A 121,896-nucleotide genomic window follows, 5' to 3' on the forward strand; every position below is an offset into this window, starting at 1 on the left:
AAACAAATGTCAAAAATCAAAATCTCGGGTACTTATTCAAAAGGACGTATGTGATTTTGTAAACAAAGATTCAAACGTCGATTCGTCCAATCTGATGTTACTCCCTTGTAAACCCACACCAACAACAGGTAGCCGAAGGCTTCCCCTACCTGTCTATGGTGATGGTTTGCGTGGGATCAGATTGGACAAATCTACGTTTAAATCTTTGTTCACAAAACTACATACGTCCTTTTGAATCAGTACCCGATAAATGTAATCAGCAAGTTGTAAAAATGTATTATGAAACATCTTCAATGATCAAATTGCTGTATGTTTTGCAAAAACATTTCCCTAGCTTTCCTTAAACATAACTTGTTATGTATATCATTTTCCCGACCTTTACTGCCGTGAATCGCATATTTGTCCCATATGAATAGGAAACCCAGCAAAGATGGGACAGATATGCGATTTATTCAACATTATTATTCGATCTTCGTTAATAATGATGTTTTCTGTGTTACTTGGGCTAGTTCATATCAGTGTGAAGTATCAATAGCAGAATGGAGTATTTTTGAGTTATTTTCTCCTGCTCGGGTTATAATCCCAAGAATACTATTGAAAACAAATAATTAGAAATGGATACGTCGACATTAAATTGTTCGGAACGGAATCTACACGTCTTGGTGGCAGGATAGTGATTTATCAGAGAGACTTTCATTGAGAGGCTAACTCCTATTTAGACAATAGCCAACTCCGTAGTCCACGAATGGCCCGCAAACCGTATTACCCACCTTATTGATCCAACTTGCTCGATAGCGCATTGTCTTTTTGTGCCCGTTCAAACGTTATCGAGAACGACTATTTAATAGACGTCTTGGATAGAACATTGGTTATGGGGGTTGGTCTTGGTGGGCTTATGACGAATATCCATGTTTTATATATTTTTTAAATTAATATGAGCTATTATTCACGCAAGGGGAAGGGGTATTCAAAACTTATCAACACCGTGGTTTATAGACAGCCACTAACTACGATTAGAAACATTGTCAAGCTGCTACAGGACAATATGAAAATTATATTTAATAGAAGAAATTCAGTGCAGTTCAAGGTCTATCAGTTTGTCCATCTCAGATATTATTTCATGATATTTTGCAATCGCGAGCTCTAGCCGATTTACGCTAGTCCCCGAAAGATAATTAACGTGTCGATCTCAATCAGTGGCAAACGGACAACTCAATTGAAATTTATTATTTCTATTCAAAGCGTTTTTGTCCAGCAGATAGGATTTCATTTGTCTAATGCGTAACACATTGATAACAATATGTAAAATCACGCTTCCTAAATATACATATATATACGTAGGTAAATATAAATAATTTGTTCATATCAGTTTTGATGCTGGCTCATACAATCGCGAAACGGTTCAGTTTTTGTTTGACCATCTGATATCAAGCACCATCGCTTAACTTAACTTGAGCGGTGGCGAACTGGCGTTTGAAGGTTGAGCTCGCCTTGATAAAGATTTAAAATAAACTTGCGAACTCGCGACAACTAACAGCAATGTCTATCGAGACGAAAAGTTTAATTCCGGAATACCTCAATGAGGATCTCATCAAGGATACACTCATCAACGAATTCAAAAACGACCAAATCTCGGTGGAAGAGTTTGCTATCGCACCGGCTACGTCGCCAGGAGATAACTATATGAGTGATGTGTTTCGCATTCAGGTTAAGTTTCGGTACTAATAATTGCTCGATCGCGGTCGATAATGCACTTGATGCACGCTCAAGGTGATTTTGATTGATTGCAGGCTATCACCAGAGGAGCAGAATATTGAACAAATTTCTTTGGTGGTCAAGTGTCTTCCTCATAGCGGTAGCCGGGGTCCGGTGATTGAAGAAATGAATGCTTTCCACAAGGAAGCGCAGATGTTCCTAAAGGTGGTACCCGAGCTGTCGAAAATTGCAGGAGATGAGTTTTTTGCCGCAAAGTAAGTGTTACAGGATTGCGGAATTTTTCTATGGTCTAATCGTCGATCAAATATTTGGTTAAACATCTGTACAGATAACACGGATAGCACCGAATTAACAACGAACTTTCAATTGTTGCTAAGCTTCCCGACGCTCATATGATTTCATATCAAAGCAAAGTATGATGCGTTGTGATTGTGTGACTCAATATTCACGGAATATTTGAAGAATTTACCATGCAACATAGATCTGGTCCTTTGTCAAGGAGCCTTTAACGGCTGATAACATCCTTTGAATTCATATACTACGGGCAACAGAAAACAGAAAATTATCAAAAATATTTTTTTGTAGGCGGAATTTAAAATATTTATTTATTAACTCAGACTAAGGCCGAAGTGACCTTTGCAGTACATAAAAGTCGTCTCCATTCATCTTGCCTTCTTGTGCCCGTCGGATCGTTGTCGAGAACCATCGATCTATCTAGCTCGCTGTGCACCTCGCCTTCTTGTTTCCGTCGGCTAGTTGTCGAGAACCATTTTCATCGAATTACTGTCCGACATTCTGGCTTCGTACCCGGCTCACCGTAGTCTTCCGATTGTAGTGGTGTGAACGATTGATGGTTCTCTGACTACGCGCCCGACCCATCGAAATCTTCCGATTTTCGCGGTGTGTTGCAACTCGTGGTTAATTTGCTTCCTCCATGTACCATCTTCCATCTTTTTATCTATTATCAGACTAAGGCCGGAGTGGCCTGTGCAGTGCATAAAAGTCTTCTCCATTCAGCATTCAGGTCCATGGCTGCAAGTCGCCAACCACGCAGTCTGCAGAGGGTCCGCAAATCATCCACCTAATCGATCTATCTAGCTCGCTGTGCACCTCGCCTTCTTGTTTCCGTCGGCTAGTTGTCGAGAACCATTTTCATCGAATTACTGTCCGACACTCTGGCTTCGTACCCGGCTCACCGTAGTCTTCCGATTTTAGTGGTGTGAACGATTGATGGTTCTCCCAATAGCTGATGCAACTCGTGGTTCATTCGCCTCCTCCACGTACCGTTTGCCATCTGCACCCCACCATAGATGGTACGCAGCACTTTCCTTTCGAAAACTCTCAGTGCACGTTGATCCTCCATGAGGATCGTCCAGGTCTCGTGACCGTAGACCGTACTACCGGTCTAATAAGCGTTTTGTAGATAGTCAGTTTGGTACGGCGGCGAACTTTATTCGATCGGAGCGTTTGGCGGAGTCCAAAGTACGTACGATTTCCTGTCATGATGCGTTTCCGAATTTCTTTGCTGGTATCGTTATCGGCGGTCACCAGTGAGCCCAAGTACACGAATTCTTCAACCACCTCGATTTCGTCACCGCCAATACAAACTCGTGGTGGGTGGCTTGCATTGACCTCTCTTGAGCCTCTTCCTATCATGTGCTTCGTCTTCGATGTGTTGATGACAGACTTTTCAGTCTGATGTAGGCTTCCTCCACCCTCTCAATGTCGTCGGCGGAACCAAATAACTGGACGGAATTTGTGAAAAACGTACCACTCGTGTCAATTTATGCCCTTCGTATTACTCCCTCCAAAGCGATGTTGAATAGCAGACACAAAATATCATCACCATGCCATAACCCTCTGCGCGTTTCGAAGGGACTCGAGAATGCCCCTGAAACTCGAACTACGCACATCACCCGATCCATCATCGCCTTAATCAACCTTATCAGTTTATCCGGACATCTGTTTCGTGCATTACCCAGTGCGGCGCTCTTATCAGTGCCTCACCACCGGGAGCGGGCCATTTGGCATAAAGTCATTTGGCATAACGCCATTTGGCATAAGGTAATTTGGCATAAAGGCCATTTGGCATAACGGTCATTTGGCATAACGGACATTTGGCATAATTGTGACCAGCATCAAAAGTGAGGGTCTTTTGGCATAACAGACATTTGGCATAATTTTTCTTTGCGTTCGCTAAATGGTAAATAAGTGGTGCGGGAAACACCCAGAATAGTGAATACACCCGTCGATAACAATATCAAAAAGACATTATCCTCTCGTGGGAAGAATGCTTTTGCAATGCAATGCTAAAGTAGGCGCATGCCCAGATTAGAGCAATGGTGGATGTAATCCCTTTTTAAAAGTAGGCGTGTGACCCGATAATGGCAATGGAGGATATGATACCTTCTTTAAAAGTAGGCGCTTTCCCGGATTATCACAATGGTGGATGTGATTTCTTCTTTAAAGGAAGGCGTTTGTCCGGATTGAGGCAATGACGGATCCCAAGTAACCAAAAGTTCCTTTAAGAGTAGGTTTTGCGCTTAATCAGCTTCACTGAGCTGCTTAAGCGAAAAACGTACTCTAAAAAGAACTTTAGGTTACTTGGGATGTGATCCCTTCTTTAAAAGTAGGCGCACTCCCGGATTAAGGCCATGGTGGATGCGATCACTTTCTTAAAAGTAGACGCTTGCATGGATTATTGCAATGGAGGATGTGATCCCTTCTTTAAAAGTAGGCGCTTTCCCGGATTATCACAATGGTGGATGTGATTTCTTCTTTAAAAGAAGGCGCTTGCCCGGATTGAGGCAATGGTGGATGTGATACCTTCTTTAAAAATAGGCACTTGCACGGATTATGACAATGGAGGATTTGATTCGTACTTTAAAAGTAGGTGCTTGCCTGGATTGAAGCAATGGTGGATGTAATCCCTTTTTTAAAAGTAGGTGTGTGGCCCGAATTGTGGCAAAGTGATCCCTTCTTTAAAAGTAGGCCTTGCCCGGACTATGGCAATGGTGAATGTGACACCTTCTTTATAAGAAGGCGCTCCGAGTAGCACAATTCAGATTGATTTGGTTGCAGTAACTCATATGTGACTTGATTGGTTCAAGTAACTCGTCTACGACAAGTGTATTGCTTGAGTTTTTAAAGTTATGCGCTTGCCCGGATTAAGGCAATGGTGGATTTGATCCGGCCTTAAGGCGCATGCCCGGATTGAAGCAATGGTTGATGTAATCCCTACTTTAAAAGTAGGAATAAGTCAATGTTGGATATGATCCCTCCCTCGGAAGTAATTCTGCCGTTTTGTTATTTCGTTCTTCCGGAAAATGTCTACCATCAGTCTAAATTTATCAGAAAACAGCCTTGAACTACTTTATCTACGTTAAACAAAACATGAAATGTCCCTTTCGCTTTCACAGTTTGAAATTATGCCAAATGTCCGTTATGCCAAATGACCCACTCTTTTCTTGCAGTTCAAAATTATGCCAAATGTCCGTTATGCCAAATGACCATTATGCCAAATGGCCTTTATGCCAAATGACCTTATGCCAAATGGCGTTATGCCAAATGACTTTATGCCAAATGACCCAGACCCCTCACCACCGTGTTTAAACAGCTCTCCTGGTAGTTGGTCAACTCCAGGGGCTTTGTTGTTTTTCAGCCGGCCGATCTCCTCCTGGATTCCCTGGAGAAACGGAGCCGAAAGTCGTATGTCCTGTGCGCGTTCTCCTAGATTCATTACCATACCGCCACCGTTGTCTGCCACATCGCCATTCAGGTGCTCTTCGTAATGCTTCGCCACCTTTGGATCACATCACGCTCGTTTGTACGAAGGTTCCCGTTTATGTCCTTACACATATCGGGCTGTTTTTTTTTTAATCTTTATTAACGTGATTTTTTATTATTTGTATAAGTTCATCACTGGAGGTATATTGGGCTGTGGCACGTGGCCCTTACGTGATCGGCTTAACTTCTCATTGAACTTTCGTGTGTTATTAGCGCGGTACAGTTGCTCCGTCTCTTCACGGTCTCGATCTTCCTGCTGGCGCTTTTTCCTCTGAAATTTTTTTTGTCTGTTCCGCGCCCGTTTGTATCGTGCCTCGTTCGCCCTCGTGCGGTGTTGCAGCAATCTCGCCCATGCTGCATTTTCTCCTCAACTAATTGATCACATTCACCAGTCGTTTCTCTGATCCGGGGCCACCGTGCCTAGTGCAGCGGTTGCGGTGCTTCCAATGGCGGATCAAATATCTCTCCAGCTATCTTCAAGAGACGCTGCGCCTAGCTGCTCTTCCGTTGGGAGTGCCACTTCCAGCTGCTGTGCGCAGTCTTGGGCTAGTCTACCGTCTTGTAGCCGCCCAATGTTTAGCCACGGCGGATGACTCCGACGCGTGTTGTACACCGTCGAGAGTTTTGAGCGCAGACATACTGCAACGAGGTAGTGGTCGGATTCAATATTCGCACTGCGGTAAGTGCGTACGTTCGTGATGTCGAAGAAGAATTTACCGTCGATTAGAACGTGGTCGATTTGGTTTTCCGTTACTTGATTAGGTTATTTCCATGTGGCCTTGTGGATATTCTTGCGGGGGAAGAAAGTGCTTCGGACTACCATTCCGCGGGAGGCTGCAAAGTTTATGCATCGTTGGCCGGTGTCGTTCGATACGGTATGCAGACTATCCGGTCCGATGACCGGTCTATACATTTCCTCCCTTCCAACCTGAGCGTTCATGTCACCGATGAAGACTTTGACGTCCCGCAGTGGGCATCCATCGTATTTCTGCTCCAGCTGTGCATAGAACGCTTCTTTCTCGTAGTCGGGTCTCTCTTCGTGTGGGCAGTGCACGTTGATGATGCTATAGTTGAAGAAACGGCCTATTATCTTCAGCTTGCACATCATTCCGTTGATTGGTTGCCACTCGATCACGCGTTGACGCATCTTGCCCAAAACTATGAAGCCGATTCCCAGCTCGTTGGTGGTGCCACAGCTTCGGTAGAAGGTAGCCGGTCGATGCCCGCTTTTCCACACTTTCTATCCTGTTCAACAGATTTCCTGCAGCGCTACGACGTCGATGTTGCGGGTATGTAATTCATCGTAGATTAACCTGTCGCAACCTGCGAAGCCTAGCGACTTGCAGTTCCATGTTCCAAGCCTCCAATCGTGATCCTTTATTCTTCGCCTTGGTCGTTGCCGATTGTATCGAGTCGTATTATCTTCTATGTCGTTCGTAATGATTGTTTTCAAATGCGGCTTATTGGGTCTGCGCAAACCTCCTGTCCCGTCGGAGGACCGTCGTGACAGGGCTGTTAAGCGTCCCACCTAACACCAGGACTTGGGCTTGTGCGCTTTGAGGGGCACACGGTCGCTTTGGCGGAGCCTACTTGCAGATACATGCAGCTTTTTATAAAAGTTTAACAGAGCCCATTGTCAAACCCTACCACATCCTAGGCAGGCACCAAAACTCGCAGATGGCCTGGAGAGGGATCGTCAAGCCCTTGGACATAGTCTCTGCTGCCGTCTTCCATCTGCATTCAGCCATAGAAAGTATGCAACACTTTCCTCTCTAAAACTCCGAGTGCGCGTTGGTCCTCCACGAGCATTGTCCAACTCTCGTGCCTGTAGAGTGCCCGGTCTAATGAGTGTTTTGTAGATAGTCAGTTTGGTACGGTGGCAAACTATCATTTCGCAGGAGGTTGAAAAGTGTATGCATCGTTGACCGTTGTCATTCGATACGGTATGCAGTCTATCCGGTCCGATTACTGGTCTTTACGATTCTATAACATTCCCCAGAAAACCATACCCCAGAAAACCATTCCCCAGAAAACCGTTCCCCAGAAAACCGTTCCCCAGAAAACCACTTCCCAGAATGTACCATTCCCCAGAAAACCATTTCCCAGAATGGACCATATCCCAGAATTGTTTTCATACCTTTAAAAAGATTCCTGTAATGAAGAAAAAGATTTTGGCAACTAAAAAACTGGAATAAAATGAACGGCTCGGAAAAAAAACTACAAAGGAGTACAGTTCAATCTGATAAAATAGATTATGTTATACAAAGAGATTCCATTAGTCTTCAAACGACTCTACGATACTACCCATAATTCCATTACCCATAATGCCATTACCCCGAAGGCCACTACCCCGAACGCCACAACCCCGAATGAGTCACTACCCCGAATGCCATTACCCTCAATGGGACACTACCCCGAATGAGCCAGTACCCCGAATTAGTCATTATTTCAAGTTTATACTTCATTTCAATGAAAAAAATGTTACTCAACAAAAGTTTATTCATATTTCATATGAATGAACAATAATTGGAATTGAAATTGTTTCAATGCAGTATGGAACTAAGTATTCTTACTCCGTGAGATCCCGTTCCACTTCGTATGGCACTCTTCAAGATTCCTGAATGGCAGGGGGAGATTATGCAGCACGTTTTCATGCACAATACAGAGAGTTGAAGGCAATTGTGGTCCACGTCAGCATGGCTACTAGGGCAACAAGGTAGAAGTTGTTCCTTGGTCGCTGTAATAAAAGCAAAGGATTCTGGATGAAGCGTGGTCTAAATCTCAAAATCGACGAGGGGGTGAATGGGTGAGTAAGAGTAAGTGAGTGATTAAGTGAGTGAGTAAGAGTGAGTGATCGAGTAAGAGTTAGTGAGCGAGCGAGTAAGAGTGAGTAAGTAAGAGTGAGCGAGAAAGAGAGAGCGAATGATTGAGAGTAAATGAGTGAGTAAAAGTGGATTAGTGAGTAAGAGTAGTTAAGTAAGTAATAGTAGGTGAATGAATAAGAGTTGGTGAATGAGTAATAATTAGTGAGACAGAGGAAGTGAGTGAGTAAGGGGGTTTATGTATGAGAGTGAGAGAAAGGGAGATCTTGTTTGTCTTCAGGAAGTTGCGTTAACTTAAAGAAGACATCATCTCGTTTCGCCTTCTATCGATCAGACGTTACTTTAAAAAAGACAGTATTTCCTCTGTGTGCCTTATCGAGGTTTAAGCACGTTCATTAAAAGGAGGTTTTATCTTCTCTGTCTGTCTTATACCAGGCAAAACCGTCCATTAAAAGAAGGCATCATCTCCTATGTCTAACTTATACCGTGCAAACGCGTTCATTCAAACAAAGCATAATTTCCTCTGTGTGCCTTATATCGGACAAACACGTCCATTTGAAGAAGGCATCATCTCCTCTGTCCGCCTTATACCGGGCAAACGCGTCCATTTAAAGAAGCCATCCTCTCCTCTGTCTGTCTTATACCGGGCAAACCCGTCCATTTAAAGAAGGCATCATCTCCTCTGTCTGCCTTATACCGGGCAAACCCGTCCATTTGAAGAAGGCATCATCTCCTCTGTCTGCCTTATACCGAGCAAACGCGTCCATCTAAAGAAGGCATCCTCTCCTCTGTCTGTCTCATACCAGGCAAACCCGTCCATTTAAAGAAGGCATCATCTCCTCTGTCTGCCTTATACCGGGCGAACACGTCCATTTGAAGAAGGCATCCTCTCCTTTGTCTGTCTTAAACCGGGCAAACGCGTCCATTTAAAGAAGGCATCATCTCCTCTGTCTGCCTTATACCGGGCAAACGCGTCCATTTAAAGAAGGCATCATCTCCTCTGTCTGCCTTATACCGGGCAAACTCGTTCATTCAAACAAGGCATCATCTCCTCTGTTTACCTTATACCGGGAAAACGCGTTCTGTTGGAAAAAAGGATCTCTTACTCCATTTCGTAGAATAGTACTTTTCCAGGCCATAATGACATGAATGACAATTAAAGCTAATTAGAAGAAAAATCAAAACTGTTGGTTAAACTGGTTGGTTAAAAACTGTTGCGATTCATCGATATACGTTGGTGTTAAACATAATAATAGAATACTATAGATTCTAAATGTTTTCGGGGTAATTGCCTTTCGGGGTAATGGATTTCGGGATAGTGTCCCATTCGGGGTGATGGCTTTCGGGGTACTGTCCCATTCGGGGTAGTGACCTTCGGGGTAATGGCATTCGGGCTACTGGCATTCGGGGTAGTGGGGTGGAGCCCTTCAAACTTAAACTAATGAATATTAGCATATGGTCCATGATTCGCCGTGCGGCGCAGCTTAGTCTTGCTGGTATGACATGACCGCTGGAAGGCTCTGCCACATCGAATTTTGAAATACTGCTTCTGATCCTGCTTATACAATGGAGCTTAGTTGACCTAAAAATGCTATGACAGTTTTCGAAACATTTTCACGCTTAAAATGTTCGACCGTGTACTTTTCTCATGGTCTTGGTTCACTTGATAAAGCACAATGCGCGCCGCAATACTTCCTGTTTCGACGGCATGTTTTAAGGATTCATTCACATAAAGTAATATTTCGGTGAAAGCATTTTTATTGTAATAGAAAAGTATTGAAGTCATTCCAATGTTTTAGTTGCCACCCGTTATAAGCCTAAGGGGCAAGCCAGAGTAAACGCGACGTGCGATGCGACGCGACGCGACAGTGCAATTTGACAGCCTGTTGATAATGATTGTTATTCTTTTACGTGAGTCGCGTCGCGTCGCATCGCTCGTCGCGTTTACTCTGGCAGGCACCTAAATCAGTCATTGAAAAAAATGACCTTATTAAATTCAAATGTGTGCTTTTCTAGAAGCGTTCAATTATGATTCACCTTATTTCCGGATAATACTTCTAATAAACGGGCATTCCTATGTACATGGGACAGTTATGCGTGTAACGGCAGTATTTGTATTTTTTTTTTGAATTTGTTCAATGAAACTGTAGATTTTTATAAGTGCGGGTAAATTCATATTCCAAAAGAAGGCATCATCCACTTGTTTGATTTACTCTGTGCAAACGCGTGATTTGAAAAAAGGGGTGTTTCAAGCAAATGTGTGAGTCTAAAAAATGTATCACTCATTTGCCTTTTTCCGAGCAAATGCGCATTTTAAAAGAAGGAATCATTCGTTAACCTTATTTCGGGAAAATTCGTGCCTTTCAAGAAGGAATTATTCACTCATTTTTATATTCTTGTTCCTTATTATGGACAAACGCGTGTGAAGCACAAACATATTAAAGACGTTTTAAAAGAAGGAATCATTGACTTAATTGCCTTATTCCAGGCAAATGCGTGGGTTCCTATTTGATTCCTCAATCAAGGCATGCTTCAAAATAAGAAGAATTTTTTTTCTGTTTTGGGGTCAGAATAGACGTGACCATATGCTAAGCTAAGCCAGAATAGACGTGACTATGCTATGCGACGTGACGCGACAGTGCAGTTTGACAGTTCATTGATAATAATTGTTATTCCTTTGCGTGAGTCGCGTCGCGTCGCATCGCACATCGCGGTTAGGGTGTGGCCAGATAGACGCGAAATGCAATGCGAAGCGAAGCGTCCATGCGATTTGACAGTTCCTTATTATTGATTGTTATTCCTTTGCGTGCAATTTTAATTCGCGCGACGTCGCGTAGGCGCGTCTACTCTGGCAGGAACCTTACTTTGGCGTGCACCTTATGGTCATTATACCAAAAGGCACATTGTATTTGAAACTATAGTTTCTAAAAATTACCTCAATGGCCTTTGCACATCCAACTCATCAACACAAATGATTTTAATTATGGTGACTTATTATGAAATCATGTTTATCTATATATTATGTTTTCTGGGGAACGGTACATTCTGGGGAATGGTTTTCTGGGGAACGGTACATTCTGGGGATTGATTTTCTGGGGAATGGTACATTCTGGCGATTGGTTTTCTGGGGAATGGTACATTCTGGGAAATGGAATTCTGGGGTATGGTTTTCTGGGGAACGGTTTTCTGGGGAATAGTATAGAACCGTCTTTACATTTCCTCCTTTCCGGGCCGATTTGTAACATTTCAACTTCTGATTCAACCTGATTTACCATTGGAATCTGCTACTCTATGTGATTATGTTATACTCTCCACCAACTAATTTTTGTACCACTTTTACTCCATTTCAGATGTTTTAGCGCAACGGAGGCTCCCAATCGTTTGTTTATATTTCATGATCTCAAATCTTTGGGCTATACCATGGCTAATCGACAAGCTGGCCTTGACTTCGATCATTGTGCGGCTATAATGAGAAAAATAGGCAAATTCCACGCTGCATCGATGGCTTTTTGTCCAGAAAACTTGGATCTGATGGAAAAATACTACAACTTTAGCATGTTCAACCCCGATGTCGAGGTTAAATCCGAATGTATTAATATAATTTTTGAACAAGGACTCGGTACATTAATTTCCATGATAGAAGAAAACTGGGACAACGTTAATCCTTGTATAGTGGAAAAGTTGAAAAAACTTCGTCCTGTTTATGTTGAAAAGCTAGAAGCTTGCCTTACCCAAAAGTTTGAAGATGGCTTCAAAGTTTTGAATCACGGGGATCTTTGGTGTAATAATATGATGTTCAAATATGACACAAAGTCCGGGAAGTTAGAGGACGTTGTCTTCATGGACTACCAAATAAGCTTTTATTCGAGTCCAGGCATTGATATCAATTATGCCCTGTCCAACTGTCCCAATTTAGAAACTCGTGCCCGCTTGGGTGACCTACTTGAAATTTATCACCAATCACTAAGTGGAACACTTAAATCAATCAACCATCCGTGGATTCCAACCATGGCCGACGTTCAACACGAAATACGTCGCATGGAATTTTTTGCCTTAGTATCGGTTGTGTCTATTTTACCAATTACCATGATGGAAAAAACAGATGCTCTGGAGGTGAACTTCGAGAACATGGCTGATCCAGAACAAGCGGAGCTGGCAAGGAAGATACAATACAGCGGAAAACAATATCAGGCGATCGTGAAGCCAATGCTGGAAAAATTCAACGAAAAGCATTTATTGGATGTGTAATTTTTGATGATGATATATTTGTCTTCGTATATGTCTGTATTAATAAAACCGGTTTTATTACAAATTCATTTAGTGTAATTACATAATGTGTTTGTTCTAAAGGTCACATATAAAACTGAGATAAGCGCAGCCGAGATCCCTACACAACTGTGAGAAGAAATTATGAGCCCACATCGTAAAGTAAATTATATTGTAGCTCCATGGATTACTCAGGCAAATGATCATATTTGGTACTTTAAACAAAAAAAAATATTATCATGTTATCTTTGTTTATTTTATGTTTACACATCAGGTCATAAATATACCTCTAAAAATAAACATATTGTATAAGTTATAGGCTCTGATAAAACTGTGATTAAGTAAGTTATCCGTAGTCTTTAATTAACCGTCGTGGATGGTTTCATAGCCATAAACACGTGTGGCGTAATGGACGTTGGACGTTACGGATAATTCTGCCTTCTTTATGTCATGGGCTATTCTTTGGAGCATTTTATGCCTAATGACCTTATGCCTAACGTACTTATGCCTAATCACAGAGAACAGATGATCATCATTATAAGTTGTGACAGCCGTTTTTTCGTTACCTGAGGTTTCTCTTGGAAGTCTACAGACATCGAAAGATAGATTTGAAATATTCTGGGTCAAACTGCCCTTGAGCATAAGATATACAGCCACGACAGTAGCTTATTTCGGCACTCAAAGCTCAGAACTGACTGAATGTGTTTTTACCTTCCGTTCCTGAGACTTTGAGTTGCGGAAAAGTTTCTAGACATCAAATATTCTGAGCCCAATGACAGCTTGAATGATAATATCCCAAAACAGACTTCTGATGAAACATGACACTTGACACTCCTCCTTAGTGTGGATGCATCACAACACGCTTTGCTCCTTTCAACACCGAGCCCTCTAGTCCTGAGCACCTCTTAGCAAAACAATCCCTGGTCAAAATCGTTGCCTGTACAAATGGCCTCCATCCGATATTTTCACAGCAATCTCTGCTAACCAGCTCCTGATTGTTTGATCCGAAACTACTCCTGGACTCCTGTAGACCAACCAGCAATCTATCGAACGATCCAAAAACCCGATGAATTCCGTCTGGCTCTACCTAGGACTTACGTGGCCAATCCATGATCATAATACGCCACGCTACTGCGGTTGATACATGATCTAACTGCCCTAGTAGCACAGTTTAGATTCATTTGGTTACAGCAACTCCTATGTGACTGGATTTGGTCGCATATGAGTCACAGTGACTGATATGTGACAAGTGTGCTACTCGGGTGCGATAACGTCGACGGCCAATCCATCCTCATAAATATGTAGATCCGGAACCGTTCCTGGGCCCATAACATGTTGGAGAGAAACAAAAGGACATCAAACAACTGAGTTTCCTCTCACTCCACGATAGGCTACTGTCTGATAACTTTTCCAGCAGTTGCAGCTCTCTTTATTCAAACACCAAGTATATACAATCATCAATAACAATAAAGAGCAACTACAACTAATCGGTGTCTACTTCCTGCCCATCTACATTGCGGTGTTCCACTATATCTGGGATTAGCCATCGTCGTAGTTTAGTGAGATTGAGTTTGTATCTCGGGCAGTCTGCGTTGGTGGCGTAGAAGAGTACGTAACCAGTTCAAGCACCGGGCTGACTGCTTAGTCCGTATATACTTCTGCATAGCTGGTAAACAAGCTCATCCTGGCCTTGAGCAGCGCAAACCGGTGGCTACCGCAGCAGCCTTCTTACCAGCCAATAATGTCAAGAATGTTCGTAGCGTCACGTATTAGCTGCAAACAGCTCGTCGACAATTGTTACATTGCAGCGCACGATTACGTTGGCTTTGTTTCGCTTGAGTTTAAATACCCATCGGCTACCAACTAACTTCTTGCCTTTGGGAAGCGACACTAGCTCCCAGGTACCATTCTTCATAAGAGAAGCCATATCACTATCCATTACGGCCGTCCAAACAATCAAACAAAAACATTTCAGTTTCTACAGACTCCCACAGACTTCTGCTGTTATTTATCCTGACAGGAATCATTCTCCAGTTTCATGACCTTATTGTCTCTGCTCACGGTGACCTTATTGATCCGGATGTCGACAAAGTGATACCCCTTCTGCACTTCGGAATATCCAATAAAGTAAAATTTACAAGCCTTCACGTTAAATTTTCCACGTTCGACAGCTGGAACGTATACGTAAGCATAGCATCCATAAACACGAAGCTATCCCAGCTGTGCATGTCTCCAGCGCCGTTTTCGTACAAAGTAGAATCCACCGAACAAGAGCCTTTTTGCAGGAACGCTACTGCCATCAACGCTTCTCTGCAGTAGCGCTTGGGAAAGTCGGCATCCCAAAGGATGGTCCTCGCTACTTCATGGAGTGACCTGTTCTACCTCTCCGCATCCTCGTTATATTGCTGGGTGTACGCGGAAGAGTATTGAGCCTTAATCACCTTCTTTGAGGAGAGAATATATAGTTGTTCCAGGTTGCGGTATTCCTCGCCACCGTCAGGTCAAGTGATCTTCGGTCTGCGGCTGAACAAATTTAGGATAAAGCGAGCATATTCTTTAATCTTAGCTGGAGCTTCCGACTTTATCGTTATGATGCTATCGCCCAGCTTTGTTGTCTTCCTTGGTCTACAGAGGTCTGTATGGATCAAATCTAACGCCTATTTTGAATTCCGTTCTGCAACCTTCGGCGTTGGGTTCCGAGCTATAGTATGCCTTCGATACACGGCTCGCAGGTAAATCGAATACTGATCTCTTTGTTTTCGCCGAGTTCCGTTGAAAATGTCTCATTGATTATAACGTAATATGACGACTGGCACAACCGTTGACAAACCATAGTCCTGTGTACTGAGCAACTTGAAGTTGTTGTAATATCAAATAGCGTGGAACACCTCGTTGTCGACGAAAGATGAGTAGGAAGCAGGCGACGGTTAGTTCTTACTCCGCCGCACATCACAAAAGGTGTCTACTCTACAATACGAGCCCATAGCGCGACCTAGCCAATTTTCAATAGACAATAATGGGACAGGATTCCCCATCGAATTCAACTTACTGCGAGCAAATTAGTTAAGGATAAGTGCCAACAAATGAGTTACACTTTTTTACGCGATTTTTCTGTTTTGGCCATGACTTCGAATCCCAAAGTCCGATCCGGACAATTTTTAATAGGAAACAATGGGACATAAATCCCCGCCGAATGCGACATGTTGTGAGTAAATCGCTTTAAGACAAGTACCCAAAAAATGAGTGAGAAAACAATGGGACAGGATTCCGCGTCGTATGTACCTTGTTGCGAGAAAATCAGTTAAGGATAACTGCCCATGATCGCATATTTGTAACACCGGCATTTTTGTTTTTTTTTTTTTTTTTTTTTAACTAATTTTATTTGCTAATTATCTAATACATGCATTCATCTCTTAGACTAGGTGTTCCGTGTTTTCTTAACACTATCATCCTTATTTGCTATGTCATATTTTTAGTTATTATTAATACATTTCAATTGCCTCTGGCAGTTAGAATTTTTCCTCTGGTTGAATTAAACCATGTAGGAATTACAATGTTTTCTACTTAAACTAAACTTAACCTAATTTATACTAAGGGTACAAGGAGCTAATCGTTGTAATAGAAGATTGCAACGATTTTTGTCTAAAATTGGAAATTATTTTGTTGGACATTTGTTGCAATGTCTCAATATTAGAAATTCTATGAAGTTCATTGGTACTATACCACGGAGGCAACTTCAGAATCATTTTCAGAATTTTATTTTGAATCCTCTGAAGTGCCTTCTTTCTGGTATTGCAGCAACTAGTCCATATTGGCACAGCATACAACATGGCAGGTCTAAAAATTTGTTTGTAAATCAAAAGTTTGTTCTTAAGACAAAGTTTTGATTTTCTGTTTATAAGTGGATATAGGCACTTAATATATTTGTTACATTTGGCTTGAAGGCCTTCAATGTGATTTTTAAAAGTTAATTTTGATCTAGCAGAAGTCCTAAATATTTAGCTTCGCTAGACCAATTAATTGGAACCCCATTCATAGTGACAATATGTCTGCTAGAAGGTTTCAAATAAGAAGCTCTCGGCTTATGTGGGAAAATTATAAGCTGAGTTTTGGAAGCATTCGGGGAAATTTTCCATTTTGCAAGTAAGCGGAGAAAATATCCAAACTTTTTGCAATCTACTACAAATGACACGAAGGCTACGCCCTTTGGCTGAGAGACCTGTGTCATCTGCGAACAAAGATTTTTGACACCCTGGTGGTAAATCAGGTAAGTCAGAAGTAAAATGTTATACAAAATGGACCCCAGTATGCTGCCTTGGAGAACACCAGCTCTTACAGGTAATCTATCAGATTTAGAATTCTGATAGTTTACCTGCAGTGAGCGATCTGATAAATAATTTTGGATCAGTTTAATAATGTACAGAGGAAAATTAAAATTCATCAATTTTACAATCAAACCTTCATGCCAGACACTGTCAAATGCTTTCTCTATATCAAGAAGAGCAACTCCAGTCGAATATCCTTCAGATTTGTTGAGCCGAATTAAATTCGTAACTCTTAATAACTGATGGGTGGTTGAATGCCCATGGCGAAAACCAAATTGCTCATCAGCAAAAATAGAATTGTCATTAATATGAACCATCATTCTATTTAGAATAATCTTTTCAAACAGTTTGCTTATTGAAGAAAGCAAACTGATTGGGCGATAACTAGAAGCCTCAGCTGGATTTTGTCCGGCTTCAAAATAGGAACAACTTTGGCGTTTTTCCATTTATCTGGGAAGTATGCCAATTGAAAACATTTGTTAAATAAATTAACCAAAAAGGATAAAGAGCTCTCAGGAAGTTTTTTGATAAGTATGTAGAAAATACCATCATCACCCGGGGCTTTCATATTTTTAAATTTTCTAGTAATAGATCTCACTTCATCCAAATTAGTTCCCAACGAAGGGTCAAAAACATTATCTTGATCGAGAATGTCTTCGAAGCTTCGTATAACCTGATCCTCAATTGGACTAGTGAGACCTAGACTAAAATTATGGGCACTCTCGAACTGCTGAGCAAGTTTTTGAGCCTTTTCGCCATTTGTTAATAAAATTTTATTTCCCTCTTTAAGCGCTGGAATTGGCTTTTGAGGTTTTTTAAGAATTTTCGTTAATTTCCAAAAGGGTTTCGAACTGGGATCCAACTTCGAGACATTATTCTCAAAGTTGGTATTTCTCAGAATAGCGAAACGTTTTTTAATTTCATTTTGCAAATCTCGCCAAATAACTTTCAACGCAGGATCGCGAGTTCTTTGGTATTGCCTTCGCCTCACATTTTTAAGACGGATCAGTAGCTGAAGATCGTCGTCAATAATAATGGAGTTGAATTTAATTTCACATTTAGGAATTGCAATGCCTCTGGCTTCGACAATTAAATTTGTCAAAGATACGAGAGCATTATCAATATCACTTTTGGTATCGAGAGGAATATCAACATCAAAATTCCTATCGATATACGTTTTATATAAATCCCAATCAGCCCTATGATAATTGAAAGTACACGCAGAAAAAACTATTTTAAAAACAATAATATTTGACATAAATTCAAAAAGAATTTCGCATTGTTTTGGCGGTAATAAGAATTATTGTTGTTTCAACAATCCATTATTGTTGTTTTCAAAAGAGCTTGGTAAGCTCGAACTTTAAAAAGCTTATTTGAAAGCTTCGATCGATAAAAATAATATTGTTGATTCAACAAGAGAACTGTTTGATTCAACAAGAGATTGATGTTTGATTCAAACGGCATCATTTTTTGAAATTAAATGGATTTTTTATTGTTTTATTTTGATGGATTTTAATTATCATATTTCAATATTTATATTTTCCATGAAAATGTTTATTTTTATAATTGAAATATTTCGTTTCTATAATTCTTTCAAAATTATGTCACATGTAATTATAACTTTTAATATCCGCCGCAGTGCCATGGGGGTAGGGGAGAATCCAATATTTTCCGGGCTGAAAAAAATATATATCCATAAGATATAATAATAATCCAAATAATGCATTTGTCTGATTGTGTAGATATTTCACTTACCTTGCACACTTGCACATTGAACGAAATTTGTTTTCTTAATCCCCCATGTATTTGCTTGAAAATAGCTTTTTAAATTCTTCGGATTGCTGAAATAATAATAAGCAATAAGCATATTAAAACAGATTTTCCTGCACTTATAAAAATATGCAAAACGTACCTTGATATATAACAAATATCATTCGAAATCACTTTTAAACACTCGATTTTTTTTACAAATGACATCCTATGATTGTTTACAGTAACACCAAAATCAAGTCGAACATTTCAGAACGCCTATATGGTTTTCGATTCATATATATTTTATCATCTTATGTTTTATAAAGGTCTTCTGTAATTAATTAGACAACGGCTGCAGAGCGAAATTTGATCAATATTTCTATATGGTTTGTAATATTTGTTCAATCTTGGCATCTTTGTAAATTCATTGTCGTTATTGCAAGAAAACCTTCATGGTTGTTGGGTTATGGAATAATATACATTCAAAACGGACCGTTTAGTGATACCTAACGCCAAAACAAATTAATCCACACAGTAGTGAGACCAAACTTTTTTGTTAAATACCCCATTCTCTTCATAACTTTCGAACATATCCGAGTCCTATGATGATCAAAATCAATAGTACACATATACACAAAAACCGAATAGGCCCTATCGCAGAGAGGTCAATTTGGAGTGCACGGGCATCATCATTCTTGATACCAGCCGTGCAGAGGGAAGCAGGCGCGAAGTCTACCCTTCCCCCCTTCCGAGGACATAGGGCGTGGTAAGGCCAACTGGAAAGCCGGCAATGCGCTGGCACGATACCATGGTATCCTTTTAAAAAAGCGAGTCACGATGTTCGATGCTGCAAGGACACGCAGCTAACCTCGAGCATGCGTCGTGCACTGGCCCCCCTTTGAAGCATTACTTTCTGGTTGTACCGAAGGGACGATGGGCTTGGCGGCAATGGAAACGGTTTAGCGGGTCGGGGATGTAGTCCTGCCTCCCTCGTTTGCTATTGGAGGTGGTCCCTAACCCCGCACTTCCTGGACAACCCAGGATGTCTGCTGAGCAGATTCCCCCTCCATTGCTTAGGAAGAAAAAAAATCACACATACACATTTTCATCTTTCTTTTTGTTCATCTGAGCTACAAGAAGATGTTTGGACGTTCAATTCAAGCGACTTGTTCAATTCACTTGCCTTGCCTTAACTTAGCATTAAGGACAGGCCTCTCGAAATCTAAAACAAAAAGTACTCGCGTTTTCAAGGGCACCCAATTCAAAACGGAAGCAACGTTCATCTGTCATTTTTATTATTCCACGCATGCTGCGACGCAGTAAAGCTGGAATAATGAAAATGACAGTTGTTCATTACTTCTAATTTGAGTGGGGTTCCCTTGAAAACGCGAGTTCTTTTTGTTTTGGATTCCGGGAAGCTTGTCCTTAACGTCTTAAATGCATTTAACATTAGTGCAATTTCAAATAAAAAAAAATAAGAAAAAAATCCACAAATACCTACTGAGGAAATTTTCAAATGTGTGCATTGACATTACTTGAGCTTTCCTAAAAGCTCATTTCTAACAGTATTGTTGAAACAATAATACTTCGTTATTGAAATTATGTTACCAAATCTTGTTAAAACAATAAAATTTGTCGTATTTTCAATAAAATGTCAACATCTGAAAACAACAATCCGATTTTTTAATTCAATGTAATCAGTTTTCTGTCCGTGTAGAGCTGATTGGATTATAAATGGCTTCTTGTGAGATTTCAAATGTCACAGGAAGGTGATCAGAGTCAAAGTCAGCATGAGTTACCAATTGGCCACACAGCTGACTTGAATCCGTTAAAACCAAATCAATTGTCGAAGGATTTCGAGTGGATGAAAAACAAGTTGGGCCATTGGGATATTGAATAGTATAATATCCCGCAGAACAATCTTCAAATAAAATGTTGCCGTTGGAATTGCTTTGAGCATTATTCCATGAACGGTGTTTGGCATTGAAGTCACCAATTACGAAGAATTTTGATTTGTTGCGAGTCAGAATTTGAAGATCAGCTTTCAACAAATTCTTTTGCTGCCCATTGCATTGAAAAGGCAAATAGGCTGCAATGAAGGAAAATTGACCAAAATTTGTTTCAACAGAAACTCCCAAGGTTTCAAAAACTTTGGTTTCAAACGAAGAAAATAATTTATGTTTGATACGTCTATTGATGACAATGGCGACCCCACCACAGGCGCTGTCAAGACGATCATTTCTGTAGATAAAATAATTTGGATCTCGTTTAATGGAGAGTCCTGGTTTTAAATAGGTTTCAGTTATAATGGCAATATGCACATTATGAACTGTTAGGAAGTTGAATAATTCATCTTCCTTACCCTTTAGAGAGCGGGCATTCCAATTTAGAACTTTCACACAATTATTTAGATCCATTGAAACGGAGTCCAATAACAATTTTTGTGTGTACTTTATACCAACCTGAACAGCTTCTGGTATGGTATTTGCTTTGAACATTGCATCAATCATGTGATGCAATTGTTCAGTTAAAAATCAAAATCAGGAAGCAGTCATGCTACCTGAATCAACAACATGACCATTATTTTCCGTTGGGACATGGGTATAAACCTCATTTTGAGAAGAGAAATTTTGTCTACCAGCAGCGATGTTTGCATACGTAGGTACATTGGAAAAATTGAATTTACTGAAGTGCTTGCTACCCGTTGACGAGCCGCAAAATTTGTTTGTGAATTGTGGTGGGTATGAATTGCTCGACCGGTAACTGGTTTCGAAATTTGAGCGTTTGAAAAATTTCTACCCGTCGAATCTGGGATCCGATTGGAATTTCCTGTCATCAATTTTGCACGGGAATTCAAAACTTTTTTGCGTGAAGGGCATTCCCAGAAATTGGATTTATGATTGCCCCAAAATTTGCACATTTAAATTTATTGGAATCTGCTCTCACAGGACATGCGTCCTTGGCGTGAGAGGTTCCACCACAAATCATGCATTTAGCATCCATGTGACAATGTTTGGTTCCATGACCCCACTTTTGGCACTTACGGCACTGGGTGGGGTTTTGGAAATTTCCCCAGGCCTGCGGAAATGTTCCCATGTAACACGGACATGGGACATAATACAGGCCTTTTCCAAACTTTTCATATTATTTAGTTCACTTTTGTTAAAATGAACTAAATAAAATTCTTGAGAAATGCCCTCTGGGAAGTACCAGAGTGGGATTTCTTTTCATCTTAATTACTTGGACTGGTGAAAATCCAAGTAATTGAGAAATTTCAATTTTAATCTCATCCAGTGATTTATCATCACTGGGAGACCTTCAAGACGACTTTGAACAATCGCTCAGTTTTGTCGTCGTATGTGAAGAATTTATGGCGCTTCTCAGTTAAATACTGAAGAAGACGTTTGCGATCGTCAAAGGATCCCGGCAAAACGCGGCAGTCACCCTTCCTAGCAATCTGAAATGAAACCTTGATCCCCTGAAGGTTACTCAAAATCTCATTCCGGAAGCCAGAAAACTCGGCAACAGATACCACAATTGGCGGAATCCTTTGCTTTTTCGCATGAATCGAATCACCTGGGCTAGAGGTATATTCGATTTGCTCAATTTCACCATTAATCAAATCGAACTGATTGCTCAGTTCGATTGGAGAAGAACTATTTCGAAATTAGAGTTAGAAGGAATATCTGAATTCTCCAGCTTCCTTCTATTTTTCCGCGCTTTGGCAGGACGGTCTTGAAACCTTGTTTCTTTGAAGGAAGTGGAGAATTCAGAGACTCTTCCTCTTGTTTTTATTAATGCTCATTGCTGAGCGTGGAGACGTGACCTTCTAAGAGGTTTTTTCCCAGAACGGTGTCCCTGCAGGATTACCACCGCTTGTCGGAATTTTACTTCCGCAAACGGGTCCAACGTAAAACGAAGGCACGGGTCCTTGCAAAGATCGTAACGGGATCAGTGGGTACGAATAGCGCTAAGAAGCACCGTTGAAATTAAAATAGCTTCGGGTAGTATTAAAAACTTCCTTCCGCAACGAGAGAAAGAACCGCACAGCACGAAAGCACGATGCGGTCTGACCGGCATTTTTGTTCATTTTGTTAAATGCCTGTGAACCGTTCTGAAAGCTCAATATATTGCATCTAATCCTTTAACAGTAAAATAGGCTTTACTATCTTGCTTATTTGTGGTAAGTTGGAAATGGTTGAATATGTGGGGAGGATTGACAAACGATATACAAAATCAACTAAAATGCAAATGTTACAAATATGTGACCATGGGCAGATAAGTACCTAAAAAATGAGTGACACTTGTTTGCGCACACACACACACATACATTCACACCTATAAGAATTTTGTTTTTGGAGCGAACATATAGCCTTTATGCCATGGGCAAGAAACTTTATCCCCTTCCTACTTGGTTGGATGTACTGATGGTACTGATAGAGGTCGTTTTCTACAGTCTTGGCTTTCGATAGAAGCAGGTGACTCCTGGGAGTGTGATAAACTAAAAACAATTAAACTTTGTACTTGGTCATAGAGTGTCTGATTCCCTGGAGGGACTATTATGTGCAATTAATTACACATTATTCGGCAACTCTGCCGTACGAACATTCTTTTTTTGTTAAATATCTTGGCTGTGCATATGCACAACACATGTTTCGAAATGGACAAATTGATATGAAATTTGCGAAAAAGAATCCACGTGTTTTGGAGGGAGTCGAACTCTCAACCTCCTATTCTCTAGATAGGCGTGATAACCCCTACACAACTAGACCACTTAAAGGTCACGTTTGCAGAAAAGCCATCAGAATCCGAGTACCTAGTACCTACCGAAAATTGAATATCTTTCGGATGCTTGATTTGTCCAACCTTCAGCTGTGCGACCAGAAATCTCGCCGGAATAGCAAGGCGAGCGACTATGCGGACGATCGTCGTCCGTCGAAACCAGCGGACGATGGTGAGCAGGTGTCTTCCCTCGTAGGCGCGATCGGCCGGCCGTGGCTTAGCCACCTTCGAGGCCGAGAGGGGAATTCCTCCTTTACGGTAGGCGTACGGTAGGCCCGAGGAATCGTCCGATGGAGGACAACAGAATCCTTTACGTGTTAGGCGCGAACCGTGTGCTGGACGGAAAGACAGTCCGAAAAAGAAGATGGAAAAGTGGTCCTGATGGACACGGGAATTAACTTCAAGTTCCACAGTACAGGGTTCGGAATTACCTGAATACTTTTTCCCCGAAGTTCATATTAGCTCTTGTTGGAGAAAGGGGGGCTCACTTGAAATTCTGCGCTTCACTTCCACTTCACAGCACACGGACGCCTGATATACTGAATTGGGCAATGGCTACTCTTTTATATCAAATTCCTTGCATAGTTTTCCCGCCAATTTCCTTTTCATTTTACTCCAATATGACATTTACTTAAGTTATGATGCCATGTTGGATAATGAATTATTGGCAGTGGCTGATTTTCTACCCGCCGCTGTCACATCCAGGCGCTATAGTATATGCGCGAAATAGCCAGCAATAGTTAACCGCCAGAAATTTGTATGGCGAAAATCATCTAACGCGGGTTTTCTCAAAATAAGAAACTTTTCATGAAAAACTATTTGGTACTGATTATGTAAAAAGGTGTCCGCTACCATGCCTACCAAATATTTTTTTGATGAAAGTGCTTAATTTTGAGAAATCGAACCTTAGATGCCTTTCGCCACACTGATTTCAGAAAGTTAACTCCTAGTGTGCCGCTGTAAGCACGCTCAAAGCAGGCGATTCATTTGTAACATACACATATAATTACAGCGGTACGATCCATAACGCTTCTGTGCTAGCATCTACTGTTATTGCATAAGAAACGTGATGGTTCCGACAAAACATAATAAAAACAAAACAAAAATTTACAATTTGTAACCAAACGGTTACATGCTTTACTGTTGTATATCTACAGTCAATCGGGCCCACCTTGTGTATTATTTGAGAACATCTTAAACAAGCGTCGGAAAGATATTTCCTATCTAGAGAGTAGGAGGTTGAGGGTTCGAGTCCCTCCAAAACACGTGGATTCTTTTTCGCAAATTTCATATCAATTTGTCCATTTCGAAACATATTTATGCTGTGCATATGCACAGCCAAGATATTTAACTATTATGTGGTTTAGGTTTATGTAGAGGACTTTTTTTTATAGACGAGTGTCTGAACCACGTAGTACTCCGGATTGAACGGGTGAACAAGTGAAAGTTGTCATCACCCTCCGGACCGCGTGTGATCAGAATAATCCCCAGATTGCCCCGGCAGTTTGGAGCAACGTGCGTAAAAAGGCCGCAGGTTCTCAAATTTGGAGTTCTAAGAGCCATATTGAAGTGAGTCTGAAAACCGGTTCGAATCTTCCAGTTGTGAGTAACTTTCAAAACCAGCCCAAACTCAAGAAGTAGAGTGAACCAGTAGCTCAACATTACAGTAACAGTAACGTAATCACATATTGCCGGTATTTTAGCGGATCAACCCTCAACCACGATATAACGCATTTTGAGTCGGTTAAAAAGGTACGCTTGGATATTGTTACAGAGTGATTTTCGCAATTGCATTTGCCAACGTACTCCCATGACAGCGGCGTTCAGCTCAATACGAGGAATCGATTGGGGCTTCAGGGTTATTATACAATAAAGCCAGAAATCGGCCATCTTGGAAGCCACGTGGCTTTTCACTATTTTTTTAAGAGCACGAGCTGAAAGAACCGTAACGTGCATAGACCTGAAACAATGGTAGATGATTTTCTTATTTCTGCTGAACAATCGACTTTTCGACATTTTCGACCACTGTACGAAAATGATTACTCCAGATTTAAGCTTTTGGAAATGTGAGTAGAAAAACATGTGGTGAATTCCGAATTTACCACAAGTTTTTCTACTCACATTTATAAAGCTTAAATCTGGCGTAATCATTTTCATATAGGGCTGAAATTGAAGTCGATTGTTCAGCAGAAATAAGAAAATCAACTAGCATTGTTTCAGGTCTATGCACGTAACGGTTCTTTCAACTCGTGCTCTTGAAGAAAATAGTGGAAAAGGCACGTGGTTTCCAAGATGTCCGATTTCTGTTTTTGTTGTATAATTACCTTAATGGGGTTACTTTTGATTTCGCTTATACCAACGCACACCTCGTAACTCCTCCATCGATAACACGAAAATAGGCAACACAGCAGTAAGCAACTTCACCAACAGTAAATCCTGTAGGTAAGGCTACCCCTGGGATGATATTCCGGTAAGTATCTTATCCAACCCATACAAACTTCATGAAGACTTTGTTGTCAGAGGTTTTAATTCTTTTTCATTACTAGCAGACTCGACGAACTTCGATTCGCACAAAATTGATTTATTTTCTGATTAGTTCTCGAGTTATGCAGAAGTTTCTCACTTGTCATAAGACGAGTTTATACAATCCCATTGAATTCCACCACTTAATTGTATCTTGACAGATACGTATTTCGACCTCAACAGTAAGGCCGTCTTCAGTGTCTCGTACTTGACTCGACTAGACACTGAAGACTTGACGAGACACTGAAGACTGTTACTGTTGAGGTCGAAATATGTATCTGTCAAGATACAATTAAGTGGTGGAATTCAATGGGATTGTAAAAACTCGTCTTATGACAAGTGAAAACATTCCACTAAAAAGCTCAAAATAATTTTCTTATAAGAAGTTTCTGTTTCATTTGTATCGAAGCCTTCCTTTCCAGAGGTGATCTTTAATCAGTGTCTCCGACTCAGCTACATCCCATCATCGTCCTGGAAGTCAGCGAAAGTCATCCCCATCCGGAAGCCTGGGAAGGATCCTTCCTCCCTCAAAAGTTATCGTCCCATCAGTCTTCTCACAGGATTATCCAAGCTATTCGAAAAAGCTATTCATCACCGGTTACTTGAGTCTGCCGAAAATCTCAACTTCTTGCCCGAGGAACAGTTTGATTTCCAACGCGGTCGGTCAACCGGACACCAACTGACTCGAGTTACCAACGTCCTCAGATGGAACAAAAACATTCGCCATGGTCTTAATCGATGTCGACAAGGCATTTGACAATGTATGGCATGATGGCCTGGTGTACAAACTACATCGCTACAATCTTCCCAGCTACCTAGTGAAAATCATCAACAATTACCTGTCGGCAAGGACATTCCGGGTCTCAATCAGCGGAGCGAGTTCCAATGCGTAGAATATCGTTGCAGGCGTCCACCAGGGCAGAATCCTCGGGCCCCTGCTTTTCAATCTGTTCACCTCCGACATGCCAGAACCTCCAGAAGGTTGCATTCTGTCTCTGTTCGCAGATGACACCTCCATCGTCTACAACGGTGGAGTGATCAGAGCGCTAGTAGCAAAACTCCAACGAGGCCTGAATGCCCTAACAGAGTACCTCACCAGCTAAAAGATCTGTATCAATGCGGCGAAGACCCAGGTCATCATTTTCCCTCAATCTAAATCTCCTAAACATGTTACGCCTGGGGACTGTAAAATCATCTTCAATGGCACGTCTGTGGAATGGGCCAAGGAGGCTTGACCCTCGACATCAAGCTTATATTCAGGCAACAGGTTGACAAGACGGTGACAAAGTGTAACGTCTTGTTGAAACTACTGTGTCCTTTGATCAACTGTCGGTCGTCATTGTCCATGAAAAATAAGCTTGATGTCTACAAGCAAATCATGCTCCCTGTGATCGAATATGGCATGCTGGTCTAGGAGAGCTGCGCTAAAATCCACCACCTCAAATTTCAACGGGTCCAAAACAAATTCCTGAGGATGATCCTCAACATCCCTCCCAGGACAAGAACATCCGAGGTCCACTATCTGGCCGGGATAAAAACCTAACATGAACGCTTTGGTGAGTGTAAAGAAAAGTTTAGGGTCCGTTGCTTGCATTCAGATCAGGCTCCAATTAGGGCGCTAGTTTCAATCTAGGTTATCAAATTTGTAATGTAAATATTAATGTACATAGTAGTTAGGTTATCAAATTTTAAAACACACTAGCGCTTCCTAAGGGCTGCGAAATGGTGAGTTGACATCTGGGAAGGAGCGACCTACACAACTCTGGTCCTCACAAGTTCCAATCTCACGCTTCCACGGGTCCTCCGATGACAATCGACCGCCAGCTAAGGGTTGCGTACTTAGTTGGTAGTGCAGCCTGAGCACTGTTGTCCTTCTGACATCAGCTAGAGCGAGGGGGTGCGACCAAAGGGACCATCGTCCCTAACCCCTAATCCCAAGGCGTTAAGCGACCCGTGCCGAGGGGATGCATGGCCAGGAGTGTAAAATAATGTGCTAGGCCTTTAACGGAGCCTGTGGGGTACCTAGGCACCCTCCACAGTAATAGTCCCTTACCGCGTCATGCTAGGCTCTGGAGTGGCGGACCTCTTTTCCCGAGCAACTCGTGGGACCAAAATGGAAAAACAAGTCAATTCTTCAACTAGTGGTAGTAGTGTAGGCGATAACCCCTTCGCAAGAGGTGGGTTGTTCAGGTCTCCGCCTAGGAGGCCAGAAGCAATAGTCGGCAGCTCGGTGCGCAGCGCCAGCGTGGGTCACTTAACCACCTCCCAGGCTACGCCGGTAGAGGTTATAGACGGCCCATGGCTTGTGAAGGCGATGAACCGCAAACGCGAGGGCTTTCGGCCTTCGAGGTGGCGACGGAACAGCTAGACGCCATCATCGAAGCATAATATCCGTAAGGACCTCAAGAGGAGCTTGCTGAAACTTCGAAAGTCGATGTTGGACGCCAACATGGAGAGGGCGGTCGGGACGGCCAAGTGTAAACCCGTGAAATCCGTGGAGTCGAGGTCTACCCAGACTGAGGCCCAAGGATTCGCGGACTCGGGCAAGGTCGAATCGACCGAGGGCGTGCCAGCGAAGACGGTGGTGCCAAAGTCTAACGGAGCAGACACAAAAACGAGGGAGACAGTCTCCAGGAAATGAGCTCCCTGGGGGCCACTCCAAAACGCGGAGGGTTACTACCCCGAACAAGGGTAGTGGGGCTGGGATGCTGAGCCCCGACGGAGGGGAATCTAAGGGTTAAAGACCTGGACGAGATCACCGAAGTCGAAGAGCTCGTCACGGCACTGCAGCGACAGTGTGAAGTGGAGACGCCTACCGCAGCCGTTCGGCTACGGAAAGGTCCGGCAGGGACACAGGTAGCATTGGTTCGGCTATCTGCAGCGGATGCCTCCAAGGTAGTCAAGTTAGGGAGCGTCAAGGTGGGATGGTCAGTGTGCCCTGTGGGCATATACGAGCAACCCGAAGTTTGCTTCAAGTGCCTGGAACCGGTGGCACAAGCAATGGGGCTGCAAAGGCCCTGACAGAAGCAAGTTCTATCGACGCTGCGGATTGGAGGGACATAAGGCACAATGCTGCACGAACCCTCCTAATTGTTTGATTTGTTCCACCCCATTGGGGGTTCAAGCACCCCATGGGGGGTTCGAAGTGTCCGGCGTTTAAGCGTGCTGCAAATTCACAGTGCAGGTAACGCAGCTGGCTTGCTCGGCCCCGCCCGAGTGTTTGATGTGCGCAGGTTTAGAGGAAACGGCGGAACAAGTGTGGTTCGTGTGCCCACGTTTTCGCGCAATGCGTGAGCACATGCTTGCCACATGTGGTTTGGACACTACCCCGGACAACCTAGTTCGGAGAATGTGTAAAGATGAAGTTGGCTGGAACGCCGTTTTATCGGCTATCATCCAAATCGTCTCGGAGCTACACAGAAGGTGGCGCATGGACTCAAGAATGGCTAGTTCAGGCGCAAACAAGAGGTGGTCCAAGGGTTCGGAGTCGGCTTCATGGGTCATACCGGTGGTCATGCCCTGTGGTCGAACTCAATCCTTTTGTCGAACAAGTGGCCGCGCGAAGAACAACATGGTATCGTCGGCGTCGGTCAACCGGGCGGGTTCCGAGCCCGAGGACGGAAAGGGGTCCTCGCCAAGGCTGGGGCAGGCGTAGGCACCACGTCGGCAAGTCCCTCTGTGAGTTGGCGAACAGACCCTATCGCAGAGAGGTCAATTTGGGGAGCACGCGGCATCATCATTCTTGATACCAGTCGTGCAGAGGGAAGCAGGCGCGAAGTCGACCCTTCCCACCTTCCGAGGACATAGGGCGTGGTAAGGCCACCTGGAAAGCCGGCAACGCGCTGGCACGATACCATGGTGTTCTTCTAAAAAAGCGAGTCACGATGTTCGATGCTGCAAGGACACGCAGCTAACCTCTAAGGTGCGTCGTGCACTGTCTCCCCTTTGAAGCATTACTTTCTGGTTGTACCGAAGGGACTATGGGCTTGGCGGCAATGGAAACGGTTTAGCGGGTCGGGGATGTAGTCCTGCCTCCCTCGTTTGCTGTTAGAGGTGGTTCCTAACCCCGCACTTCCTGGACAACCCAGGATGTCTGTTGAGCAGATTCCCCCTCCATTGCTTAGGAAAAAAAACTAGCGCTTCCTAAAGGCCGTCATGTTAAATTAAAATTATTATTAATAAATTGTTAATTACCATTGAAAACTTTTTAATCAAAGTTGGAGGGCCAAGCCGGCCGATCACTTTATATGTTAAATCATAATTGTAGAACAAAAATGTTTGAATAAAGAAGAATTTTACTTCTACTCCGAATCTATAAGGGTCAGACAGACAGAAATTCATTTTATTTAACTTTTGCTTCATGGAAAGATCAAAAGATACAGAAGAACCACGAGAAACTCCCTTTTTTTATCAATACTAATAAAAGCAGTAAAACAGCTTATATGAGCCTAACGGTGCCGTGGATCGGATGGCTTAGTATTGCTCTGAATAGCCGAAGTTGCCTTAGTTCAGCATCTGATGAACCGCAATGAAGGATCTGTTAAAAATGTTAAAATAAGAAAAGCAACTTCACTCAAACACGCGGAAATGATATCTTTCCCTCTAGTTTTGAACTTAATTTCAAATTTAAAAAATATTTGATGAAGTATAAAAAAATCTATGATCTTTTTTAGAAAATCTAGAATTTTGCGAATATACTGAAAACGTTTGGCTTAATGAAACATTTTGACTTCCTCGCAATTAATGTGTTCTTCCAAATGTGCTCTATTTTTAATGTTCCCAAGACTTGAGTTTCATTCTGAGAGCACATGCAGATGCATCTCAAAATGGTTCGGAACCTATAAATTGTGAACCATTATGTTTGCGTTTTTGGAATTCCAATGCAAAATGATAACATTGCTTACAGACAGCTCGAAGTTAATATCTGTGGAAAAGCATTGAACACTAAGCCGTGTGGCGGTTTACGCCAGTGAGGGTTTTAAATTACCAGTGGCGTTTCCCTAACCTTAATCTAGCTGTACACTGGATCTAAATTTTAGGAATTGGTTTGCGGAAATGTATAGAAGATTAGATTTGGATTAGTTTAAACGACTCTATAAATTTTTTTTTTTTTAATATTTGCCAAATATAAAAATTTTATTTTTTTGTGTAGTGTTTTTATTTTTGTGTCTGCTATTTAACATCGCTTCAGAGGGAGTAATACGAAGGGCAGGGATTGACACGAGTGGTACGATTATCACGAAGTCCGTCCAGTTATTTGGTTGCGCCGACGACATTGATATCATGGCACGTAACTTTGAGAGGACGGACGAAGCCTACATCAGAATGAAAAGCGAAGCTAAACGGATTGGACTAGTCATCAACACGTCGAAGATGAAGTACATGGTAGGAAGAGGCTCAAGAGAGGTCAATGTAAGCCACCCACCACGAGTTTCTATCGGTGGTGACGAAATCGAGGTGGTTGAAGAATTCGTGTACTTGAGCTCACTGGTAGTCTCCGATAACGATACCAGAGAAATTCGGAGACGCATCATGACAGGAAATCGTACGTACACGTAAAAAAATTTAATGATTTTATATATTAATTCCCATTCATGTAAACCATCAGATATAAGATATAATTTTCATTACAAATCTGAATCAAATTTATTTAGAGTGCTTATATTGCATATTATCTTATTGAATGAAAAGTATAAGTTTTGCTAAATGGCAAAATGTATTGAGCGGAACTTATACTTTTATGTACGTTGCGAAATGGAAAAAAAGGTCAGCCAGAGGAAAACTGCTGCAGAGAAACTTGCAAATTATTTATCGAGGAATATTTCCGCATTGAATTTGCACATGGAATGTTTGTTGTAAATCCTTCATCAGTGCCAAACCCACGTTAAAAGCTTCAAGAAAAATCTGGCAGGTAATTAATATCATATTTATGGACATCAAGTGATTATATTTATTGAAAGAAAATTTGTTTTTTTCAGCGATCCAGAAACGAAATTGTGATGGTTTGTCGGTGCGACAATTGCGTTGTCGTCCATAGCGGAGTCAAGATCCAACGGAAACTTGGTAATATGTTGGGATGTGTAGACACGCAAGCTAGATCCCGATCCAAATTATGGTGGTATTTTGTTTCGAGGTATATAGTAGCAGCTGGTTCGCTGGACGAGACCATCCGGCAGTCGACCAGCAGTACAAAGAGTTAACCAGCGACACAGGTGGAGTTTCCATCACACTAGCACAACACTAGCGAACGATTTGTTTGCGGGATGTACGGACAGTATGACTCGGATCGACATCGCACCGGATGGTTGCAGTTCGTGTATTCCTCTGGAAACTAATCCGATCTCGTTACAGCATCAACAGGAAGAACGCGTTAAAATTTATATTCAAATTTAAGTCAATAAAAATACATAATAGGTAAACCAAATACGTGCGATTCTCGGATTTAAAATGATTCCAAGATTTTAAAATAAAAATGAATTGATATCAGAAAAAAACCATTGATTTTATCGTTATTTCTCTAATAAAAATCATACATTAACGTTATATGGACTATTCAAAATCTCTAATTATGTTTATTAGCAGTCGATATGAAATGTATGTAGTATGTATGTATGTATGTAGTTTCATGTTATGATTATCTTATGCAATGCTGCATTGTTTTCATTGCAAATAGACATATGTTTTATTGAGAAACCACAATGGCAAAAATGTATGTGTTTTGCCGAATACATTCATTATGAAGTTTTTTTTTCGTGTACTTTGGACTCCGCAAAACGCTCCGAACGAATAGAGTTCGCCGCCGTACCAAACTGACTATCTACAAAACGCTTATTAGACCGGTAGTTCTCTACGGACACGAGACCTGGACGATGCTCGTGGAGGACCAACGCACACTGGGAGCTTTTAAAAGGAAAGTGCTGCGTACCATATATGGTGGAGTGCAGATGGCGGACGGTACGTGAAGGAGGCGAATGAACCACGAGTTGCATCAGCTGTTGGGAGAACCATCCATTGTTCTCATCGCGTAAATCGGACAACTACGGTAGGCCGGGCACGTAGCCAAAATGTCGGTCAGTAATCCGGTGAAAATGGTTCTCGACAACGATTCGACGGGAACAATAAGTCGAGGTGCACAGCGGGCAGGGTGGATCGATCAGGTGGAGGATAATTTGCGGACCCTCCGCAGACTGCGTGGTTGGCGAAGTGCAGCCATGGACCGAACTGAATGGAGAAGACTTTTATGTATTGCACAGGCCACTCCGGTCTTAGCCTGGTAAAAAAAATTAAAAAAAAAAGTTTTATCAGTTCACAGGTAAAAAGTGAGGTTATGCGACGCCACTGAAAATGACAGTACTAAAAGAAGCAGTTAAAAGAATGGTAAATATTACGAGGCATGCTTGCCACTTAATATGTAATAATATTAAGTTGACTTGAGATACAATTTTAAAATAATTTCCATAAGTAATAAGCTTGCGAATCCGTTGATGAAAAAGGAGTAACCAATGGTAGCAACGTAACCATATACAATGATAAAAGGCAGTGGCGTAGCCAAAAAATTGGTCTGGGGGGGGTTTTCTGAACATTTTTTTTTCGAAAAAAATTTTTCTTCTAGAAATGTTGTCTCTGGGGGGGGTTTTATGCCCAAAACCACCCCCGTGGCTACGCCACTGATAAAAAGCGATGTACCTATAATGGATCAAACATTTTTTTTCATATGTTTATGAACAATATATAAAATATAAGTGCTTAAGCAAAAACTGTATCTGTGTTGAAATTAACCCCCTCCCAGAATTAAACGTCTGTCCATTACGTCGAATTAACGTGTCCATTACGCTTTTAAACGTGACTGGTCCATATATTGAAATGCTATACAGCACAGAATTTTCATTACATATAGTGCAAAGATTCAAACAGGCTATTCTTCCTGTGTATTTGCAAATTCCATTCGGGTTTGACAATCCATGGAAATTTATGTGCAATTGTTAATCACTTTATACAGACAAAGTGAACGATGATTTACTCAATTGTCTACTATTTTAGACTAGCGAGCAGCACCTTTCGATATAGCTCTAGTACTAAACTAAGTTCTACGGACGAGGCTTGCAAACTAACTGAGATATGTGTCTGGCTCTCGTCGTGTATACCATGCAATAAGTATTCAACTAGACGTCCATATATTATGTCATGCTTATTTAGTGGAAGAAGAGTTTAAGGAGTTCGTACAAAATTATTATGGGCTTTATAGCTACGTAATTGATGGATCTTTGCTAATGTATACCTGTGTCATGGGAAGATTTCGCAAGCAGGTGAAATGTAACATTCACTTCAGTCAAGATATAAACTAGAAAAGGATTATTCTATTCAAATCATATCTTTTGAACAGATAGTATATCATTTGTCAAGTTAACAATCGTTTTCAAATCTGCCTAACCAGATAACAAAAATGTAAAATCACGTTTTCTAAGTATGTACCATTAACCCATCTGCGAGTTGCTAGCAGCTTCACAACTGTTTTGCACAACGTGTTACTCTGTTCGGGTCATTTGGTGTCGGACCGTCTAGTAAATAACATCGCGCTTTCTCCAGTTCTTCAAAAGCTGTGAAATAGTAAAAAATACTGCTATGTCTGCAAAAGTTGAAAGTTTGATTCCAGAATACCTGAATGAGGATCTAATTACGGAAACCCTCATCAAGGAATATGAAAGCAAGGATATTGTGGTGGAAGAGTTCGACGTTTCTCCGGCTACGTCCGCTGGGGATAATTATTTGAGCGATGTATTTCGAATTCCTGTTAAGTTTCGGTACTTATAAGTTTCAAATTACGTTTAACAATGTGCTCAAAAAACTGACGAGGTGATTTCAATCGGTTACAGGCGATCACCGGCGGAGCAAAAGAGCGAGCAGATTTCCTTTGTCGTCAAGTGTCTCCCTGATACGGGCAATCGAGGACCGGTGATTGATGAGTTGGATGCCTTCCACAAGGAAGCTCAAATGTTTACGAAAGTAGTACCAGAGCTATCGAAGATTTCCGGAAACGAGTTTTTTGCGGCCAAGTAAGTCCTGTTAGATGATAAAATGATTGCCGTGCTAATGGTTCTTAAAAACTATAGAAGCACATTACTCTTCAACATATACCGTGGAAAGCACGTTATGAATATTAAAAGTTACTCTTAAAATAATCATATGAACAGGTTGCATATGCAATTTTGGCCTCATCAATGATTTACCATCACTGGGAAGAACTTTTAAGACGACTTTAATCAATCGTTCGAGATTTGTCGTCGTAGGTGAAGAATTTATGCTGCTTCTCAGTCAAATAGTACTGAAGAAGTCGTTTGCGATCATCAAAGGATCCCGGCAAAACGCGACAGTCAATCTTACTGGCAATTTGAAATGTAACCTTGATCCTCCGAAGGTTACTTGAAATTTCATTCCGAAAGGCAGAGAACTTAGCGACAGAGTCATTTGAACAGTTTGCGTTGTATCAGCATGGAGCGATCATTTAACTCGTTTCGGCCCGGGCTACAATTTCAAATTATAAAAATCACTGTTGTGTTAGACCGATTTGCATGAAATTTGGAGGAAAGATGCCATTTTATTCTATATTTTTGGATCTTAAACCCAGCTTGCGATACATCAAACTCCATGAATTTGCAACACAAATACAATGGGAGGCCTATGCAAATGCATACATTTGCAGAGCATCTAGGCACATTTATCTATTCCGGAGATTCTCTTGGAGCCCAGTGCCTCTGTGGAAGTGGTTAATTTTTTTTAAGTTCGGAAGCCCACCTTGCGACCTTGCTTGCGACACAACAAATTTCAAAATTCCCTGGAGTGGTGCCCTCAGGAAAGTGGTCACTTTTTGAATGGTTCTGAAACTCAGCTCAGCTCAGAAGATATTCTGATTCAGATTGCATCTGAGTACCTCGGTCACATCTGGAGGCTCCCTGGGAATGTGGCGCCCCAGCCAATTGGTCACCTTTTAAAAAGTTCTGAAACCTAGCTTGCGATACATCAAACTTCATGAATTCGCAAAAAAATACAAGAAGACATTTGCAGAGCATCCGGACACCTTGGCCACATCCGGAGGTTCCCTGGGAACGTGGTGCCACCAAGCAAGTGTTCACCTTTTGAATGGTTCAGAAGCCCAGCTTGCAACACATCAAACTTCATTATTTTAATGGCTTCCCAGCTTTCAACACATCAAACTTCATGACTTTGCAACACAAATACAATAGAAGATATTTGCAGAGCATCTTGGCACATTGGCCACATTCAGAGTTTCCCTTAGAGCCTGGTGCCCCAGGAAAGTTGTATCGTCAAACGTCACGTGTTATATGTTTAAGTCCTTACAGTCCTCAAGGTTTCATAATAAATTCAAGGATTTTATCACCCACTTGTAAAATTATAACGATCAGGGCAAACCATTTTGTTTTGGGAATTGAAATGTTCCACTGCCTACCGGTGGAAATCGAACATACATCTACGCTAGAAGGGGGCTCTACCACTGTTATAAAACGCACCTCTCTTACACTGGCAACGCTGCTCAAGGCACACTTATAGAGACGAAGATGCGATCGCACCTTCACGCTAGGCTATACGATGATAAAATCTGTCAGTGGGATGACGTTGTCGATTGTAATCAAAAATAGAGACATAATTGGATAGAGGAGAAAATGTGCTCCGAATAATTAAAAGAAAAACACATGAATTTGTTAGTATCTCTTTAAATCTACCTTAAACGTTAAGTAATTGGTTCGTATTTACTTAAATCTATCGTGCATTGTGCTAATTTCTATTATATATCGGTAAGAAGTGAACTCAAATATGTTAAACATGCATTATATCCAAACTAGGTATCTGGCACCCCCAATCCTACCCACTACGTTTGACAATAGCCAACATCTTTGTGTTTCCCATTGTGTTGGGTTTCCCACTGACAATTCTATTTCGTAAACAAAACACTATTCCGTATTGATTTTTTCCAAATAGACGTAATTATTTTTCATAATTTTTCAAGAACTTGTGCAAAAGATATGAATGCGAGGTGTATTTCATCAAGAAGATTGATACCTTCAATAAATTTTCATATTTCAATCGGCACCAAGTGCACTACTTCACCAAAATATCATGATTTTTAAAACATATTTTCAATGGCAGATTTTCGACGACTATGATTACGCCTTCATATTAAATTAATCGATGATTTTGATGCTGGCATCAGAAACATGGCCGCTTCGCAGACCCCTGATCCAAACCTATTCATGTAAATAGCTTAACCTGAATTGAATTCCTGTGGCTCTACGAGGCTCAACTGACACCCAAGCTTGTTAAATACCCTTAGCATTTCAAGACAAACCAGAACCGACGAGAGGTTCGCATTCTGTTCAACTTAGTGGAATCAGTAAACGTAAGTTATCACTCATAAGAAAATAAGAAAGAAAAGTAATTCCTCCCGTATACGCCCACAGGAATTTTATAATCATCAATAAAGTGATTTATAAAAACGGAATCAAGTCCCTGTCTTGGAGTGTTAACAATTTATAAAATTCGTTTAGACGAATCAGTGTCATGTCAAGCCGTAGCGCGGGAAAGCAGAACGCAACTGTTGGTGTTACCGAAGGATTGCAAGCAAAAGGAGCTGCTAGTGAGAATGGTGCCCGTCTTGATCTCCCTGTAGAAATCACAACTGAAGCAGGCGACGTAGTTCTCCCAGGTCGGTCATGCAAGATATGCAGAGAGCCAGATAACAACGACATGGTTCAATGCGACTTATGCCCCGATTGGTACCACTACATATGTGTTGGGGTGACAGAAGAAGTTGAGAACAAGAGCTGGAGTTGTCTCAAGTGCAAAGGTGCAAACGAGGTCCAGCAAAAAACTTCAACAGATGATCTTCAAAACCCCACAACGAGTACTGCCAAAAATCGGGAAAAGCAAGTGAAGCTGGATAGTCAAGATGTGCCCTTTCTACAAAATAACCACAAGGAGCAATCTACAACATCAAGAGTAACCAGGAGCTCTAAGAAAAAGGAAGCCCTCGTAATCACTGAACAGCAGGAGTCGCGTCAGACTACCATCAATCATGTGGAACAACCGTCAGTAATTCCACTGCCTTCGATTGTTAGCCACAGCAATCACGTGGCACAACCGTCAGTAATTCCAACGCCAACGATTGTTAACCACAGTATACCGTTGGAAAAGGCACCTTCTAAATATTCGAACTGTTCTCGTCGGTCATTGCTGAAACTTCAACTGCAGAAGCTGGAGGAAGAAAATGCTCTTCAGCGGGAGTTCATTCAAAAGAAGTATAGCATCTTAGAACAAATGAGCGAGCACGGAGGATCATCCTATAGTGGAGGTAGCAGAGTTAACGAGTGGGTGAAGCAAAACAATACGCTACGCGGAGAAGGTGGACTGGATGCAGTCCCAGCAAATGTGGCCATAGTTGCAAATAATGCGATATCTTCCGGTCATCGAGCTGCGTCGTTTAGGCAGAGCCAATGTCCACTTCCACAGGTACCTGCTACTCACGCTAGTTGTTTCACTGTAGCCAACATCTCGCCAGCCGACGGCTATCAACCTGATTCAGCTAGTGGTGAGCGTCTCTTCCATGTTCCAAGCGAGGTTCCAAGGCTACAGAGTACCCCACATCCTGCTGCATTGCACAACCAGGCGGTACAATTCGGACAGTTCTATCCGCCAAATAATCAACAACTCGCAGCTCGACAGGCAATAACTAAAGAGTTGCCAATTTTCGCGGGCCACCCAGAAGATTGGCCAGTTTTCTTCTCAACGTTTAACAATACCACTGTGCGGATTTAGTAACGACGAAAATATTATTCGGTTACAAAAGTGCCTGAAGGGGAAGGCGTATGAGTCAGTAAAAAGTTTACTTTTGCATCCATCAAACGTCCGCGCGGTGATGGATACACTACGGTTATTGTTTGGACAGCCGGAAGCAATTGTGCACTGTTTGATTTCCAGAATAAATCGTTTGCCGACCATGAAGGAAGACAAGTTCGAGTCCATCGTCGACTTTGCTGTCAATGTTCGAAATTTTTGCGCGACGGTAGATGCATGCGGCATGGAGGAGTATCTGTACAATGTTTCGTTGTTACACCAACTCGTCGCTAAGCTTCCACCCACGATAAAATTGGACTGGGCGCGCTACAGACTAACTATTCCGAATGCAAATTTGGCTGCGTTCGGACACTGGGTCTATTCGTTAGCCGAGGCTGCCAGCACACTAGCTGAACCGCCTCAAGAAGCGAAATTTAGTCGTAATGACTCACGTGGATCCAAAAAGGGGAATGCTTTCCTAAACGCCCATTCAGAGACGTCTGTTGAAACAAAGCCAGGCACATGGAAAGGCCAAACAAGCAACGAGTCGTGCCTAATATGTAGAGGCGGATGTAGAATGGTCGAGAAATGCAAGCGTTTTCTTGAATTCTCACGAGATGGGCCGTGGTTAAACAATTTGCCCTTTGCCGAAGATGCCTTCGAAGCCACAACGGAGTATGTAAAGCAAAACCATGTGGAAAAGAGGGATGTACATTGAAGCATCACGAACTACTTCACAACGAACGGAAGTTGGCATCGCCGACTGCGATCGCTTCCTTGCAGACTCAGGATTCACGGGCCCATCAACCAGGAACAAGTAGACAGACACATGACTGCAATGTTCACCGTACAAAATCTAGCACCGTTCTATTCCGCTACCTTCCGGTGGTGCTACATGGAAAAACTAGCAAGCTGCAAACCTACGCATTCTTCGATGAAGGATCGGAGCTAACGCTTATTGACCAAGAACTGGCTAACGAACTGGAGCTTGGAGGCATCGAACAACCGCTCTGCCTCCGATGGACCGGAGGAACCCAACGCAATGAGAAGACTTCTCGTATTGTCAATCTAGGAATCGCTGGTGTCCACCATCAGTAAAAGATATTTCCACTCACGGCTTTACGAACAGAAGACGAACTATTGCTTTAAACTCTGGATGCCTTCGAACTAGGGGGCATCTACCCACACCTTCACGGATTGCCAATTGATTCATACAGGGATGCTCGACCACGCATTCTGATCGGCATGAAGCATGTCCTGCTTGGAATGGCTCTAAAATGCAAAGAAGGAAAGTTTGAGGAACCGTTAGCAGTCAAGACTCGGATTGGTTGGACGATTTGTGGAGGACTGAATAGCAACGAATCCGTGCCTTCAGTGCAGTGTATGGTACACATGAGCACTGAATATCCCAATCCAGACGAACTACTACACCAAGCGATGAAGTCGTATTTCGCTCTGGACAGTGTCGGTGTGGCAAAACCAGAAAAGATTCTCGTGTCTGCCGGGGATCAACGTGCTCAACAACTCCTCCAATCATTAACAACATATGATGGAAGCCGCTATACAGTGGGACTGCTTTGGCGTCACGACAACATCCGAATGCCAGACAATCGATCAACGGCTTTGCGCCGGCATCAACATCTCCAGAAACGTATGGAAAGAAATCCAGAACTCGCGAAAGCACTCAACGACATGATTGCCGATTATGTGGCGAAAGGATATGCCAGAAAGCTCACGTCAGAAGAGATCAACCAAAAATACGACCGGATTTGGTACCTGCCTGTTTTTCCGGTAGTAAATCCCAATAAACCAGGCAAGCTCAGGCTGGTTTGGGATGCAGCTGCCAAAACATTTGGTATTTCTCTAAACTCCGTTCTCCTGAAAGGACCAGATCTGCTTTGCTCGTTGTTTGTAATCCTGCTGCAGTTTCGTCAGAGACGTGTGGGGCTAACAGGAGACGTTCCCAAAATGTTTCATCAGGTGGCAATGAGAGAAGACGATCAGCAATGTCAAAGATTCTTCTGGGCGGACGAAAATGAGGAGCTGTCGGTCTACGTATTGTAAGTCATGAGTTTCGGTGCATGCTGCTCTCCATCATGCGCCTAATATATAAAAAACCTCAACGCAACGCGGTTCGAAGTGACTCATCCAACCGCCGTGGAAGCCATAAAAAAACGGCACTATGTTGACGATATGCTGGTGAGTGTTGATGAAGAAAACGAAGCAGTTCGGTTAGCAGAAGAAGTCAAATACGTACATGCGCAGGGTGGCTTCGATATTCGTGGCTGGATGAGCAACTCCAAGCGGGTGCTTACTGCTCTAAAAGAAACTTCCATTGTAGAGAAGGACCTAGACCTCTCGCCGGAGGTAACCATAGAGAAAGTACTCGGCATGTGGTGGCAGACGGAAAAAGATGAATTCATGTTTAAAGTCGGATGGACGCGCTACGATCCATCCCTCCTGACTGGACAACGACCACCGACGAAGCGAGAAATGCTCCGAGTCTTAATGACGATCTTTGATCCTTTGGGACTTGTGGCTCATTTCCTCATTTTTTTAAAAATCCTGCTCCAAGATGTCTGGCGCGCGAACGTTCAGTGGGATGAAGAGATTTCTGGGGACCTATACAAGAAGTGGCAACATTGGACGAAATTCCTACCACAAGTAGAAACAGTGCGGGTACCTCGATGTTACAGTTCTTCACACACTATTAGCAGCTGCATGGACATTCAATTACACACATTCGTCGACGCTAGTGAAGGGGGATTTGCTGCGGTGGGATTTCTTCGCTTTGGATTCAAAGATCATACAAAGTGTACCATAGTCGCCTCGAAAACCAGGGTAGCTCCGTTGAAGATGCTCTCCATCCCAAGGTTGGAGCTTCAGGCTGCGGTCATCGGTACAAGGCTTGCCCAAACAATTATCACTTCCCTCGCTCTTCGAATTACCCGTCGAGTATACTGGACAGATTCCAGAGATGTGCTTCACTGGATAAACTCAGATCACCGCCGCTACTCACAATTTGTAGCCTTTCGAGTGAGCGAGCTTCTAGAAACCTCTGAGCAAGAAGAATGGCGTTGGGTTCCTTCAAAGCTTAATGTAGCCGACGACGGGACAAAATGGACAGGGCTACCAGATCTTACTCCGGAAAGCAGGTGGTTTAACGGTCCAGACTTCCTGTGGCTCCCGGAATCAGAGTGGCCTCAAACGCCCCCACTACGCGCGCCAACGACTTTGGAGCTTCGTCCCCATTTGTTAACACATGGCAAAGGAGCTGTCGCCGGGGTGCCGTGTAGCCCATTTGTGTACGTGACAAACTTCTCAAACTGGAAACGGCTAAGGAACTGTATGGCTTTTGTTTATCGCTACATAAACATTCTGCGGATGAAGGTAAAACAACAACCAACACCTCATGGACCACTTTCTTCAATGGAGCTTAAGAAAGCCGAAGACCACCTTTTCCGCATAGCCCAGCACGATGATTTTCCTGCAGATATAGCGACTCTAGAACGCTCTGAGCGAGAAGAAAATAACATGAAGAACCTACCGAAAAACAGTCAGCTATACAAATTAGGACCTTGGCTAGACAGCAGAGGTGTACTCCGTATGAGAACGAGAATAGGCGCATGCAAGTTTGCGACCGACGATGCCATAAACCCCATTATCCTGCCTAGAGGTCACCACGTTACAACTCTGATTATACAGCACTACCATCGAAAATTCCATCATTGCAACCATGAAACTGTCATTAATGAGCTAAGACAACGATTTCATATTCCTCGCATTCGTGTCGGCTACTCCAAAATATGCCGAAGCTACACACTATGTAAGAATGAAGCTGCTGCCCTCTTCCCCCAATGATGGTAGACCTACCAGCGGCTCGGCTTGCCGCATTTACGCGGCCCTTCACATATGTTGGAGTCGATTACTTCGGCCCGATGGAGGCAGTCATAGGCAGGCGGACGGAAAAACGCTGGGGGATGCTAATTACCTGCTTAACAGTACGCGCTATACACATCGAACTGGTCTGTACCCTAAGCACGGACTCATGTATTATGGCTCTACGTAACTTTATTTCCCGTCGAGGTACACCAAGAAAAATCTACAGCGACCGCGGCACGAACTTCATCGGTGCAAATCGCGAACTTAAAGAGGCCATGACAGCACTCGATGAAGAAAAGTTCGCACGGGAATTTGTGACACCAGATACGGAATGGCAGTTCAACCCCCCGGCTGCACCGCACATGGGCGGTTCCTGGGAACGGTTAATTCGCACGATCAAGACTAACCTAATGGCGATCCAACCTGTTCACAAACCTACCGACGAAGTGTTGAGGAACCTGCTTATTGAAGTCGAAGGTATCATCAATTCGCGGCCATTGACACACGTCCCTCTTGATAATGATTCGGAACCAGCTCTTACACCCAACCATTTCATACTTGGGTCTTCCGACGGAATGAAGCCACTTACGACCCTGGATGACAGTAGCTGCGCATTGCGACGAAATTGGCGGGCATCTCAAGTTCTTGCCAATCAATTCTGGAGACGTTGGATCTCCGACTATCTTCCTGAAATTACCAGGAGGACAAAGTGGTTCGAAAACACAAAGCCAACAGCGGTCGGAGACATAGTAGTCATCGTTGATTCCAAGCTACCAAGGAACTGCTGGCCGAAAGGACGAGTGATCAACACTAGTGTAGGAAAGGATGGACGCATACGATCTGCAACAGTTCAAACGATGAATGGGATATACGAGGGAGCAGTAACAAAACTGGCGGTTATGGACGTTCGGCGCGATAAAGAGTAAGAAACATGGATCACTTCGGGAGAGTGTTATAAAACGCACCTCTCTTACACTGGCAACGCTGCTCTAGGCACACTTATAGAGACGACGATGCGATCGTACCTTCACGCTAGGCTATACGATGTAAAATCTGTCAGTGGGATGACGTTGTCGATTGTAATAAAAAATAGAGACATAATTGGATAGAGAAGAAAATGTGCTCCGAATAATTAAAAGAAAAACACATGAATTTGTTAGTATCTCTTTAAATCTACCTTAAACGTTAAGTAATTGGTTCGTATTTACTTAAATCTATCGTGCATTGTGCTAATTTCTATTATATATCGGTAAGAAGTGAACTCAAATATGTTAAACATGCATTATATCCAAACCTATTCATGTAAATAGCTTAACCTGAATTGAATTCCTGTGGCTCTACGAGGCTCAACTGACACCCAAGCTTGTTAAATACCCTTAGCATTTCAAGACAAACCAGAACCGACGAGAGGTTCGCATTCTGTTCAACTTAGTGGAATCAGTAAACGTAAGTTATCACTCATAAGAAAATAAGAAAGAAAAGTAATTCCTCCCGTATACGCCCACAGGAATTTTATAATCATCAATAAAGTGATTTATAAAAACGGAATCAAGTCCCTGTCTTGGAGTGTTAACAACCACTATGGTACGGAAAACTTAATGCTGCTATCATTAAGTTACCCTAGCGGTAATGTGATAGATACGATCCAACCCGCTACGGCAATTAGCAGATCAATTACACTCATCCATCAAACGATCAGTTCTCTTCGCATGTTTCTCATGTTTCAATAGGCATGTTTAACTGAGGAAAGGGTGGTTAGTACATTCGTCGCGTCAAGGTTTAATAGGACTGTTGTTGGTCTATCTTCTCGGTCCTTGTTCGGCTTCTCAGGCCAGTAAACTTTTCCGGGTCAGATGATTCTTAATTTGGTATTTAACTTTGGCTACCCACGTCCCAATCGTTTGCTGACGGTAAGAACGGGAAGGGTTTTGAGCGAACGCTCGGCATCACTATTATAGCTCTCACCGCCTAAACGATGGTTACCGTCAACCATTGCGTGTAGTCCAACGATAGCGTTACTCGTTGGCCACCAGCGATGAGCTCGCCATCTCGAGATTTCAAATGGACTGTCGTGAACACACGGCTCCTAATGCCTTTCGCCTGCGCTGGCTCCTGTCTACCCGCGCGACTTCACGGCGCTATTAAAGGATCTCTGGTACTTTTTCCCGGACAAACGATATCCGAAGCTTCAAAAGTTGCACACGCGATCAGATAAAATCTTTCATTTTTTTTTCATTTCTGTCTTTGTATTTTTCTAAAGAGTCTATCTTTCATTTATTTATTACCAGACTAAAGCCGGAGTGGCTTGTGCAATACATAAAAGTCTTCTCCATTCAGCTCGGTCCATGGCTGCACTTCGCCAACCACGCAGTCGGCGGAGGGTCCGCGAATCGTCCTCCACCTGATCGATCCACCTTGCCCGCTGTGCACCTCGCCTTCTTGTTCCCGTCGGATCGTTGTCGAGAACCATTTTCACCGGATAACTGTCCAACATTCTGGCCACGTGCTCGGCCCATCGCCGTCTTCGGTTCTTCGCGGTGTGAACGATGGATGGTTCTCCCAACAGCTGATGCACCTCGTAGTTCATTCGCCTACTCCACGTACCGTCCGCCATCTGCACGCCAGCCACCATAGATGGTACGCAGCACTTTCCTTTCGAAAACTTCGCGCGTTGGTCATCCACGAGCATCGTCCTGGTCTCGTGTCCGTAGAGAACTCCCGGTATAATATGCGTTTTTTTAGATAGCCAGTTTGGTACGGCGGCGAACTCTATTCGCGCGAAGCGTTTTGCGGAGTCCAAAGTACGTACGTTTTCCTGTCATGATGCTTCTCCAAATTTCTCTGCTGGTATCGTTATCGGCGGTCACCAGTGAGCCCAAGTACACGAATTCTTCAACCACCTCGATTTCGTCACCACCTCTCTTGTGCATAAGCTGCCATAGCTGGTCCCAATTGATTGTATCATATGCGGCTTTGAAGTCGATAAATAGATGATGTGTGGGCACGTTGTATTCGCGGCATTTCTGCAATACCTGGCGTACGGCGAACACCTGGTCTGTGGTAGAGCGTTCATTCATAAATCCCGCATGGTACTGCCCCACGAACTGTCTTGCAATTCGTGTTAGTCGGCGGCATAAAATTTGGGAGAGTACCTTGTAGGCGGCGTTCAGCAATGTGATTGCGCGGTAGTTGCTACAATCCAGCTTATCGCCTTTTTTGTAGATGGGACACACGACACCTTCCATCCACTCCTGCAGCACAACCTCATCCTCCCAAATTTTGGTAATTACCCAGTGCCTCACCACGGTGCTTAAACAGCTCTCCTGGTAGTTGGTCAACTCCAGGGGCTTTCTTGTTTTTCAGCCGGCCGATCTCCTCCTGGATTTCCTGGAGATTCGGAGCCGGAAGTCGCATGTCCTGCGCGCGTGCTCCTAGGTTCATTACCATACCGCCACCGTTATCTGCCACATCGCCATTCAGGTGCTCTTCTCTGCCGCCACCTTTGAATCACCTCACGCTCGTTTGTAAGACGGTTCCAGTTTATGTCCTTACACTTATCGGGCTGTGGTATGTGGCCCTTACTTTATTTATTTATTTATTTATCCATCAACAGGCTTAAAATAGCCCCAATGATGTTGGTAATAATATAAAGCAAAAACAGAGATACAAATAAGGTCGGCAAATAGAAGTAAAACAAAATAAAAATAGAACAAAAAATAACAATCAATAATCTACATTCATCTTCACAGTATTACGAACACCTGTTAGAAAAGAATGACGAAAACTTATGACGAAGCATATCAGGTGTGCTATTGAAGTCGAACAATGATGCTACTCGGTTGAACATTCGTTGTAAGCCACTAACTCCTCCTTCATAGCCATAGTTTGTACGTCGTAGAGGCAATCGAAGCATTACACAGTTGCGAAGCGTGCGTTGTTGAACGTTACGTGAACGGTTTAACTTCTCATAGAACTTTCGTGCGTTATTGGCGCGGTACAGTTGCTCCGTCCTCCTTAGCCGTGCGGTAAGACGCGCAAGAAGAAGAAGAAGAAGAAGTTGCTCCGTCTCTTCACGGTCTCGATCTTCCTGATGGCGCTTTTTCCTCCGGAAAATCGAGTTCTGTCTGTTCCGCGCCCTTTTGTATCGTGTCTCGTTCGCCCTCGTGCGGTGTTGCTGCAATCTCGCCCATGCTGCATTCTTCTCTCTCAACTAACTGCTCACATTCGCCGTTATACCAGTCGTTCCTCTGATCCGAGGGCACCGTGCCTAGTGCAGCGGTTGCGGTGCTTCCAATGGTGGATCGAATATCTCTCCAGCCATCTTCAAAAGACACTGCGCCTAGCTGCTCTTCCGTTGTGAGTGCCACTTCCAGCTGCTGTGCGTAGTCTTGGGCTAGTCTACCGTCTTGTAGCCGCCCAATGTTTAGCCGCTGCGGACGACTCCGACGCGTGTTGTACACTGCCGAGAGTTTGAGCGTAGACATCTGCAACGAGGTAGTGGTCGGATTCAATATTAGCACTGCGGTAAGTGCAAACGTTCGTGATGTCGGAGAAGAATTCACCGTCGATTAGAAAGTGGTCGATTTGGTTTTCCTTTACTTGATTAGGTGATTTTCATGTGGCCTTGTGGATTTTCTTGCGGGGGAAGAAAGTGCTTCAGACTACCATTCCGCGAGAGGCTGCAAAGTTTATGCATCGTTGGCCGTTGTTGTTCGATACGGTATGCAGACTACCCGGTCCGATGGCCGGTCTATACATTTCCTCCCTTCTTACCTAAGCGTTCATGTCACCGATGACGATTTTGACGTCCCGCAGTGGGCATCCATCGTATGCCTGTTCCAGCTGTGTATAGAACGCTTCTTTCTCGTCGTCGGGTCTCCCTTGGTGTGGGCTATGCACGTTGATGATGCTATAGTTGAAGAATCGGCCTTTTATCCTCAGCTTGCACATCCTTGAGTTGATTGGCTGCCACCCAATCACGTGTTGGCCCATCTTTTCCATTACTATGAAGCCGGTTCCCAGCTCGTTGGTGGTGCCACAGCTTTGGTAGAAGGTAGCCGCTCGATGCCCACACTTTCTGTCCTGTCCAGCAGATTTCCTGCAGCGCTACGGCGTCGAAGTTGCGGGGATGTAATTCATCGTAGATCCTCCTGTTGCAACCTGCGAAGCCTAGCGACTTGCAGTTCCGTGTTCCAAGCTTTCAATCGTGATCCTTTATTCGTCGCCTAGGTCGTTGCCGATTGTATCGAGTCGTATTATCTTCTATGTCGTTCGTAAAGGTTGTTTTTAAAGGCGGCTTATTAGGTCTGCGCAAACTTCCTGTCTCATCGAAGGGCCGTCGTGTCAGGGCTGTTTAGCGTCCCACCTAAAACCACGACTTAGGCTTGAGCGCTTTGAGTGACACACGGTCGCAGCCTACTTGCGGATACATGCAGCTTTTTATAGAAGTTTAACAAGGCCCACTGCCAAACCCCACCACATCCTAGGCAGGCACCACAACTCGCAGATGCTCTGGGGAGGGATCGTCAAGCCCTTGGATATAGTACCTGGGTCTATCTCCGATTGCCCGTTCATCCAGAATATTCTACCATGTCTCTCCTTCGACACCTTTTCTCTTCTCTCACAGCTCATTTCATTTATTTAGCTTACATCTAAACAGTTAACCATGAATCAAGAATTTGACGCCGAGGCTCTCCATCCTCGAATGAGCCCCACGCTTGCCAAGTCGTTCTGTACCTGGTCAGCCCACCTCGCTCGCTGGCCAAACGCCTTCTTGTACCTGCCAGATAGGGAGCGAACAGGGTTGCTGTCCGGCATTCTTGCAACATGCCCTGTCCCTGTGATTCATCCTTGGCCTCTCGAATACTCCACATGTTGCAAGTTCTCCTTGAGCATGGTCCAAGCTTCATGTCCGTAGAGGACTACCGATCTTATGAGAGTTTTGTACATGACACATCTGGTGCGGTGGTGAATCTTTTTTGACCGCAGTTTCTGCTGGAGCCCGTAGTAGGCCCGACTTTCACAGGTGATGCGCCTTCGTATTTCACGGTTTCGGGCGGATGTGAAACAAAGAAACACTCGGCTCTTGGCATGACACCTTGACAGCGGAATGTTGAACAACAGGCACGATAGTCTATCACCTTGTCTTAGTCCCCGGCGCGATTCGAACGAACTGGAGTATTAGCCCGAAATTTCCACACAGTTTTGCACACCATCCATCGTTGCTTTGATAAGTCAGGTAAGCTTACCAGGGAAGCTGTTCTCGTCCATTATTTTCCATAGCTCTAAGCGATCTATACTGTCATATGCCGCCTTGAAATCAATGAACAGATGGTGCGTTGGGACCTGGTATTCACGGCATTCTTGAAGCATTTGCCATGCAGTAAAGATCTGGTCCGATGTTGAGCGGCCGTCAACGAAACCGGCTTGATAACTTCCCCACGGTGTGCCTGTGACCGTTATTAACGAAAAAAATGTTCATCCATTCTGAACTCGCCTTTCGAAAGATATAATATCCAGGCGTCTGCTATGAAAATTTCAAAATATTTCATCTAGGAGGGAATCGAAAGTTATAGCAGTTACAAATTTAATGATTTTTGCGTTCGATATTTCACTAATATGCAACCATTCATTAATTTATTTAGTCTACATCTAAACAGATAACACTGAATCAACAATTTGACGCCACAATACACGGTTCGAGGCCGCAACTCTCCATCCTCGAGTACGCCCCACGCTTGCCAAGTCGTTTTGCGCCTGGTCTGCCCATCTCGCTCGCTGCGCTCCACGTCGTCTCGTACCTGCCGGATCGGAAGCGAACACCATCTTTGCAGGGTTGCTGTCCGGCATTCTTGCAACATGCCCTACCCATCGTACCCTTCTGGCTTTAGCTACCTTCTGGATACTGGGTTTGCCGTAGAGCTGGGCGAGCGCATGTTTCATTCTTCGCCGCCACACACCGTCTTCTTGCACACCGCCAAAGATGGTCCTAAGCACCCGTCACTCGAATACTCCGAATGCTTGCAAGTCCTCCTCGAGCATTGTCCATGTTTCATGTCCGTAGAGAACTACCGGTCTTATTAACGTCTTGTACATGACACATTTGGTGCGGTGGCGAATCTTTTTTGACCGCAGTTTCTTCTGGAGCCCGTAGTAGGTCCGACTTCCACAGATAATGCGCCTTCGTATTTCACGACTGACATTGTTATCAGCCGTTAGCAAGGATCCGAGGTAAACGAATTCCTCGACCACCTCGAAGGTATCCCCGTCTATCGTAACACTGCTTCCCATGCGGGCCCTGTCGTGCTCTGTTCCGCCCACAAGCATGTACTTTGTCTTTGACGCATTCATCACCAGTCCAACTTTTGTTGCTTCACGTTTCAGGCGGGTGTACAGTTCTGCCACCTTTGCAAATGTTCGTCCGACAATGTCCATGTCATCCGCGAAACAAATAAATTGACTGTTACTGTTGACATAAAACAAAAATGTTACTAGGGAAATCCACTACAGCAGAGTTGACGTTTGGTTTATAATTATCGGCACAGAACACAAGGTCCAGTGTACGGTCGGATTGATTGCGATGGTAATTAATCTGCGTCATATTAATGAAGTCCATTCCGTCAAGCAGTGCGGCACTTGATGCAGGAACAGACAAATTGTCAGTAAAGTTGAACATTTTTAGATTTTGCTGAGGATAGGTTGGTTGCATGTTTGATTAACAGGGTCGTATAATGGATTTTCAACAGAAGAGGGGTTGCTACTTCATATGTGCTATAAATTTTACTTATCAGTTTTAGAGTATAATGTGGTGTGCCTAACTTGACAACTAACCAAAAAAATCCTCCCAACGTGCGGTACTAAACCAATCCTGTCAGGCATTTTATCTCCTATTTTATGAGTTACCTACCATAATTCCAAATTGTTCCGTTCAGTCAGTAACAGCACTCAAGAAGCACTCAAGTTTGGACTACAGTACTAGGAATACTGTGACTGCTAATAATAGTGAAGTGATGGTCATAGACTATAGACTAGCTATTTTAATACAAAAGTATGATCCACACCCCACGCTTTATTGACTATATATACCTTGAATATCTAAACTCACGAATAGTTAGCAATGCGATAGATTTCTGGTAAGAATGTGGCAATAACGAAAAGATATCCCATGGAGCTATTCGAACCCAAAAAAAGACCGATACCCCGTTGATCGCTTTGTTCACCTTTTCATAGGAAATATTCTGTTTTTTCATTAATTTTTTAAAAAATATTAAAAACACCTTTCAGAATCCAACTTTTTTTTTCTAGAAAATAAGAATTTAATGTTTATCATTTCTCCATTTTAATTTATGACCTCGCTAACATAAGTATTTTCCTATTCTTCTGCAGATGTTTCCTAGCCACGGATGCTCCCAACCGCATGCTGGTATTCCATGACCTGAAATCGCTCGGATACACCATGGCTAATCGCCAAGCTGGCCTCGACTATGATCATTGTGCCGCCATCATGAAGAAGATAGGAAAATTCCACGCTGCCTCGATGGCGTTTTCTCGCGAAAACATGGATCTGCTGAACAAATATTTCCACTTCAATATGTTTAACCCCGACGTAGATGTCAGAACCGACTGCATAAACGTCGTCTTCGAGAAAGGTCTAAGAACACTGATTTCTATGATTGAGGAGAACTGGAGCGACTTCGATCCTGTTATCTTGGGAAAGCTTAAGAAAATCCATCCTGTTTACGTTGCGAAACTGGAAGCTTGCCTGACTCAGAAATTCGAGGATGGTTTTAAAGTTTTGAACCACGGAGACCTTTGGTGCAACAACATGCTATTCAAATATGACGAAAAATCAGGAAAATTGGACGATGTTGTGTTCGTTGACTACCAACTGAGCTATTTCTCGAGTCCAGGAATTGATATCAATTATGCTTTGTCAAACTGTCCTGATTTGGAAACCCGAGCGCGCGAGGATGATTTGGTTGGAATTTATCATCAATCACTCAGCGAAACGCTCAAATCGATCAACTATCCTTGGATCCCAACAATGGCCGACGTTCAACAGGAGATCCGCCGAATGAAGTTCTTTTCCCTAGTTTCGGTTGTATCAATTTTACCCATAACTATGATGGAGAAAACAGATGCTTTGGAAGTAAACTTTGAAAGCATAACTGATGAAAAACAATCGGAGATAATTCGGAAGATACAGTATAGTGGAAAACAATATCAGGCAATTGTGAAACCAATGCTGGAAAAATTTAACGAACAACATATTTTGGATGTATAAATATGAGAAGGAACTAAGAAATGTGAATATCGCTGTCATCTGAAAAGTCAGATCATCACCCAAGCAACAATTCTTCTAATTCAAGTTTTTTATTGACGTGTACGAAATTGTTAAAAAAATTGTATAAAAAATTACAGAAAAATGTAAGCTTTGTGGACATATATTGTATAAACAGATTTTTAAGAATGTTATACAATATTTGTATAAGAATTTAGCAATTTTGTATATGCCAATACTGTATACATATTTTGGAAGAATAGTAAGAAAATCTAGCTTCCGCTGGTTTGGTATACCAATGATAACACATTTCTAAAAATATCGCTACTGTGGGTCTTGTCCGAAGAGTTTTATAACCAATAAATAACGAAAAAGTTCGTGGGATCCGATGTAGCGTCAAAATGCTGTAATGAGTGTTCTCTAATACATAGGCTTGTGAACGAGAACATGTACTCACACATTAATAACAAAAAACGCGAAGTTTTGCTTCGGAAAAGGATTTCCGCCTTAATAGTCGGCTATTTCATAAAGTTTAGTGTATGTACTAATAAAAAAACCACAACAGAAACATGTAAAAATCTAAGCATGTACATTGTACAGTTATACAACCCGAGATGAATTGTCGACTAAATAAAGATTTATTTCCATCACGCCTAACTAGTTGTTCGGATCATATGCCCCAAGCAGACTGAAAAATTCATAATAATTTTGGCCTGAAATTAGAGAAAAATCCTTCCAACATAGTCCTCACATTATCGATAAAAAGCTGCAGTATGAAAAGCTAGATTAACACCAGGTATCGAATGTTATTTACTAGAAGATAAACCGAAGGATTAAATAATCATGCGCTCCTCAAGAAAAGAGATTTTCATGCATTCTTATATTTTTGCCTTTCTCGTACAACAAAGTTGTACCAGAAGGCTATAATTTCACTCCAAAAGCCAAATTTTGATAGAAGGCTCGGAGACCCATAGTGTTATATACCAATCGACTCAGCTCGAAAAACTGAGCACATGTCTGACTGTGTGTGTGTGTGTGTGTGTGTAGCCCCGGGAATTTTTCATTGTTAAACACGTTTCATATAGAAGGACTTGACCGATTCGAGTGCAACTAGTTTCATTCGACGGAGAAACTTTCCTAGTTGGACACTATTGTTTTTGTTTGCTAATATCTCATGCGGTTTGAATAATATTTCTATTTTTCTTTTATCAAATACGCTGTGTACATGCACATTTTAAATCATTAATCAATTTAGCCGTGACGCAATCCATTACTCTCATAGTTGAGTTATTTTTAAGCAGCGTGATATAATCGCATCAAAGCTATGAACCGCCTAAATGTAGGCAATTTACGTTGCATTTACCATACTAATTCGAATTCAACACGTTGAATCGAGAAAGGCATAATCACCACTGGTGGATAAATTTGGGTTTTTTTTTATGAGAGCACTGGTCCGTTTTCCATCTCACTGAACATATATTCATCTCATCGCAAAATAAAGAAATACAGCATCAATCTCGTCGCTTTGTTTTGCTACACGCGTGCTCACTGGTGACTAAAATTACAAAAATAAGAAACAACATTGTTTGGTTTTGATGTGATGGAAATAGGAACTATGGGATGAAGTGCCAAACCGTTCCCCTACATCGACCTGATAATTCTTATCTATTACATAATCATGAATTTCTTCCTTGAAAGCATAACTAACATATAATACTTAACAAATATTACCACTTCAATATGTTTAACCCCAACGTAGATGTCAGAACCGACTGCAAAAACGTGGTCTTCGAAAAGGTTTTAGGATCGCTGATTTCTATGATTGAGGAGAGCTGAAGCGACTTTGATCCTATTATCTTGGGAAAGCTAAAGAAAATCCATTCATTTTACGATGCAAAACTGGAAGCTCAGATACAGCTTATCTTCTAAGACGAGCAGACGTATTTTCGATTACGCTCTCGGAAAGTCAAGCGATTAAATCCAGTGGTTTATTTTTCATCCGTTCGTACAGACTATTCACGCTTCCTTGTTATAACAAAAGCAGGCAGCAGGGACTATGTCCAAGAGCTTGACGATTCCTCCCCAAGCCATCTGCGAGTTGTGGGGCTTGTCTTGTATGTGGTGGGGTTTGACAGTGGGCCCTATTAAATTCCTATAAAAAGCTGCATGTATCCGCAAGTAGGCCCCACCAAAGCGACCGTGTGCCGCTCAAAGCGAACGAGCCCAAGTCCTGGTGTCGGGTGGGACACAAAACAGACCTGACACGACGACCCTCCAACGAGACAGGAGGTTTGCGCAGGCCCAATAAGCCGCCTGGAAAACCAATAATTACGAACAATATAAGAGATAATATCGATATAATCGGTAAAGACCTAGGCGACGAATAAAGGGTCACGATTGGCTTGGAACATGGAACTGCAAGGCGCAAGGTTTCGCAGGTTGCGACAGGATGATCTACGATGAATTACATCCCCGCAACTTCGACGTCGTGGCGCTGCAGGAAATTTGCTGGACAGAACAGAAAGTGTGGAAAAGCGAGCATCAAGCGGCTACCTTCTTCCAAACCTGTGGCACCACCAACGAGCTGGGAACCGGCTTCATAGTGCTGGATAAGATGCGCAAACACGTGATTGGGTGGCAGCCAATCAACGCAAGGATGTGCAAGCTGAGGATAAAAGGCCGTTTCTTCAACTATAGCATCATCAACGTGCACTGCCCATACGAAGGGAGACCCAACGACGAGAAAGAAGCGTTCTAGGCACAGCTGGAGCAGACATACGATGGATTCCCACTGCGGGACGTCAAAATCGTCATCGGCGACATGAACGCACAGGTATGTACAAAGGGAGGAAATGTATAGACCGGTCATCGGACCAGATAGTCTGCACACCGTATCGAATGACAACGGCCAACGATGCATAAACTTCGCAGTCTCCCGCGGAATGGTAGTACGAAGCACCTTCTTCCCCGCAAAAATATCCACAAGACCACATGGAGATCACCTAACCAAGGAACGGAAAACCAAATTGACGACGTTCTAATCGACGGTAAATTCTTCCCCGACATCACGAACGTAGGCACTTACCGTAGTGCGAATATTGAATCCGACCACTACCTCGTTGCAGTATGCCTGCGCTCAAAACTCTCGACGGTGTACAACACGCGTCGAAGTCGGACGCCGCGGCTAAACATTGGGCGGCTACAAGACGGTAGACTAGCCCAAAGATACGCGCAGCAGCTGGAAGTGGCGCTCTCAACGGAAGAGCAGCTAGGCGCAGCGTCTCTTGAAGATGGCTGGAGAGATATTCGATCCCTCATTGGTAGCACCGCAACCGCTGCACTTGGCACGGTGCCCCCGGATCAGAGAAACGACTGGTATGACGGCTAATGTGAGCAGTTAGTGGAAGAAAAGAATGCAGCGCCAGCAGGAAGATCGAGACCGTGAAGAGACGAAGCAACGACGAAGCGCTAATAACGCACGAAAGTTCTATGAGAAGTTGAACCGTTCACGTAAGGGCCACGTGCCACAGCCTGATATGTGTAAGGACATAAGCGGGAATCTTCTTACGGACGAGCGTGAGGTGATCCAAAGGTGGCGGCAGCACTACAAAGAACACCTGAATGGCGATGTGGCAGACGAAGATGGCGGTATGGTGATGGACCAGGGAGAATGCGCGCAGGGCATAATTTTACCGGCTCCGGATATCCAGGAAATCCAGGAGGAGATCAGCCGGCTGAAAAACAACGAAGCCCCTGGAGTTGACCAACTACCAGGAGAGCTGTTACGGTGGTGAGGCACTGGCTAGAGCGCTGCACTGGGTGATTACCAAAGTTTGGGAGGATGAGGTTTTACCACAGAAGTGGATGGAAGGTGTCGTGTGTCCCATCTACAAAAAGGGTTTTAAGCTGGATTGTAGCAACTACCGTGCAATCACATTGCTGAACGCCGCCTACAAGGTACTCTCCCAAATTTTATGCCACCGACTAACACCAATTGCAAGAGAGTTCGTGGGGCAGTACCAGGCGAGATTTATGGGTGAACGCTCTACCACAGACCAGGTGTTCGCCGTACGTCAGGTATTGCAGAAATGCCGCGAATACAACATGCCCACACATCATCTATTTATCGACTTCAAAGCCGCATATGATACAATCGATCGGGACCAGCTATGGCAGCTAATGCACGAAAACGGATTTTCTGATAAACTGATACGGTTGATCAAGGCGACGATGGATTGGGTGATGTGCGTACCCAACAAACAATTTAAGTTGTATAAGCTAGTTTTTAAGCTGAACAAGACAAATTGTGGCGAAATAAGCGCTTTATCAGCCTCCAATGCTTGTTGGGTAGTTCGAGTTTCAGGGGCATTCGCGGGTCCCTTCGAAACGCGCAGAGGGTTACGGCAAGGTGATGGTCTTTCGTGTCTGCTATTCAATATCGCGTTGGAGGGAGTAATACGAAGGGCAGGGATTGACACGAGTGGTACGATATTCACGAAGTCCGTCCAGTTATTTAGTTTCGCCGACGACATTTATTTCATGGCACGTAACTTTGAGAGGATGGAGGAAGCCTACATCAGACTGAAAAGCGAAGCTAAACGGATTGGACTAGTCATCAATACGTCGAAGACGAAGTACATAATAGGAAGAGCCTCAGGAGAGGTCAATGTAAGCCACCCAACATGAGTTTCTATTGGTTGAGCTCACTGGTGACCGCCGATAACGATACCAGCAGAGAAATTCGGAGACGCATCATGGCAGGAAATCGTACGTACTTTGGACTCCACAAAACGCTCCGATCGAATAGAGTTCGCCGCCGTACCAAACTGATTATCTACAAAACGCTCGAGTTTTTGAAAGGAAAGTGCTGCGTACCATCTATGGTGGGGTGCAGATGGTGGACGGTACGTGGAGGAGACGAATGAACCACGAGTTGCATCAGCTGTTGGGAGAACCATCCATCGTTCACACCGCGAAAATCGGAAGACTGCGGTGGACTGAAAATGGTTCTCGTCAACAATCCGACGGGAACAAGAAGGCGAGGTGCATAGCGGACAGGGTGAATCGATCAGTATTTTATTTTTCTATAAAACTAAACAAACGGAATTAACGTATATTGCTAGGCAGCTTTTAATGAAGAAGAAAATAATGTGGATAACTTATTTCGATACAGTCCTTACGAGACGAAGAAACTGTGGGAAGCTAGCAATAGACACGATGTCATTCCGACATACAAGAAGACAATCGAGTTCCTAGAGAAGCACGCAACAGCTCTAGAACGAGTGGAAGGTTCTGGCCAATATAAGGCAAAACAGAAGACCACACCTACTGTATCATCCAAGACGCCAATTTCGAAATCTTCTTCATACGCTGCAGCGCTGTGACGATCTCTGAAACCAAGTGCGTGTTTTATGGCAAAGAACATCCCAGGGTTTGCAGAAATCGCTCTCAACAGATAACGAACAACGATAAAAGAGAGGCAAAAACTGTTCCGAATCATAACAAGCCATGATAAAAAATTTATCAAACTTGTATACAAGTGCGAAAAAACAGAATCGGATAGGCAGCCCCCACAGAAAAATTGTGATTCTCTCTTTGTTTTCGCTCCTTTCGTGTTGGTTACTGCACAGCTGTGTAGAACAAGTTGAAATGCATCATCAGAGCCACTGCTCCCTGCATTTAGAGCTTTCTAAAAGAAATTTATCATGGGGTATAGCATCCCGAATAAGTTGGCAGCTTGCGAAATGGCCAAATAAACAATGTGCACTCGCTTGACTGTGGATATACAACAGTAAAGCACATGTGGAGATTGGACAATTCAAGCATCCGAAAGATATTCAATTAGCAAAAAAGAGAGCTAACCGCGGTGGAGGTTGGTACTCGGATTCTGATGGCTTTTCCGCAAACGTGACCTTTAAGTGGTCTTGTTGTGTAGGGGTTATCACGCCTATCTAGAGAGTAGGAGGTTGAGGGTTTGAGTCCCTCCAAGACACGTGGATTCTTTTTCGCAAATTTCATATCAATTTGTCCATTTCGAAACATATGCTGTGCATAGGCACAGCCAAGATATTTAAAAATTGCAACACGGTTTCAGTTGCAACGGAAATTCGACGGGACGAGCTGGTTCAACGGTTTTAGTCTCTTGAGGATGTATCAATGGCTGCTAAGTTGTCACTTGAGAAGGAATTGTGTAAGCAGCATTATGCTCAGACTACAACAAGACGTAACTTTAAGAGGATGGAGGAAGCCTACATCAGACTGAAAAGCGAAGCTAAACGGATTGGACTAGTCATCAACACGTCGAAGACGAAGTACATGATAGGAAGAGGCTCAAGAGAGGTCAATGTGAGCCACCCACCACGAGTTTCTATCGGTGGTGACGAAATCGAGGTGGTTGAAGAATTCGTGTACTTGGGCTCACTGGTGACCGCCGATAACGATACCAGCAGAGAAATTCGGAGACGCATAGTGGCTGGAAATCGTACGTACTTTGGACTCCGCAAGACGCTTCGATCGAATAGAGTTCGCCGCCGTACCAAACTGACTATCTACAAAACGCTTATAAGACCGGTAGTTCTCTACGGACACGAGACCTGGACGATGCTCGTGGAGGACCAACGCGCACTGGGAGTTTTCGAAAGGAAAGTGTTGCGTACCATCTATGGTGGGGTGCAGATGGTGGACGGTACGTGGAGGAGGCGAATGAACCACGAGTTGCATCAGCTGTTTGATTTGATTTATTTGATTTGATTTATTGGACTATAGGCTGTAAGCCCGTTACCCTACTTATACATTATACACATAATTGTTGTCACATATACAATTGTCCTCTTAAAAATAATCTTAATCTATCACGAATTACATCTGTTGTCATGTTTGTAGAAATTACATCTTGTAGTCTGTTAAATTCAGTCATGAACCTGCTGGTAGGCTCGTGCTGCGTGTAGTTCCTTGATCTAAATGGAGGATCGAAGACCCTCCGACGACGAACAATAACCGGGCTAGTATTGAAGTTGAGCCGGTTATAGAGATATGGGCTACTAATTCGCCCTCTCAAGATGTTACAGAAAAAGACGATGTCAGCAACCTTGTGTCTGCTACTGATGGTGTCGAGGTCAAATGACGAGCAGAGATTCTCATACACCGGTAACTCTTCTCTCCATCCAAGGTTTTTCACAGCAAATCTATCTCTGTACTGCCTCCAACCGTGGAATATGTACTTCATAATGTGGCCGCCACACCACACTCGCAAAATCCAGTTTAGTCCTAACGAGGCTAACATAAATTGTGAGAATTGCATGTGGATCAGTAAGCTCACGTCCAAACCGTCGGGTGAGAGCAAAAAGTTGCAATGTGTCCTTAATGAGTATGTTTATGTGTTCGTTAAATGTCAGTGACTGATCCATTGTTACGCCCAAATCTCGAACACTATCTACTTGTTGCAGGATTGCATGACCTAAACTGTAGGTAAATGATATCGGCCGAACTCTTCTGGTGTAGGTAATGACCGAGCATTTGCTTGCATTGACGCTAAGTCCATTCCCACTAACAAATCTTTCAAAATTGCAGAGATCTTTTTGCAGCAAGACACAGTCATCAAGGACTTTTACTGGCATAAAAATGTTTACGTCGTCGGCATAAATCAACACTATCGCGTTGGTCATAAATGACGGGAGCTTATTCACGACCATGACAAAAAGCAGCGGGCCCAAATGGCTACCCTGTGGAACTCCTGAATTAACATCGAAGGCAGCCGATGTATTGTTGCAAACTCTCACATACTGAATTCTGCTCAACAAATATGTTTTAATCCATTCGAACAACATTCCTCCGATGCCAAAATCGGCTACCGCGCGCATTATACTGTCTATCCCAACAGCTGTTGGGAGAACCATCCATCGTTCACACCGCGAAAATCGGAAGACTGCGGTGGGCCGGGCACGTAGCCAGAATGTCGGACAGTAATCCGGTGAAAATGGTTCTCGACAACGATCCGACGGGAACAAGAAGGCGAGGTGCACAGCGGGCAAGGTGGATCGATCAGGTGGAGGACGACTTGCGGACCCTCCGCAGACTGCGTGGTTGGCGACGTGCAGCCATGGACCGAGCTGAATGGAGAAGTCTTTTATGTGCAGCACAGGCCACTCCGGCCTTAGTCTGATGATAAATAAATAAACAACAAGAAATTCAACTGGAAGGTATGTGGTCAGACTTCCGTTTCGTTTCGCAAACTTGGTGAAACGAGACAACATGCGCTACACCGATTCCAACAGTTAGAAAAGTGGCTGAACAGTAACGAAAGATTGAAAGGCGAATACGATTGTTTCATCGACGAGTACATTCGACTCTATCACTGCCGAGAGATTTTTAAACCAGAGGCAAGCAGTAAACCAAACTGCTTCTTGCCTCACCATGCGGTTTTTAAGCCCCAACGAAGTTACGCACAGTGTTTGATGCGTCAGCGAAATCTCTCACTGAACAACGTGTTGATGACAGGATTGATCGTTTAGGATTTGCTATTAGACATCACGGTGCGATTCCGGATTCACCAGTACGTGTCCCTAAGATGTACAGGAAAATCACAATGTTAGCAGATGATACTAAATTTTTGCGGGTTTTTCATCGTCAGAAATCAACAGAGCCGGTTCGAACATTTGAATTGACCACAGTAACATACGGAATATCATCTGCCCCTTTTGCGACAACCCGCACGCTAAAGCAACTAGTACAGGATAAAGGCAATCAGTTTCCCACAGCCGCGGAAATTGTTCTGCATGATGTTTACATTGACGTTACATTGACCGGTTGTGACACGATCGACTCAGAGGAGTTGATCTCTCCAGTCAGGCATTCATCTTCAAGCGTTTCGTTTTAAGAAGAGTACCAACCACAATCCTGTCCGACAATGGTACTATTTTTTTAGGTGCCAGTTCCGAATTCCACAAACTGTATCAGTTATTCTGGAGTGAAGCTACTATTGAGGCGGTCAGAGACTATTGCCAACCGCCGGAAATTAATTGGAAATTCATTCATGTTCGTTCCCCTGAATTCGTCGGCGTGTGTGAAGCAGGAGTAAAGTCTGCGAAACACCACATCAGACGAGTAGTTGGCGAATCGAAGTACACATACGACCAATGGAACACTTTCATCACTCAGATTGAAGCCATCTTAAACTCAAGGCCACTCGTACCAATGTCGTCCGATCCCAGCGATCTCAAAGCTATCAGTCTAGTCCAGGTCGTACCTTCTGGAAAAGATGGTCATCCGACTATCTGCAAGAGTTACAGCAATGTCCGAAGCATAACCGTCATCATAGGGAATTAAAGACTGGAGATCTAGTCGTATTACGGGAGGATAATCTACCGCCTTGCAGTGTAAGTTGGATAGAGTAGACCAGACACATACTGGAGCAGATAAGGTTACCAGAGTAGTAACTGTACGGACGTCGAGCGGTTCATACAAGAGAATACAACTGCCAGGCTGTCGTTGCTTCCCATTGAGGATTGAGTTTCTACAGAAACTGCAAAGCGGGGGAGAATGTTCAGGTGTAAACGGTCATTTGGAATGTATGTAAATTGATAACCCTATACTTTTTTTGTTTTTAATTAATTTTGACTGAATGAGTGTGTGCACCGACGCGAAGAACAAAACACGTTTTGAATCATTTTTATCATACAGTTCGTTTTTATTCCCAAAAAAACTGAAGAATAGAAAACTTTTTCGAAGAGAAGATCATCGAATTCATCAACGCTTTTGGTGAAGGTGATCTCGCTGCGCGAGTTGACGTGGAATGATGGCTTTGAGTTTGGTGGGATTCCGCTCGGCATATGGTCGGGTAGTATATTATTGGTTCAGAGAAACATCGATTCATGTATCGATGGCCAGCATGCGTACATCGGTTTCCTCATGCAAACACTATAAAAAGTAAGAACACACTGGCATATCTTGTGTGCAGAACAAGAAACTACTGGTCCGGAAGAGCTACTTTAACGCGACGAAACAAGCTGGACCACGATCACAACCGGTGAAGACGAGCGGCGCTAAAACTTCGACCGTCAAACCGGGCAGCGTATTGTCGCTCCACCACTAGCATCGCCTCAAGCCTTTCGCCAGCTACCAAAGCCGGCAAGTTAGACCGAACCGTCTGGTTCAACAATTATATCAGCCAGCCAACCACCTAACAACGCACGAACGACGTCCCCAAGCACGCTACTGCACCTACCAGAAGCGCGCAGGCTCATCGTCACTGCAAACACAAATATACAGCGCCGACGCAGTCTTGGTTGACTTGTTTAAAAAGCCTTCAACTTGATCGCAGAGTCTTCAACATCCACGAAGCCGAGGACGTCCGCCCGGCAAAAAAACAACCACGGTGACACAAACCCACAAACCCAACGCGCTCCGAACCTTTATCAGCGTCGTCAGCGTTATCAAAGCGTCGATATCGTGTGTCTGCAAGAAGTCGAGAACGCACAGCTTTCCTCGCCTGACTTGTCGTTTTCGCACGACACGGCCATCTGCAACGTTTACGCTCCCTCCGCAAAAATCAATGGCACGCTGACGTACAACCTCCGTCACCATGCGACTCGTCCAGCCCGAATACAAGCCCGTCCCTAGAAGCAGCTGTCCAACAGTTACTGCTACACGATCTGTGCGAGAAGTTATGCCCGCGTGATGCAGGTTTCACGTACATCAATCGAAATGGGCATTCTCAACTTATTCGTATTTACGTAAGCCGGGGACTACGCGACATATTGCAGTCTGCTTTTACCCACGTATGTTGTTCTACAGACCTTAAAGCGCTAACGGTCAGACTCTATCTTCCCCCACTGGGGCACGAGACCGGGCGTGGTTTCGGGGCCATTAGACCGCATCTCCTTACTGAAAAAAACCGATATTGGTGGCAGGGGAGCCAATGTAAATGTTACAGCTGGGGAAAAGACGAAGAAAGAAAACAATAACTACGCAGCTGCAGACAGAAGATGAAATTATCATTGAGCCTCAGCCAATCGAGGAGAATCTATTTGATTTCTTTTCGAACCTTTAGTCGGAAAAAGCAACAAAAAATGACGGCAATTACAACAATCGGAACGATATTGCATGCGAACGTGTTATCCCACCAGACGACCCGTCGAACAAATCATGCATGGAGGAGACAACAACGGCAGAAATTCTGTCTGAAATCAAAGCGAGCATACCCAAACGATCTCCCGGTGCGGACAAAATCCCAAGGAATTCTATCTCCGCATCTTCGACGTCATTCACCGTGAGCTGAACTTGCTTCTCAATGAGGCACTCACTGGTAATGTTTCACATGGATAACACGGCCCGAGTGTACCAGTGTACTACTCAACAGCGATTTAAAAACTGTTCTCTCGCATCCTAAAAAAACGGATGAAACGCGTAATGCAGACTCATCGCATTCGTTTCTGTTCGACACCATGCGGTCGCTCGGTTTCAACGTGGAACTTATCTCTCCTGCTCTTGCGCACAACACAAATGTTGCTCTTATGCTTCAACTGTAAATTGATACGATCCTCAAGAAAGGTGATTACTATGCATTATTCCATAGCTTCCCAAAGTTGGTGGGTTGCGACCCTTTTCCATAATATTTACACACAGGCCACCACTTTGCTAAACTATGCATTATTCTATACGTTTTCTAATATTTATTTTTATAGATCAACCCGATAATTCTATTCTATTACATAATCATGGATTTCTTTCTTGAAAGCATAACTAACATATATAATACTTAACAAGTAACTCTCAAAAGATAGCTACGCCAACCCAATGCATCTTATGAAACACTATCTAACTAATAAACGGAGACATCACCACTGACTGAACACAAACATCTCACCACGGCAACTCTTTGCCATCAAACTGTAAAAATCCTCCGTTGTGTTTCTCATTCAACTGCATTACCGTCTGCACCATCTCATCACAGCTTTGATCCACCGATAGCGGAGCCTTCGAGCCGCCCATATCGGTACGGACCCATCCGGGATGTAAAGCGACGGCCATGACCTGATTCGGCTTCAAGTCCAGGCTAATCGATTTTGTCGCTGCATTTAGCGCCGCCTTCGATGTCCTATACGCATAGAGTCCGCCGTCCGTGTTCGCAGCGATTGATCCCAAAATCGAACTCATGTTAACGATACAGGCTTTCTGCGGACCCATCGGTAACGAAGCGTTAACTTCGGCAGCTTTCTTTAGTAGAGGGACAAACGCCTGCGATTGAAGTGGGAAAGAAAGGTTGATAAAAAAAAACTGTTGTAAAATGCTTCCCACGTGCTCAAAATGATACTGTAACAAATCTCGCGCTTAAGATCATAGGAGCGAAACTGCATTGATCGTTTTCTCTTCATCCATGGTTTCTGCTCAACAATGTAACGAATGTCAACAGTTTACGTTCAATTTAATGATTTAATGATAAGGATAGTTGCAGCTTGCTCCCGAAACAACAATCATGGTTGTAACTTTTAATTCAGTTGAGTTATTAACGAAAGAAAAAAGCGATGATCCATGATCCTAAGCGCGAGAAATCTATACTTTTTTCAAATTTCTTCGGCAAATATATTTTGTATAAGTGACTCATGTAGAATAATTTTTCATTGTCCCTAGATTGAGGGGAATCCTAATTAATCTTATCAGACGAGTAGACAGAGCAGTGCATAAAAACCTCAATAATACTCTTAGAAAAATCAATATGTATTAATTTTACTTTCTACTTAAAATATTAGTCAACATTGGATTATTCCACCTAAGTGTCCAGCCCATGGTAGTATGCTTTACGCTTTTTCAATCTCGATGCGTTTGTTTTTTCGCGCGCTTCTTACACGGGATTTGGTAATTATGCAGTTTTTCTATGCTGGTTTTGAGTTCTTGAGAGCAATTCAATTTACTTTCATTGTATGAAACTCTGACATGCCAAAAAAATAACACATTTTCAGTTTGTTACTTTGTTGCTATCCAAGCTACTAGTTTGAATAGGAACCAAGCAAAAATATGCCTTGTTTTCTTATATAAGCTACAGCTTGTGTTAATAGTTTTCTTTATAGATAAAATTGATAAAATGTATATAGACGGGCAGCTAATATTTTTTTAGTTTCAACGTTATTCTACAATGAACACTTGTACCACATAAAACCAGACTATAAAACTAAGAAATAAACTTATATTTCGAAGTTTCATTATTTGTACATATTCTATAATAGTTATGCAGAATATTTAGCGAATCCATTTTGCGATTATTTCTAAAATAATGCTTCTTTTCAAAATTTTCTTAACTGCGTCAACTATGATGCCTTCTCCGTAATGTTTCTTATAGAGAAGTAGAGTATTCCTCATCTGAATACAAATCCTCCCATTGTGTTCAAATCTACTTAGACACCTATTTAAAATCAAAATATTTAAATGTGAAGTAAAGTAAGTCGAAGCGACATAGTTTTCAAGGGTGATTGTCGCAAAATAAATTTTATATAGCAAATTTATTGTGGACACGTTCTTAGCCCCACGGTAATAGGACATGGCACGGTAGTATATTACTGTAAAACACTATGATTTTTTTGCTCTATTTTTAAGCAATTGGACCAAAAACGTCACTTACATCCCTATGCTTGTAACCCCATCAATGTTGTCTACTTATCTATTTGAATACCTTTGTGAGCATTATCGGCGCGACGGTATTCGTCACGAACGTATCGATCAAATCTTCGCTTTTGGTGAAATTGAGACGGGTCGATTTCGGAGATACGCCGGCATTGTTAAACAACACGTTCAGCCCGTTATCTTGAACGATAGCTTCCACTTCCAGCACAAACTGGTCGTACTTGTCGACATCCTTCAAATCTAGCGGGCGATAATCAAGCGAGTTTAATTGCCAATCGTTTTGTCTGAGCATGCTTTACCGGCCTTACCTATTTGGAGAATGTGCAAGTTACTGTGCTGCTTCCCGAGTGAATTGAGCTCCTGAAATAAGAACCGAGAGGAAAATCTTTGTAATTTACTAAATTAAATTTAAACTGTGAGATTGGAATGTCGTTCCTGTGTTGCTCATCCAGAACACGTGTCGCAGATACGGCACGTCATAGCGTACCAGCAGGTTGGTTAATTTAACAGATGGAGAGTTTAATGTCGCCGATAAAAACCACACACAGATAATAGGGCAGAGACTATAGGTAAAAAGTGAAAGTCATCATGAATGTATTGATAGTGAATTTAGTGGTTCTCGTAGTACGAGGAAAATTCTTGATAAAGTTATGACATCACATATTGATACAATACAGTCGTCAAATGCAATTTATCTTATCGCGTTAATATCTAGTCAAACTATTGAGCCAATCACCTATATGGCAGTAGATACGTCAATTCTAAGTTTAACTGGTTTTATACCAAGATAATCCTATTTTGAGATATCCATTTTTTTATGAAGTCTAATGGAGCTCTGACTAAATTGTAATCTATAACGGTTGCCATCATCAACCAACTGATAATACCGATTGTCGAGTTTTCTGCATCTGCTTTCGTCGGTAACGACGTAATATGCTGCGTTCAACTTTTTCGTAAATCAGCTGTGTCAAACATCAGCTGAGACATTGTAGATCGCTTAGATAATGGGCTTGATACGCAGTTCTTAAAGAGTGTGGTCTAGGAAAATTTGCTTCAATGGGAGCTGGCACCATGTAGAATCATGGAGATTTGACGTGGCATGATATAGAAAATGAGAATTAAAATGTCTCTAGATCGCGTTAGTCAAACAATTTTTAGTTTGTGGTGTTAGAAATTCAACAATCTTAAGCATTAACTGCTTATTCGAAAAATATCATCAGGTATCAGAACGTCGGCTCCAGGGGCACGTTCACCTCAATTTGGGAGATTTGTGCCATCGCCTTCACAGCCTTTCTCATCACGCACCTGACGGAAAAGAAAGTGAACAAAAAGGAAAGAAATATGGATGGGAGAAAAATGGGAAGTTTGGGAAAGGGACCCTTGAAGAGGGCATACAACGTACACACGTACAAAAGCTCATAGCTCCTTAACCACAACGGGTTATGAACAACAGAATACTTTGAATACTCAGGTTTCTGTAGTCGATTTCATTTAGTAAGTGTTTACTATAGATAGTAGAATCTATAGATGAGCGAAAGCATGGCTGAGTTAATTTTTTTGCCCGTGCACACGCGCATATGACGTCACAGCCCTTAACGTTTCCATTGAAATCGTGACGTCATGCTCGTTTGGAGACACGTTTGACAGTTCGTTTGGAGACAGAGGATTTATCTTCGCTCATCTATATATTCCACTATCTATAGTGTTTACCAAATATTTGGGAACGCAGTTGCGCATAAACTTGGCAGTCACGTATCAGATGATAAGGGGCCGTCCAGAAACCACGTGGTCATATATGGGGGGAGGGGGGGGTTTGCAAAATGACCACGATAAGCCACATGGGGGGAGGGGGGGTGTTGCTCTCGAACCACGTGGTCTTTTTTTATACGAAAAGTTTTTGGTGATTAACAATAGCGGTGTAAAAAATACAAATCATTAAACGCAAAGCGCATCTTAGAACCGATGCCCACGTAGCGTCTTTTCAACTCAGCGTTGAAAAGACGTAGGCTAGGTGTACCAGTTGTGGCTATAGCACCAATTGTCGCACTAGTGCTTTATATGCCAAATGACCAATCAAATCACCGCAAACCAAGTTCATATCGATAATGCATATTCATATGGCACGATAACACCTTTGATTTTCTCCACAACAAGCAAAGCATAATTGTAAAAATTGATTTTGCTTAATTTTTAACGTCCTTTGCACCAGTTGTGGCACTAGTGGTCCCTATTTGGCCAGTCCCATAAGAAAACAATGGGATTTGCCAAATAAGGAACCAAAATTAAGAATACTGGTGCATGCGTTCCTATTATGGATTAATCAATTTTGAGGATTATAACATATTTTATTGTGGTTTTCACAGCTGTTCTAAGGAGCAGGAAGTTAAACCTTCCGCTTGATATATAAAGTCCACCCACATGCCATTTACTTATTTTTTTAAAAACAGTTGTTCTTATGTATGGCGACAACTGGTACACCGACCCTAGGTGTGCATCGAAAATAACCGGTAACGCAGCGTCGGTCGCAACGTCGATGCGTATCTGCGTTATTTGACCATCTTAGCCTTAGCCCATTTCCATAAAAAAAATAAACGAAAAAACAGGTTGCGATTCAGTCTCAATTTCCACAAAAAAAAATGGAAAGGAAAAATGGAAAAATATAAAGAAAAAATCCGCCGCGCCACCGCCGCAGATGGTTTTTGGCATCACGCCGCTGACACTTTTGCATTAGCGGACTGCAGCTACAATTTTGAAAAATGTTCATGTTTTTACAATAATCCAAGAAAAACACTTCAAAAGAATTTCTTGAAGATATTCAGGAAAAATCCAGTAAAGAAATTGCCTGTAAAAACTTTGACTTTACTTCATACAATCCTGATGAAGTGCTGGCATTCCGAATGATTTTTGAACAATTCTCTGTGAAAAGTTTTGCTTGGAAATTTTGCTACAAATTGTTAATGAAAAAAAACAAAGCAACTCCAGCGTAAATTCCGAAAAAAAATTCAACAATAATAAATTAGCACTTTTGAGATCAAAAACTGCAATTGTAAAATAAGAATTTTCCATAAAGAAATCAAAATGTTCCATGAAAAAAATACAAAATTTTCATGAATAAATCAATATTAGCAATAAACAATTACAAAAATTTTCACAAAATAAATATTTTTTTCTACACATAATCTCTATATAATAAAAATGAGTTGAGATTTCCTTCTTGACGATTTAACTCGCGAACCGGTTGACCGATTTGCAAGATTTTCCCCTAATCGATTCGTTTTGGGATCCGCAATGTTTGTGTATATACAAAGTTAGTGAATTTAACGGGGAAATGTAAAAAGTCATTAAAATACAATTTTTGGTCAGCTGTTGAGGAAAAGAAAACAAACGCACGGAAATTGATCTAGAGTGCGGTGCTGCAAATAGTTCATTGTGACATTTGCAACACCTGGGCAATGCTGGGTTTCTTTCACATCAATAAAGAGCAATAAAAAATAAGAAAATTAGAAAGAAAAGCAACCAAATTGATAAAATTTTCCATGAACTTCAAACGCTTTTAAAGAAGGGTTAATCTATGGAAAAATGCTTAATTTTAATGCTTTTTTATATTCTTTGATAGAAAATTTCCTTTTTTTCAATACTCATTATTGATTTTTTCATGGAAAGGTTTTAATTTTTGGTTAAATAAATATTTATTTTGTTGAAAATATTTTTTTTCTAATATTGATTTATTTATGGAATGTTTGTATTTTTTCCGTGAAACATTTTGATTTCTTTATGGAAAATTCTTCTTTTATGTTTGTAATTTTTGGTTTTAAAAGTGTTAATTTATTTTTGTTTTGTGGACAATTCTTAATTGTTTATGGAAATTTTGCATTATTTGTAGAAAATTTTATATTTTTTTATTGCTAATTCCATGATTTCTTTATTGGAAATTTCCTAATTGTTATGGAAATTTTTTAAAATTTTTTAGGCTGAGTTTTCATTTCAGTCGATATCGTATCTTAGAACATCGACTCATGGAAGGTCTTGAAAGTAATAAATGAAATCGTATTGGCTCAATGGACCTGCTTGGATGCTTAGCGATGCACGGATACATCGTTCAGGACTTGGTTGATCGGGTCGTTTCAAAACTCCGTAATATCATGTCTTAGGACATTTTGTTTCTTGACATGATTTTGATACTTTCGAGGATATGTACTTCAGAGCAGTTTGGCCTATGACACCCGAAAAAAGTACGACTTTTTAGTTTTTTCTATACTAGTTTTGGCAAGATCGAGTGGAAACCCCTAAATATGTACGTTAAATCCATGTAAAAAAATCGTCCTGAGAGGGTTAAATACCAAAATATGACAATAAATTCTAGAATACCAAAAGGAACCCAAAGATATTAAAGACTGTAGATTTAAAATGAAAACTTGCATTTTAAGCCAAAACTGTATAATTCAGGCAAAGGAATATTAAGGACATTGTGTTACGGTTCTGATTAGAATCATAGAATCTTGGCATAATGAAGAGAGTTTTGATATTCTGAATAAAACTTGTATGCCCTTAGAAAAACCTTCAGTTCAGTTCAGATGCTTCGCTGAGGTTAATATATCTTAAGAATTTCCAGTACCTCCAGAGCTACGGAATATCCTAAATACTCTTCGGAATCTATAGGGATATTCAGTGGTGAACTTCATAATTATTTTAAAAAAATCACCAATAAAGAAATAAAAAAAAATAAAAAATATAGGGATATTTTGGAATATTTCTAAACCATTACAAATTTTTATAACATATTCGCGAGTCCACATTTTTTTTGTTTCCTCCTGATGCATCGAAGGTGTGCGAGTTCTAGATATACTAATACCTGATACACATTACAACTTGATAACATAATCAAAATGTTCGAATTCATGAAAATTTATAATTTCCATGCTGGGTTTAGTTTGATTTTGAATCAGTTAAAATTGTCCATCTTCAAAATTGATCGGATTAACCATATGTTTTAGTTATATAAGGTTTAAAAAAAAAATTACTTGAAAAAAACCACGTGGTCAAAGGGGTGGGGGGAGGATTGCACTCCACACATAATAGCAAATATTCCCGCTTGAAAGACAGTGCAGTGTCTACTCAGTGAGTGGGACTGATCCAATCTCAGCTCACGCGAGTAGACACCTGCACCCGCTCTACTTTCGAAGAGGGAGCCGTCAGTGTAACAAACAATGTTGTCCGACATACTTCTCTCCAAATAGCCAGATGTTCACTTATCCCGCGAATGGAATTGTGTTGAAAATGTCCTATAAGGAAAACTAATATCGAGTGTGAGATCACTTGGAGCAAGGACAGTTCCGTCCCAATCAATCATGAGTTGTAACAACGAAGTGTGTGTAGAACTGCGGTTTCTCTTCCATGAAGCCGAGAACCCATACTCGGTAGGTACAAAAGAGTGCTTCTTGTTTGAGATGAATGTGTAATGGGGCCACGTTGAAGAGAACCCCGAGAGCAGCCGTGGGAGTCGAATAGAACGCACCATTGTCCTAACTTTACCCGTTTGCCACCACACTATACATCCATAGGCGAAAATTGGTCGTAAAACTGTTGTGTAAATCCATTTGATATAATTGGGATTAAGACCCCAACTTTTACCAAAAGTTCGCCGGCATTGACCGAAAACCAAATAAGTCCCACATACATTACCTAATCCGTTACATTGATTTCAGAGTCAGAAAGATGTAATGGGCGAATACCATTACGTTTTTCCGTGAAAAATACAATAGATGTTTTATTCGGATTAACCGAAAGGCCATATTGGCGACACCAATTTTCGACTGCCTGAAGAGCGTTTTGCTCTGGTCGAATAAAGTAGTTATACAAAAAACGACTATCAATATTAGATAGTCGTCGGCAAATCCATTGGTAGAAAACCGCCATTATTGAGTAATCTCAATAGCGTTACCGCTTTTTCCCGATGCACACATGCGTCCTTTTAACGCCGTTGCTTGCTTGCTTGCCACATGTGGTCTGGACACTACCCCGGATGTGTAAGGATGTTCTTCTTATTGGCATTACATCTCCACACTGGGACAGAACCGCCTCGCAGCTTAGTGTCCATTAAGCACTTCCACAGTTATTAACTGCGAGGTTTCTAAGCCAGGTTACCATTTTTGCATTCGTATATCATGAGGCTAGCACGATGATACTTTTATGCCCAGGGAAGTCGAAACAATTTCCGATCCGAAAATTGCCTAGACCGGCACCGGGAATCGAACACTGCCACCCTCAGGATGGTTTTGCTTTGTAGCCGCGCGTCTTACCGCACGGCTAAGGGTGTAAGGATGTGTAAAGATGAAGTTGGCTGGAACGCCGTTTTATCGGCTATCGTCCAAATCGTCTCGGAGTTACACAGAAAGTGGCGCGTGGACTCAAGGATGGCTAGTTCAGGCGCAAATAAGAGGTGGTCCAAGGGATCGGAGTCGGCTTCATGGGTCATATCTGTGGTCATGCCCTGTGGTCGAACTCGATCCTTTTATCAAATAAGTGGCCGCGCGAAGAACAACATGGTATCGTCGCTTTCGCGGCGTCGGTCAACCGGGCAGCCCTCCGAGCCCGAGGACGGAAAGGGCTCCTCGTCAAGGCTGGGGCAGGTGTAGCCACCGCGCCGGCAAGTCATTCTGTGTGTTGGTGAATAGACCCTATCGCAGAGAGGTCAATTTGGGGTGCACGCGGCATCATCATTCTTGATACCAGTCGTGCAGAGGGAAGCAGGCGCGAAGTCGACCCTTCCCACCATCCGAGGACATGAGGCGTGGTATCGTGCCAGCGCATTGCCGGCTTTCCAGGTGGCCTTACCACGCCCTATGTCCTCGGAAGGTGGGAAGGGTCGACTTCGCGCCTGCTTCCCTCTGCACGACTGGTATCAAGAATGATGATGCCGCGTGCACCCCAAATTGACCTTTCTGCGATAGGGCCTATTCGCCAACACACAGAGGGACTTGCCGACGCGAGGCCTACGCCTGCCCCAGCCTTGACGAGGACCCCTTTTCCGTCCTCGGGCTCGGAACCCGCCTGGTTGACTGACGCCGCGAAAGCGACGATACCATGTTGTTCTTCGCGCGGCCACTTGTTCGATAAAAGGATCGAGTTCGACCACAGAGCATGACCACCGGTATGACCCATGAAGCCGACTCCGATCCCTTGACCACCTCTTATTTGCGCCTGAACTAGCCATCCTTGAGTCCACGCGCCACCTTCTGTGTAGCTCCGAGACGATTTGGGCGATAGCCGATAAAACGGCGTTCCAGCCAACTTCGTCTTTACACATCCTCCGAACTAGGTTGTCCGGGGTAGTGTCCAGACCACATGTGGCAAGCATGTGGTCACGCATTGCGCGAAAACGTAAGCACACGAACAACACGTGTTCCGCCGTTTCCTCTAAACCTGCGCACACCAAACACTCGGGCGAAGCCGAGCAAGCCAGCTGCTTTACCTGCACTTTGATTTTGCAGCACGCTTAAACGCCGGGCACATCGAACCCCCCATGGGGTGCTTGCTGTTCACAGCTTTGCTGGAACAAATCAAACAATTGGGAGGGTTCGTGCAGCATTGTGCCTTATGTCCCTCCAATCCGCAGCGTCGGCAGAGATTGCTTCTGTCAGGGCCTTTGCAGTCCCATTGCTTGTGCCCCGGTTCCAGGCACTTGAAGCAAACTTCGGGTTGCTCGTATATGCGCACAGGGCATACCGACCATCCCACCTTGACGCTCCCTAACTTGACTACCTTGAAGGCGTCCGCTGCAGATAGCCGAACCAATGCTACCTGCGTCCCTGCCGGACCTTTCCGTAGCCGAACGGCTGCGGTGGGCGTCTCCACTTCACACTGTCGCCGCAGTGCCGTGACGAGCTCTTCGACTTCAGTGATCTCGTCCAGGTCTTTAACCCTTAGATTCACCTCCGTCGTGAGTGCCCTCACCTTGACCGTCTCGCCTAGGACCTCCTCCGCCAACTTCTTGTAGGCGGCGCCCTTTGCGAGACGCCCCGCTTCAGCTCGAGTATCATCTCGCCCATCCGGGTACGTCTTATTCGACGTACGTCGGCACCGAGTTCACCGAGCTTGACGTCACTCCTCATCGCCTTCAAAACATCCGAGTACTTAGCCTCGTCCGCCGTGATGACTAGGGCATCGCCCTGGAGCGATTGGCGCCTACCCTAGACGTCTTGCTACCCTCATTCGCCTGGGCCTTCTTTTCGGCCCTTGACGTCTTCGGTTTCCTCTTGTTCTTGACCAGGGTCCAGGAGGCGTCATTCCCCTCTATTTCCCTGGTCTGGTGCGGCTGAGAACTTTCAGCCTGCCGTAACCCCTTACCACCGTCTTGCCTGAGTGGACGGACCTTTCCAGGTCCATCCTCCCCCGGTTTTGGAGGTACCTGACCGGGGTTCAGCTTCCCAGCCCCGCTACCCTTGTTCGGGGTAGTAACCCTCCACGTTTTGGAGCGGCCCCCAGGGAGCTCATCCCCTGGAGACTGTCTCCCCCGTTTTGTGTCTGCTCCGTTGGAGCAGTCACCCCCGACGTACCCGCAAATACTTGAGCCTCAGTCTGGGTAGACTTTGGCACCACCGTCTTAGCTGGCACGCCTTCGGTCGATTCGACCTTGCCCGAGTCCCCGAATCCTTGGGCCTCAGTCTGGGTAGACCTCGACTCCACCGATTTCACGGGTTTACACTTGGCCGTCCCGACCGCCCTCTCCAGCTTGGCGTCCAGCATCGACTTTCGAAGTTTCTGCAAGCTCCTCTTGAGGTCCTTGCTGATATTATGCTTCGATGACGCAAAGTCGATGATGGCGTCCAGCTGTTCCGTCGCCACCTCGAAGGCCGAAAGCCCATCGCGTTTGCGGTTCATCGCCTTCACAAGCCATGGGCCGTCAATAACTTCTACCGGCGTTTTTATAGCTGAGAGGAAGGTTGAGTGACCCACGCTGGGGCTGCGCACTGAGCTGCCGACTATTGCCTCTGGCCTCCTAGGCGGAGACCTGAACAACCCACCTCTTGCGAAGGGGTTGTCGCCTACACTACTACCACTAATTGAAGAATTGACTTGGTTTTCCATTTTGGTCCCACGAGTTGCTCGGGAAAAGAGGTCCACCACGCCAGAGCCCAGCATAACGCGGTAAGGGACAATTACTGTGGAGGGTGCCCAGGTACCCCACAGGCTCCGTTAAAGGCCTAGCTTATTATTTCACCCCCCTGGCCATGCATCCCCGCGGCACGGGTCGCTTGACGCCTTGGGATTAGGGGTTAGGGACGATGGTCCCGGGATGGAAACGGTTTAGCGGGTCGGGGATGTAGTCCTGCCTCCGTTTGCTGTTGGAGGTAGTCCCTTACCCCGCACTACCTGGACAACCCAGGATGTCTGTTGAGCAGATTCCCCCTCAATTACTTGGGAAGAAAAAAAAACGCCTTGTGCACGCAGCGTTGAAAAGACGCTACGTGGGCATCGGGCCTTAATTTCCTAATCGCTGCTTGACGTAATGTCGAGTAGTCGATTTATGGTTTTGGATTTTTGGTAGTAGTCGATTTTTGATTTTGGATTTTTGGTTTTGGTCGATGTCGGTTTTTAAGCATCTGGTGAATCCATTTGGTTATTATATTAGGGAGCCCATGACAACGTGCGGCTTCCAATATTGCATCGAAAGACACGTTGTCAAAAGCACCCTCAATATCTAAGAACGCACCCAAGCATGATTGCTTTTGATGAAAAACTAAATAAAAACAATCCCACCCTTGTTTAACCTCAAGTTGAGACTGAATAAGAGTAGCCGAGTATTTCGGAGAAGCAAAAAGTGAACTACGTTCCGGTTAGCGCAGTAAGGGGCTGTCCATATACCACGTGGACTGATTTTGGTCAGTTTTATATACCCTCTCCCCCCACGTGGACTTGCTCATATAAAATTTCAAAAATTTGTATTTGCCACATGGACATTCGCCACACGCCCCCTCCCCCCAAAATTGTCCACGTGATATATGGATCGCCCCTAAGGCCTCAATACTGTGAAGGATGCCCTGGTGCTTCACAGGTTCCGTTAGTGGTTGCCGGTTGGGTTTTATTGGACCCCCCTAACCATTCATTCGTAGGCACGGTAAGCATAAAGCCGCATCACACCAAGAATTAGAGGCCAACTGTATGGTGGACTTCTACCACTGGAACAGGGCAATCCGTAGCGTTATTCTTAGCTAGACAACCAGCTGCCGACACCACACGGCTAACTAGGCTTTTCGTGGAGAGAAGTTGACATTGACTTAACGTCAACTCTCAATGTGACCGAACAGCCGTAGAATCTTTGTAATTTATAAAATTCAATTTAAACAGTGAGATTAGAATGTCGTTCCGGTGTTGCTCATCCAGAACACGTGTCACAGAAACGGCACGTCATAGCGTACCAGCAGGTTGAACAATTTAACAGATGCAGAGTTTGATGTCGCCGATAAAAACCACACACAGATAGTAGGACAGAGACTACGTAAAAAGTGAAAGTCATAATGAATGTATTGATAGTGAATCTAGTGTTTCTTGTATTACGAGGAAAATTCTTGATAAAGTAATGACATCACATTTTGATACACTGCAGCAGTCGTCAAATGCAGTCTTATCGCGTTATCTAGTCAAATCTTTAAGCCAATCACCTATATGGCAAGTTTAACTGGTTTTACTTTATAGATAATCCTATTTTGAGATATCAATTTTTTTATGAAGTCTAATGCAGCTTTGACTAAACTGTAATCTATAACGGTTGCCATCATCAGCCAATTGATAATACTGATTGCCGAGTTTTCTACTTCCTGCTTTCGTCGGTATCGATGTTATATGCTGCGTCTACGTTTTTTTGTAAATCAGCTGTGTCAAACAACAGCTGAGACATTGTATATCGCTTAGATAATGGGCTTGATACGCAGTTCTTAAAGATCACATAGAAAAATTCGCTTCAATAGGGGCTGCTCCTTCATCAGTGCTGCCATCTGGAAAAGTCTCGAGAAAAGTGGAATCATGGAATTTGACGTGGCATGATATACAAAATGAGAATTAAAATGCCTCTGGAACGTTATAAGAAAATTTTAGCCAAACAATTTTTAGTTTGTGGGGTTAGAAATTCAACAATCTTAAGCATTGAGTGCTTATTTGAAAAAAAAATATAAAAAACCAGATATCATGTCTGTTATGTGTGCTTTTGAAATTCTAACCCCTTAAACCAAGATTTTTTTGAAAAACATGTTTAGTTTTTGTTTTATAACAAAAATATACTCCATTTCCTATACCACACCGTGTGAAATTTCAATGATTCTTCTTTTTCTCTCGATGACAGTTGACAATCTTCTCCTCCCCTATGATCCAAATAAATTTGATATCTTCTAAGGAAATGGAAACTTTACATCCCTGCATATTGCCGAAAACTGCCGAATTGTGACAGATCAGACCGTTTTATCGAAGGACTATGTGAATTCCAACAATCGAGTTATCGAATCATGGAGGATCCACTGTGTTCAAGAAAAATATTGACAAAATTGATCAGTAGACTGGCCTGGCCTTGTATGGGAAGAAAAATCAGAAGGGTTATACAAGACATGACCGTCCAATGTAAACTAAGTAAAACAGTTTGGTGTATTGAAGGATGTAGTGCCATCATGCATTAATATTATAAGAAAATTCATTTGATTATATCAAGCTCTATCTGATAAAAGGGCGAATGTCGCAAGAGAGAATTCTCTTCTTCGACTTCCCCTCTTTTGAATAAAAGTGACAATCAGGGTATTTCTTTGCAGTTTATAACCTCAGAATGCAAGTTCGCATTGTTTTCTATCGTTTTGAGGTGATAAAGCTCAAGGAAATCCGCTGCTTGTCACTTTTATATAAAAAGAGGGGAAGTCGACGAAGAGAATCCTCTCTTGCGACATTCGCCCTTATTCCAGATAGAGCTTGAAATATGTCACTGGTTTGAACATGAGCATGATTGACTGCCCTCGGTTACTGTTCCGTTATTGCCAAGCGAGCTGAACCACCAGATGATATTTGAGACTAATAGGTATCCTCTTCAATGTGTAAAAACGTGTGTTACGACGGGAATTCATCCCGCCGCGTTCGTTTTCGGACGTTGGACAGAAACGTGTTTTCCAGTGTTGCGTTCCGCCAGACACTCGAAACTGTAAACATTTATTAACAATAATTAATTACAAATATAACAACGGACAAGCACTTACACTTTTGGTTTCGTCCAGACGTCAGTACAGTATGGATAATTCATACAAAATTCTTCATACAAAAAAATCAAATCTACAGTGAGGTCTGAACATATTGGTACGATCGAACGTTCCCCCGCCCGTAAACCAAGTTGAACTTCCATAACAGTTAATTGGTTTACTCCACATACATTCAACACTCTATATACATTCACTAATATGCATTCAGTTCCGCACTAATATGCACTGAAAATATCGAACTTAAAAAATATCACAACCAAAGCACAAACAACTTGCAGATGACTCCGCCATCCCACAAGTAATCACGATTAGAGTTCACCAACACAGATCGATTACTCCTTTTCCTCGAAACCGATTTAGCGCTCTCCGAGAGTTCTCCGAACTGTTGATCTCAACCACTAAACTGCGGCCAGGCTAATCAGATGTAATATTTCTGTATCATTTGGTCCACTCGATTGGTCTGGTTGCGATTAATCATTCGGAATATTCACCAGATAGCAGCTCGACTCCGCCGACGCCATCTTCCAGCAATAATTGTTCCAGCTGTTGTCCTCGACGACAAAAGTTTTCGAGAATGTTACGACGGGAATTCATCCCGCCGCGTTCGTTTTCGGACGTTGGACAGAAACGTGTTTTCCAGTGTTGCGTTCCGCCAGACACTCGAAACTGTAAACATTTATTAACAATAATTAATTACAAATATAACAACGGACAAGCACTTACACTTTTGGTTTCGTCCAGACGTCAGTACAGTACGGATAATTAATACAAATTTCTTCATACAAAAACAATCAAATCTACAGTGAGGTCTGAACATATTGGTACGAGCGAACAACGTGTAACCCAAAATTAAGCAATACCCACGCCGGCCGTGTCCGAATGCAGGTCATTGAAGGAATCGGTAGGAATATGTTGACGTGATACTCGCATTGATAGAAAGCCGACGAGTCATCTGCACTTCCACGAGTAATCACTGGGATGTAGGATATATGGGGTAGAGCGGTAGCGATGTTCGTTTTGGTAAACGGTATGTCGCGTGTAAGGCGAGTCTCGAGGCTGTTCTGCACCGATCGCGCACAAATGATTTAACAAAATAATCACGTTCGTCTTATAAGCGGATGATCATGGGTTTGATTACCCCATCAAACCACATGTGCAGTCCATACGGTGGCGTTTTGGGAAACGCGCCTTACCGTCACGACTGCCTGATGATGACTGACGAATTTTTCATCTCGGAGGAAATCCTCCAACGTACCTGAATAAATGGTATCCGAACGATGCAATGATTGTTTTACTTTAAGAGGTGAGCCAGCCCAGGGCTCCAAACCTTTCTAATTTTCTTCATTGGCAGAACAACCATCACTGTGACATTGCCACCACAGACCACACCACAATTATTAACTGCGAGGTTTCTAAGCCAAGTTAGCATTTTTGCATTCGTATATCATGAGGCTAACACGATGATACTTAAATGCCCAGGGAGTTCGAGACAATTTCCTAGACCGGACCGGGATCGAACCCACCCATTCTCAGCATGGTCTTGCTTGATGGGCGTATCTTACCGCACGGCTAAGGAGAACCCCAAACCTCTTTAATAAAGACATAAAAAAATCTCTCTAATAAAGACATAAAAAAATCTTCTGACTTACGACAAGCACAATTTAAATGGACACTGAACACACGATGAGATGGACCGGTAACGACAACAATAATTAATAATGGAAATCTAAAAATAGATTCTTGGAGGATTCCATACAGCAGAATAGCACATTAGATTTGAAACAGTGACGGTTAAGTAACACAAAGCTCCTACCAAATAAAAGTAAGAAATAAAAAGAATTAAAAACAAGAACGAAATAACGGGAGTCTCGAAACCGTTCTGTACATCCAAATCGATCGCGCACTAATTCTTTGATTACCTATGTTACTAGGTTCGAACAAAATTGGTGTTACTCAAAATATGAAAATTGTTGGATACGGAAATTTAAAATTTTCACTTGATAACCCCAAATTTATTCCCCATTGGTGAGCATGCCTTTCTCCGACTGTTGGATTCGACTCGAGTGCATCTCAAAGTTATTGTCTATTAGGGAAAACCGCCAAAAGTTGAACGGCTATTTTTTTTTTCACCTATTGTTAAAGGCCCATTTTATTTTCTTCTTTATTAAAGAGGCTTTCAGCCCTTGGCTGGTTCACCTCCCGTTGAACGCCCATAAGAAATACACGGGCGTTTAACAATACCCAAGTAACCATGAAAAAAATACAGCCCTAAAAGTTGACTTAAAATATAAAAGGGCACTTGTTTACTTGATGGGCTATAGCTCTTCGATGAACCTACGCCGAATGGAATATCCTTCTCCACTGGACTCGATCCTGGGCCAATCGCTTCCAGTCTCCCTGAACATTGAGTGCCCTCAGGTCCTCTTCAACTGCAAAAAGCCATCGTGTACGCAGTCTTCCACGAAGCCTGCGGCCTCTTCCGGGTTCTCTACTAAATATTATCTTCGCTTGACGTTCTTCCGGCATACGAACAACGTGACCAGCCCACCGTAGTCTGCCGTGTTGTATGAGCTTAATAATATCCAGCCCTTTATACACCTGGTACAGTTCGTGATTCATGCGACGCCGCCAGATACCGTTCTCCTGTTTACCGCCGAGTATTGTCCGTAGCATCTTACGCTCAAACACTCCGAAAGCTCTCCGATCAGCCACCTTTTACGTCCTTGTTCCATGGCCGTATAAAGCCACCGGAAGAATCAGAGTAGTATACAGCGCGAGTTTTGTTTTCGTTTGCAGACTACGGGACTTAAGCTGGTTACGAAGTCCGTAATAAGCCCTATTTGCAGCTGCAATACGCCTTTTCACCTCGCGGGTAATATATCATTATCGCACGTCACCAATGTTCCAAGCTACACAAATTCTTCTACCACTTCAAATTTTTCACCATCCAGTACCATTTCGCTACCATCGTCACTAATGAACCCACGTTGATTTCCAGCGACAATGTACTTCGTTTTGCTGGTATTGATCGTGAGTCCAATCCCTGCTATCTCCCTCTTAAAAGGCACAAAAGCCTCTTCCACGGCACGGCGATCAATCCAGATATTAATATCGATATCGTCCGCAAATCCCAGGAGCATATGCGATCTTGTGATAATGGTACCGCTTCTTTGCACACCAGCTCTCCTAATTGCTCTCTCGAGCGCTATATTGAACAATAGATTCGAGAGTGCATCACCCTGCTTTAATCCATCTAAAGGTTGGTATCGTGTTATAAAAAGAAATTCCTTTTTCTATCCCAATCCCATGTTGAATTCCGTTTACTGAATCGGAAAAGTAAAAAGTTGAAAAGAAATTTCTTCAACAGTGTCCACCTGAAAAGAACAAAAATCAAAAAGAGAATTTGTAAGGTTCCCACGCAAACTAATGGGAGCTTTACTTTACTACTTTACTTTCGGAAAAATAGTCGCTCGATTATTCCGCAAGTAAAAGTGATATTTTGCTCCATGCAATCAGTTGTCAAAATTCCGCTTGGTAATATTGAACAAAATTCCGTAACCTCTCTACTTTTTAAGTGGATACTGGGCTTAAGGTAACAAATGACGTCGATATTTCATCCGCAACCCTTACACTCGATTTCGATCCGTCCAACGTTATACGAATCAGCCGTATCAGTTTCGCCGGGAAACCATGTTCAAGCATAATTTGCCATAATTCATTACGTTTTACTGAATCGTACGCCGCCTTGAAATCAATAAACAGATGATGTGTCTGCAAGTAGTACTCCTGGAATTTATCAACGATTTGGAATTACACGGTAAAAAATATACACGTCCATGCGAACTGTTCTACATTTAAATATGCACTACTTTGGAATCAAATCAATATCAATAGCTGAGCTTGTCGCATTCAAAGACCACCACTTCCATTTGACGTGCACAATGTTTTGAATATAAAACAACAAAATAAAAAAAAATAGAATTACCCCAGCTCAGATTTGAATAACATACCTTTGCTTGAAAGTCCTTCGTCTTACCATGACTCCATCTCACACTTCGAAATACCTCTTGAAATAAGCAGAACAGATGAAAGAACTGTCATCTATTTTTAGAACATCACCAATATCGCTCCACTCTTAAATCAATAGTGTTGAACCTGTGAATTCAATAGCATAGCACTTTCAATTCCAGTGGAGACATTATTGGTGTTGATCAAAGTGCTAATCATTTCAACATCCAGTGAGTAGTACTTTGATCAACAGTGTTGATGTTATGGAATTGTCTGCATTCAACACACTTGTGAAAGGTGTGACACCACTTCAAAATCAAAGGAATATCATTTTCAATAATAGTGATTTTAAAGTTGATCATTCAATAGATGGAACAGTTAAATTGAGCGTGTTGATTTTTTACCGTGTATACTTGTACCACAGACAAACAGACAAATTTCCATCGTTCACTGATTTACTGGGTAATTTAAATAATCTTTAGTTGGCCAATCGGTCACTAGTGGCGCGCGCATCGGATTTGCTCGAGTTTGACATTTGCTCACTACCGCCATCTGGTTCGTGATTTGCCCAACTAACTAAGATCAACAGATATCGTTAGTGTTTAAATGACGATGAATTTGATGATTGAATGTTCAATGTGTTATGTCTGTTTGTCTGTGCTTGTACTACCGGAATTTATCAAGGATTTGGGTTGGAAAATTGAGTTTTTTTGTGGTTTAACATTAACAGTAATAATCGATAATTTCAATGGGATTGAAAAATTGCTGGACAGTTTCCTAATCGATTAGCATTAGCATTAGCATTAGCATTAGCATTGAGCAATTCGCACAAATTCGTAGGTGGTACAAGCCAAGACTATTGTACGAGAGTAGCATCAATTTCATCCGTTACCTCAGGTAATGATTTGGGACTAATCATTTACCTCTTAGATGGAAGCAATGCACTCTCTAATAGTCGAGATCTGTCCTGGCCACGTCCTTGCGAATGCTGAGGAATGGGGAAGGATGGTTAGTTTGACACCTACTTAGGAAAGATGCAGAGAACTCTACGACCTCTCATAGGTGCCACGGGAGGTTTTGGGATTGTGTTGAAGGTTATAACAGTAGGAATCGATTTGGTAGAACGTGAAACACAGAAAGAACTAAGATAGAAATACAAAGTAGGAAATGGACGAGCCTGGAATTGAACCCACGACCTCCTGCTTATAAGGCAGAAGCGGTAGCCACTAGACCACCGAGCTCGTCTTTGCTGGACAGTTTCCTAATCGATTGATAATAAAATCACGGAAATCCACCAAAAGATAAAAGAGCCAGTGGCGTAACCAGAAAATTGGTCTGGGGTGGGTTTTCTAAACAATTTTTTTTTTTGAAAAAGAAATTTCTTCTTAAAATTTTGTCTCTGGGGTGGTTTCATGTCCAAAACCACCCCCGTGGCTACGCCACTGAAAAGAGCTATTAGCGTTTGAAATCTGCGAAATTTTCAACTAAATCGCTTGTTGCATAAGCTGGCGCATTTAATTTGAGGTTTGCATGGGGGGTTTGATTCCAAATATATGGGAAAATACAACATCACTCTTTCGTTCTAGAAATTTAGTCGGTATGTCCGATTGAGCTCAGAATTGACGAAGTGCATATCGTATGAAAACCGTCTGGACTCATTCCAGACGAGCGATTTGCACGGCATGATACGGGACCCAGATAGTAACACCATATTAATTTAAAAAAAAATATTCCAAAATACTTTGAACAAGCGAATCTCAAACATTCTCAAACCCCACAGACCTATAACAAATTGAGACAATAAACGTCAGTGAAGGTCCTCGTGTTACGCCTTATCATTCCCAAAGTAGCAAACGCTTTGGCGGTAACAAATGCTATGTGCTCAGAAAATCTCAGCTTGCTTTTAAGTGAAATACCCAAGTCCTTGACGACTGCAACTCGTTCCAGAACGATATTCCCCATCGAATATTGTAAATTGATTGGAGAGTGTAAGCGAAAAAATGTGATCACACGATCACACGTTGCATATTTTGGCGTTTACTTCCATCCAATTTGTTACGCACTAGCCAAGCAAAGCATCCATGTCCATCTGAAGAACACAGCAGTCCAGTAGAGATGTCACTACTATGTAGATTTCAGATCATCTGCGCGCATTTTATACGAATTGAAAATAGATGCCAGATCGCTTACAAAGAGCACGAATAGTAGTGGCCGTATATGGCTACCCTGAGGGACCCAAGAGAGTACAAAGAAAGCCGCAGAAAATGTTGAGCCAACTCTAACATATGCTCTACGATCAGCCAGGTACGATTTAATCTAGCTAGTAGAATCACATAAAACTAATTTTTTTGGTATCAAAACATACAAAAATATCCATGAAGTTCTATATATTCACAAAAATAAAATATTATATGAAAGTTTAATTTTTTGAGTGAAAATTGTTGTTTCTGTTGTTTCTGAACATTATCAGATTTTGAGCTGTTCCTGTATTGCAAGAAACCGTCGATTTTGGCGCGCGTGCATTTACATATGTTTGAGCGCGATGATGGAAGTGTATTTTCCCTAAACTGAAACCCCCATGCAAACTTTAAATCAAATGCTGTAGCTTATAATGCAACAAGCGATTGGGCTGAAATTTTCAGAGATTGATTTTTCTCACCCAAATGCACAATCCTGTTTATACTGTTTTTTAAGTGTAATATTAAAAAATAAAATTTCGAATAGAAATATTGTGTTTATTATACAGTAGAAGAAAAGTCCAACCCCGTACTGCTTACCGTTTTTAATTAAATTGCTTTTAGAATTTTTGAGAAGAGTTTTAAAAACTTCTCCGTATGGTTTCCCGTGGAGATTTTTTTGATTATCATCTTTCTGCTTCTTCTTCTTCATGCAACATCAAAGCGCCAATAACTTTTCCTATCATGGGCCAGTCTATTGATCAGTGTGGTCATGTCGCGTGACAATGATACGTCCATCAAATCGTGTAGTATACATCAGTCGAGAAACATACTATTGAATGTGTAGTGGTAAACGTATGATGATATATAAATGAACCGTTTTATTTTACATGTGTTTGTTTCGCAAAGAATACCGTTCATTCGATGGAAAAATCGCGAATATGTATGCAATACGTATAATATATAAACCATCGGTATGTACTTCCACTCAAATTGTGTTGCACAATCGAGAGACCGCATTGTATCTGTCGGCTGTCAGTGGAGTGATACTGAAAGGGATCGACGACGTCACCGGCTAGGTTAGTGCTGTTTAGTGTACAACGAAACTTACTCCGATCAATACGAGTTACAACCCAGTTGGCGTGGTGAAATTACCGGAGATTTCAAAACTTTCTGGAATTTTATAAATACCGAAGTGTTTGAACGTGATAAAAATCCATCCCATTAGAAAACCAGTGAAACTGTGCAGTGATCAACTTTATAAAAGTAAATTCGTGCGAGACCCGGAAGAAAAGGATTAAAACATGGCGCCCATCAATCGTAAGTTGACTCATGTGCAATTATCTCGTGCAACTGAAAGTATTCGCTATAAACGGCATTCGACAATGCCTCTCGCTGGTTCCACATTGCCCTTGGAACTGAGAATGACTCAGCTACTTTTTTCAACAAGTTCCCTCGAAAAATTATCTGACACTCAACTCACGGCCCGGTTAGGTTGAAGATGATTAAATTCCTTACCTCAGCTTGTTGAATATTGCGGCAAGTTGCGATAATGTGGCGCGGAGGAGACGATAGGCTCAGAAAGCTTTTGATGAGTCCAAGGCCGAGGCCTCGGTTGCAGCCGGTAATTAAAATCGAATTCATATTCAAAAGGCTGCTTTCTGGAAGTTCGACACCAATGTTCGTCGTTCTGTGTGGGCACTAGGCACTAGGCAACCGCGAGTTGTGGTGACAGTTCGGTAGTAAAGCCAATAATCTACAGAAAGCGCGAAGGGGAAGGTAGGCTAACTTGATGACGTAATAAAGTTCAAACCACTCAAATGGTTTATTCTGAGAAAAGATTTCGTCAACTGGAATCGAAAAATTCACTGGGAAACTAGATATTCCTGCAATCTAATCAGCTTAGTATTAAAGTATGCACTGAGACAATATGTAATTCGTTGCCAAGAAATGATTTTGTATGATAGGTATTTACTGTTCATTAGTATCAGTATGGAGTTTTAAAGTCTGTCGTTATAATATATGTACAACTGGGCCATTAGTATTATCCACGCATACAGTGAAGTCGGCATTGTAAATATTCATGGTAACTGTCTGAAAGACTACACTCGATCTAGATGTTCAGTTTTCAATTGTTAAAGTCAAATAATTTATTAAAAAGTGAAGGAATACTTTTGGAGATTCTTGTATATTACAATAGTTTAATTTTTCGTCAAATGCTTCGCATTTTCGTTTCATTGTAAGCAGAACTGTATCTATAACAAATTGCTCTCCAATTCTAACTAATTTAACACTGGTGTGAAGAGCTTGGTTGGACCTGTCACAACATTCACGTAAATAAAGAATAAGAAAATCCGGAACACTGCCTATTAGCGTGTCCTACCTAATGGAACGTACACACGGTCAAGCAGTTTGACCAACATTGACTCCACCTTTCGTTTATTCAAACATCCATCAAGTTTTACGAACAGCGGCACGAACAATCAATTTATTCGACCAACAATATCACACACGAACGACCGAAGCGTCAACTTGAGCACCAACCATCAAAAAATATATGGGGGTTTGTGCAACTTCACTACAAATGCTCGAACATGTTCGGCGAATCTTGACTCCACCCCCGACAACTCAAACCAAAATCAAACCTTTTTAATTTTTTCCAACCAAGCCGCCAACTGTCAAATGGTTGTTCGAACAACTTCACACACGTTCAAACAAAGCAGCAACCGAAGCGTTTTCTTGGGGGCGGAGTCAATGTTCGTCAAACTGCTTGACTGGTGTGTACGTTGCATAATATTATTGAAATAGACAATGGATTATTTGCAGAAGAATAACCTAATTATGATGATATATAATATTTTGTCCCGAACTATCTCAATAGCAGGGCTGTTACAAGAGTTGCGGATTTCACGATTTTCATGAATTTCGCGGAACGATAGAGAGTTTTTTTTATTGCCCGACCACCAGTTGCGTCCAGAGATGTCCTACACAGTTTTCAAGAAAAGTTTGATTTCAGCGTTCTCGTAAAAGCGCAAATATGCGCAAGCAAATCACTCTCTAAACGATGGTACTAGGGTTATATTTCAATCCCCCATTTACAGATGAGGAGACATTTGGGGATATTAGGTTTGCGGGACCATTTTATAGCGAAGAATTATGATAATTAAAGTTTTTCTTTTACAACTTTTTGATATTATTCTTCGCGTCCAAAGCAAACCAAACTAACGAAAAACTAAGGTTTTAAGCTTTGGAATAGTATAAAAAAATTAATATTTGGAGAAAATTTGACTTCATAACATACTAGATTGGCCAGCCTTGTATGGGGAGAAAAAAAGTTGTCGAATTGTACGGGGCACCCCCAGGATTGTGCGTTTGGGTAAGAAAATCAATCTCAGAAAATGTCAGCCCTAAACTGGCGCATTTGATTTGAAGTTTGTATGGTGGTTTCAGCCAAAATGCATAGGAAAATACACCTCCGTCATTCTTTTGTTCAGGAAATTGGTTCAGTATGCCCGATTGAGCTCAGAATTGCAACAAAGGCAGTTGATATGTTAAAGATCAATTCCACAGAACATTATACGATGATTAAATGACTTTTTTATAAAGTTTCGGATGAGTTATTAGGTGATTGTCATGAAAAATGTGCCCTTGTTATCAAAGGTGGCTTAGATATGTGCTGTGGCGCGCGTTCCTCTGCATATGCTTGAGCGCGCGCAAAACCACACATCGCATGCATCTTTGATGGCATGCATATGTTTTTCATGGCAATCAATGAATTCCAAAGTGCACAACATAACCCCTAATATAGATCGGCCGAAACTATGTTATTAGTTAATAAGGGTTATGTGTGTTTCCACATACATCCTATGCGAATTCACATAGCCGTTATGTGAGAAATGCTATAGTCAAAATTTATGTGTGCCAGACATAATGAATATGATGGGATTTTTGTCAGTGTTGGAGAACATGGTATATCCTGTTAACAACATTTCACTTGAGTTTGAGGCATGTTTCTTGGATTTCTTCTGCGGGTGAAGAAAATGTTTTGGGATTTTCGTGAGTTCACTCACGAAATCTTTTGTGGTACTGTTGGATACTTTCTTGAACTTGCTGGAGTTTCCTTACGGCAACTTCAGCATTGCAATGTGAAGTGAGAAAACCGGTGTCGTCCGCGAACCAATAGTAGTGGACACCATCTATTTTGGCCAGATCAGTAAAAAAAATGTTGTACAGGGTTGGATTTAGTTAGAAGTCCTAAGGAACTCCGAAAGGGACTGGCATGGGATCAGACGTACAACCATTCACCATAACTTAAAATGTACAATTTTTGAGAAAGTTCCGAATAAGTTTTACTAAGTAGCTTGGAAAGTTTTTACAACTTATCCAGTTTTCCGCGAGCGGTAATGGCCGCCAGCTTGCCTGCGGGTTAGTCTCTGATTTGACGTTTCTGGAGGTCAACTGCACCCACCATTCGAGCATTTTGATCAATGTGTAATATAAAAAGGCTTGAATTCACTGAATCAGCACCTTCTTATATGCCACATTGGTCAGATTGCTCGGAGCAGTGGGTGCAGTTGACCTCCAAAAACGTCAAATCAGAGACTGACCCGCAGGCAAGCTGGCGGCCATTACCGCTCGCGGAAAACTGGATACAACTACTAGTCGACCCGCATAGTCCTGCATATTAGTCGAAAATGCCCATGTGAAATTTCCATACGAATCTTTATTTTAGTTCTTCACGATTTGCTCAGTCTTACTCGTAATTTTTTCATGAGGAAATATCATATAAACCCGTCGGAAACGATAACGAACTTAACTGCTGAAGAAATGGAGAAAATCCTTACAGGCGTTTTCTAGTTATGCTGATACGAACACAGACCATTTCATTTTTATTATATGTATAGATTTACTATTTAAACCTTACTAACAGTTTAGCAAACGGTTCCGGTAAATCAACCATTCCCATATGTGCATCGCAAGCATTGACGTCAAATAAACCCCCGTAACGCTAGTAGATCACTTTTTCGTAGTGTGCTGCGAAGTAAGATCTACCAATCTAAGCCCTAGCTTAATCAATTTATTGAGCTAGGACAATAAGTTGTGGTAATTAAGGATTCGTCGTATTTCGTCCTCCCTGCGATATCAGCAGTAGCTATTCCTTAACAACAATCTACCTGTTCAACAAATTCGAATTTGAGAAATTTCTACGCGTAAACGCATGGAATAAGTAAATTTTGATAAGCTTAATCAACTCTGATTATTTTACTTCGTATTCGGGATGTCAAAATATCAAAATTTTCAAATTTTGTTTCGTTAAACAGGTAAATAGGGAGGTTAAGATACGCCACTTTTTGAAGTAGAACAATATGTATTAGGGGAGACTGGGTAGACTTGATCCCCTTTTCTGATTTCCGATGTATCACAGCCAAAAATAAATAAACATACGCGATTTCCACACAGACTCTCTAAAAAATATAGTATTTAACTTTACTGATGTATGACAGTCCTTAAATTATTGTTGTTATTGATACACAATCGATTTTTTGGAGTGCTGTCAAAAATCGACTTTTGAAATATTCGGTGGAAATTGATCTCCCTCCAAGAACTTGCTTTTATAAAATTAGAAAGGTGCCCTCAGATTTAAAAAAATCTTTTTTCTTTAAAATACGCCGAACTTTCGAATTGCTGTGCGTATACATAAACGATTTTTGTTATTGAATTCGACAGCACATGCAATTTTAAAATTTGGGGAGACTTGATCCCCTTTTTAGGATATCTACGCAATAAATATTTTTTCCTGCTAAAACTTCATCAAATTTGTCAAATCTACAAAAAATTAGAAGCCTGAATGCAGAATTATATTTTTTTTTCTTAAATCTTTCGGAAGGTCAAAACATACAAACCGCCCTGCAGAATAAATAAGGTTGTCAATCCAAAAAATAACTCACCACATAAAGGTCATTTGTTTAGAGGATCTATACTAAAAAATACGCCAGAACAAAACTACTTTAATTCTCGATAAAACAGGGGGTGATCAAGTCTCCCCGGGGATCAAGTCTACCCACCTTCCCCAGCTTTTCCCAGCAGATGGTTAAAAGACTCGAATTCCTCCGTTGAATCTACAAGCAGCGGAAGAGAGCGGAAGCAACTTTTCAAGCAAATAGTTAAAAAAAAATCGGTGCCCATCATCCTAGGCTGAACTCATTGCTAGACCAAAAAATCTTATTACTGAACAAACTCTTAAGCTTGAAATGGTTTTGTAGATAGAAAAAAAATCCCGGTTTTGGCACGACAAGGATGTGGCTAGGGCTCCGATGCACAGCCAAATAACAGTATTACTGTTATGTTTTCTCAAGAAAGGATTGATTTTTTATTGACAAGGGACGCACCTTCATTAAGATTGACCTCTGTGAAGGGTCTAAATAACGGGACCTTGTCATGATGATATTGAGAAAACAAAACAAGAACTGTATCGAAACCGATGCTGCATTGCTTCTCGATTCATAGGAATGGAGTAATTCGACATAAACTTATACACCAAGAATACGGAGAATGCTACAATAGATTTTATAATTGGTCGTGACATGTAAAGACTCGATGAAATGTAGCATCTGTGAGAAAATCACGTTGATACGGTAGGTGGGCACGTGGGGAAGGGCATCCGGCAAACATTGTAACTCGTTTTATTGTCTCAGTCGATTATTTGGCTTATTTAAGGTCAATTTGCCCAAATATGGGCAGCATGAACTAGGGCCTTATTTTAGGTAAAAGTGAACTGAGACTAGTTCTAGAACTAATGTTTTTTTAATCAATTTGACTATAATACAGATAGCTTACATTCATAATAACATTGCGAACTACATTGGTTATTAACGGCGAGGTTTCCAAGGCTGTGAACCATTCCAGCGATTCGTTTAACTTTTAGTTAAAATTTAACAGTTTGATGGTTATTTCTCTGTGGTTAAAAATAACCCTGCTCCAGAGCATGGTTGGATTTGACAGTTTTATAGTTAAACTTCATTCGCGAGAAAATTGGCTCCAAATCTATTTTGTTTCAAATAACTATCAATTTGTTAAAACTTAAATGGGTCGGCCTCGGAGTAAAATTTTAACCACGATGGAAAAATAACTATCGTTCTGTCAAATTTTAACTAAAAGTTAAACGAATCGCTAGAATGGTTCACAGCCTAAGCCAAGTAACCATTTTTGCATTTGTATAGCATGAAACTAACACAGGAAGGTGAAACGCCTGTCATCCGCGGTACAATGGCACTCTCACTCAGGCAAATTGGCTATCGAATATCATACCCAACATCGTTTTTGGTACTTCTGTTTGGGTGATTGGTTCGTACGCAGTTCGTGCCAATTATCAGCATTTGACTTCTCCTGGCGAAAACTTGCAATTATTTGAGGTGCATTGAGCGTTTTGTGTTTGTATGGCTTTTCTATGTCGAAAAACAGCTCGTCGATACTTCCGAAGTAATCATGAATTAAACGAAATCAAAACAAAAACTTTGTACGCCATATTGAATGAATGGTGGGTAGGCGTATTAGCCTTCTCTTCAGTTCCCTGAACTAACACGATGATACTTTTATGCCCAGGAAAGTCGGAATAATTTGCAACCCGAAAATTTTCTAGACCGGACCGAGAATCGAACCTAGCCACTCTCAGCATGGTCTTGCTTTGTAGCCGCGTATCTTACCGCACGGCTAAGGAGGGCCCCTGCCGATCGATACAATGAATTATTGTTCTCCAAGCCCTGCTACTGCGCGGCTACCATGTTGAGGGTAGCTGGAATCGATTCCCGATCGATCAAAGAAATTTTCGGGATGGAAACAGTGTCGATTTTTCTGGTCATAAAAGTACCATCATGTAAGCCACATAGGGAAACTTTTATTTCCTACCTCACTGAATATAATATATTCAGTGAGGTAGAAAATAAAACAGTTTTTTGCCTTTCTCGTACACCAAGGTGTAACGAAAAGGCTATATATTCACTTCCAAGACGATTTAGTGATAGAAGGTCCGGAGCCCCATAGTATTATATACCAATCGACTCAGCTCGACGAATTGAGATGATGTCTGTCTGTGTATGTGTGCGTGTGTGTGTGTGTGTGCGTGTGTGTATGTATGTGCGCAAAATAAAACTCACTCATCTTTTAGGCACTTATCCCAATCCGATTTGTTTGCAATAAGTTGCATTCGACGGGGAATCCTGTCTTATTGTTTCCTTTTAAAAATTGGCCAGATCAGGCTATGGCATCAAAAGATATGGCCAAAATACGATTTATATACTAAAAACACGCTAAGAAATTTTCACTCATTTTTTTTAGTATATCTAATGTACACTCAGGAAAATGGCTCTTAAAATTTTCGTAAGACCAATCTCATGAAAACATTTCATAAGAATGGAATTATGAAAATCACTAGACCTTGTTTTGACAAATTCTGGATTTATATTGGCTATCCAGCGAAATGTTTTCTTGAGGCGTTGCACTAAGGGGTAACTGGACCAAATTTCTGGCCAAAATTATATTTCGGCGTTTTCTGGTAGGCTTTGCATTTATGATGCAAAAACATAGTAACAATCGATTTTCGAACACTTTTACAGGTGCTAATTCACCTACCAGTGATAAATGACCTTTCTTGATATGTTCAAAAATTGAATTATAAACTGATACAGAAGCTCCATGGCAGTTCATTTTTCACTTACTTTTGTCCTTAATTCGCGTGGGAAACGTGAAAAATGAAAAATCTCGCGTAGCATTTGATAAAGGCCTATTACAGAAAGGTAAACAATAATCGATTCAAAACATTAGATTTTCAGATCCCATTTCAAAAGTTTATTATATATTTAACAGTGAAAGCTACCCAGAACGTACAATCAACACTGATTACTCACGCATAACATCAGTTGCATCAGAAAATTTGAAATTGATTAAACAAAAGTCTGGCTATTGTTTTTGCACCCTTATGGGTCGTCCATAAATGTTTTGCTTAAATCATCTTCATCTTACAAAAACATAGGATCGATTATTTTTGGAGAGGAAATGTTTCTTTCTATTTCCTATTTTGGTCCTATGTACAAGGTTGCCTCAAGTGGTTACTTCACTTAAGACCAAGTAGACTGCTTATTCGAATTTTTTTATTTAGCTTGAAGTGGCACTTGGCCGTTTTATCCCCTAGCCCATATTTTTTATTTGCTTCAAATTGTCTACATAATATCAACTATGATGTATTTAAGTTATATCGAGATTTACATAGCTTTTGTCAATGCAATAGCCAAATTCAATACAATTGGTCGGGGTTCAACCAAATCGCACCAAGCGGCTTTTCGACTGACTTATGATATTTTGTTCGTACAAGGACAACGGAAATAGTTTCATATCAATTTAAGCATACATTTGCAGTAGGATATTTGCAGTAGTTATGGGGTTGAGGGATATTCGATGCGATTTGCGATCAACTAAATCTGCTAAACGAAAGTTTGAGCAGAAAAATCGTTAATTTTTCGATGGCACTCGGTGTGATTTGGCTGAACCCCGACCAATTGATATTTTGATTTTAAGATTGGTTAGTGGGAAGGAGATGAAAGATAATGGAGCATGCGCCATGCTTTTTAGAGATTTAAGGTTCAAATGTCATACATCAAATCGACTTCTTTTTCTTGCTGTTTGCTTCTTTTTTTTGCGGAGAGCCTACTCATTCGCTCAGATCTGATTTTGTACAAAGTACACAAACATTTCAAAAGGTATCAAATTCTATATATTTCCACAAAATATAAACGTCCTTTTCAATACCTGTACAGCGCACAGATTATAGTGATACGCATAAACAACCTCAAACATGCATCAGAGATTGATTTGTTGTGCATCCTTCTCCTAATTACACAATTTCCTACATGCATTTTACATGAATGTAAAATTATGATGCAGTTGACTACCTTCTCAAATGTTCGTCCAGATTCAATGGATTGTTTACATGACCATATGATCGGTCTTCTCTCTGTGTACATGAAAAGTGATGCCGTTTTAGCATTACATTATTATTTTAGCATTACATTACATCAAGGAATGTAAAATAACAACATTGCCAATGACAACAACATTGTCCTCTCTTGTAAATGTTGGGACAAACTCAACTCGCAATAAGCGTTTGTCCCAAACTGCAACAGAATAGGACAATGATCGCCTGCCGCTCATTTTGAGAAATAGTCGGTTTCCTATGATGTTTTTGGTTAAATCAGTATCAGTTATCGTAGCTTAGACATAAACTTAACCATCTGTACACATGATTTGTGTTTTACTTCTGAAATATACAAGTTATCGCAGTTTGAAAAGTTCGCAACAATTACCTCTCCATTAGGGTGTCCCAAAAAAAATCGAAGTTCGAAAAGTCATGGTGCTCAACCCTGAAATGAAAGATATACCTGTCTGGATAATTTTTGTAGAACAAACCGAATTTCTAAAAAATCGTTTAGAGGTCGCGCCAGATCGATTTTTGAAAAATGACCTTTTTTGAGGTAAAAAATCAAATATTGGGTCCTTTCATAATTTTTTTGAGGGTCACCCATTCGTTTTATATTTTTTTATTTTTCTGTGGATCTTTGCCCATTGTCTCCATGAATTAGTTTTTGGTATTATGTGTTTTTACAGTCTGCAGAACTTTTTAAATATCGAAAAAAGCACATTTTTTTGACTAATTTTTGAAGTTATTTCATTCTCACACAAAAAATATTTTTTTCTCATTCAGAAAAACTTACATACTACAAAGAGCTATTTATAAGGAGTATTTTCATAAAAAAAGATCCAAGAAATGTTGTTCTGGGGCTGAGATATAGCAGTTTTAGTAAATAGTCAAAAAGTGTACAAATTCGGTACTTTTTCTTTACATGTTATAATTTCATCAAGATTGCACCAATATTTTAATTTAAATTAAAAACAATTCAAAAGCAAATAAATGGGAATATTTTCTAGGTAACATAGCTTTTCTTTCCGATGGAGTTCGTTACCTGAATTACAGGATTTGGTCGGAGTATATGGATGGAGCCAGTTATAAAATTATATCACACCCAACAGTTAATATGTAGCAATATACAAGTAATTAGGTTTACTATGATCTCTTTATTAGTTTTGATTCAATCATAGTATGCGTTTCACCGTTTTCAAAAAACAGGGCAGTCTCAGCACGTATGTAAACATTCAGTTTGAACGTAAACATGTGTCGTCACTACTATCTTCGCACAAGCTGAACTGAGATGATGCTCTACGGTCTCAGCATGCTTACTTCTGTACTCTAACATGTGGCGATAAAATATGCGTCACTCTTGACGTGTCACTTTTCTTACGAGCCTACCTTGTTGTCTGTATACCGTGATGCTTTTGATATGTCATATGACAGTCAAACAATTTTTTTCGTCGTATCAGTTCGACAGCTTTTCCATGAGTTCACTTGAGATATTGCAAAAGTAAAAATGGAATAAACTTAAAGTAAAAACGAAAAAATGACACTTCAAGTGAGACGCATATTTTATTGCCACATGTTAGAGTACAAAATTAAGCATGCTGAGACCGTAGAGCATCATCTCAGTTCAGCTTGTGCGAAGATAGTAGTGACGACACATGTTTACGTTCAAACTGAATGTTTACATACGTGCTGAGCCTGCCTTGTTTTTTATATACCGTGAAAAGCATCCTATAATTGAATCAAAACTAATAAAGAGATCATAGTAAACCTAATTACTTGTATATTGCTACATATTAACTGTTGGGTGTGATATAATTTTATAACAGCCTCCATCCATATACTCCGACCAAATCCTGTAATTCAGATAACGAACTCCATCGGAAAGAAAAGCTATGTTACCTAGAAAATATTCCCATTTATTTGCTTTTGAATTGTTTTTAATTAAAATTAAAATATTGGTGCAATCTTGATGAAATTATAACATGTAAACAAAAAGTACCGAATTTGTACACTTTTTGACTATTTACTAAAACTGCTATATCTCAGCCCCAGAACAACATTTCTTGGATCTTTTTTTATGAAAATACTCCTTATAAATAGCTCTTTGTAGTATGTAAGTTTTTTTGAATGAGAAAAAAATATTTTTTGTGTTAGAATGAAATAACTTCAAAAATTAGTCAATGGAGACATGGAGACAATGGGCAAAGATCCACAGAAAAATAAAAAAATATAAAACGAATGGGTGACCCTCAAAAAAATTGTGAAAGGACCCAATATTTGATTTTTTACCTAAAAAAAGGTCATTTTTCAAAAATCGATCTAGCGCGACCTCTAAACGATTTTTTAGAAATTCGGTTTGTTCTACAAAAATTATCCAGATAGGTATATCTTTCATTTCAGGGTTGAGCACCATGACTTTTCGAACATCGATTTTTTTTGGGACACCCTACTCTCCATGTTTGTTGCAAATAAAATGGAACGCAACAATGTCTTTATCCTCTGCAGATGAGGACAAAGAGTTATCGCTATTCTCTTTTGTCGCTTGTTTTTCGCATTTTTCAGCGACAATTACATTCCTTGCATTACATTATCAACACTTGAATTGTGAAAAAATAAATTGCCTGCATTGCTTATGAATGTTTGCGTTTTTACAGTTCTAGCTCACATCTAATATTTAGTGTCAATATATAGCATGAAAAGCATAATTTTCATAGATTATTGCTTGATGTTTACGTACATATTCGAGAAAACAAGCATAACATATAGAACAAATCAACACGCAACACTGAACGATGATTTTCGAGTATCTGCAAAGTACAAGAGAGCGTGAGAGTAAATCGACGGTTTCCCTAATGGAAAAATATTTTTCAACTTTGCAATATTTTCTGCAAAAGGCAGTTTTTTCAAATAATATTACGAAATTCATCCAAATGAAGCATCCCACGGATGTATTGAAGTCACCACTATATGTTGATGTAGTTTTAAAACAAGAGTGCTTCCCCGATTCAGCTGGGGAATGCATTTTCTCCTCAGTGGGCGGATTTTTTCCTGGAGGTGGAACAAGCACGTGGCTGTTTTCTTGTCAATGACTGGATTACGGTAATTTGGGCCTTAAATGAGCAGCTGATGCACCAAACTAACATTATTATCTGAGCGATAGGTTACAAAACTGTATTAAAAAGTTTTTTTTTTTCAATCGGCTCCTTAACGCCCTACAATTTTTGAGCCTACCAAATGAACGAATGAATAATAAGAAACAGAGTATGTTACTATTGTATTCAATCATGACTAAGTGTCAAATGCCTCGAAAACCAGAAAAAGTTATCTGCGGAAATTGTTTGCCTATATACTGTTCAAAACAATGGCGGAAAATATGAAAACAAGCTATTTTGAAGTTACTCGCAAATTCGTTTGCGGACGAGTGCGGATGATCTTTAACCCGCAATAGAAAGATGAAAGCCTATATTTTCATGTGTGTACAATCTCGTAGCGGAATACGAGGGAGTACTTCTACTTTTTTGATAATGAAGTTTGTTAAAAAATGTCAAAAACTCCATGGTATTTATGTTTATGAAAAAAATATCTTAATGTTAAATATAATTCATTTCAACTCATGGAGGTCATAGGGCAGTCTATAAATGATGTTTTGTGTACTATAAACCTAACATTATATGTGTTGTTTAGATTAGTCAGCAGTGGTAACTCATCTTTTTCTTACGGCACGCTAAAACCATCAAATTAACATGATTTTTGATAGGTTGTCATTGATACTAATAAGGAACAAACGTAAAAATTTTAATGACACATAATGGAGATAATATTGAAGAATATTCTAAAAATGTAATACCATGCAAAAGTTCGAAAAACGAGAAAGGGTTTTTGGCCAGCCATTTGTTCTAGCTACTTCACCGTGCGTTGATAGGCGTGTGAAGTAATCACGCGCCTCCCAATCTCGACGTCCACGGTTCGAATCCGGGTTACATTTTTTCTACATATATTCAAAATATTTCATAAGATCGTCTTATGAAATTCATTCCATAAGAAAAACTTATGAAAATCAACACATTTTCTTATGTCGCAATTTCAAAAGAGTATCTTATGATGTTCATACGACCCGTTTCCTCAGTGTACGAGAAAGGCACAAACACCGCTAGGTGGATCAATCAGGGTTTTTTTTTTATATTATATTTATCTCTTCGCGTAACAAAAAAAAAATACAGTGGTAGTCGCTTCTTTTTGCTAACATGCGCTTCACAATAATAAGAAACAGCTTTGTTTTTCGTGGGATGTGTATTGGACCTATGATATGAAGTCCAGGAGCAGTAACCCTACTATTACACATGGCAAAAATAGTAAACTTGGAATAGAAATATCGCAGTTCATAATTATGGAAGTGCAACCATTATTAGGTATGTACAATTCTGAAGTTTTTTTTTTGTTGATTGTATTAAATGTTGTTCAAATTCACTCGAATTGATTTACATATTTTTTCCACTCTACAACAGCATAGTATGAGAAAAGCCATATGGTACGTTATATGCAAGTCATGCTTACAAAGTAAATACGTTATATGCAAGTCACGCGTTACGTTTACGAGGAGTCTCTTAATATAGATTAGTGATTGTGATTAAACTTTCTAGAATGCAGTGCAGTCATACTTCGGAAGTTCTGCCGTAAATCAACATTGGCATGCTTTGACTTTGATGAATGATTAGTAAATATAACCTTACAAACTTGTTTCTACGCTTTGCTATGTAAATCTAATTTTGGAATATTTACCTGACCATCAACCACCCCAAAATCGTGCCTTGGGATTTAGCGTGGTGAAAAATGCAATTTCACGGTCGCCGTCATCAGCACTGTTGATCGTTGTTTCCACCGTTCATGATGATACGTGACCGTTTGCCACGAATGTGACGCATCATGTTGTCACACACATTGAACAACACTTTACGTTGTTGCTCCCACGGTGATGTTTATTTCATCATTCGCTCGTTGTGATTGCTCCGGTTTACATCGGCCAAGTTCGGTTCGATGATAGTAAAGTATTCTGTTTGTGGATTGTTTTGATTGGAAGATAAAAGCTCGGATAAGAGAATTGTGTCATAGCTGTTCTGTAATTATGCATGATAACAAAAGAATCCAATAGCTGGATAGGTGAAAAATCAGGTTGTTACAGTTGAGTGAGGTGGAAAGTTTCGTAAGAGCGATAAACCGAAGTAAACGCAGTGCAGCACGAAATGTCACTTCTTGTCGCACGACGTGTTGGCAATTTAATAAGTGTGCGTTACGCAAGGCTTTTGAGCACGCACACCACGCTGTTGGCGAGTAAGTAGGTAGTTGTGATGGGATGAATGGAGTTTTTGACGTTTTTGGTTTGATTGCGACAAATCCCGTTATCGAGTGCTGGCTACTGAGCCGGCCAATCGGGTTGTGGACTTTTGCGCTGCCTTTAGCTTAAAGGCTCCAAGGCTCCCTCAGACCTAAGCGATTTCCTCGCCGCGACGACGACAACTAGTCGCCACGATTCTATCGTTGGGTCGCTGCAGGCAATATTCTATTTATGCTTCTGCTTTCATACTAATGGCAGACCGGTGGTAACAGACAAGCAAGACCTTGTTGAGAAAAATATTGTCAATCTACCACTTGTCTTCTCTGAAGCCTGTCTTATTATTTTCCGAGTTGTTAAAAAAATCAAAAGTTGAGTTAACCCAGTTTTGAGAATTCTGATTTCATAAATGGAAAATAGTAAGCCACCTAGCCTAGAAGTATCAAAAACTTCTTTTCCTTCTTTTATGGCTCTACATTCCACCTGGAACTTAGCCTGCTTTTCAACTTAGTATTCGATTAGCATTTCCACATTAAAATTTTATTAATTGAAAGGTTTTCTATGCTCGCAAGACTAACTGGAACTATTCTTTAGGAACATTTCTTCACCTCCGCTTAACTCTTAACGGTGCTTATCCATACGCTTAAACCTGGTTTAAGAACTAAGTGGAAGTGCAGAAATCGGCCCTATGTATTAAAAATAATGCTGCTATAAATGCTCATTAGAATAATTTACTGAACAGAAATGACTGTCATAAACTGTAAACTGTGTTTAAAAAAAATCGGAAAAATTTTCCTGATTGATAATATAGATTTGCAACAAAGGGATTCATCAAAATTGTACATAACCGAGGACTACTCCTAAAGCCATCCTTCCATGTACAACATATCGACAATAGTCACTCCAAGTTTGAGGATTTACATGTTCCAGCAGTTGCTCCTTACTCTATCGAATGTATGTGAACCCATAAATTACATCATTCCATCGAATCTATCAATAGGTACTAAACGTAATTTAATTTAGTTTTCTTTTAAATGTACAATTTTCACATTTGAAAAGGAAAATGTAACATAACTAAATTTGAGTTCTATCCACTGCTGCATATCACTAAAATCTATTCTCTATCTTCTCTTATTACAGAGGAAAATTTCGACTATGATCTCGTCGTAATCGGCGGTGGATCCGGTGGCTTGGCCTGCGCCAAGGAAGCCGTGCAATTCGGCGCCAAGGTCGCGGTACTGGATTTTGTCAAGCCCTCCCCTCAGGGCACCAAGTGGGGTCTCGGTGGTACCTGCGTGAACGTGGGATGCATTCCCAAAAAGCTAATGCACCAGGCTTCCCTGTTGGGTGAAGCTATTCATGTATGTCGACCTTCCTTCCTAATATACACACAGTCTCGGATTGTCCTAAACATTCGTTTGTTCAATTGCAGGATGCGCAGCCCTACGGATGGAAGTTTGCCGATCCGGAATCGGTAAAACACGATTGGAATGCTCTGACCGAGTCGGTGCAGAATCACATCAAGTCCGTCAACTGGGTTACTCGAGTTGACCTGCGGGACAAAAAGGTGGAATACGTTAACGGGCTTGGACACTTCAAGGATGCCCATAACGTAGTGGCTGTGATGAAGAATCAAACCGAACGGGTGCTGAATGCTAAGCATGTAGTTATCGCCGTCGGTGGACGACCCCGGTATCCCAACATCCCCGGAGCTGTCGAGTACGGAATTACTAGCGATGATATCTTCAGCTTACCAAATGAGCCTGGCAAGACGCTGGTCGTTGGTGCTGGTTACATCGGATTGGAGTGCGCAGGTTTCCTCAAAGGATTCGGTTATGATGCCACCGTGATGGTTCGATCGATTTTGCTGCGCGGTTTTGATCAGCAAATGGCTACCATGGTTGGAGATGCTATGATTGAGAAGGGAATTAAATTCCTGCACAAAACTCAGCCACAATCTGTTGAGAAGCAAGCCGATGGTCGTCTACTGGTAAAATATCGTGCTGATGATGGCACCGAAGGATCCGATGTGTACGATACCGTTCTGTTTGCCATTGGTCGTACCGCATGTACTGAAGACCTTAAGCTGAATCAGGCTGGTGTTACCACTGCCGAAAGCGGAAAGTCCGATAAACTCGATGTGGACAGTTTCGAGGCGACTAACGTTGCGAACATTTTTGCCGTTGGCGATGTTCTGTACAAGAAACCAGAGCTGACGCCAGTTGCCATTCACGCTGGCCGCCTGTTGGCCCGTCGATTATTCAATAACCAAACTGATATCATGGATTATGCTGACGTTGCAACCACGGTTTTCTCACCTCTAGAGTACGGCTGTGTTGGTCTGAGCGAAGAGGATGCCGAAGCGAGATTCGGCAAAGACAAGGTCGAGGTTTACCATGCTTACTACAAACCAACGGAATTCTTCGTTCCACAACGTAGCGTACGGTATTGCTATCTTAAAGCGGTTGCACTGCTGGAAGGCGACCAGAAAGTTTTGGGTCTCCATTTCTTGGGTCCGGTTGCTGGAGAAGTTATTCAGGGCTTTGCGGCTGCTTTGAAATCTGGCCTCACCATGAAGATTCTTAAGAACACCGTCGGTATTCACCCCACCGTTGCCGAGGAGTTCACTCGACTGTTGATCACCAAGAGTTCCGGGCTGGATCCCACTCCCGCTACGTGCTGCAGTTAAAAACTGTAAACTATCACCAACTCGAACAAAACATTTGCCTTTCGATGCTCGTGTATTGTTGTATTAATTATAATCACAGGACAGGTCCCAATCAAATTGGGACGCTTATTACCTGTCGATAGAACTTACCACTAAACTAGCAAACTATTTGATTATTTAAATCACGTGCTAAATTGTAGGACTGCATTGAACATTCTAAAACAGGTAAGCATACAAAGTTCTTGGAATGCAATGGGCTTTGCGTAGCAGTATGTCACTTTTGTGTAATTCTTAATGTCACAAGAAAGAAGATCAATAAAATCATTAAGTAAGAAGATTTGGTGATGAGGTGTTTGGCGAGAAAGAAATATGCCTTCCGGATTAGTCAATATGCCTTTACTCTGAAACACGCATTGAAGTATGCATTATTTAAAAATTTAAAACAAAAATAGGCGGTCTTGGGCATTAAAGGGTTTTACCCACCGAAGTTCTGTTTTAATGTTTGTTTTGGCATTATGTAATTTTGTACCATCGTTTCGCATTGTTTCTCGGTCGTTCACTTTTCACACTCGTTGAAATTTGTGTCAAAACCGTTCAATTTCTTTTCCCAACAAGTAGTCCTAGCCCATGACGAAACCAAATTTCCAATATAAGCAAGTAGCTGCATATACGTAGATGCGATACCCATAGATACAGCGCATAAAACAGCTCACGAGCGTTCACCAATCATTAAGTTCGTCACTTTAAATGCTATACCTAAGGGGTGCCACCCATGATCAAAGTCATCGAACGGAAGAGAAGAGTATTCTACTATGGGCTAAAGGATACGTGCTTCTCACGTCGAAAAGAGGGACATCGGAAGCACTACAAACAACAGTCAATAGCAAACAGAAAAAAAAGAGGATTGGAAGCGATAATATACGGAAACATCGCACGCCACGATTCTTGCTGGTAGCTGTACCAGAGACGAAACCTGTAGAAAAGGGAACGCATAAAAAATCGGGGCATCTATTTTAAAGAATATCAATGATCATGTAAATAACTTATTGCGGGTAAAGCACACGGTAACGTTAGAAAACGAGGTAACAGCTACCTCACAGTTAATAATACCACAGGTAAATCTGCGGCGGGCTCAATTCGATGCTTCAAGGTCAAGGGGGAGTTCTAGCTGCGTCGTCCGAAGTAGAAAATGGGCTAGAAAACATCTTATAATAGCATGATAAGTAATTTTATTTTTATGTTATTTGATTCCAACTCTGCAAAGTTTTAGTTGGGTAGCCGAACATTATCGTCGAATGAATATTTTTGACAGATGAGTAGTAGTGTTCGCTGAAAGTACATGTAAACAAAGGTAAACAATATTACTGAACACTGTGATCAGATTGAGGTTGAGATTAGACGCTGCAGTACCTATTATAATAAAATCTATGGAATTTATGTGCAAGTAATGTCTTAGTGCAAACCAAAATATAGCGATTAATAATTTTAGTTAGTTTACGCAGTTTTTGTCAGATAATGCAAAGTGAATCATCAGAAAAGTTTTTTAGTGATGAAATCGCATGCATGCTGCTTGTGGTCAGCTGCGATCAAAACGATATAGTTTTTACTGAACCTAATGGCACTCTGGATTGGAAAGCAGTTGAGCAGTACTTTGCTGACGATTTAGGTAAATAATTATACAGACAGACCCTATTTGATTTTGGCAATACGTTCGGAACGTTTATTATTTGGGCTTATTCTACGAGTGGAGTGACGTGAGGTGAGTCGATTTTAGCAATTCTCACGTCAGATGGCCATGTTATTTAAATGGGACTATACGACACTTCTCACGTCATTCGAGCAATCTCACGTCACTCTACTCGTAGAATAAGTCCAATTATTTAATTATTTAGCTTACATCTAAACAGATAACACTGAATAATTTGACGCCACAGTCTGCTTCCAGCTCTCGACAGAGTAACAACCTGTTTGTTCGGTACGAACCACGCGGCAACTGTCTGTTGTTTTTCAGTACATTGTGTCTTTATGGCCCGTTTACATATAGGCTAGTTCTAGCGGACAATGCACTGTCCGACAATACTAGCTCGATATTAGCATAATGTAAACACTATTAGCACATGACAATTCCTGTTTACATTATGCTAATTTCGCGCTAGTATTGTCGGACAGTGCATTGTCCGCTAGAACTAGCTCATATGTAAACGGGCCATAATGGCCCGTTTACATATGAGCTAGTTCTAGCGGACAATGCACTATCCGACAATACTAGCACGAAATTAGCATAATGTAAACGCTTATTAGCTAAGACAATTCCTGTTTACATGATGCTAATATCGTGCTAGTATTGTCGGACAGTGCATTGTCCGCTAGAACTAGCTCATATGTAAACGGGCCATTAGCATCAATTCGATCGCTTTTGTCGTCGCGATCAGAGTGTATGTAATTGTTATTGGCCCGTTTACATATGAGCTAGTTCTAGCGGACAATGCACTATCCGACAATACTAGCACGATATTAGCATCATGTAAACAGGAATTGTCCTAGCTAATAAGCGTTTACATTATGCTAATTTCGTGCTAGTATTGTCGGATAGTGCATTGTCCGCTAGAGCTAGCTCATATGTAAACGGGCCATATACACTCTGGTCGCGATGTGTGAGGTCAAAAACACAGTAGAGTTTACTTTCTGGATTGGCAGTGAGAAGCCAAACATGAGCGAAATTCTCGGGTACTTATTCAAAAGGACGTATGTGATTTTGTAAACAAAGATTAAAACGTCGATTTATCCAATCTGATAGCACTCTCACGCAAACCATCATCACAAACAGGTAGGGGAAGCCTTCGGCTACCTGTTGGTGGTGTTGCTTTGTGTGGGAGTGCTATCAGATTGGACAAATCGACGTTTGAATCTTTGTTTACAAAATCACATACGTCCTTTTGAATAAGTACCCGAGAATTGTTCATTTTGTGAAGATGTTGGAGACGAATTACGGCCAAAATGAGACTGTTTATAGAATATCGCAAGAGAAAGCCGTGTTCATCATGGTTTAAAATGGAGGAAGCAATGCTGGATGCATTGGCTTTCAACTCGGAGGATCTAATTTTTTATTATGCGGATGAAAAAGGCGCCACTGTATGCATGTCTCATGCGTAGACTACATGCAATATGTGCCGTTTTCGTTCGCCAGCCGGTGGGCACTGAACTTTCCAATATTCGGTCTAAGTTATGATGATTTTGACGTCGTAGCTTGGGCAACTGTCGTGCTCACGTTCCAGCAACGCGTAGGATGCGTCCTTATCATCATCAGTGCTTCCGGAAAGTGGGCTATGGACGTTGATTATGCTGAAATTGAAGAACCAACCTCAACCTGCACATTCTCTCATTGATCGTCCACCACTCGATCACGCGTCTTTACATATCCCGAAATGATATCATCGAGTTGCTCAGCGACCACCCGCATCCCGGGTAGTGGCCCGCCGAGCGTGCTGATAGGGCTATACCCCGTCACTGCTGGAGAGACTATGGTGCTGCTAGTTGCAGCCTCCGTCATTCCGCTCTCTGCCTCCCTGGAAGGAGACCTCGCCAAACCCCCCTTAGCAAAAAGGTTTACCACCTCCATACCTAACGCATCGTCAAAAGCCTTACGGCATGCAGGGAAGCCATACAAGGTTTGACACTTACGTGTTCAAAGCCAGATCAGCGCAAGGCAGAAAAGGGATACTGATGTGCCAATTGGCACACCCTGGGCTCCTGTGCGCTTTGAGCGGCACACGGTTGCTTTCATAGGGCCTGCTTGCGGAAACATGTAGCTTTTTGTAGAGGTTTAGCAGAGCCCACTGCCAAGCCTCACCACGTCCTAGACAGGTCTCCTAATTCGCAGAGGCCGTGGGGAGGGGTCGTAAAGCCCTTGAATTTAGTCCAGTGAGTACGTTTGTTGGCGGCCTCGATATGGTCGCACAACGCTTGTACTGCCATAACGAAATCGATAAGCCTTTCAAGTTAGTCCGAACTTGGAGCCAAATAAATCGAACACAGAGAAATGTCGTACAATCAACAAAATATTTATAATGAATGTTTTATTAACCTATTGCACTAATAAAAAAACAGATTAATCCACCTAGCGATTATGGAGCCTTACTCGTGTGTTATAAAAATAGTATTATGGCCATAACTTCTGAGCCCATAGCCTGATCTGTCCAATTTACAATATGAAACAATGACAGGGACAGGATTCTGCGTCGAATGCAACATGTTGCAAGCAAGTCGGTTAAGGATAAGTGCCTAAAAATGAGTGAGATTAGTTTGCGCGCACACACACACTTGATCCTGGGCGCCAATGGAAACCCACCATTCGGAGTTTCCTTCAGGAGATGAAAGGGGCCCTGGAACCCGTTTACTGGTTGCCAGACAGCCCAAACGGAATCTGCCTAGGGGACGTGGCGGAGGTTCAACAGTGGGCTCTGTTGAATCTCTACAAAAAAACACAAGTCTATAAGCAGCTCTGTACAGACGACGCCGCTTTCAAAGCACTTCAGCCCAACACAAGCAGAAGTGCCCACCGGTACATCAGGATCGATGTCAATGAGATTCTGATTAAATAATTGGCAATGGCGAACGACATTGGATGAGTAACGGTTTATGGTTTGGTTAAAACGACAATGAGCTGACGGTCCTGGTCCAATCCTGGTGAGTAGTAGGTCTTCGGATGTAACATTCCTGATCTAGAGCCCAACAAGAGCAGAAAAGAGAAGTTAGTGCAACCGGAAAACACATCGACATCCGTGCCTAAGAGGCATAGGTCCTCACCCGGAGACGAAAGGCCAGGAGGCTCCAAAAACAATGAGACGCTCTACTCAAACGCATGGCTGTCGCACAGCCGGAAGAGAACGACGATGGCAACAGAAGGACACCCTGACAGGTGGTCCAGAAAAAGACGAAAAAGAATCGGATCAATGCGAGCGAGAGACAAAATGTCATCAAAAGAAGCGTGAAAAAGAAAGGCGAGGCGCTTCTAGTGAATACCAGCGAGGAAGGATATTTGGAGATCCTGCGGACCATTAGGACAGCTCCAGAACTGAAGGACTTCGGTGCCGACGTACAAAAAATCCGGCGCATGACTTCGGTGCCGACGTACAAAAAATCCGGTGACATGATCTTCGAGTTGAAAAAAGATTCGAAGAACAAGAGCTCATCATATAAGGAGTTAACAGAGAGGGTAGTGGGAGATAAAGCGCAAGTGAGATGGCGCCTTAAGTGAACCTCCAATGCGTGAATCTGAATGAGATTACAACGGTAGCCGATGTAATTACCGCAATGAAGGAGCAATTGAATCTGGGAGACGTCGAAATGACAATCCGTGGTACCAAAGAGCTTAGGTAGAATTAGCAATCTGGTAAACCTAAGTCCGGACGAGCTTTTTGCAGCATTGACTCGAGCCTGCGATGCAACCATGCTGAGAAAAGTACAGCCACGACATGTACGCCGTCCAGTCTACTGGAGGAATGGAACGATCGCCGAACTTCGTCGCAACTGTCTTCGAGCAAGGAGGAGAATGCAGAGAGCCCGCAACAATGTCGAAATAAAAGAGCGTAGACCTGTGTTCAGCGCAGCTAGAGCTGCTTTAAAAAAAGAAATTAGGCTCAGCAAGGCAGCCTGCATGCAAGAGCTCTGCCGTAATGCAGATTCTAACCCATGGGGGGATGCATACAGGGTCGCTATGGCAAAGATTAAAGGTCCATCGTTGCCGCCACAGAGGTGCCCAGAAAAGGTCTGTTTCCACACCACGAGCCAACTGTCTGGCCATCCACACCGTATGGCGAGAATAACACCAGTACGGATGAAGCCCTGCTTACGAATAAGGAACTCATCACTACTGCGAAAAGCCTAAAAGCAAACAAAGCTCCTGGACTAGATAGTATCCCCAACATGGTCATGAAAGCAGCGATATAGGCGAACTAGGATATGTTCCGTAGCACGTTGCCGAAGTGCATCGATGAAGAAAACTTTCCCGATTGCTGAAAGCGCCAAAAACTAGTATTGCTGACGAAGCCAGCTAAGCCACCCGGGGACCCATCGTCCTACAGACCTATTTGTCTGCTAGACACGGTCGGAAAATTCCTGGGGAAGGTTATCCTCAACAGATTAGCTATCTACACAGAAGGCGATAACGGATTATCGAGCAGGCAGTTTGGGTTCCGGAAGAGCAGATCCACAGTTGACACTATCCGGGAAGTCGTAGAAGCAGCTAAGAAGCAAAAGAGGAGAGGTAATCGCTACTGCGCTGTGGTTACCTTAGATGTGAAAAATGCGTTCAATAGTGCGAGTTGGGAAGCAATAGCTAACTCTCTACACAGGATGGGGGTTCTGAGATACCTTTGCAGAATTCTAAAGAGCTATTTCGAGAATCGGACACCAGTTTACGAAACACATGAAGGACTAAAGAGAGTACGAATAACAGTTGGTGTTCCACAAGGTTCTACCCTGATCTGGGAGTGATGATCGCCCAACAAACATTGGAGGTGGGTAAAGCGCTTATATGACCAAAATTAGTCTTCTTCAGCTAAAAAACTGACCAGCTCAACTTCAACAGCCACGTCGGTTACGCCTATGGTAAGGCAGCAAAAGCCACCACAACATTGACCAGAGTAATGGCGAATAGCTCTGCGATTAGTAGCAGAAAGAGGAGACTCCTTTCTACTTCTGTACTCAGATACGGTGCCCCCGTCTGAGCGGCATCAGCAATCACGAAGAGGAACCTGGCACGGCTCAACAGCACATACAGCGAACTAGCAATGTTTGCTAGAGGCTGCACAGTCCCTCTCCGACGAATTGACATCCAGTAAGTCCCGGAGGGACCAGTGCATTAGAAGAGAGGGTAACTCAAGTAACCTTCTGTTGCTTGGGTGGGTTTAGTGGGTCCGGCGTTCCGTCAACCCCACTCCCTAAGTGATAATTTCAGGTGTCTGTTTGGAGATTTGCCTTCATCCCTCTAAACAAACACACACACAGACATAATTTCAATTCGTCGAGTTGAGTCAATCAGTATATAACATTGTGGGTCTCCGGTCTTCGTTTTTGGATCGAACATATAGCCTTTACGTATACTTTGTATACAAAAAAGGCAAAACGAAGCCAATAAATAGCATTTTCCCGTGATTACATTATTTTTGAGCATCTCAGGAAATTGTACTATGATGTAGTGTATGGCATCATGATGGAAGTAAATGGAAGAAAAGAATCTTAGAATTTTCTCACTGTAGTTACACTCCACTGAATACGAGAAATAAAATACACATTTTTACTTTCAGTTACCCACGATCAGCCTTTGTCTTACGAACAATGTAGTCGACTGATGCCCAAGTTGCACGCCTTATTGAAACGATGCCCGACCGCATCCTATCAGGCGAAGACCCTGAATTGGACAAATCGATTAGATGTGATCAATGAAGCTCTGCGTGGCACTAGTTTGACCTGTTCGCTTATGCTTTCAGCCATCCTTGAATACTCCTTGGGTAACATCGTCGCCACCAAGACTGGTTCTGCTCCGCCGCATCTACTTAGAGATTTGCTGATGACTGATACTCTGGCGAATGTGCTTGGCGAAACTATGATATATTTATTGCGACTTCTACTGGGCACACCAAACGGCATCAACTTCAGAAATCTTGCCTGGCATGGGTTCCTCAGTGAAACCGACGTTGACCCAGTTTATCCGAATTTTCTACTGGTTATTTTAACAGCTGTTGGACAGATTTTCGAAAAACAAAACTTGACTATAGAATGTCGAAGTTGTACCTTGCAAGCTCAGTTGATGTTCGATATAATGGGGTTACAAAAGTTTAATGTAAATCTGTTCAAAACCTGCCTCAATGATAATCGACATATATCGGAAACTCAGTTTCAAGATTGGATGCAGACTTTGGAGTACTATAATAGAAATCAATACTATTCCTGTATGAGTCGTGCCTTACCGCAACTGGAAATGTATCTGAGAAGGGTATATAGTGAGCTTCATCAAAAGGATTTTCGTGCGAAACTAGACGAATATTACATAATAATGGATACAGTTTTCGAAGAACATAACTCCTGTACAGGGAATCGCAACCTGATTTTCGATCACTATTCCACATCATTGTTGGAGTTGGCCTACGATCTTCTAGCAGCGATAAATGGCCCTAGAATACGGGATAAATTGAGCCACGGCGAATTACAGATAGACCAAGTAAACGAACCTATGGCCAAAGCAGTCCTATACACATGCTATCTGATTATAACGAATGAAGCAAACTTCGCGTACAAAAGTGTGTATCATCCTAATGCAATACTGCGAACCAATCTAAAAGATTGTAAAAATACCTTAGAACAGATAGCAATTTTGCAGTTCCCAGTAAATATCGATTTGTGCGAATCGAGCGATGATGTTCCATTTGTGCCGCAAGTATATGTGACTGATAATAATGTTAGAATCTTCCATCGCCCAGAAGGTGAGGAAGTAGTGATTGGTTTTCTACAAAGAATAGCTATCGCATTGCAACTTGCTGCCGAGAATCTCCATCAAGCTCTGGTTTTCAAGATAAACGCCATGGAAAGAAGGGAGCTGCGTTCCAGAGCGAGGAATAGCTTCTGCAACATGCTGAAGATGCTTCCAACGATATGCCGAGCGTTCGAGCATGTATTGAACCTAATTGGGTGGATTTTCTACTGTCTAATGGAAGCTGACGAAATTCGTGATGTCCAAAAACTGATCAGGTATGCCCAATTTAGGATAAGTTGTGTGCAATATCACAACTTTTTCTCAAAGCTTTCATCTTCTCGGTCATCGTGCCTAGTTAACCCTATAGAAAGCTATTCTATATACAAGACTATACTCAATCATTTAAAGATCGGATTTCTCATACTTCCTACAAAACATATCTTCCACGTATATCGCATTTGTTCCATTATTTAGGTTTCATCCACATTTTTCTTGCAGATTTATGAAATTTATTCTCAAATACACGGAAAATGCAGCTATCAATCTAGATGCGAAGACCAACATCTGGCTACCCCTGTACGAAACATCAAGGCGCGAGTTGTACGATAAAACTAGGCAAAACCTTACGCTACTTTTGTGCTGAAGAGTGAAGTACATACTGACGTACTATTCTATCAAAATTCACATAAAATAAAGTTGAAGTAGTGCTCAATTGATGTGTAAAAGATCGATAGAAGTGCATTTTGGTTCACACAATGTTGTTATTTGGCAAAAGAGAAAGTCCAGGCTAAATAAATAATGCTTAGGTATATCTAGATGTTTTCAAACGGCCTGAATGTAGCCATCAACTGATGACATTCTTAGAACTATCCTTCAGAAAAACTGTAAATCCCCGAGCATTTACTTACTCGTGCTATAACGATTCACAATTGGATCTAAATATAATGAAAGTACTTTAAACTAATTACTAGATTTTAAACTGTGTACATCTTCTAAATAAGTGTTTTTTTGTACAAATCAAATCTCTTCACCATTACAGATGAGTGTCGCACATGTTCAACATTCATTACTGATCTTCCACCGCTGAATCAAAAGAAACGAAGAGTAATATGCTGGTTACAACGCAAGTGCTCGTACATAACGGGAATGGGTGCAAGACCGGCTCACCTCCTCATGTCTCGGATCGGACCATGTGCGGAAGACTTCCTTCTCCAGTCTAGTCAGTTTTCAGTCGCTTCGGAGCACTGTCCGATCCTTGTGAATTAGAATCCTCAGAGAATGGCATATTCGAGACGAACTCTGTGGCCCCTTGAGAGTCACTTACCAGGGAGAAGCCTAAAAAGATTCGTCACACGTTATTTGTTGATTAACCGTAATGCATGCTGGGCAATTAATCATTTCAGAAAAAACTGAAGAGACATCATGGACGGTATGCATAAAACCCAACTGAGCAACGACTTAACAATACACATTTAAAGTAATATTGTTTTCCATTATTACCTTTTAAAATAACTATTTTTTCGACTTCTTATAATGCCTAACATATAGGGATTAAATTGAGAGAAATGGAAAACAAAAACCAACAAACTGTTAAAATCCCGTCATGAACGTAAAAGATACTCACAGGTGTTGGAATCTTCGGTTGTCAGCGCAAAATTTGAATTGGAATTCGAATCTGTCCCCTGTTTTCGAGTGTTTTCCTTATTTTCACTACTGTTACTGTTACTATTGCTGTTGACCGAGACGGCATTGCTGCTGACCGTCGAATTTCCATTAGCGAGCAAACCCCCACCGCCGCTGACCGCCGCCGTGCCGGAACCCTTGAGCAAGCCTCCCTTTTTGTTGTCCTTGCTGGATATCGGAACCCACTTGAAGATCTTCATCGAAGTTTCGCCGATTGTGACCCACTTTTTCTCCCAGCGACGAACCCGATCCATCGAAAGCATGAACTTCTTGACATCGTCTTTCTTGCTGGCCCGCGTTTCGGCCCTCACACTGCGCGACATGTTGGGGAAGGGTTTATCTTTCGATGACACGCCAACCATACCACGCAGATTGCTTCCGGGCACCGTCGGCAGAAGCACGGGAGTGAGGAGATTCGCCTGCTTGAAGAAAATCGATGTTCAAACCTTCACTTTCTGCTTCTGTTTGAATTACTAAAGCCTTCGAAAGGAAAACGCTTAACAGCACTTTGTCCACACCTTCGCTACAAATATACATAAAACACTTTTACTTGATTTCAACTGAGCACTTGTTTATTTCATACTTTTTCAGATAAAATCTGTCGGGAAAAGCACAAACACAAAAATGGACTCCGAGAGGTGTTTGTCAGTGTTTTCGAAAAGTTTCGAAATTTTGCTGAAATGATTTCGAAAGATGGACGCCTAAAGGTGAAATGTTTCAGACTGCTCTGACAGTGAAATATGTCGTCGTAAACATACACGAAAACCCCAAAACTACTCAAAAGTGGGTTGTTTTCACCTTAAGGTGCAATTCAAATTTTACGGAGAAAAGAGAAATCCAAATGAATGGTCACCGGCGGTTTGCTGTTTGTCTCTTTCTTTCCTCCGCTAATTTAAAACTGTTGTAATGCAAAACCGTGCGATCGCACTAGCACTCACTCACACACACAAACACACGGGCTGCGAAATGGTGAGTTGACATCAGGGAAGGAGCAACCTGCACAGCTCTGGTCCTCACAAGTTCCAATCTCACGCTTCCACGGGTCTTCCGATGACAATTGACCGCCAGCTAAGGGTTTTGTACTTGGCTGGCAGTGCAGCCTGGACTCTGTTGTCCTTCTGACATCAGCTAGAGTGAGGGCGTGGGACCAAGGGGTCCATCGTCCCTAACCCCTAATCCCAAGACGTTAAGCGACCCGTGCCGAGGAGATGCATGGCTGGGGGGTGAAATAATAAGCTAGGCCTTAAACGGAGCCTGTGAGGTACCTGGGCACCCTCCACAGTAATTGTCCCTTACCGCGTCATGCTGGGCTCTGGCGTGGTGGACCTCTTTTCCCTAGCAACTCGTGTGATCAAAATGGAAAACCAAGTCAATTCTTCAATGGATCAATCAAGGTAACTCATTTTGCACTCACCGCAACAAAACAACGGCGGCACTGTATACGCATATTTCAATTCATGTGTGTTTGACAGAACATGCCTACGGTGGCGCAATCTGTTCATTTCATAGCGGCAGTTTTTGCTTATTGATTGGTCCATTAGTGGTCCAGTGATCGTTCACTAATTGGGACACGACCTCATCCCAACTAGCGAATGCCGTTCGCTAATTGAGGCGGTTTGACAAGCGTCAATGTTGTTCACTTTTTGCATTGAACAAAAGAAAATTTTACGCGCCAGAAAATATCAATTCCGCCAAACACGGAAACAAAACGTCAACGCGTTTTTGACATCACATTCTGACGTTTAGCTGCTTTTTAATTGGGTTTCGCCCCAATTAGCGAACCCCCAACTAAAAAGCGCCCCAACTAGAAAAACACCAATTAGCGAACGTTCACTGTAGTAGTGTAGGCGACAACCCCTTCGCAAGAGGTGGGTTGTTCAGGTCTCCGCCTAGGAGGCCAGAGGCAATAGTCGGCAGCTCGGTGCGCAGCGCCAGCGTGGGTCACTTAACCTTCTCCTCGGCTACGCCGGTAGAGGTTATGGACGGCCCGTGGCTGGTGGGGGCGATGAACCGCAAACGCGATGGGCTTTTGGCCTTCGAGGTGGCGACGGAACAGCTGGACGCCATCATCGACTTTGCGTCATCGAAGCATAATATCAGTAAGGACCTCAAGAGGAGCTTGCAGAAACTTCGAAAGTCGATGTTGGACGCCAAGCTGGAAACGGCGGTCGGGACTAGGGATCCTACATTCAGAGATATGCGAAAGCGGCCATCTTGAGCCAATCGAGCATTGAGAACTGTCAAAATCTGAGCCAAATGAACATTGTTATTGTTGCAGATCGAAAGGTATTGCGATTTTGGTGAAAAAGATTTTATGAAAAGTTTTATCGAATAAACAATTTGTTTTGCTTTCGTAAGTAAAAGTAGTCTAGTTGATGCCTTATATTGTGTTCATTCGTATTGCTCTTAAAATTTTAGCGAAAATGCACTGCTAGAGGATAGACAAAGTAATCAAAAAGTGTCTTTGAATGTAAAGTCATGTGCAAGCCTAAACATTTTTCACTGCGGCAAGTGTTGACAGCGTTTGTTTACGAAAATAACAGCGTTGCTAAATCGTCTGGCAAAGTATTCGCACATCTCTTAATATAGGATCCCTAGTCGGGACGGCCAAGTTCGAACCCGTGAAATCCATGGAGTCGAGGTCTACCCAGACTGAGGCCCAAGAATTCGCGGATTTGGGCAAGGTCGAATCGACCGAGGGCGTGCCAGCGAAGACGGTGGTGCCAAAGTCTACCAAGACTGAGGCTCAAGTATTCGCAGGCACGTCGGGGGTGGCTGCTCCAAAGGAGCAGACACAAAAACGGGGGAGACAGTCTCCAGGGGATGAGCTCCCTGGGGGCCGCCCCAAAACGCGGAGGGTTACTACCCCGAACAAGGGTAGTGGGGCTGGGAAGCTGAACCCCGGCCAGGTACCTCCAAAACCCGGGGAGGAAGGACCTGGAAAGGTCCGTCCACCCAGGAAAGACGGTGGTAAGGGGTTACGGCAGGCTGAGAGCTCTCAGCCGCCCCAGACCAGGGAAATAGAGGGGGATGACGCCTCCTGGACCCTGGTCAAGAACAAGAGGAAACCGAAGACGTCAAGGGCCGAAAAGAAGGCCCAGGCGAATGAGGGTAGCAGAAAGTCTAGGGTAGGCGCCAATCGCTCCAGGGGCGATGCCCTAGTCATCAAAACGGACGAGGCTAAGTACTCGGACGTCTTGAATGATAATTCGGATGAAGAGGATAAGACAACGTGTGCTTACGATGGAATACAAACACGGAATGGGTTTTATTAATTGTCATTTGTCATACATATGTCAGGAGGTGCAAAGTACTTTCTATCAAGAAGGTAGCATGAAACACTGTTAAGTAATAGTGATCAGATTGATCCTAACACCCCTCCTCAAGCTATCACGGTTGAATCCCTAGAGTAGAACAATGTTTCTTGAAAGAGGCCAACGGTAGACCTTTAGTCATAAGATCCGCAGGTTGATCACCACTAGCCCTGTATCGTATATCTATTTTTCCGGTAGCAACACATTCTTTAATGAACTGTAGTTTCACATCGGTATGTTTTAGTCTGCGTGACGGCGCCTCCGATCCAGATATAGCTATTGCTGACTGGTTGTCTTCAAAGATGATAATCGGCTGCTTCTCACGTACTCCTAATTCTTGAAACAACTTACTGATCCAAAGAGCTTCACAGATGCTGTCAGCCAGAGCACTGCATTCCGATTCTGTCGATGAAAGTGCGACCGTTCGTTGTTTCTTGGTGTTCCACGACGTAGTCGCCCCATAAATCTGGAACAGGTAGCCGGAAACCCAATGGCGATCACCTTGATCTGTCGCCCAGTTTGCGTCTGCAAAACCAACTATTTGCTCAACTGAGTCCTGCCGACGATAAATCAATCCATGCTGCGTTGTTCCTCGTAGGTATCGTAACACCCTCTTCAGGTGTGTCCAGTGTTCTTGAGATGGATTGCACTGATACTGGCTCAAATAGGAAACAGTCGAGCATAAATCTGGACGAGAAGTGACCATGAGGTAGGTCAGGCACCCAATCAATTCACGGTAAGGCTTGTCCAAGTTTTGCTCCACTTCAGGTTTCTGCAGCTGTAGGTTGACACACATAGGAGTAGACACAGGCTTGCTAGATTCCATACTGAAACGACGGAGAATTGCTTCGGTATACCCTGGTTGACTAAGCTTCATGATACCTTCACTGTAATTCCGCTCGATCCGAAGTCCCAGGAACATCTGTGCCTCACCCAAGTCCACCATACGGAATTCGCGTTGCAACATTTGCTTCACTGTCTCTACTTGACCCAAATCCTTGCAAACGATGAGCACATCATCGACGTACAAAAGCAAATATATCGGCCCAAGCTTATTTCGGCGTATGTATAAACAGCTATCCTCGGTACACCGGAGGAATCCTATTTTTGCAACAAACTCGTTGAACCTGTCGTTCCACGCCTTCGAAGCCTGCTTCAGCCCATAAATTGATTTGCTCAACTTACACACCATATTCCCCTTCTCAAATCCTTTGGGCTGCCTCATATAGATGTCTTCAGTGAGCTTCCCGTGTAGGAAAGCTGCCTTCACATCCATTTGATGAACAACGAGATTTTCTTGATTTGCTAGAGCGAGCATCATGCGGACGGTTGACATTCTAACAACAGGCGAATAGGTTTCATAGTAATCGTATCCGTAACGCTGAGTAAACCCTTTGGCAACTAGCCTTGCCTTCCTTTTGTTAATGGATCCATCAGGGTTCGTTTTCAGCCGAAATACCCATTTACAATCTATAGGTTTTCGACCTTCTGGTAGGTCCACCAGTTGCCACGTCTCATTTTCGGCTAACGACTTCAGTTCGTCACTTATCGCTTTCTTCCACTCCGGCCAATCAGGTTGCAACTTGCTTGTCAATGTTGTCAGGTAAGTTACCCACATAATTTTCTGCATTGAGGGCGAATGCAACACACGAGTAATCATCAAGCTTGCCTGGAGCGTTCCGAACACGTTGACTTCGTCGAACCTCCAACGGATCTGGCTCATTCCCTTGCGGCTCCACTTCATCCAGGCAATCATCGAACTCGTCATCTTCGTATACATCAACAGTTTCCAGTCGAACCTCCTCAATAGAATCTGGCTTACTCTGCATGTCGTCTGTGGCCGGCACTGGAGCGAATGGCCCGGCTAAATCAACTGTACTACAATTCAGTTTTACAACCGGAAGGCGGGTTGCTTCCTTGCTTGACATCAAAGGCATTTCTTCGACGACGACGTCCCTAGCGGTGAAAACCTTTCGTGAATCCCACAACCGGTATCCGTTAGCGCTGTAACCGACAAAATAACAACTTTTGCTCCTAGAACCTAGCTTGTTCCGCTTCTCCTTTGGGATGAAACTGAATGCTTTTGCGCCAAAAATGCGAAACTTTGAAACATCAGGCTTATGATCGTACCACACTTCGTAGGGTGTCTTGTCGACCGTCAATGCCGCCGTTGGACTCCGATTGATGATATATACCGCCGCCAGAACTGCTTCACACCACAGCGCCTTCGACATATCAGCATCCTCAATCATCGCCCTCGCTTTGTCCATTATAGTCCGGTTAAGGCGTTCACTCACGCCGTTTTGCTGCGGCGTGTACGGAACCGTGTATTCAAGCTGAATGCCTTTGCCTCTGCAAAAGTTCTGGAATGCTACTCCAACATACTCCCCTCCGTTATCGCATCGTAGACGGGATATTCGCCTGTCGAAGTGCGATTCGGCCATCGCAGTATACGTTCTGAAGGCTTCAAGCACCTCGTCCTTAGTGCGCAACATATACACAGCAGTGAAGTGCGAGAAATCATCCACAAAAGTAACAAAAAATCGCTTACCGTTCCAGGCAGTCGGTGTCATGGCTCCGCACACATCGCTATGGATCAGCTCGAGGGGACGCGAGCTCCTGGGCAGAGGCATATCTGTGAAGGGCTTTCTTGTCTGCTTTCCTTTGAGGCACGGCTCACAGACAGTACGATCCACCAGCTCACCTTTCTTCAGCATGAGGCCATTCACTAATTCACTTGTTACCATCTTCATTAGTCCGCTCTTTCCGATGTGGCCGAAGCGTCTATGCCACAGTTCTGCATTGCTTATAGCATTTTCAGTCATAAGAGCAACTGGCACTTTCACTCGCGATACATCAACGTCCAGTTCGTAAAGTTTATCTTTACGTTTACCCGTGCAAACAACTGCATTGTTGTGCAAAATATCGACACTATTCTTCCGGAAGATCACTTGCATTCCCAACAGCCCAATTCTTTGGATCGAGAACAAATTGTACCGCAATCCGGGTACGTATAAAACGTCTTTAACCACAGCATTTGCTCTCCGATCTCCGATCCTGGTAACAATGTTCACCGAACCAGAGTAATTACTCTCGAGTTTCTGCCCAGAGGCCACTTTAATCAGAACTGGTTTATCCAGCTTCTTCACGTGACGCAACCATTCAATTTTACCAACCATATGGTCAGACGCGCCTGAGTCAAGAATCCATGAGCAATCATTTTGTTGCAAGCAATCTGTCATTGAATGACTCACAAATACCATCTCTTTTTCACTGAAATATGCTTTCTCTTTGTGCACATTCTTCTTGCTCTTTAGCATATTTCCATTCCGAACCCGCTCTTCAGTGCGGCTTGGGCAATCCGCGCGTATATGCCCCACTTTTCCACAAGAATAACACTTCAGTTTGCTCCTATTCTTCCTTCCTTTTCCTACGAAGGCCGTCGAATCAACCGCCGGGCCGACGTCGTCGCAGTTCGTACGCTTCATATTTTCATTGAGCAGCCTGGCTCGAACAAAATCCAATGTGCATTGTCCGTCCGATAATGTTTCGAGCACTGTAACAAGCTGACTATACGAACGCGGCATCGACTGAAGTAAATAGAACACGATAAGCCGCTCGTCCAGCTTTATTCCCGCCGAGTCCAAATCGCGAACAGTTTTGTCGAACAATAACAAATGTTCTTCCATTGACACGTTTTCTTCAAACTTTATCGCGGATAACTTTTTCAGTAAGAAAAACTGTCCCGAAATTCCTTTGCGTGTGAATGCGTTCTGAAGAGCAATCCAAATTTCGATAGGATTACGCTTTTGCTTCACATATTCGAGCTGTGAATCCGCAATATTTCGGATCAAAACTGATTTGCACCGAACATCCTTCTTCTTGCGATCCCCGAGAGCTTTCTCTTTTTCGCGCTTAACCTGAGCACTATCTTCAGCGAGCACATGATATTCTTCCACGTCTTCTGGCAGCTTCTGTATGCACGGCAGGAGTCCCAGCTCCTCTAAGTGCACTTCCATCCGGAAGCTCCAATTGGCAAAGTTCGTACCGTCAAATAGGTACACTTTCCTATCCTCTTCCATGGCAAGAATATATGTCCACTCACTCGACCGAGAGCATTCGAACACGCGGAACAAAAGAACCGTTTCACCTTTTATTCGGGTACAAGCACACTTTGCAGGTTAAAGCGTACGCTGAGCCCATAACCTGATAATTCGGATGAAGAGGATAAGACAACGTGTGCTTACGATGGAATACAAACACGGAATGGGTTTTATTAATTGTCATTTGTCATACATATGTCAGGAGGTGCAAAGTACTTTCTATCAAGAAGGTAGCATGAAACACTGTTAAGTAATAGTGATCAGATTGATCCTAACATTGAAGGCGATGAGGAGTAACGTCAAGCTCGGTGAACTCGGCGCCGACGTACGTCGAATAAGACGTACTCGGATGGGCGAGATGATCCTCGAGCTAAAGCGGGGCGTCTCGCAAAAGGGCGCCGCCTACAAGAAGTTGGCGGAGGAAGTCCTAGGCGAGACGGTCAAGGTGAGGGCACTCACGACGGAGGTGAATCTAAGGGTTAAAGACCTGGACGAGATCACCGAAGTCGAAGAGCTCGTCACGGCACTGCGGCGACAGTGCGAAGTGGAGGCGTCCACCGCAGCCGTTCGGCTACGGAAAGGTCCGGCAGGGACACAGGTAGCATTGGTTCGGCTACCTGCAGCCTGCAGCGGACGCCTCCAAGGTAGTCAAGTTAGGGAGCGTCAAGGTGGGGTGATCGGTATGCCCTGTGGGCATATATGAGCAACCAGAAGTTTGCTTCAAGTGCCTGGAACCGGGGCACAAGCAATGGGACTGCAAAGGCCCTGACAGAAGCAAGCTCTGTCGCCGCTGCGGATTGCAGAGACATAAGGCACAATGTTGCACGAACCCTCCCAACTGTTTGATCTGTTCCAGCAAAGCTGCGAACAGCAAGCACCCCATGGGGGGTTCGAAGTGCCCGGAGTTTAAGCGTGCTGCAAAATCACAGTGCAGGTAACGCAGCTAAACCTGAACCACTGTGATGCAGCCCAGCAACTGCTGTGTCAGACAGTTGCTGAATGGGAAACGGATATCGCCATCATAGCAGATCCTTACCGGGTACCCGCCAGGAACGGTAATTGGGTCACCGATGGGTCTAAAATGGCGGCGATATGGACAACGGGGAAATACCCAGTCCAAGAGTTGGTGTTTTCGACACACGAGAGCTTCGTCATTGCCAAAATCAACGGGGTCTTCTTCTGCAGCTGCTATGCGCCTCCTCGATGGTCGATCGAGCAGTTCGGTCGAATGCTAGATTGTTTGACGGCTAACTTGATGGGGCGTAGGCCGGTGGTGATAGCGGGGGACTTCAACGCTTGGGCCGTGGAATGGGTAAGCCGTTCCTCGAATCAACGGAGGCAGATCCTGCTGGAATCACTGGCCATGTTGGATGTGGACTTGGCTAATGTCGGTACCAAAAGTACCTACAGCTGGAACGGTGCCCAGTCGATTATCGACGTTACGTTCTGGAGCCCTGGCCAAACGAGTAGTTCGAACTGGAGGGTAGATGATGGCTACACTCACAGCGACCACCTGGCGGTTCGCTACAGTATCGACTATACGACCATCATTCAGCGGACGGAAGAAGGGGCGAGGCCTAGTCCTCGTATGTGGAAGACATCATACTTCGACGACGAGGTGTTTAAGGAAGCGCTCCGCCGCGAGCACAATACTCTCGGTCTGAGCGGCGAGCAGCTGGTAACAGTACTCTCGCGTGCATACGATGCCACCATGCCTAGGAAAGTCCACCCTAGGAATGGGAGACCACCGGCTTACTGGTGGACTCAAGCAATTGCGAACCTGCGCCGCGCCTGCCTACGGGCAAGGAGGCGGATGCAGCGAGCACGCACAGAAGAGGAGCGTGTTGAACGACGGGTGGCGTTCATGGCTGCTAGAGCCGCTCTGAAGACTGAGATTAGATCAAGCAAAAAAGCCTGCTTCGAGGGCCTGTGTCAAAATGCCAACGCGAATCAATGGGGTGACGCCTATAGGGTCGTAATGGCCAAGACACGTGGGGCGATGGCCCCTACAGAGCGGTCTCCAGAGATGCTGGAGAGGATCATCGCGGGGCTCTTCCCACGTCACGACCCAAGTCCCTGGCCTCCCTTTGTGGAGCTGCCACGGGCCAGGGTGGCCGACGAGGGAAGAGTAACGGTGGCGGAACTTGCGGGGATTGCACAGTCCCTTAGTGTAGGTAAGGCGCCAGGACCGGATGGTATTCCGAACCTGGCCATCAAAGCGGCCATTGCCGAGGCTCCCGAGATGTTCAGATCTGTTATGCAGAGATGCCTGGACGAGAGAGTCTTCCCTGAAACATGGAAAAGGCAGAGCTTGGTCCTATTGCTAAAAGCGGGAAAACCACCGGGGGAT

The 121,896-nt window shown here is 42.6% G+C and overlaps 6 protein-coding genes across 11 annotated transcripts; 4 read left to right on the forward strand and 2 right to left on the reverse strand.

Moving 5' to 3' along the window:
- Positions 1-1,373: 1,373 nt before the first annotated feature.
- Positions 1,374-12,904, forward strand: LOC134209756 (uncharacterized). The gene is made up of 3 exons (XM_062685776.1): positions 1,374-1,718; positions 1,791-1,970; positions 11,675-12,904. The coding sequence occupies exons 1-3, from the start codon at positions 1,540-1,542 to the stop codon at positions 12,570-12,572; spliced, it is 1,257 nt and encodes a 418-aa protein (XP_062541760.1). The 5' UTR covers positions 1,374-1,539; the 3' UTR covers positions 12,573-12,904.
- A 21,597-nt stretch (positions 12,905-34,501) lies between these two features.
- Positions 34,502-52,637, forward strand: LOC134209759 (uncharacterized). Its single transcript, XM_062685790.1, has 3 exons — positions 34,502-34,773; positions 34,846-35,025; positions 51,086-52,637. Exons 1-3 carry the CDS (start codon positions 34,595-34,597, stop codon positions 51,981-51,983), a joined length of 1,257 nt encoding a protein of 418 aa, XP_062541774.1. The 5' UTR covers positions 34,502-34,594; the 3' UTR covers positions 51,984-52,637.
- Positions 52,638-63,610: 10,973 nt separating this feature from the next.
- LOC134205666 (C-signal) lies at positions 63,611-85,963 on the reverse strand. The gene is made up of 4 exons (XM_062681158.1): positions 85,528-85,963; positions 65,903-65,954; positions 65,644-65,834; positions 63,611-64,214 (listed from the first exon to the last, which is right to left on the reverse strand). Exons 1-4 carry the CDS (start codon positions 85,651-85,653, stop codon positions 63,840-63,842), a joined length of 744 nt encoding a protein of 247 aa, XP_062537142.1. The 5' UTR covers positions 85,654-85,963; the 3' UTR covers positions 63,611-63,839.
- LOC134205665 (thioredoxin reductase 1, mitochondrial) lies at positions 85,022-102,308 on the forward strand. 2 transcript variants are annotated; one of them, XM_062681157.1, is made up of 3 exons: positions 85,022-85,329; positions 100,446-100,666; positions 100,738-102,308. In XM_062681157.1, exons 1-3 carry the CDS (start codon positions 85,314-85,316, stop codon positions 101,992-101,994), a joined length of 1,494 nt encoding a protein of 497 aa, XP_062537141.1. In that variant the 5' UTR covers positions 85,022-85,313; the 3' UTR covers positions 101,995-102,308. The 2 variants fall into 2 exon arrangements, with proteins under 2 accessions (XP_062537141.1, XP_062537140.1); XM_062681156.1 differs by lacking the exon at positions 85,022-85,329 and adding an exon at positions 98,964-99,304.
- A 1,058-nt stretch (positions 102,309-103,366) lies between these two features.
- Positions 103,367-111,089, forward strand: LOC134205667 (endoplasmic reticulum membrane-associated RNA degradation protein-like). Its single transcript, XM_062681159.1, has 3 exons — positions 103,367-103,639; positions 109,281-110,721; positions 110,945-111,089. The coding sequence occupies exons 1-3, from the start codon at positions 103,489-103,491 to the stop codon at positions 111,087-111,089; spliced, it is 1,737 nt and encodes a 578-aa protein (XP_062537143.1). The 5' UTR covers positions 103,367-103,488.
- Positions 111,090-111,187: 98 nt separating this feature from the next.
- LOC134205668 (B-cell CLL/lymphoma 7 protein family member B-B-like) lies at positions 111,188-112,814 on the reverse strand. 5 transcript variants are annotated; one of them, XM_062681161.1, is made up of 4 exons: positions 112,604-112,780; positions 112,071-112,548; positions 111,614-111,781; positions 111,188-111,529 (listed from the first exon to the last, which is right to left on the reverse strand). In XM_062681161.1, exons 1-3 carry the CDS (start codon positions 112,664-112,666, stop codon positions 111,663-111,665), a joined length of 660 nt encoding a protein of 219 aa, XP_062537145.1. In that variant the 5' UTR covers positions 112,667-112,780; the 3' UTR covers positions 111,188-111,529; positions 111,614-111,662. The 5 variants fall into 5 exon arrangements, with proteins under 5 accessions (XP_062537145.1, XP_062537146.1, XP_062537148.1 ...); XM_062681162.1 differs by having other exon boundaries at positions 111,188-111,781; positions 112,071-112,652; positions 112,713-112,814; XM_062681164.1 differs by having other exon boundaries at positions 111,188-111,781; positions 112,648-112,799.
- Positions 112,815-121,896: the final 9,082 nt, after the last annotated feature.

Source organism: Armigeres subalbatus, chromosome 1 (genome assembly GCF_024139115.2).
Source record: "Armigeres subalbatus isolate Guangzhou_Male chromosome 1, GZ_Asu_2, whole genome shotgun sequence".
Lineage (NCBI taxonomy): Eukaryota > Metazoa > Arthropoda > Insecta > Diptera > Culicidae > Armigeres > Armigeres subalbatus.

Coding starts and splice junctions, on each gene's coding strand:
- LOC134209756 (XM_062685776.1), top strand. CDS start 1,540: ATGTCTATCGAGACGAAAAGTTTAATTCCGGAATACCTCAATGAGGAT. Junction 1,719..1,790: donor CGCATTCAGGTTAAGTTTCG/GTACTAATAATT, acceptor GATTGATTGCAG/GCTATCACCAGAGGAGCAGA. Junction 1,971..11,674: donor GATGAGTTTTTTGCCGCAAA/GTAAGTGTTACA, acceptor ACTCCATTTCAG/ATGTTTTAGCGCAACGGAGG.
- LOC134209759 (XM_062685790.1), top strand. CDS start 34,595: ATGTCTGCAAAAGTTGAAAGTTTGATTCCAGAATACCTGAATGAGGAT. Junction 34,774..34,845: donor CGAATTCCTGTTAAGTTTCG/GTACTTATAAGT, acceptor AATCGGTTACAG/GCGATCACCGGCGGAGCAAA. Junction 35,026..51,085: donor AACGAGTTTTTTGCGGCCAA/GTAAGTCCTGTT, acceptor ATTCTTCTGCAG/ATGTTTCCTAGCCACGGATG.
- LOC134205666 (XM_062681158.1), bottom strand. CDS start 85,653: ATGAATTCGATTTTAATTACCGGCTGCAACCGAGGCCTCGGCCTTGGA. Junction 65,955..85,527: donor GCAATATTCAACAAGCTGAG/GTAAGGAATTTA, acceptor TTCTTATTTCAG/GAGCTCAATTCACTCGGGAA. Junction 64,215..65,643: donor CGCCGATAATGCTCACAAAG/GTATTCAAATAG, acceptor CTTCAATCGCAG/GCGTTTGTCCCTCTACTAAA.
- LOC134205665 (XM_062681156.1), top strand. CDS start 99,217: ATGTCACTTCTTGTCGCACGACGTGTTGGCAATTTAATAAGTGTGCGT. Junction 99,305..100,445: donor GCACACCACGCTGTTGGCGA/GTAAGTAGGTAG, acceptor CTCTTATTACAG/AGGAAAATTTCGACTATGAT. Junction 100,667..100,737: donor TGTTGGGTGAAGCTATTCAT/GTATGTCGACCT, acceptor GTTCAATTGCAG/GATGCGCAGCCCTACGGATG.
- LOC134205667 (XM_062681159.1), top strand. CDS start 103,489: ATGCAAAGTGAATCATCAGAAAAGTTTTTTAGTGATGAAATCGCATGC. Junction 103,640..109,280: donor GTACTTTGCTGACGATTTAG/GTAAATAATTAT, acceptor TTTTACTTTCAG/TTACCCACGATCAGCCTTTG. Junction 110,722..110,944: donor GATGTCCAAAAACTGATCAG/GTATGCCCAATT, acceptor TTTTTCTTGCAG/ATTTATGAAATTTATTCTCA.
- LOC134205668 (XM_062681161.1), bottom strand. CDS start 112,666: ATGTATATTTGTAGCGAAGGTGTGGACAAAGTGCTGTTAAGCGTTTTC. Junction 112,549..112,603: donor TTTTCCTTTCGAAGGCTTTA/GTAATTCAAACA, acceptor TTCTTCAAGCAG/GCGAATCTCCTCACTCCCGT. Junction 111,782..112,070: donor AACCGAAGATTCCAACACCT/GTGAGTATCTTT, acceptor GAATCTTTTTAG/GCTTCTCCCTGGTAAGTGAC.